Source organism: Cucurbita maxima, unplaced genomic scaffold (genome assembly GCF_002738345.1).
Source record: "Cucurbita maxima cultivar Rimu unplaced genomic scaffold, Cmax_1.0 Cma_Scf00004, whole genome shotgun sequence".
NCBI classification, from domain to species: Eukaryota; Viridiplantae; Streptophyta; class Magnoliopsida; order Cucurbitales; family Cucurbitaceae; genus Cucurbita; species Cucurbita maxima.
The window spans coordinates 2,762,619-2,895,091 of NW_019272020.1; the positions used below are offsets into that span (position 1 = coordinate 2,762,619).

A 132,473-nucleotide genomic window follows, 5' to 3' on the forward strand; every position below is an offset into this window, starting at 1 on the left:
CCCATTTTTTTTCAGAAAATTAATATGGTAAGCTTGATTCATATTTAATTAACTCAATTTAGTGAATAGATTAATATAAGAAAAAATGTTGATCAATATTATCTTGAACACAGTGTGAATTATATATATTAGTGCTTGATTTAGTTTGGTCGTTGGATCTATAAATTTGAACATCAAATTTCATGTTCTTATGCTAATAAATAATATTGTTAAGAAGGGACATATTATTAAAAAACGAGCTTATGAAGAATGAATGGCAGACAATGAAACATAATGTAACAGTTGCAGAAGAAGAACAGCTTCATATGTTTTCTTTATAAACTACATGTTACCTATCTGTGACCATATATATTTTTGGACGACTCGTATCAAAATTCAATTGATTTTTAAATATGGATATTAACTCCGACTTTTAAACAAAAAAAAGCCCAATTGTCTTATCGAATAAAGTCTACTCATTTAAGGTAGTCGGAGAATATCGTACTCTTATCTATTTTGTCGTGTAATCATTTAACTCAGATCAGATACAATATATTTCTCTTTTGAGAAACATCTGTGATTTAATACGTCGTGGGTTATCATAAAATACTTTATTTCATTCAAACGTAATCTTATTAATAGATAACACGGAGACACGTAAATCGACATATTTTTTTTAGAAAGGGTATAAAATGATATGCAAATTAAAGTGTACTTTGAATGTACCATAGTTTTATAATATGCATTCAATGCCAATATCAAACATCATTCAATATCATCTCTAGGCCCTACTTCCTTTTTCTGCCCCTAAACCTTACTGATATATATATATATGTATATATATATATAGTCCAGTCTCGTTTGAGCAACTTGGATGGGTGGCTACCTGCAATGTTTATTATCATTCCAATTACTTTCTAGTTTAGTGGAAAGGGGATCCACTTTTGCTTTAAAAAAATGACTAATTATTGTGTTTAGAGTATGAGAAATTTGACAACTTGGGTCTAAATATATTTGAAGTGGAAGATTAATGGGTTATAATTAAATTAATTAATTAAGTTTAGTAGCTGAAATTTTGTTGGTACTCATGAATAAGCTTCCAAGAAAGGTAAGTGAAATGAAATGGATAGTTTAATTTGATTAATTTGTGATAATGTCGGTGGGTTGTTTGTTAATACCATTTAATTATCCAAATTTAGATTCTTTTAAGGTTTGAAAGGAATCAAAATATTTGGAAATTAATCAAATAAAAAAATGAAAAAAGAAAAGGAAAATATCTATGAAAGCCAAGACTTGGGGGAGAGTGTTCTCTCGTTGACTTTCTTACTCTCCTACTCTGAAAGTGGTTATTAGCACATAATTGTGATTAATAAAATATAATCCCATTATTTATTTTATAAAAAAGAAAATTAGGGGAAATTTTTGGAAGAGTTCAGGCACAGTGGCTCATGGCCCACCAAAGCAGTTCAAAAAAATGGAGTTTAATCAATTAATTATTCCAAGTTTAAGAGTAAATGATTGGATAATTAATTGGTAATATGAGTTCCCATTCGGTTAGCGGTGACGTAATCTCCAACCTTTTGAAAGTGGCTCTCTTGTTTGAGATAATTACGATATTGCCATGCCCTGCCAACTCATCATCACCTACCATAATCCTACAGCAATTAGAAAAAATAAAAATATATATATTTGAGAAGTAAATCGTCTCCAGAGGCTAAGGGTAGCTCTCAGATCATCTGTAGGACTGCGGTGGCAGTTTTTCTGAAAGGGAAGGGAAGAGAAGGGCAGGGGTAGGGGTCCTTAATGAAATCTAGCTACCCTTTTCGTGGCAAAATCTCAGCCGTCAGTAATGATGACAAGGGTCGCGATGATTGCGACCCTAGAGGATGTTCATGAACGTGATAGTGATGATCAAGGTGGAGCAGTTTTATTTTGTTTCGTAAAATGGTAAAAAAATTGTAAAAAAAAAAAACTGAAAAGGCAATGGAGAAAGAGCGTAATGATTATAGGAAGGTGATGATGAGATGAGATGATGGGGAGGCCTGGTTTCATAGAAATAAATGATTTAAAACCCAATGAAAAAGGGATTTAATTTAAATGCACGACACTGCGCAGCCATAGCCGCCATTTCCTCCTCCTCTTAAAAGCTTTTACTCTGTCTCTGCCTTTCTCTCTCTCCTCTGTGTCTGGGTTCCATTTCTAATATTATTAATGAATTTTTATTTTTATTTTTTGTTTGTTTGTTTGTTTGGCCAAACCCCAATTCAATATATTTTGGTTTGAAGTCGTTTCATTCTCTTCCAAATTCTAAAATTCCTCTGCTTTAATTTCTTATAGCCCACGTTATTTGGATATCCCCTTTCCGGGCCTCGAAAAGGCTGTGAGTCAGTGAGTGTGGGGAGTTCACCCTATAAAACCCCCTCCTCTGTTTCCTCTTCGAATCCACAGCTGCATGTGTTTTTCTCTTCCCTCTCTCTCTCTATTCCTCATCGCCTTTCGACTTCATCCTTGAAAAAATGATAAGAAACAGAGACTCCATAGTGATTAGAGAGTTCGATGCGAGTAAAGATAGTAAGGGCGTCGAAGATGTGGAGCGACGGTGCGCAGTCGGACCAAGCGGCAAGCTTTGTCTTTTCACCGACCTTTTAGGTGACCCAATTTGCAGGGTCCGCAACTCCCCTGCTTTCCTCATGCTGGTATGGTATTCTTTTTGTTTCTTTTCTATTCTGTTCCTTTGGTATTTGTATTCTGTCCTGTTTCTCTCTGTGGGTGTGTAGGTTACAACAAAATCATTAAATTCTAAAGTTATTGGTATTTGGTGTTGGTTATGGTTTTGTGTCTCACACTATTATGAGCATTTGTTGGCGTTTCAACAGGTGGCGGCAACGGGCGAAGAGAACGAGATAGTGGGGATGATTAGGGGGTGCATCAAAACCGTTACATGCGGTCAAAAACTCTCCCGCGCTCCTCCTAATCCCAAAACCCACCACCACCTCCCTGTTTTCACTAAACTCGCCTATATCCTTGGCCTTCGCGTCTCTCCTGCTCACCGGTCTGTATTTATATCTTTTTTTTTCTTGCTACATAATAATAATAATAATAATAATAATAATAATAATACGTGACATGTTTTATTTCAGACGGATGGGAATTGGGATGAAACTGGTGAAGAAAATGGAGGAATGGTTCAGAGAGAATGGCGCTGAGTATTCCTACATAGCCACCGAAAAGGACAACGTAGCGTCTGTTAATCTGTTCACTGAAAAATGCGACTACTCCAAATTCCGTACACCGGCCATCCTTGTCAATCCCGTCTTTGCTCGTCCACTCCCCGTCTCCCAAAGGGTCACTATCCTACCACTTTCACGCGCCGACGCTGAGATTCTCTATCGCCGCCGTTTCTCAACCACTGAGTTTTTCCCCCGCGACATTGACGCTATCCTCGACAACGTACTCACTCTTGGCACCTTCCTCGCCTTCCCACGTGGCACTTACACGCCTCAGACCTGGCCCGGGTCGGACCGGTTTTTGCTTGACCCCCCCGAGTCCTGGGCGGTTCTCAGCGTCTGGAACTGCAATGACGTGTTTAAGCTTCAAGTACGTGGAGCGTCACGCCTGAAGCGGAGTCTAGCCAGGACGACACGGGTATTGGATAAAGCATTTCCGTGGCTCAGGCTGCCGTCGGTGCCGGAGCTCTTTAGACCGTTCGGGTTGCATTTCTTGTACGGGCTGGGCGGAGAAGGGCCCGAGGCTGGGAGGATGGTGAAGGCGCTGTGTGGGTACGCACATAACCTGGCGAAGGAGAGAGGTTGTGGGGTGGTTGCGACGGAGGTCTCGGCCAGAGAGCGGCTCAGAGGCGCCATTCCCCACTGGAAAATGCTGTCCTGCGAGGAGGATCTTTGGTGCATCAAGCGCCTCGCCGAAGATTTCAGCGACGGCTCTGTGGGTGACTGGACCAAATCAGCACCTGGCTTGTCCATTTTCGTCGACCCCAGAGAATTCTAAATTCTAATCTTCTTCTAATCTCCTTCCATTTCCGCCACCGCCATTGCCGTTTTTTTTATCCCTTAAAGTAAAGTTGTACCTGGTTTTGTGTTTGTTTTTTAAGGATTAGAAAGGGCAGATTTTGTGCGAAAAAGCCAAATGGGGAAAGGGAAAGGAAAGTAACGGATCATAGATTATGGTCTTTTGTTGTAAAATAACCTTTTTTGCAATTTCCCCCCTTTCTTAAAAGCGTAGCTAATCAACCTTATTTGATATTAAATTAAAAACTAAGACTTCATTTTGTAATTTAAAGTCATGTATTTTAAAATTGTGTATTTTAAAATTATCTTTGTAAAAATGAATAATAAAAATTAAAAATAAATAAATTCAGATTATTGGATTTCGTTTATGAAAGAAAGCATAAAGTAGGAAATTAGAAATGTTTATCTTGTATAATAATATTAATTTGACTTGACTGAGATTATTAATATTATTATAATTGTTATTATTCTTTTACTGAAATTCCAACTTGGCTTCCAAATATAATGTCATGTAATATTATTATAATCACTAAAGTTCTCAAAAGTAGGAATCGTTGACTATTTAGTTTTACTTGGTAAATCTGACGTCATTTTCCCTTCGACAAAAAAGAAAAAAAAGAAAAAAAAAAGAAATATAATTTCCCGAAAATGCTCGAAAAAGTTCACAAAAATAATTAATTTAAGCTAAAGTTTTGGATTAGGTAAAATCCAATAATAATTTAAGCTAAAGTTTTTTGAGTGTCGCGTTTTTCTTGGTAATTATATAATTTGAGTGTGTCTCAAAATTAAACTACAAATTACTTATATATATAAATAGGGTTAAGTTTGAACGAAGGGGAGTTTTCATATTGTTGGGTCAAAGTTTATTTGGTATGTTTTAATATAATCAATTAAGGATAATATAGGCCTAAACTTAGACTCCAAATCCCATTTATTATTATTATTATTATTATTATTATTATTTATTTCTTTAGCTTTTGAATATGGGAATCTGTGAAATTTAGGCAGGGACATGGTAGGGGGACCTATATTTAAATTCAATTTTTTTTATAATTTTGATCAAAGGTGTAAAGTTTTAAAAAATAATTAATCGATTAAATATGTAATGAAACCATAACATAAGAAGAGGACCACAACACAAAATTCTGACAAGACAATCTCTGACATTCCTTACTACGTTTTTTTTTTTTTTTTTTTTTTTTTTTTTTTTTTTTTTTTTTTTTTTTTTTTTTTTTTTTTTTTTTTTTTTTTTTTTTTTTTTTTTTTTTTTTTTTTGTGATTTATGGTACAACAAAAATATTATAACTCAATGACCCATTAAAATAAAACGTACAGACCAATAATTCCTTCATGAATTCAGCTCAGCTGTAAGAACAGGTTTTACATGCACAATATACGACCGAACTCTCCTTTGTAACGGTGGGAATTTGTCAGCGGATTCTACTTCTTCTAACTGTCAAAACAGAGACACATTTTACAAACACTCACTCACTGCATTTGTAGAGCGTGTTTGAATTATGATATCGAATGCCTCTGGCTTCTTGACGGGGTCGACGATTTGGTTTCCTCTGCGTTTGAAGACCCCGGACTTTCTGATGTCTCTGAGCTACTGATCTCTCCGTTTCTGTCTTTGTTCGACCAAAGTTTTGAGAAGATCTTCTTTGATATCAGCATGCCCTTCATTTTATTCCCCGAAACCTTTTCGGCGTTGCTTTTAGTCACGTCGCCATTTCCTAGCTTTAGAGCAGCAAGTTCCCCTTTTAAAGCTCTGATTTCATCAATAGTTGGTATGGCATCCCAGTCGTCCTCTGCGTTCGTTGTAGTTGATCTTGAGCTTCCATGAGAACCCCCTCCTGGTAATAAGGCCCTAATAGAACTCGGTAGATCAGGCGTACTGTCGCCAGCTGATGCTGCCGAGGCTCGCATTTGTTCAAAGAAGAGAACCTGAACAACGACACGCAAGGGAAGTCGCTCGTTTTGCACGGCATGCAAACACGCATCAGGCGACAATTTTCTACAGTCCATCAATCGACAAATTTTCTTACGCTCGCTCTTGCTGATTCCAGGGTGTTCCTGCAGTGATGCAAGGTCAAATCTACGTTAAGGTTGTTCATACTATAATGCAGCTGCTTGAACTAAAACGGATTTAAAATATACCTTCAGGTACATATCAATGGCTCGGTATAGTCCATCGTGAGATGGTCTGGAGAAGCTCGATACTGATTCAGCAAGGTGTATAAATTTCGAGATGGGTAAGTTAGGATCACGAGCAACTTCAGCAAGATAGCCATCTACCAGCTTTGCAACCATCAACTTGGAAGCATCAGAAACAAACTTGGGACTTCTAATCTCATGATATTCATTTTCCATGTGAAGATCAGTGTGGACGTCCTGCACCTGCGTCACAAACTCCTCGACAAGGCTTTGTACCATGTCAACGTCGTAAATAGTTGTTTCACCGGCAGGAGCTCGAACTAAAAGATCAGCCACGGTGGCCTCATCAAGCTGCTGACCAATTCTTTTCATCAGTTCAATTCTTCCCATCTCTCCACAATCTAGCAGAATTACTGCTTTTAACAACTTAAGAAAGAAGTTACAGGAGACTTCCCCCTTCCCTGATGGAAGTAGCTGCACTATTGTGTCCACCAGTAGTCTATTTTTGGCAATATCACCACCCTGGACCATACCTTTAGAAAATCCAGGTAACCTCCTCGACGCATACGCTTTCAAAGCTTCACCAAGAACATCACCACTGATTCTACCCCTCGTCTTAATCGTCGATATTACACGTTTGTATAAGTCAACTTGAAGCTCACAGAGATCTTCAACCCACCAGTCCTTCGGAACAACTTTCTGCGTTCTCACACCATTCCAATGAGAATCGTCACCATTTTCAGATGGAAGCTTCTTCCGGTTATAAGTGTACGACCATTCAACCTTCGAAGTATCGATGCAACACTTGGTAGCTATGGAATCAAGGCAGTGACTGACCACCTTAAGTTCCTCAGACCATGGAAGAAGAGACTTAGTTGTCTGAAGAACGATTATTGAATCCTTCCAGCTTCTAAAAATACTCGAGTTGAGAAAGACCTCAATCTTGTAGATGAGATTCCCTTTCTCAATGGTTTCATACATCTCGAGATACTCGGCTGCACATCTAGCAGCGATGACATTGTATGCATTGAGTGTGACAATCATACCATAACAGAACTTTGCACAAATTTCAAAAGCAGCCGCTCCCCCAGGTATATCCAGGATATGGATTTCATCACTATTCTCCTCCTTCGACAGAGCGACTAATTTTTGCAACCGAGCGCTTTTCGACAGAAGCGGAAACTACAATAACGAGAATGCTTAATGGTATTAGTACAACATCTAAAAACAGGACCTAAATGCTTTCTGTTCTGAGAATGTAACTTTTAAAAAGAAATAATAGGATTGAGAGATCAGTTCCCAAATACTACAAGCAATGAATCTTTTAAAAAGAAGTAATTCGTACCTGTACCGTACATCAAATAACTATATTTATACCGCTTCGAATCATAAATTTACATTATGTTTGTCCTGTTAAGAACTGTGAATAATATTCAGTCTTTTATTTTTAATCTTTGTTCAACTTTTGCTGCTAAAGAATAACAATCTTTCACATAAAACTGCAAAAGTTAATCTGCTAAACCTATCCATAGCGCTTCTAAGATAGGAATAATGACAACTGGTTTTACATATTATGTGAGATCCAACATCAGTCGGGGAATGAAGCATTCTTTATAAGCGTGTAAAAACATCTCTCTAATATACGCGTTTAAAAACCTTGAGGGGAAGCTCAAAGACTATGTTACATGTTAATAACGAGGTTATGATGTCAATCAAAGAATAATTCTAAACCTACTAATTTCAATAATATCAAGTTTGATTAATGAACAATAAATGCAGTGGATAGTGTGGATCTTGACTCTATCATACTCTTTAATGGCTTGTCACTGCCTCTGAAATAAATATGAACCAGATCCATACCTTATGCAGATAAAACTTCACGTCTCCGACATTGACAGCAATGTCAGTGGCCAACTCGGTCGCTACATACCTGAAAGAAACAAGGATGATTCGAATCTCATTGAAACAAATTTGGAAATCCTGGATCAAAAAAATTCCAAGGAATGTAAAAACCCAGCAGTCAAAAAAATCCAACATTTGGTAAAAGATTTGGAAGTTCCCCAATTTGATAGTGTCAGTTCATATCATTCATTAGTCAGCCTTGAGAGCTTACACAAGTTGAATACCAGGAATTGGGTTCAATTTTGGCTTATGGAAACTCTATTTTGGCCAGATGCGTATCGCTGTCATCCTCACGGTTTTAAAACGCGTCTACTAGGGAGAGATTTTCACACCCTTATAAGGAATGCTTCGTTCACCTCTCCAACCTATGTGGGATCTCACAATCCACCCTCTTGGGGGCCCAGCATCCTCACTGGCACTACAGTCTGGTGTCTGGCTTTGTTAACATTTTTACACAAGCCCACTGCTAGCAAATATTATCCGCTTTGACCCGTTACGTATCGCCGTCAACCTCACAGTTTTAGAACCGGTCTACTAGAAGAGAAGTTTCCACACCTTATACCTTATAAAAATAAGTAATGGGAATTAGCAAACACAAAAGAATGAATAAATCAACACCATAAGTTCCTGTGGTGTCTAGTTCATGAAAGTGGCAGTTGCATTCATTTGATGAACATATAAACTTATGATAGCATCAGCAGCATAAGGAGGAGGGAATGGAGAACAAAAAGCACATCGAAGGCAACTAAAAAGGAAATATGTCTCACCTAATTTTGTCCCCATCAGTCTGGAATGCATCGGGCTTGGATCCAAGTTTCATAAACTTCATGTTTTTGGTGAAGAAAACGGATCTGAGTATCTGTTTTCTTCCTCTTCTTCAAGATTGTCTATGTCAATCCAAAAAAATACCCAGAAAGAATATATCCAAAGAAGTAGAAGACAAGCCACAGAAGTGGAAGGACACACCAAAAATTGACCCGATCTCTTATTGTGAAAAGGGAGTGGGCAAATCTGGGGGGGGGAGGGTTTCCCTAGTGTGACCGAATCTTTAGAACAAACAAAGGGAGAAGCAGAAAGGGTTTTGATACTTTAATGAAATATACACAGCCTGAAACTGAAAAAGTAGTAAACAAAAGATTGCTTCCTCAGTGAGTAACACTCCCCAAGGACCCCGGGGATAGAGGGTCGAATGGGTATGACATTACTAAGAAAACACCGTTAAAACGTATATAACTCGCAAAGCTGGAGACACCCCCACTTGCTAATACCTGACACCACCGTCCTTTCCTTTATTTCTTTATCCTTCCCTTCTAGATTTCGTTTTCCCTGTTGGGTTCTTTCTTATTTTACTTCACTTTCCAATGGGTCAAATACCTAAAATCCTTTCCAGTCCGTAGAGCCGCACAACTCAAAAGTCCCAGCCCACTGTCTTGGATTTGAAAGCTCAACAACACCTGAAACTGCAAATACAAATATCCGTTGTAAGTTCGCACACCCAAGTTGTTTGGATTGAGAAGAAGAAATGAAGAGAATCACATGGATCCTTTGGTTAAACCTTTTGAAACACGTCGAATCAAGATATTTCAGAGGTGCAACGAATGCAAGACATAAAAATAAGGAACAGTTACTAAAGAAGTGAGAGGGGAAGAAGGTGGGTGGATTTGGAGAAATTCCGGAAAAGAAAACAAAAGGGGGAAATGGGTAAGGGAGAAAGAAGGAATCAAGCAGAAGAAAGCAAACAGTAAGAAGATAAAAGTTAAAAAAAGAAGAAGAGAGGGATGAGAGGAGGTGTTTGGGGTTTCCTTTTTCGCTTTGGCAAACACGAAGAATCAAATATCGATGGGCACAACAATCAGAAACAATGTTCACAGAAGCGAGCACTCCAACCCTCAAACAACCCCACACAGACACAAAAGAAAGAAGGAAAGCAGCAAAAAGTAAAGTAAAGGAGCACCCATCAAAGATATGAGCTGTGCCCCATCTTTGACAGCCACCACAGCCACACAAACACAAAAGGCCAACCTCAGAATGTTCCCTTTTCTTTCTCTCTCTATATATCAAGTCTCAGGGGAACCCCTCCTTCTCCCTCTGAATCAGCACCACCGCCCCCACCACCGAGAAATCTTTGGGCGATGGAAATGGGGTTTTTGAGAAGAGAAGAGAAGCGAAGAGACGCATGAGGCCCCCACTCTTAGCTTTTGAACAATAAAAATAGCACGCTAATCTGACACCCATAACTTTGCTGCCCCCTTGGGCGACTACAACCAGCTGAGTCGCCCCTATCAGTTTCGTCTTGGTGCATGTCTTTGTGCGAATATGTTCACCCAAAGTAAACAACACCCCACTGTTATACCAGAAAACGACCCCCTTCTTCTCCCCTTTCATCATATCTCCCTCCTTTTTCTTCCTCTGTTTTTATTATTTTGTCGCACAGAGAAGAAAAAGGAAAAGTAGATTCTTTTGTTCCTTCCTCTTTTTCTTTCCCTAAAAAAAAAAAAACCCCATTCATTATTACTTTCTCTAATCACAAATTTACTCACTAAATTCAATTAATTATTTACATCAACCTTTAAATAAGTAATTTTTATTAAACATTAAGGATATTAAAGTAATTTCGAGAACGCATGGGGGAGAGGAAGAGGGTGGGAATTAGAAATAAGAAAAGATTGGGGGAGGGAATGATGAAAATATAAAATAATATTTATGAACCTCAAATGCAGATTCAATGAATGATACCCCCATTGCTTCCCATCATTACCTTCAAGATTTTGTATTCATTTTTTTCTGTAATATAAAAAAAAAAAAAGACAATTTTAAATTATAAGGTCTCTGCAAATTTAAATTATGAACCTTATCTTCCTCTTCGAGATGGTCGAATTTCGACCCTTTTCTTAATCTACTTTTTAATTTATTTTATTCATTAAAATTAATAATAAACCTTTAGTTTTAGGGTTTAGGTTTAGCGTCCATGAAAATAAAATAATTTCTTTTAATACATCCAAATGTTATTTTTTCATGGAAAGATGATTTACTTTTGAAAAAAATTTAAAAAAATATATATATATTTTTATGTTTTTTTCCTAAAAAAAATAATATTAATTTGATTATCACAAAAATTGGTCTCTGCTTTTGAGAATCAAACCCACTTGCCTGCAATGTCTTTTTTTGGTGTTTTCCCATATGATGCACATGGAAAAGTGACATTATGTAGGATCCATGCAAAATACGAAAAGTTTAATAATTATATTTAATATTATTAATAATAATAATAATTAAAAACTATTGATGAAGATTATTGTCGAGATTTAATTAAACTTAATTTTTTGAAGGATGGTTTTCGAATGCTTTCAAAATTATAATAAATTTACTGTCATATTTTAAAAAAAAAGAAAAATAAATAATTAGGTAGTTGGTGTTCATTTAGACATTTAGAATCTTAATGAAATTCATGTCACCTAAATTTAGAAGATTTACAAATTTGTCGTGTGCAAATGAAAATCATGTGCCTTACTCAAATATCATGTGATTTTTGTAACATCTGTCTAACCTTACCTTAATATATTTATATATTTCTCGATGTGTGTTTACAATATAGTTTAACAAACAAGAAAATTACTGAGCTCTTCCATTAAATTAAAATTGTGAATGAGTATAAATTGTAGATGTGGAAATTTAATTGTGTTCGAGTTTAATGAAAATGATGGAGACATTATATTTTCGATTAAAATAAGAATATGTTAAATATAATTAAATAAAATTTGTGAATTAAAAGTGATAAAAAAAAAACACCTAATATTATCCACTTGATTATTTTAAATAGAGGATCCAAAGACCATGCATCAATTGTGGAGAAACAAAACATTCCTTATAGAGTGTAAAAAAATTATCTCTGATAAACACGTTTTAAAATTGTGATGAGCAAAAACATACCATATTTCTTAGCAGTGGCCTTGAGTTGTTATAGTCGCTATGAGATAATTAAAAAATTTTAAACATATTTTTATTGTTAATTATGAAGTATCGGGTTCATATATAATTAATCTCTATGGATACGAATTATCCTTATCAAATTTGTGATGAAATGAGAAAGTGGGTACGGAAAGGCAGGCACTAAGGTGGTGTGTTGGGCATAATCTGAGAGAGCAGAAGAAGAATTGGTGGGTGGTGGTGGTGGTGGCTTTAATCTTATATGTGGTGTTGGTAGCTGAACCCAAATAAAGCCTGGATTTCAGCAGAATTTTGGTACATAAAAACAACTCACCAAAACACTTCCAAATCCGCAGCTGAAAAGGAAAGGCCTCATCTCAATGTGGGCATCAGTAATAATCATCATTACCCATTCACATGCTCAACACATTCCCTTCATTTTTGGTACCCTACCCTCTCCCAGCTCAAGACCCTCATTTTTTTTTCTATTAACGAAAACGAAACATTCTTTATAAAAGTGTGAAATTTTTTCTCTAGTTGACGCGTTTTAAAATTGTGAGACTAGCGACGATATGTAAAGACTAAAACGAATACTTAAACTATTACAGTTAAAATAATAGAGACTGATGATGAGTAATTGATAATCTAACCCGTTATGATATATGAGAGGAGGAGGAGATGGAGAAGGATGAAGGGTTGAAATTGATGAGGTTTTGAAGTATGAAGGAGAGTGATGAACATGGATGCATGGTGTCTTTATATATATTATTCTATTCTGTCTCACAAGTGCACCATGCATCCATCTTCAAATCACATTGAACGCATTGGGAAAACCCTTTTCTTTTTTAATTATTATTATTCTTTAGGATTGGAAGGGAAGAGAAAGAGATGAATTAAAGGGAAAAAGAGAGGTGCATGGTGTCCCACTCCTTCTTGTCCATAATTTTAAATATGATTAGTTGTTAAATCTTTCTATTATCGGTGTTGATATTATCTTCGAATTATATGTTCTAGAACAGTATAACTTTCACCAACTTCATTTTTTAGAAATGTTTTTAAGAAAGTAGAGGTATAGGCTATGAAACATACTAATCGTGGTGACTTGCTTAAGAGCGAGAGTAAATGTTGCACATAAATTTAAAAAACGAATGAAAGTAGCACACGACATAAATAATAATATTACTTTTTGGTTAATGGGTTTATGAATTTATAGTCACATCTCCACTTCCCTCCATTATGATTGTGCTCATTATTATCTTTTGGTGTACATACTTTAAAAGTATATATTATAACTTAATGAATATAAATAGATACACCCACTTCAACTTTGAGTTATAAAGGCGTATATTTTTTACCAAGTGGTTCATCACATCACATTGAACATTAAAAAAAAATATTAATGCAACAAATGTATTATAACATCAATTCTCTATAAAAACGAGGTTGTGATCCAAGTCAACTCCGACTAAGTTATATAGTTTAAATTGAGTAGAATTAAGAAATGAAATAAGGTTAAGGTAGAGAGTGTGGGTGTGGGTGTAAAATATGAAGAAAAAAAAAGATGTGTGGATAGAATTGGATTGGATGGGCATTTAATTATAATTTATAAACAACAAAACACAAAATTACAAAACATGCGTCTCTTTCGCTGTTCTCTTCCTTCTCACTCCCTTCTTTTTCAACTTTCCATCATGCCCTCTTCCCCTTTCGCTTTGCTGTTTAATAATTATTGCCAATTCCCTCATTGTTCTTTTTTTTTTTATTATTATTCCTTTTGTAAAAATTTTGTTTTCTTCTTCTTCTTCTTCTTCCAAAACCAACTTACACGGCCCATTCATCTGTCTTTCCTGTTTGTGGCTTCAACTAACATGGAACCCATTTCCAAAGTTGGGCTCCAGTTGGGTTCGTAGCATCTCGCACCAACCTGGCTCGTTTTAGAACGGCTTTTGGTCTCTAAAACAGTACGAAGTAAAATTTGATTTCATCTCTTGATCTGTATTGTACACAAAGAATGATGCTGTTGAATAAAAAAAATTTACAGATTGAATTTGATTATACAAAAACATACAAGTTTTGTTTGGCCCTCATACATATATGGTATCTATCGTCAAAAAGAATGGTGCTCTTGCTACTCCCTTTGTCCTCAGAATCTTTTTTACTAACAGTTTCCATTTTATTTCATTTTTCCTGCCCTGTTTCCTAGTCCTGTCCTTGAAATTCCTGAAATCACGGAACATCCTCGTAAGTTGAATTCGACTTGATTGATGATTAACAAGAGCTGAAGGCAAAGGAGAATGGAAAAAAGGAGACGGATTTTGATAAATTACCTGCACAAAGGGACTCTACAGAGATCAGAATCTGCACAAAGATGAGAGTGCAACTCCAACAGTTGCCACATTCTCTTGCACTGGGTACAGCCACCAGGGGCTCTTAATTTGCAGCCTGCAAAGTGGCGGATAAGCAATTCCAGCCCCTTGCAGGCTGCATACTTACATGGCGGCTGGTTTGCCTTGAAGTCTTTGTCGTGTGGGCCGATTGTGCGACAACCATCTCTACATATATGAACAAGAGCCTCCATTGCCTCAAATAGTTCCAAATAGACCTTCCTTTCGTTCATTCTCTTCACTCTTTTCTTTTGCCTCTGAAAGTAAAATTTGAAAGATCAGTTTAGAGAAAGGCCAGCAGAGACTAAGCTCTTTACAGAGTCCGACACCATTTGATTTGAGGAGAAAAGAACACAGAGAGAAAGAGAGATGTGTTACATTGTCTTCGTCGATCACTGATCCAAGAAGTTCCTTTTCGAGTACTGGGTGGCTTTGCTGCATTGCTTGCCACGAGTCGGTGGAAGAAACAGCTTTGAAGTTTTTTAGGATCATACGGTGGCAAAGAAGGCTGAGACGGGGAGCATCACACAGTAATGCAAGTTGAAACACATCTACTACATTTTCAAGTGTCAGCAACTCACGACCCAGTTGCCTCTCACACTCTTTCTTCAACTGAGGAACCACATATACATGTGACAGCACCAGCAGGGGCAATACAAATTCCTCCATTTGTTCTTTCTCGTATCTAAAATAAAATGTTGAAATAAATCAGAAAACACAACCAAATTCATATGTCCTACGATGTAACACACAGGATTTTGGTAGATGACATCCAACTTCCAGTGGGGTGAAAAAACTCATAGTTCCATTCATGAGTTTCAAAATGTCCCTATTATTGTCATAATTAAATGTGGGCACACAAAGATCATGAAAATTCCAATTGGCAAGTCAATTAGCGAAAACTAATGATTTAACTAAATTAATTAACTAACAAAACTAAACCAGTAAACTCATATTTTCTTCCTACAATAACATGCTTCTACTCATAGTAAACAATTGATTGGTTAGATGTACATAGAAAAACCTTCCGGGATATTATTGGCAGAATCACTGCAATCCAAAATTTTATTTCTTTAAGTCTGATTAGAAGGGTTTAGAAGTCTGAAATCAATGATCGAATCACTAAACAGTACAAGAAAAGCATTGAACTGGCAGGTATATTATTTGCAAAATCAACACTACCCGATGTTTTATTTCTGTAAGTCTGAATAGAAAAGGATTTGAAGCCGGAAATCTATGATCCATGTCAATGATCATATCGCAAAACACTAAAAGAAAAGCATTTACCTGCAAGAGTACAGGTATCTAATGAATACTTTAACAGCATCAGGTGGAACTCCACGGATCGAAATCGACCGCTTCCTACCAGACTTTTTTGATTGATTTAATATGCCTTTTATCACAGGAGAAGCCATGCCCTGCAAAAAAATTACAGGAAGATAATCGAATCACTAATTGAACTAGGATGTAGCATGGCAATAACCTTCATATTTTTCAGTCAGCAAATGCAAAATTTGACAAGTTTTATTCTTAATAGAAATGGATTTATCTTTAACCAGCACATCTTTTAGCAAAATCTCCATTGAATGAGATATTAAAATTGCAGGAAACTTCTTTTAGGTTATGAACGAAATGGTGAGATTAAAATAACTTACGAGGATATTGGCATGTGCATACACAATGCCACCATGATCCGTATGAATAGAAACATCTGCTCCATAAGCTTCGTCAAAGAGACCGTCCCAGAGGTCTCTTGTTGCAGTGGAGACGCAGCTGTATCCTCTTTCTAAGGATTCACTTGAGACCCAACCCTTCTGCAGATGACTACTGATTGCAGATTTGGGCAATGGAGGTGGCAGTGGGATGGTATTTGCCTTGGCTGGGATTAAATCCAAGCAAATATTTTCTGTATTCTCCATTAATTTACTTTCAAAAACTCCAAACCTGTGAGTCAGCAAAATTAAATAGAATAATCAAGACATGTTCAACTGTCGGTAAACGAGTATCATAGAAATTCCCAGGAGTTCAAGATGGTGCCAACCAAAAAGTGATACAGTCAAATTAAAAACAAATTCGAACAAAAATCCCAACCCGTTAAATAATTTAATTGGATTGACACTGAAATAAATCCTTTGGATGCCCAAATTTTTACCAAAGAATCAAAACAGTCACGCTTCGACTAGATAAAAGATAATCTCCTGGTTCTTTCAATCTAGTATTCTTAAAAATGAATATATATATCCTAGAAAATTGATGGCATTTCAGACAATTGAAAACATGAAGAAGGATCAAAAAAGGATTCTCGATATGACTCCGAAAATGACGAAAAGCTAGTCCATCCTTCAGATTCAGGACGATTAAAGCAAATGGGAAACAAAAAAAGAACAAGCCTATCTCTATTTTTCTCCTGTTCAGACAATCCAATAAATCTTCATTTGGCATAAAAAGCAGGAAGCAAACTAGAACAAAAACAAAGTAAATAATCCCTAATCCCGAAAATTTAGCATCCCCAGATTGAAAATTCGAAACCGAATGTAAAACAGTTTAATCTATTCTCCTAGTAACGTCTAGATTTCAATAGAGAGTAATGAAATAGTAGAGAGATTGCTGACCTTCCGATTTGACCTTCGTAAACGCTTCGAGAAACCGATTATAAAGACTCCGCCGGTAGCCGTACGCAGAAAATCCAGAAAGTGGACAGAGAGACGGATGGATTAACAGAGGGAACTTAAAACCTAGAGAGGGACAGCCTTTTATAGGTGATCTGGAAATCTTGGACGCGGTAACCGGAGAAATGGAATTTAATAAAATTTAGAGAATGGAAAAAGAAAAATGGAGAAAATAAATCGACGTCGCGACACGTGGCGATTCGGGGGATGAGAACGGAAATGGAAATGACGTGGAAATGTTGTGTGCTGATGCAGATCCACGTCGGACATTCTCTTATCCTTTAATTTCATTTTATGTTAGCTATGTACGCGCTTAGGTCTCGAGTCACACCCACCTACCGTTACAAACTAATTCAGCGGTCACTATAATTTCATTTTTTTCTTTTTTTTTTTATAGAAAAATTATAATTATCCCTTAATTAACGAAAGTTTAAATATCGATGTAATCTTGATACTGGGCCAGGCCGAGTGTACAGATGTTGGGAACGGATGTTCTTGGGCCTAGTCCTGATCCATCACTTAAAAAAGGGCGCGAAAAAGTTCGTCCGTGACGATTGGTAAGAAGAACACGCAACCGCCGATCGGAGTCGAATTCTCCGTTTACGCCGTCAAATTCTGAAGCACAGAGAATGAAGCGATTCTCCTCCATTGCCGGATGGAAGGAATTAGCAGTTTTGGCGTTAGTTTCGGTTTCCGATGATTCTGTTTGAAGATGAAGGAAGAACTTCAACTCCAAATATAGCAGAAAGGGATATCGAAGCAAAGTAAGTAGTAGTCTGTTCGCTATGGAGAAGAAGTTGCGTCGTTCTGTTGAATCCTCGACGGACGAATTCAGTTTCTCTGCTGTAAAACTAAGTCTCAAGTCATCAAAGCACACGCTAAAAATCATAATTCATGACGAGAATCACTGATCTCTCAGTCACTCCGTTTCTTGCTCTCCCGATCGTTGACGCAAAAGAAGTAGGTGGATGTGCACAAGGTTTAAATGCTTCGCGAGGCATTTTCTTTCTTTGATTTTAAAGGTGAGAGTATTGAAGATTTGAAACTTCTGCTAATTCGTTGCGTTATTGCTCCTTTGTATTTGAAAACCGGGAATGGTCGTCGGTTTGTGGCATATACATTTTTTTTCCGTGAGCGTATAATCTTGCTCGTGAATCTTTGATAACAATAAGTTAATAGACCGCACTTCTATAAGCACTCATGTATAGTTTGCTCGGGATCCTGCTTATGGATGTATTTAAGCTTTAGTTAGTATGAGACTCTTATCATCCTGCTGAATGTCTTGCCAGGTTGCAAATACAAATGTTCGTCAAAATTCATTGCATCTACTTTTGGATATATTTCCTCTCGAAAATCCAGATGCTACAAAAGAGCTGAAAGACAGTGCTTGATAGACAGTTCTTTTTAATAGAGAAACTTCTCATGGATGAAAGTCCAGATGTGAGAGTTGTAGCAGTTGAAGGTTGGGCCATTTGATGCTGGACAATGCTCGTTCACTAAGGATAGCTCTAGCAGATCTCCTCCTCCTGATCAGGGATGTTCGTGATTTCCAGTTTAACAAGGTCAGGGCATCCTATAACTAATTTTTGTAGTAAAATTTCTGCAAAGGCGGGTTGTGTCCATAATGTATCCCCAAATCTTTCTGCAGGTTGTCAGTTTAGATGTATTGTTGACTGTTCATGCACATGACCAACCCATTATTAGTAAGAAAATTACTAGATTGCTGATGTCATCGTATTTTCCCACCAAAGTATCAATTGAAGAGGCAAGATTTTTTGAATTTGCTGCTTCAGAAGGGGCATCTCTTAAGTCCATTGTGGAACTTGTTCGAGTACTAATCAATTTGGTTTCGTCCTCTGCCGAGCTAGATGCAAATTACATTGATGGTTTAATTCTTTCAGCTAAATACCTATGCGGCTGCATTTCAAGCGAGCCATGTTACAAGATCGATCTCAAAGATTTGTTCACCGCTGAAAAATTGAAATGCTTGGTCTCTGTAGCAGAATCTGGGCGTGCTCGATCTTCTTTATTCAACATTGTTTCCTCGTTCTCTCCTAATGGTCTTACGGGTCTTCTTGAGGAGTGCATGCAATTAATTACTAATTGTCGTGGTTTATCAGGAAACATAGAAAAGCAAGCTGAAGTGAGGTCTGGCCATAAAGTTTTTCCAGGCTTGTGATGCATTGGATGTTATGTTCGAAGCCATGGCATTGATACTACAGAAGTCTGCTTATCCTTGCCACATTAATTTTGGAACTGATATACCAAAGCTCAGTGGTTGAGCAGACCAAATTCTATTTTCCCGCATGGTTATCAATGGTTGCAAAGATTGAACTTTTGGACATGAGTGAAGATTCCGCTGAGGAGGACAACGATGACAGATCTTTCCACGAACATGAGTTCTCCATTTTTAAGAAATTTCTGAAGATGTTTGTCACATTTTTTAAAAGAGATCACCACATCTTGGATGCAGTTGGGGTGGTTTTTATGGTTGGTTCAGAAATTGGCTTGTAAAGAAAGGATTTTGGGCTGGTACTCGAACTTCTACAGTTTGTTTGCCGAAGCCTATACAGTGCTGAGGACAGAGAGTGGGGCAATACGATGTTGGCTTTTTTACAACGTTGATACCCTCATATAGAGAGGGAAACAGAACAATGTAATGGAGAGGGACGACATGAATTAGATAAGGCCAAGACTTTGCTTGAACCTATATGGTTGTACCACATTTTCGAAACTGGTAAGCTTTCAATGGTGACTGAATAGACAAACATTATGTTCCTTTTATCTCTCATTTTTCCTATAAGAAAGTTGCCCATTAATAGTGAAGCCAAGAGTGGCTAAATCAGTAGAGCCTTAAATTGGTCAAGTAGGTTGTAGTGAGGATATTGGGCCAAAAAGGAAGCACAGCCTGCACAGTCCATGAGAAGACTCGTGGCCTTTGACAGACGACAAACTATTCATGTGGGTGGAGAGCCAGTTTTCAATTTCGTGGCGAGAAGATTATTGGTTCGGTCCCATGAAGTGAAAACTGAAAAGTAACAATTGGCCGTCTAAAGGAAGGCGCAGCCTTAAGACCACGACAGGGACCAGCCCACATCAACTTTTATAGAATGTGTTGGAAGAGAAGATGGGATGGGGGAAGCGAAGACTTGGAGTGTCAACGATGAAACAGAACTTAGCATGTAATTTGTGTGGCTGGTAATCCTCGCTCGCTCTTCATACAAGGCTAAGTGGTTGAAAACTTGAACATGAGCTCAGGTATGATAAACGTAGCCCATCTTTTACACGCACTCACGTTTCTGCTTCCATAATTTGTAATTTTAAAGCGAACACTCCTCCCACCTTCTGTGGGCCAAAAGTAGCATCAGCGTCACTGGGAAAAGAGGTTTTTTGCTTTAGTGGGGGCCATAATGGAAAAGCAAGAAAACTGATGGCTTAAATAAAGAACAGCAGACCAGAACACCCTCCTCCTCCCTTCCTCTGTCAATTCCCATATGAAAGATCCTAGACTTTTGCAAAAGTTTCCAACCAAAAGAAATACATAAATTTAGAGAGAGAGAATTGAAAGACAGGGTGAGGGCCACTACAACCCATTTGTGCCACTACTAATGGGCCAACACCTGTGCAAGAGATTCCCCTAAAGACAACTCAACTCTCACCGGCCGTCCTAAGATTCCAAAGCCTCCTCCTCAGGCTCTCTAAGTTCCCTAAACCCGATGCCTTCTTTTACCCTTCTCCTGCTTTTTCATACCCTCCAATTTGGATTGTTTAATCCTCAATTTAATATCATTTAGCTTGCTTGCTTCTTAATGCCATTTTGCTTCCTGATATCATCTTATCACAAAATCTCGCTCCACTAACTCCACTACTAAATTTGGACCTCTCTTTTCTTCCTATTGTGACGATTGTGGGGGTCCTTTTCTTTTTAATAACGATTCTTCTATAAAAGTGGTCATTTTCCTATACAGTCCAACAATATTGCACTTCCTTAGTACCCAAATAAAAATGGTAGTCAAACCTAAATTTGAGACTTCTATTTCAAATCCACTTAACTATATTAAATGCACACACATATGGGCTGGGGGTTTGAATACAATTTAAAACATCTTAATTGATAGTTGCCTAAGGTTGGGGTTGAATAAGAAGGGAAATGAACTTTTGTTATCCTAATCTGGTCTCTTTTTTTTTTTTTTTTTTCACGTAATATATGGAAGGAAAGAATAATCCTCTAAAATAAATATTTATAAAAATAAATAAAATATAAAGCCTATTGTAGCGATATTTTATGCATGGTGCATTGTATTCATATTCACGAAGAGCTTCTATAATGAAAAGAAAAAAGGTTCATATAAATGGGAAATAGTGACAAATCAAGAATTAAAATGTGCCTCAATTCTATTAAAACCACTCCGATCGGATAATTTAATTTATCTTCCTTTTTTTCTTTTTTTCTTTCCAAACACGGTAACGGAAATCTCCCCCGATCTTCAGGCATGTGCAAAAAGTTATTGAACCGAACCGAACCGGTCCATTTTCGTGATCCAACTAGTTCTGGTCAAGGTCTCCATGCACTGGCCCACACCACCGGCTGCTCTTTCCACGTCAAGAAGATTCCGGCGACGTCGGAGTTCTGTGTCATTGCCCAACCTTCCTTGTATCTCCTCAACAGCGCTCTGACGTCGTCGCATACTTCGTCGCTGAACGTCACCGGTCCGAATCCGTTTCCATGCAGCCGCTGAGCCCACCTCACCGCCGATTCCCGCCTCTCAACCGAGTCCGCCGCCGAGCAAGCCACCAGGTCCACGATTGACCTACCGGCAGCTCTCTCGAGCATCAACCGCTCGTTGCTCGTCCTCGTGAAACTTTCGTCCAATGTCTCGAAGTAAACCCTAAACCAACGCAAACATTCTTGGAAACCTCTCAGAAAGTCAGTCCCATCGACGCCTACGTCGAGATCGGCTTCCTCTTCTATCACTGTGATTATCCGCGGGCGTAAACTGCGGAAAGACGAAATCAAGAAATCTCGGCGGTTGTTAATCGCCGCAATGGAACGTAAGGCTCCGACGCAGTTGATGGCAAGTGCCTCGTCTTCTTTGATGTCTAATTTGGCTAAGTCCAATTCCGAAAGGTCACCGGAATGGTACAGCGCATTGAATTTGAAAGGTACGCCCATAAGCCTAGCGAACTTTTCCATTCTCGTACCTATTTCCTTCATTACTTTTTGAGATGCAGATATTCCGGTACCAGTGCCTGGTTTGGTGGTGATGATCGTGGTGAGACGAAGGTGCGGCGTGTCGTCGGTACGAGTCGCGAGAGCTTCTAGCAAAGTAGGCCACTGAGTGCAATACGTGCTACTGATATCGATTATGTGTAGCTTCGATTCGCCTTCTAAGGCCTCAATTAATGCGCCATTGCAAGAAACATGCCCAAAAGTGGTCCAGGGGCTAACCTCCTGAAACTTGAGCATCACTTTCCTAGTTGAATCGAATGAGCATGTTTTCTCTGAGGCAGAGGCCAAAGCGCAATAATTACGGTCGCCGGAATCTGTCATGCGGCTAAACAAGGCCTGCAGGAAATAGGCAGCCAGCTTTTGATCCGTATCCCCATAGGGGGAGCTAAGTTCGTTTAGCATCCACATGAGTTGGTGAACGCGGGAGCTGTTCCTGTCAGAAATTGCCCTGGCCGTCTCAAGGAGAATATCGACAGCCCACCTGCCGGAAAATTCGAAGTTGATGTCCGGAGAGGGGGAGACGTATGAGAATTGATCGATGGGTGTGGGAGTGGCGGTGGAAGGTGGGTGTGGATGGTATGGATTATAGTATTGTCTAGAATTACTAGAGGATGAGAAATCTTCGTCATCCATGAGAAGGTTGTAGCATTCTTGGTCGTCGTCCTGTTGATGGTACTGATATTGGTTCTGTCTGGAAGATCTAGAGCTGCTAGAATTGGTCCTGCTGGAATTGTAAGATTGCTCAGATTGGAGATTGACAAGCCGAAACAAGGTATCCATTTAAGACCCACATCAAAAAACTCGGAGTCTCTCTAGTTTTTTGGACATAGAACAAGTTGGTTTAACAGAGAAGAATGAGGAGGAGGAAGGGTTCAAACTTGTGTGATGTCTCAAAGCAAGGCGTGGGAGCTGATCTTCTTTTTATGGGCTAATCTCAAATCAAAAACCCATATTCAGCATATTGTTGGGATTGTGTGTAGAAAAGAAGAGATGAGAAATGGAATTGTTGGCTGACAAAAAGATGATAAAGTGTGAGAAAAAGGATTAGCTTTTGTTTTCATTGTTTTTGAGAAGGAAGAAGAATAAGAGAGAAAGGAGTTAATATTATTATTACAAGTTGGGTTTTGAGTGGAGGCAGCAGGCGTGCCATTTGGAGTTTGGTAAGGTAAAGCTGCCGGCGTGCATCACCATCATCAAGCCCACCACCACCATCATAGACATATACCACATATACCAAATCCACACACTCCCATTTCTCTGCCTTCCCTTCCCTTCCCTTCCCTTCCCTTCCCCCACTTTCTAGGGAATGCTTTCCCAACTTAGTCTTGTTTCTCCAAATACCCTAAACCATTCTTCTTCTTCTTCTTCTTCTTCTTCTTCTTCTTCTTCTTCTTCTTCTTCCCTTTTTTAGTTCAAATATTCTGTGCTTCATTTACCTACAAAAATGGTCATTCTGTTTAGGTTATAGGACATTTTTGTTTTTATGTTGGAATCTCCATTTGTAGATATGAATGTATTGGAGATTGGTGTGAGTGAATGGTTCATTCTATGTGAGAATGGTTGTTGGTGTCGTTGTTGTGTGGATGAATGATTGGGTGAACACTCCATTTTTAGAAATTATGTTATGTTGTCCACCACACCCCATCATTTCCATCTCCTTTTTCACGTCATTTATCTTTCTTTGCATCATATATTTCTTGAATTTAATCCTCATTCTTTTTTTATGGGGTTTTTCCCTTACAATTACTTTACTTCCATTATAATTTTGTTTCAGACTCAATCTTTTATGTGTTTCAATATAATATTTTTTACTTTTTTTTTTCTTTTATATATATATATATATATATATATTATATAAAGGAGATGCTTTTATTAAGGTGCATGTGAGACGAGAGAGAATCGCCAAAGCGTGTTTACGCATGATTTTCAACTATCCCACCTTTTCATCTTAAAGGTTTCAAAACCAACACCTTTTATCCTTAAAAGATTTCATTTTTGTTTTATATTTGGTCCCTAACATTTGAAAACTGTTTGATTTTGCTTCCATTTAATTCTAAAGTTTTGTTAATAAGTTTTTATTTAGTTTCTAAAAAAATTAATTTTATATTAAAATGTTAGATCGTGGGAATTATTAAGACTTCTATTTTATCTTGTTAGATCCATAATTATTGTCGCTAAGTATATCTAAGAGCGTTCCTCCTGCCAAAAAAAAAAAAAAAAAGAATGTAAACTTTAATACAAACAATGCATAATGAGTAGAATTCACTTCAATTGCATTAGTTAAGCCAAATTAAGGACTAAAGCACCTCAACAGAAACATTAAAAGTAAGGTAAGAAAATCAACAACTTTCTTGAAATTATTTTGGAATGCTTATGGATTGGATGTCACCCAATGCATTATTGTCCACATTATAAATAATTAAACCAAAATCAACAAATCTCACTGCATTTCCTCAAAAAAAAAAAAAAAAAAAAAAAAAAAAAAAAAAAAAATCTTTGGAAANTTCATTTTGTAATTTAATCATCAATAATACATGATATAAAATTGATTAAGGACTACTAATTGTATGTCATTCGTTGACCAATACTTAATTGCTATTATCACTTAATTAGCATTTTGCTTACTCCATTGGTGAAACTAATTGAACTTATAAATACATATAATTGATATGTTTAACAAACCATCGCTGTCACTTTAATTTTATAATATTTTGCAGTCAAAAGCTCTTTCATCCTTACCTTCAATTTTAATTTCTTTAATAAATTAAAGTGCAAATTTTTTCAAGGTGTCCCAACGACAACCCAATAGAAGCCAAAAGTGTTTTACGTATTTTTCTCTTAAATTAAAAATAAATAAAAAAAGGAAATAAAATAACTAGTCTTTTTGGTTCCAGTATAATAATACCCATTTAGTTTATGTTAATTTTAAAAATTAGTTTTAAAAATTAAAGTAGTTTTCATTAATTCCGTAGATATTAAAATTAATTTTAAAAGATCAATAAATTGAAACACCAATGATCAAAAGTAAGCAATAATGTAAAATTAAAAAATAAAAGAGAAAAATTTTGAAACCCATAGACCAAATAAAAAAACTAAATTTAAAATTCAAAGTAAAAATGTAATATTTTGAAACTAATGAATCAAATAGAAATAAAACTCGAAACGTAAAGAATAAAAACAAATAGAAACTATATTGGAAGACGACTTAGGACTAAAATGTAATTCTCTCAATGAATGAAAAAAAATAATGCATAAACATAGAAATTAATTCTCTCAATCAATAAATTGGGAAGACTGAACATGAGTAATTTGAGGTGAGGAATAGTCGTATCTGGTGCCAACGGCGAAGAACAGAGTAAAAACTTCTACAAGTGACTTCAAAATAGCTCTATCTGTGTGGGATAAGGTTGATACTTGAAAGCAATCAGCGACAGTAAATGAGCAAAGTAAGATACATACAGTGGAAGTAGAAGAGCTCTACTTGGAAATGTACCCATCCATCCATCCATCCATCCATCCAAACATGACTAATCGTTGAAGTTTTGGGTGCCCCTCCTTCACTAACTCACAGCAGACACGCCATTTTTTGGCAGATCCCTCTTTACTTTCAAGCTCATACATTGAACAACAGAATCAGCTTTAGAAAATAAACAATATTGGAAGAAGAGCAGTTCTTGCATCTGCCAATTCATTTTTACAGCACACTGTCGGATAAAGAGGATTCATATCTGAATACTGCTTTTCCCACTTTCATTTTTCTTTTTTCTTTTTTCTTTGCTCTCTCTCTCTCTCTCCCTTTGGGTTTTGGGGCAGGTGGGGAGTTCTTCTTGGGCATAATCAACAACTCCAAGAGTTTGTGAAATGAACTTTTGTCGTCAGTAATGCATTCCAATACTAACTGGGTCAAATGCACCCTTTCTTTTGCACGCTCCCCCACTTTTCAATGACTCGTATGATTTAAACACCACAAGAAACCAGTAACTTAGGGGCTAGCTGAAAGGACCTATATCTATTGCATACATGGGAACTCTTACCACGAAGAGAAGTCTTTGAATTCTCCAGCAGCTGTCCTTTTTTTGGTTGAAGTAGTTTGTCTTACACCAGCATCAACAGCAGGGGATTTGGATTGGGCATTCCTTGCTTTTAAATATTTCCCTACACCACCACCACCAGCAGCTCCATATTCAGCTACCCCGGTGCCTGGATTACTATACCACGATCCAACCTTATCCTGAAATGAAATCAAAGATACTCATCTGAGGTCTGAGCCCATCAAAAGAGTTACTCAAATAATGCAGATGTAAATAGTATAAGCAAAGGTCAATGGGTTGTGGAGGCAAACGTTTTCCTCATCCTCCACATTTTTCTCGTCTTTTTGCTTTTCTTCCTCTTCTTCATCGGGTTCTGAGTATGGATTGACAAAAACTGTGACGCTTGTTATCTTGATCTCCTCCTACACAAGATAGGATGTGTTGGGCATTGGGTTAATCACGGTAAGATGTAACTTTGAAATATCTAGGGGGACAGTAATGTCCAAAACAGTGGAAAGTAACAAATTAACATGCTCAATCGTTGTATTTCTTAGCATGCTCATCACTCATAAACACACACATGTTAACTTTAAATTGGAGGATCCTTCATAATAAACACATCCAACGACAGGGGCGAGTACTGGAAATCATGGGACCTCTGAAAGCGAAAGGTTTAAAATTACGAAGATTAATATAGAACTGACCAGAGGCCGATCATTGTCATCAACAGGAACCTTTTCCATGGCTGCCAAAGCAGTCAACCCACCAACAACACCGCCAAATACAGTATGCTTGAAGTTTAAGTGATTAGCAGATTTGTAAAGAATAAAGAACTGGGAACCATTAGTGTGGGGGCCACTATTTGCCATACTGACAATACCCCTTCCAGAATGAAGCAACTTAGAGTTCAGTTCATCGTTGAAGGGCTTTCCCCATATAGAATCCCCTCCTCTCCCAGTACCAGTTGGATCACCACCTTGAATCATGAAATTCCTACATTATCACATCTTCAACATGTAAATACGCCAAATAATCAGATTATCATTACTCAACTGCAGTCTGCAGTACCATCGTACCTAATACTTCTATGAAAAGCAACTCCATTGTAGTAGCCATTTTCACAAAGCGTGATGAAATTCTCACATGCCCTCGGAGTAATATCACAATGCAGTTCAATATTCAAATCTCCATGTGTTGTATGCAACTGTACGTATCCTTTCTTCTTCGGATTTTTCTCAACCTTGATATATTCATGTTCATTCTTTGTAACTGGATCATAAGCTGTAGATGTGAAGGATCGGGACGCAGCACCAGTAGTGTAACGACTCTTTACCTGTAATAACAACTTATGTTAATATATCATTTAGATGCCAAAAAATATTATAAAAACCAGTATACCAAGAGTACTAGCCTTCTCTTCAATATAAGTACTTGAATTCTAATTTAATCACATTATTGGATAAGAAGATTCAGTTTCCTCATTGAAAAAGCATGTAATGAATTATGACTATGAAGGGATGGATGTAAAAAATAAATAGTTGTTAATAACTAACCATCTTAGCATTCACTGGTGCCCTCTCACCCGCCATGTGCATCGCAATTCGAGCAGCAGTTTTTTCACTTGGTGCAGCTTTCGCAGCAGCAGCACTTCTACCATGTACCGAGGCAGATGCAGCATCCACAATACTAAATGCCTGAGTAGGTTTCTCCTCTCCTTTTGCATTCTCCTTGGAGTCCTCTTTAATGCGTGACCTAGCAGCTAAAATTGCAGCAAGTGCAGCCTCCCTTTCTTTCTGTGCCTTGCCACCACCTCCGCCATGAAGTGCAGTTTGCCTTCCTTTTTCGGTTCCAAGTTCCTGCAGCATCTGCTTGATGTCGCCCGACACATTTATGAAATATGTTGGATCTGATTTCATTTTCTGAAGTTCTGGGGAAAATGGAAGTTAATAAATAGAGTCAAGGTGCAGAGGCATGATGGGATTAACCGCCCCCCCCCCCCCCCCCCCCAAAAAAAAGGAAAAAGATCTATAGCTCACCTTCATCATCAACTTTCAGGCTATTCTTCACATGATCAAAATCCAGGAGAACCTTACTATCAAACGCAGTAGGGTTCTGCAAATAAAAACAAAATTGACTATCAGGTTTAGAAACAGTTGAAAATGGACAAACTCTGGAACCCTTTTACCTGAATGGTTATAATGTCCTGCCTACTAAATGGTTCATCAGTGAGAAGTTCCTTCCAGTTTTTTGTCTTGATATTTAATTCTTTAACTGCCTATAAGGTTGAAATGTCAGAAAACCAAGCATCAAGCTCCAAGTACTTCTATCGCTGAGAATGAGAGCACCACATGATATGACATACCTCGTAGCAGAAGACATTTCCAGTGGTCTTTATAGCAACCATGTGTGTGAACTCCGTAAAAACTTTGTTTAGTACAGGGCACTGGAATTCACCTACATCAAAGTGAAAATGCGGCAGCATTATCCACAACAAAAAATGTGATCTTCCAGGCATATAATTCTAAATAACAGAAACATTTATATTTTCTGAATCACAGAACTACTGAACTTTAAAACATATCATTCAACTCTAATTCCAATGGCAAAATCCAGAGTAATGACATTTGATAACCGGGAATATTATTCAATGATGTGATTTCTCAAGGCAACAAAATGATTAAGTTTTAAAATTATACCAACCTTCAGAATTCTTGTGGAAAATCAGCGGAATTAGATCCTCCTGCTTTAGGGAAGCTCCAGTAACAGGATTTTTACCATACTTTCGAATATAAGGGATGATATTCCTGAATCCAAGTTCCAAATTGAATTGAAGAACGATGAATTTACTTATACTTGCACAATAAAAAAGAAAACCAAGCAAGTAAATTACTGTGATCCTATAAAACTTACATTATCTCGAAGACGCTGCCATCGGCGGTACATACAGGGTCCTCGAAGGGTGTAAATGTAAGCCTGCCATTAAACAGCAACTGTTAATTTAGGAGAGATGCATGAACAACAAGTAAATAACAGTCCTGTACAGGAAAAGAAGGATCGGAAGTGGAGATTAGAGAGGAATGATGAATTACGCGCAGCAGTAGAAAGGAAGCCGTTTGAAAGGAGTTTGAGAGTCCTTGGGTTTGGCGCCACCCCATTCGGTTGCCCATTCAGTTTTCGTAATAAACAAACGGTCTTTACTGTGCTGTTTCTTCCCCATCTTCCTTTTCCACTTCGAGCTTCGTACTCAGAAGCTGGCGAATCTCTGCAATTAGGGCTCCTGCTTCGACACCGATTCAAAATCCAGATGAGGTTGCGGAAGCTGATTTTGTTGCCGACATGTCGTTGATAACAACGGCGGCCTATAATATCAACTCGACATATCGGTTTGAATTCTTTTAAGTATATATTATTTTAATTGGTTTAATCTAATTATTATTAGTAAATATCAATTTATCAAGGGCTCATTTGATTTTCTTTTTCTGGCTTGAAAATTTTGCTTAGTTATTAATAGTTTTATTTTAAGAGAAATATGATTCAAAATACTCTTTATTTTTCTAATTAAAAAATATATTTTATTTTAATAATTTAGAATCTCAAATATAACATTAGTTTTAAATAATTTTAACTTAAAATTGTCGTCATTTGAAAGTTTAAATAATTTTAGTCTAAATTCGAAAAATAATTAAACATGTTCATACTAAGAATATTATTCATAGTTTTAGCAGTTAGATGAGAGTCCCATCTTAATTTAAGAAATGATCATGACTTATAATCATAAAATAATCTCCGAGTTGTTATAGAGTATTTTAGGGAAGTTAAAGTTATGCTCAAACAATATAGTGTTCATCTAACATGGTATCGGAGTCATGCCCTCTATACTTAACTGAACAAACAACTCGGAAAAGGAGTAGAGGCACATTAACAGCTAATTTACTCATTCGACCCTACATTTACAATATACTAGAAGAATAAGAGTTTGATAAAATAATTAAGAATCACTCAACTAAGAGAATCTAATTAACATAAAGATGATTTCTTCTCATCACAACAATCTCATCATTGTCTTCATCTTCTTCGCACAAATCTTCCCCTTCGTCTTCTTTATCTCTGCTCTGAACTTTGCTCTCCGCCTCTCCTAAACTCGACACCCGAAACACATTCTTAATCCCATTTATCAATCTCTGCCCAATACTTCTCCCCGATTTCCGACCCCCATCGTGACTCGACGACGACCCACGATCCGATGACGGCTTGCACCCAACGCCGAACTTATAATAATCCGTCTTGAAATCAGCGCTCAGCCGGAAAACAGAGGAGGAACTGGACCCTCGTTGGCCTCTAGCCACGCCCTTACTACTATTACTCTTATCCACGCCGTAATGAAAGCTAGCGGAACGGCCACGGCCAGCATCCTCGGACAGACTCCTCTGTTTCTCATCAGACACTTGGAGCTTCTTCTTCATGGTGGACAGTTGGGTTTCCAGCGTTCGTATGCGAGAGTTTGTAGCCTGCATCGCAGCCTTCAACTTGGCGGACTCACGAGCAGCCGCGTCTCGCTTGAGAATTGCGCCGAGCGTGAGGGGGTCCTTGGAAATTGGACGCGGGATTTGGGGTTTGGTGCTGGCAGTAGCGGCACCAGAGAAAATGGAGTGACGGGTGTTGAGCTGCTCGATTAGCATCGCTCGAACCACGAATCTCAGCGGCATTACTGGGTTTTGGACTGCGTGTAGGAGTAGCTTGGGGGATAGCTTGTCGCAGTCTATGAAATTGCATATTAGTACCTTTTGATTATCTGTGATTTTCCCGCCATATCCCTGCCACGTGTACCGTAAATTAGCATTCATTTCATATCTAAAAATTATAATCCATTCTCTAAATTAGTCAATTAGTCTGAGACTCCAAAATTGGACAGAAGATACTTACTTGGAGATACAGAAGAGCGAGCTTGTAGATTAGGTCGTGGCATTTAAGCCTGCGGTTCAGTGACGAAGCCAGGACCATAAAGTTCTCGACCTCCACGGATTTGAAGTCTTCAAAGCAAGTAATATCGCCATCGCCATCGCCCTCATCCTCCAAATTCCACGCTTCAAGACATCTACTAGCCAAAACCGCCATCGTTTCGGCCTCCGGCAGCAACTCCAAGCACGACCGGAACACCACCGACGCGTAGTCTCGGTTGACGGCCACAACTCGTCGGAAGTATTTCTCCGTCACACTCACCAAGTTGTCGCCGTCGGCATTATTCTCCGTCTCCGACATCTCTAGCAACTCCGCTGCGGTTCTTAGTGCGGCGACGTTAAATGGCGTTATATGAACCGGGGCACCGTAGCAAAAATCGGCCACCATAAGGAAGGTTTGGGGCGTAATTTTGAGCGGTGGAGTGAGCGTTACGTCGAACGTAGTGGCCAATTGTCGCTTTAAATACGGGCATTTAGACGCCAGAGGATCCTAAGAAGAATTTTGAAATTACGGTAACTGTCCCCACATTTGTAATTAATTGCTGATAAAGCCCCCACATGTTTCCGTTGAAATACAATTACTCTCCATTTAATTTATAAATTCATTATAAACCCAAAGAAAAAAACAACAACGTTACATCTGATTTTACACTTGTCTCAAATTATTTAAAATGATTGTGACAATAATAAAATGTCTTATTATCGATAATTAAATGGAGAATTACCTATTATTTTAAATAATAATAATTTCTTTAAGTTTTCCACTTTATTCCCTCGTTAAATAGAATGTTTTAGAAATTAATGCTCATATTCATTTCCTCAAAGCTTAATAATTTGATAAATATCGCTAATTTTATTTAATAATCGGATCATGAATATGTATATTTCTCTTAATTTCACGTTATTCTTTAAAAAAAAATTAAAAAATTAAAAAAAAAAAAAACCCATAAACTGAATTGGAAATGTGGGCAAGACTAGAAAACTTAAAACTACAAAAATGTGGAAATTAGAAATACCTTGTGGAGATGGAAACACTTCCCATTAACTCGAATACAAACATCTGTCTTAAATCCAGTTACCTTAGACCTAAGTGAAAATGAAATGAAATTAAGTAAATAATAAGCCACAAAAATGAATCATTAAGCTCTGGGAGAGAGAGAGAGAGAGAGAGAGAGAGAGAGAGGTTACCATTGCTGAACTGTAGAGTGGAGATGCGGAGGAGGAGGCGGCGGAGAGAGAGGAGGAGAGGGAGAAGAAGAGGAGGGGGAGGAAAATTCATATTCTTCTTCATAAATGGTGTCGACAGCGCCGAGATTTTGCCAAACGGAAAACGCTTCCGTTTCCTTCATTTTCTTAGTACGGTCTTTACCGGAGTGCATTTCGATGCCTTGTGAAATTGGGTTCATTAGAGGAGGTGGAGGTGGAGGTGAGAAATTGCGACCTAAGCGCTGTGCGAGGGTTTAAATGGGTGGAGGTGGAGGTGGAGGTGGGAGGGTGTGTGTATTAATGGCGGCCATGTGATGCATCTTAAATGCTGCATCCCCTTAATTACCTCTCTCTCTCTCTCTCTCTCTCTCTCTCTGCTCCCCTTGTAAAATTGAATTGTTTTCCCATTGAAACATCCATTTTGAATTTTTGTTGAAATGAATACGTGTCTTGTCTACTCGTCTTCCCTTGTGTCGAGCAATTTGGAGAAAATTATGTGGCCCATTTTCTTGTCCATAGTTACACCCATATTACCATCGGGATGACAATTGAATGAAACTATGTTTTGTTTTTTCCGGGTAGAAATAAACCAATGCGTGTAGACAAAATTAAGGAGAAGTAAATATACATTTTTAAATAATGTAAAAAAATTTGACATGTTAACCCACTTCAACCTTATTCATGCCAAATTCGTTTTCCTTTCTATCCTCCAAAATCTATCTAGACATCATAATGGTCTCTATTGTCGGCATAAGTTTTACTAGGGATAGGGTCGGTGATCTTCCTCGAACACTATCATGAGGACATGCTCAAAAAGCTTCGCCTAATGGCGAGTCAACGGAGTCGGAAAAGGGGATGAAGCTGTAGGAATAATTAGTGAGAAACCCTCAGAAAAAAGGAGGGAGTTCGATCGGCCTTCTCGTCACCGAATATAGAAGAAGAGAATCTACGTGACACAAAATTTAAACATATTTAAATGAATATATATAAAATGAGTATATATTCGAACATATTTAAACATGCGCTATATATTTTATAATGTTTTTCAAACAATTAACCCTTTATTTACGTATCATATTTTTGGAAGTCAAATCTGGGCCCGCAAGTTTCAAGTCCAAACTAAGGCCCATTGAAGCTAATCCAACAAAGCATTGGCCCAAAGTATTTGGCAATTGTATGTATAAAACAAAGAGAAACCCTAAAAACGTCTTCCACTCGCTACTGCTCCCCTTCCCCCTTCCCCCTTCCCACTATCTCCGGCCGCCATGAAGTACAATCCTAGGGTTTCCAGTTCCCGCCGCAAGAGCCGTAAGGCTCATTTTTCGGCGCCGTCGAGCGTTCGTCGGGTTATTATGAGTGCTCCTCTCTCGACTGACCTCCGGTCAAAGTACAACGTCCGATCCATGCCGATTCGGAAGGATGATGAGGTCCAAGTTGTCCGTGGAACTTACAAGGGTCGGGAGGGCAAGGTAGTGCAGGTGTATCGTAAAAAGTGGGTTATCCACATCGAGCGCATCACTCGCGAAAAGGTTAACGGTTCCACTGTTAATGTTGGCATCAACCCCTCGAAGGTCGTGATTACGAAGCTCAGGCTGGACAAGGACCGCAAGTCACTTCTGGATCGTAAAGGCAAGGGCCGTGCCGCCTCTGATAAGGACAAGGGCACCAAGTTCACCGCCGAGGATATCATGCAGAGCGTCGACTAATTTTGGAAATGGTGATGTTTAATTTGATAGAACTGTTGTTCTCTTTCATAGTTATCTAGCTTGTTTTGTGTTCTTAAGATACTAAAAAAATTTCATCGGACATGTGGCTATAATTGTCGACTTTGGAGGCCTTAATTTATGGTATTTTTAAATCAATCACATTTTGTTATTCCAATGATCTACTCCTCCTTCATACCGGTGTTACCTCTCGTTACATTTGCTTGTTTGATGGAACTGCAGTTACTTATTTGTAGTAGATGATGATTTATCTATGTGGTCAGTGGCTTTTACCGCTCAACTTTTGGCACTCTCTTTTCCATGGGTTTCCGGTCTCTCCGGAGCACGAAGTATATGTTATGAATTGAATACATTTTTCTATAATTCGATCCAATGAATAACTCCTCTATTCCTTGGTATAGATATACATTTCCGTGTTTCGTAATTGTTCGTGATTGCTTAGACTAATGGTTTACGAACTTGTTCTTAATACATTATGATTCCTAGGAAGTATATGTAATGCTGTGGTCATTAAACTGTGTCCTTAGTTTTTCTGGTCATCGTTGTTTTGGAGGTCGGCCGTGGTGTTGGTAATGTTACAAAACTAGAAAGAATATTTCGTTGGTCTTCTGACGAATTCAAGAATCTGCAAGAATCTTCTGAAAATTCAAATATTGATCACCTGCCATTGGTGCTTTAGCTGAAGCCAAGTTGCCCGAGTGTTCTTCGAGTTATTTCACTGTCGGTGCTATGCTCTTAATCGTAATGGCCAACTTGTGAATTTTGGTACAACAACACGATTACGTAAGGCTGATGAAATACTCATTCTGGACGCCAAGTTCTTCACATGTTAAGGAGCAGAGTGGCAATTCTCTCAAGCTTGCTACTTGACATACCCTCTTTCAAAGTTCTCTCATGTTCAAGCCTACTTTCGATCTTAGTAAGATTTTGAGCTATATGTGATGTTTTGTTTAGGTACTACGCTAGTGCTTCATTCTTCTTTTAGCCATTCGCGTTTTCAAGCGCTAGACAATGTTGAGTCGGCTAAAAGAAAAACAACATTCTGAGTACTGTTCATCATTAACAAATTTCATGAAATCAAATCCAGGGCTTTAAACTTCATGATTCATACATAATTGCATACTGCCATTTTATTATAATTCCTAGTTGACTTTGACTTCATTGACCAGCGTGGACTTCACTCACTTGACTGAATTCACACATGGACATTACTGGTCCAATGCATTGCACTTTTCCTGTGAATGGTTCTTCTATAGTGGTGCTTAATTACTATAAATAATTAAGAAAAACCTTAGGTTATATGATTTTGGAGATACCTGTAAGGCACCGAAAGTGCTTCTATAAGCTTTTGACGATAGGACTAGTGTAGCCTTCATGGCGTTCTCATCCTTTCTTTGATTGATGGATTTTCTTTTCTCAAAAAAAAAAAAAAAAAAAAAAAAAAAAAAAAAAAAAAAAAAAAAAAAAAAAAAAAAAAAAAAAAAAAAAATTACAATATTATATCTTTTAAAAAGGAAGACGAATATTAATTTATAATTCTAAATTTTAAAAGTGATATTTAAAAGGAAGATGAATAGCTGAAAAACTCCTGAAAATATAGCAATTTAGATTAATTCTTATATTTAAAGGTGAAAGTTATCTATTAAAAAATTTTGACACAAAATTTTAATGAAGTTTTAATTATTTGACTTTAATTCATACAGAAAAATTATATTTGTGGATAAATTAAAGTAGAAAAAAGTTTATCAACTTACAAATTAAATCTCGAAATTTAAAGGTACCGATGATTGCCCCTCGCAGAAGTTAGAAAGTTGGCGGGAAGTCCACGCATTGAACGCGTAAGAAAAGCAGCTTTTATGTAAAGGATAACGCGTCGTACCCATTTCCGTCTTTTCCTGCAATGAAATTTCAACATTTTAAAAAACATTACATTAATTTCAATTTCACCCCATTGTCATTGTGTATGTTCAAACACAAATAAAGTGAGTGCAAAAATAAAAATAATAAAATATCTTATAATTAAAAGGAAAGTATTTCGAATCAATGGAGAGACATTTATTTTTAATAATTCAGTTTAAGTTATATTATATTAAACGGACCAAAACTGCTTAACTTTAATGAATTCTTTTAATGGAGTTCGTAATAAAGTAAGAAAGTCCTTAATGGATCTTGCCAAGAAAAAGAAAAAAGAATAAAAAAAATTTGGATGAAATTTCGGGAAATTGGAATGGATTAAGAACGAGTCCAAGAAACAGGAGACCAGAGAACTAAAGTAATGCAAAAAATTTCGGATCGACGCTCAATTGTTTGATTAACGTATACTAATTCCTTTACCCATTCCATTCTTCTTCCTCCTCTGCAATTCATTGTTTTGGATTTTGTTTCTGAATCCAAAAATGGCGACGTAGAGAGAGAGAGAGAGAGAGAGAGAGAGAGGAAGATAGAGATTCTGTACTTCGCCTTACTCTTTATTATTATTGTTATAAATTGTTGGTGTTAATTTCTGGTAACTATCGTAATTTGTTGTTTTGACGAAGCATCGCTGCAAGTCCAGGCCACCTCCGTAGAAAGTGACATTGAATTTGCTTCAGGACTTCCTTTGTTTCCTTTCTTTATATAACTGCGGATACCTAAGTTTATTTTCACTAACTTACTCAGAGAAATGGAAAGGTTCTTGGAGGAGAATTTTGGGGCCGTCAAGCCCAAAAACTCGTCTGACGAGGTGCTGCAGAAGTGGAGGGACCTTTGTGGAGTGGTCAAGAATCCCAAAAGGAGGTTTCGATTCACTGCCAATCTCTCCAAGCGTGGCGAAGCTGCTGCTATGCGCCAGAATAATCAGGTTCCTCTTCATATTTCCATTCTATCAACGATTATCTCTGCTCATTTTCACTCTCATTGTGAATATATCATTAAATTTTCAATAACCTGTCATTTAAGCTTTTGGGTTCAATTCGATGATCATTAACATGATATCAAAGCTAATGGTTCCCTATTTGAACCCCTTTGATCTTATTTCTTCCCAAAGAAAAGATAAGCATTTTGGTTTTGTGCTTATTAAGTCCACAAGTCAATGTATTAAGATTAGATTTACGTAACTCATCACCTTAAGCTTTTAGGTTGAGTGATGATGTAACCATAACCATTCAGTTTATTTAAGATGAACATGATAACAATTTTTGCTTCTGCAACGCAAGGAACCCGACCACTTTACCTATGCCTGTTTCTCACCCAGTTTTTTCTTCTGCTATGAACTGACTTATCCACTCCATTTATTGTAGGAGAAGTTGAGGATCGCGGTTTTAGTCTCAAAAGCTGCATTTCAATTCATTCAAGGTGAGTATTTCTGGAGTTTTGATGAAGTAATGTGGTTACGTAAGGAAATTTTCGCATATTTGATGGAATTTTTTATGGTATCTTAGGCGTGCAACTAAGTGACTATACCCTTCAGGAGGCAGTCAAAGCTGCAGGTTTCCATATTTGTGCTGATGAACTCGGGTCTATTGTGGAAGGCCATGATCCAAAGAAGCTTAAATATCATGGTGGGGTTGAAGGGATTGCTGGGAAGCTCTGTACATCAACAACAAACGGGCTTGATGGAGATGCTGATGCACTCAACCGTAGGCAAGAGATTTATGGAGTTAATAAATTTGCTGAGAGTGAACAGAGGAGTTTCTTGGTGTTTGTTTGGGAAGCCCTCCAAGACATGACTCTCATGATCCTTGGTCTCTGTGCTTTCGTCTCTTTGGTGGTTGGCATAATAACAGAAGGATGGCCTCATGGGGCTCACGATGGCCTTGGAATTGTGGCTAGTATCTTATTAGTTGTGTTTGTCACAGCAACTAGTGATTATCGACAATCCTTGCAGTTCAAGGACTTGGATAAGGAGAAAAAGAAGATATCAATTCAGGTCACAAGGAATAGTTATAGACAGAAAATGTCGATCTACGATTTACTTCCTGGAGATATTGTACACTTGTCTATTGGGGATCAGGTCCCCGCCGATGGACTATTCGTTTCAGGGTTTTCTGTGTTGATTGATGAGTCAAGTTTGACTGGAGAAAGTGAGCCAGTGATGGTGAGTACAGAAAACCCTTATCTTCTTTCAGGAACTAAAGTTCAAGATGGATCCTGCAAGATGATGGTCACTACTGTTGGGATGAGAACCCAATGGGGTAAGCTGATGGCCACTCTTAGTGAAGGTGGAGATGACGAAACTCCATTGCAGGTAAAATTGAATGGGGTAGCAACAATTATTGGGAAAATAGGTCTGTTCTTTGCCATCATCACTTTCGCTGTGTTGGTTCAAGGAATGCTTAGCCGTAAACTCCGAGAAGGGACTCACTGGAGCTGGTCTGGAGATGATGCATTAGAGATATTGGAATTCTTTGCTGTTGCAGTCACAATTGTTGTTGTTGCTGTTCCAGAAGGGCTTCCTTTGGCTGTGACATTAAGCCTTGCCTTTGCCATGAAGAAAATGATGAATGATAAGGCACTTGTCCGTCACCTGGCAGCTTGTGAAACTATGGGTTCCGCCACAAGTATTTGTAGTGACAAAACTGGAACAATCACTACAAATCACATGACAGTAGTCAAATCATGCATTTGCATGAATGTCAAGGAATCGAGTAATAACACATCAGGCTTCTGTTCTGACCTTCCAGCCTCTGTTGTCAAACTTCTGGTACAATCAATATTCAACAACACTGGAGGAGAAGTTGTAATCAACAAAGAAGGCAAACGTGAGTTGTTGGGCACTCCCACTGAGACTGCAATATTAGAGTTTGGTCTCTCACTTGGTGGGGATTTTCAGGCTGAGAGACAGGCAGCAAAGCTTATTAAAGTTGAGCCGTTCAACTCTTCAAAAAAGCGGATGGGTGTTGTCCTTCAATTTCCTGAAGGTGGTTTCCGTGCTCACACTAAAGGGGCCTCCGAAATAGTATTGGCTGCCTGTGACAAGGTGATCAACTCGAGTGGTGAGGCTGTTCCTTTAGATGAAGCTTCCATCAAGCATCTCAATGGTACTATCAATCAATTTGCTGGCGAGGCTCTCCGAACACTTTGCCTTGCCTATATGGAACTGGAAAAGGGATTCTCTGTCAATGATCCCATTCCAGTTTCTGGTTATACCTGTATAGGAATTGTGGGAATTAAAGATCCTGTTCGTCCTGGTGTTAAGGAGTCTGTTGCAACTTGTCGTTCAGCTGGTATTACTGTACGAATGGTTACTGGTGACAATATCAATACTGCAAAAGCTATAGCTAGGGAATGTGGAATTCTCACTGATGATGGTATAGCCATTGAGGGTCCAGATTTCAGAGAGAAAACTCAAGAGGAATTGCTTCAAATCATTCCCAAAATTCAGGTGCTTAGTTGTTTTCCTAATATCTCTGCATCCTCCAGTTTCCCACAATTAGTTTATCTGATTCACAGTTAAGAAAACTCCTGATTTTTATGTAGGTGATGGCTCGATCTTCGCCTCTAGATAAGCACACTCTGGTCAAGCATTTGAGGACCACCTTTGATGAAGTTGTTGCAGTTACTGGTGATGGGACAAATGATGCTCCTGCACTTCACGAAGCAGATATTGGACTAGCAATGGGCATCGCTGGAACTGAGGTGAGTTTAACATCGAGCTACTTGAACTCCAAGAAAACATATCTGAATTAGTTTACGATATTCTCTGCTGTTAAGACTGCTTGATGGACCTCTGTTTCTGGCTTTCAGGTCGCCAAAGAGAGTGCTGATGTGATCATTCTTGATGATAATTTCTCTACAATAGTGACTGTGGGAAAATGGGGCCGTTCGGTTTACATAAATATTCAAAAATTTGTGCAATTCCAGCTGACTGTTAACATAGTGGCGTTGATCGTAAACTTCTCTTCAGCATGTTTGACAGGTTAAATGTCTAAGGACCTCCTATTGCTTGGTTCTATTAGGCCCAATAATTCTTGTTTTCCTTCTTCTGCTAACCTTTTGGCGTGAAAACATTGCTTCAGGTAATGCTCCTCTTACTGCAGTCCAGCTCTTGTGGGTGAACATGATTATGGATACACTTGGAGCGCTGGCTCTCGCCACTGAGCCTCCAAATGATGGCTTGATGAAGCGCTTACCTGTTGGGAGGAGAGGAAGCTTTATCAGCAATGTCATGTGGAGAAATATCATGGGCCAGTCCTTTTATCAGTTAATTGTGATATGGCTTTTACAGGCCAAAGGGAAAGAAGCGTTCAATCTAGACGGCCCTGACTCCGATCTGATACTGAATACACTCATCTTCAATTCCTTTGTGTTCTGTCAGGTACGTGACCGATATTGATTTTAGAATTTGGTTATGAATTCAAATATTTTCTTGTGGAAGATGAAAATTATTGTAAAAAACCAAATGATTTTCAAACGCAACCCACGTATCCAAACTTAATTTCTTTTTTGTGGCAGATTTTCAACGAAGTAAGTTCGAGGGAGATGGACAAAATCAATGTCTTTAAAGGCATACTTGATAACTATGTGTTTGTGCTTGTGATTGCTTCCACCATCATCTTCCAAATCATAATCATCGAATTCCTGGGAACATTTGCAAGCACAACCCATCTGGATTCGTCGCAGTGGCTGTTCAGCGTGGCGATTGGATTCCTAGGCATGCCCATTGCTGCTGTGTTGAAGACTATTCAAGTATGAGTATAAACAAACCCACATCAAAGCACAGAGAAACATGTTTCTTCAACCACATAGATTTAGTGAGGCCGTTGTTTGTCTGTCGGACTGTAGTTTAGCTCTGTGATTTCTATGTATTATATATTAGTGGCCATAAAGTCGGTGGTCTACGATTGCTTCGTTAAATTTGAATATCTATTCCTTCATTCCTTTATCATCCCACTCTTGTAGCTGTGGCGGATGACAGACATACTTCCAATTGGAAGATTATTCTATGTTCTTCCTTCATCATTAAACTTTTTTTTTTATCTTTTAAATTTCAATCATATTATTCTCATTATTTCTCGAATATTTATACTCGGTTTGTATTTATTTATTTATTTTTACAATTTAATAGCTTTATTATTTAATTTTTTGAACTTTAAAAACTTTTGAGGAGGATGATGGATGCGTTTGAGATATAATTGAAGTAATCGTGAGGAAGGCTGTGCTCTCGCGGGCGCGGGATTGAAGGCATGTATGAGTAATAGCGCCTTTCTATCGCAAGCAATTTCTGTGGAATCTTCGCCACCAGAAATGGAAGCTTTGAGCACAAATGCATCAGTTCCTTCCCCGAAGTTTGAACCTGATATCGAGAAAATTAAGCGAACGCTCGTCCAGAAGGGTGTCCATCCCACTCCCAAAATCGTCCGCTCACTCTGCAAGAAAGAAATTCAGAAGCACAATCGCAAACTCAAGCGACTGGCCGAACGACAAAACGCTCAGTCGCCACCCCTTTCTGAGTCCCAGAAGCAGCTAATCGAGGAGGAAACTCATTTTCTGACGTTGAGAAGCGAGTACAAGGAGTTCTCTAAGGCCATTGAGGCTAGACCAGCCGGTGGCTTGATGGTCGGAAGGCCTTGGGAGAGACTGGAAAGAGTTAACCTTAAAGAGCATACCGGTTTTAGGACGGAGTACAATCGGGATAATCTGAAGAAGGAAAGTTTGAGAGAATTGAGGAAGCTGTTTGAGGCTCGTAAGCTCGAGGAATTGCAGTGGGTTTTAGACGACGATGTGGAACTGAAGGAAGAGTGGTTGGGTAGTGAAAATGGTCATTCTGACGCCGTGAAACGGAGGCGCGGCGACGGAGAGGTTATTCGGTTCCTTGTTGATAGGTTTGTATTGGTTAAGTTCGGTCTCTAATCAAATACCGACGACTATGAAATGTTCGATAACTCAAGATAGCAACGTTACTATTTTCAGGCTTAGTTCGAGACCAATTTCCATGAGAGATTGGAAATTCTCAAGGATGATGATACAGTCAGGATTGCAGTTTAATGAAGGTCAACTACTTAAAATTTTGGATTCTCTTGGTGCCAAGGGATGCTGGAAACAGGCCTTATCAGTGGTTGAGTGGGTGTACAATCTTAAAAGTCACAGCCATTCTAAAAGCAGGTAAGTTCCTTTATCCATACTGAATTACATATGTGAAAAACTAGACAGGCGAATGTTGTCTATTACCTTCTTTGTTGGAAACTTCCTCAATTTTGATTCATTTCTACTCATACATGTTTTGGTCAATGTATTAGTTTCATTTTTGAGTTCACTCATGAAGTCAGTGTTTTTCTGTTATTAAAGAACTTCTACCTTTTGCAGGTTTGTCTATACAAAACTTTTAGCTGTTCTTGGGAAGGCAAGGAAACCTCAGGAAGCCCTTCAGATATTTAATTTGATGAGAGTAATGTTGTAGTGCGTTTGTCCTTCATATTCCTTTCTTTTTTCTTTATGTATGTGATGTTGTTAGATATGATATAGTTATCTTATTCAGGGAGATGGCCAGATATATCCTGATATGGCTGCATATCACAGTATAGCTGTGACGCTGGGTCAAGCTGGTCTCTTGAAACAATTGCTGAAAATTATTGAATACATGAGGCAGCAACCGTCTAAAAAAGTTAGGAACATGTGCCGTAAATATTGGGATCCTGCAGTTGAACCTGACCTTGTTATATATAACGCTGTAAGATATCATATTTATGTAGCATTTTGACACGTCCTTAGAAATTCGACGTATTTAAAGGAATGCTAAAATACTCCACGTGTCATGAATTACTAGTAGTACTACCTTTTTTTCATTTTTCAGTCATTATACTAGTAGAAGTAGCTAATCCCCCTAAAATTACTGCCAGATTTTGAACGCATGCATTCCCACCCTTGAGTGGAAAAGTGTCTACTGGGTGTTCACACAATTGAGAAAGAATGGTTTAAAACCTAATGGAGCAACATATGGACTTTCTATGGAGGTACTTGCTGAATCCTATTTCTTGAATTGAACCTCTTGCTTCCCTTTTTTTTTTTTTTTCCCCCGTTTATTGGAGTATGGTGGTGCCTGAATGAGATTATGAATGGAGGCCGTGAGGTTAATACCCGAAAAGAGCTCTCTCTCGCACTTACACGCATACTTTGATTCGAAGTTATTGTTTTGAGATAGGATGGTATTTGTCTTTTGTATGCGCAGTCTATGCTTTTGCCTATTTATGTTCTTGCACTGAAGGGTTACATTACTGGTCAAGTATAAATTCAACCTCTCTCTCATTGGATTTGAACTAGGAGGAGAATATCAATTCTAAGAGGAATATCTGGGGTGAATCCTTTCATTCTAACCAATGTCTTAGAAGGATTAAGGTGGCCTTGAGTCTTTTCCTCTTGAAGAGTCTAGGCGTAAGCCTCGAGGTGGTATGAGGTGTAAGCTTCAAGTATTACTAAACATAATAGTCATATAAAAGTTTTTTAAAAAATGTTCAAATCGTCACTATTCAATCTTTTATTTTTTTTGAAGAATGAAGCAAATTAATATTATTCTTCTAAGAGGCATAGAGACTTAAAATCAAGAAAGTGATTAGTAGCCTTGGTCTCCAATCATGTTTATATTGAATCTCGAAATCATATCCAAGCAGTATAGTTAACCACCTCTAATGCTCGGCACTAACTAATCACTACAAATATTTGAACCTTCGCTCTTGGAAACTGTCTCCCAAGGAGATAGAGCAGAGGCCCATCAATTCTCCCAGTGTAAGTTAATTGAGTTGGTGACTTCTCCTTCTTCCTATCAGTGTATATAATAGCATATTATTTACTGCAGCTTTGCCCTTTTTTCTATTTTCTTGTGCTGATGACTAGTTAGACCCTCCACGATATTCTTGGAACGTTCCCTAGTAAGCTAGGATTGATGTTTTATTTTTTAATAAGTGGCAACTTGTCTGATGTCTTGAATGGATGAAAGTATGTCACTACATATTTGTCTGTCTTTGATATATTTGTAATTAAACCTTATGATACATGACTGTTGAAAGGTTATGCTGAAATCTGGAAAGTATGAGCAAGTTCACATGCTCTTTACAAAAATGAAGAATAGTGGGTCCACACTGAAGGCAAATACTTACAGAGGTAGTTTCATTAGCATGTTTTCTACAAATGGTGGTTGTCTGGACCCTTGACTTGATATATCTCTGACTTGTGACTGTAGTTCTTGTCAAAGCTTTTTGGGAGGAAGGAAATGTCAGTGGAGCTATTGAGGCAGTCAGGGACATGGAACAAAGAGGAGTAGTTGGATCTGCCAGTGTCTATTATGAACTAGCTTGTTGTCTATGCTACCATGGGAGGTGGCAAGATGCATTAGTAGAGGTGGGTTCCTCGTCAATACATATCTTTACTTATTTAGCATATGACATTTTAGGACCTTTGTTAAGAATCGTTTCTTTCTTTGATTCTAGAATCTATACATCCTGGCTTCAGTGAATTTATGTTCGACCTGCAATGATGGTTTTCTTTTCTTTCTTCTTCTTCTTCATGATTCTTGCAATAAATCTTTCCAAAAGGGTTGCAGCAATGTTTATAACAATTTAAAATCTAGGCATTATAATTATGCATTCAAATTTTGTGAAAAAACATCATCATATTTAGATTGTGTAACAATTGGATGTTGCACAATCTTGATTGTAACAATAGCAGGCTTGGAATTTCTTTTCTCATTATTAAATGTGGCTGCAGGTGGAAAAAATGAAAACACTATCACACATGAAACCTTTGGTGGTGACCTTTACTGGCATGATCTTATCTTCCTTTGATGGTGGACATATTGATGATTGTATATCTATTTTCGAGTACATGAAGCAAAAATGTGCGCCAAATATAGGAACCATAAACACCATGCTTAAAGTTTTTGGTCGAAATGATATGTTTTCTAAAGCTAAAGATTTATATGAAGAAATAAAGAGAAAAGCTGATCATTCCTCCCAGAGTAGTGCTGTTTCTTCTATAGTCCCAGATCAATATACGTATGACTCAATGCTTCAGGCAGCTGCGAGTGCACAGCAGTGGGAATATTTTGAGAATGTATACAGGGAAATGGCTCTATCGGGATACCGGCTTGATCAGAGTAAGCATGCAATGCTACTTGTGGAAGCATCAAGAGCTGGGAAGGTAAAATCTATTTTTATTTCATTGATCTAGATTCTAGAACCTTTAACCTGTACGACATGCAACTCAGTATTTGAAAACTGCATGCTAGTAGAACGCGTCAGGTGTTTGGTTATTTCTCGACATTGACCTTTTAATTTTATATCTTCCTTTATTTGTTGTGAAGTTATTCTTGAATGGATGGGCACCTGAACTAATATGCTTCAGTTTATCGATTTCAGTGGTATCTTTTAGATCATGCATTTGACACAATCTTGGAAGCTGGACAGATTCCCCATCCACTGTTGTTCACAGAAATGATATTGCAACTTACAACTCAAGATAACTATGAGCAGGCTATCACCTTAGTTAGGACCATGAGTTATGCTCCATTTCAAGTAAGTGAAAGGCAATGGACAGAGCTTTTTGAAGGTAACACGGACAGAATTTGTTGGAATAACTTGAAGAAACTATCGGATGCTCTTAGCGACTGTGATGCATCAGAAGCCACAGTCTCGAACCTGTCAAATTCGCTGCAATCTCTTTGCAAACGTGGCATACCAGAAAACACCTCCCAGTCTATAGCCAGTGACCATGATACAACGGATGGACTACAACTTCCTGGATCTGAAAACAAGAAGAATATGAAGCTTCACCTAGATCACGTCACTGATTGTTGTGAAGGGTCATTGGATATTATTCCTGTTAACCATGCAAGCTTGAACTGTGATTCAAAGATGCCCCCTTGGTCACTGAGTCTTTCTGATGGTGTTTTAGAAACTGGCAAGTTTTCAGATCGGTCCAACAATGAGCGCTCAACTTTTGATTTGCGTGATGACAGCGAAGATGATGAGGAAGAACTTAGCATGTTACTTGATGGATTTGATGATTCTTATGTTTCAAACTTGCCTTCTGTCGATGAAATACTGAAAACCTGGGAAGAGGAGAGGAAAAACGATGGGTTATATCTCCACCCTTAAATTAGTACACTTAAGTAGTGTCCCGTTTATTGTCCGTACATGGTACGTATTTACACGCTTTGCATATCCATAGCTTTAATAGTTAATAGTAAGGCAGCCTTTTTCCAAAACGCAGGAAAGAACGTTCTACGGATAATCATCCTCCCAAATGGAAGAGTATAGGATATAATAAAATATATAATATATAATATATAATATATAGTCTTCAAATTGGACATTTAAAGGGTAACGTGGACTTTTCCATTATTTTTTACTATTATTTTTCAAATTCTCAAGTAGCTTCGAGGAAGGGGAAACCCTGAGGACTACCGATTAACCTCGGCTTCTTCTGCGTGTCGAACCTCGGTGCTTTGATGAAGGACGATTCTTTCTTTGTGACTTGCCAATATCATCGACAGTGTCCGCCAGTAACCCTAATTCCTCGAAATGTCATCAATTGCCTCTAAACTTCCGGCCAAAGCTTTGGTGAGACTTCTCACTGTCGCTTCAAGACCATTGCTAGTTCGCTCCCTCAGCACCGTCTCCGAGGAACGAACCCAGAAACTCGAGAGGATCGCCGATGAGATGCTCGACCTTACTAAAATCGAACGGCACGACTATGCCATCCTCTTCCGGTTGAAAATGGGGTTGAACAAGTACGGGCCTGCAGTTTCTGGGCTAAGTGCACCAGGTTCAGCCGCCGCCGGATCTGCCTCTGCCGAAGCAAAGGAGGCTGAGAAAACCGTGTTTGATATAAAGCTCGAGAAATTTGATGCGGCGGCGAAGATCAAGATCATAAAGGAGGTAAGAACGTTCACCAGTTTGGGTCTGAAGGAGGCTAAGGATTTGGTGGAGAAGGTGCCCGTGGTGCTCAAGAAGGGAGTAACGAAGGATCAGGGAAACCCAATTATTGAAAAGCTTAAGGAATTGGGAGCCACTGCGGTACTGGAATGACTGTTTTTTCCCCCTCGTCATTTCGTTAGTTCTTTCTGGAGTAGAATAATGCTGCCATTTGTTTGAGTTCTCCACTGGATTTTCAATGAGAATCACTTCATTTCTGACGTTCTTAGGCGGACCTGAAGAATTTAACAAATTCATATTCCTCATGTAAACGAAGAGCATGAATCTGTTCTAATTGCTCTTCCTATCTCTCTACTCATGTGAAATGTCATGTATGAAAAATCTGTACTTTTAGTTTTGCACAACTTCCTTGAGGTGAGCCTGAGATTGTTGAAGAGCAATGAAACAATTCTCATTCCGCTACTTCCACCTTGGCCTTGTATTGTTGGCAAAAAGTTGTGAAAGAATTGGTCAATGGCAATGGATTCTTTTCATTGTGGCACCCTTCAGAATCAAAGGTTTCTAATCATCCATCTAGTTAATTGATTTTACTAATAAAATTCTCCTCTTGTTTTCCCTCAACAAACGAATTGGACCTTTCATAAGAACCCGAATACAATTCTAGCTGCCAAATTACGGATATTATGGAAACTTTTAAGAACATCCTCTTAGTCTTGAGTTTCTATAACATAGTATATGTTCAAAGCTCAAATCATGGTTTTATTAATCTTGTAGTGTCATGGTCGGTTGCTTATCGAACAAAAGTATAGCAATGAGATTTCTTTTTTTATCACTAATAAATGATGGTGTTCATTTCCTCCGGTTGAGGAGGTTCATACCTGCAGAAACGCTTCGATCAGCAATTCAGTTGTCCTTTATTTTCCAAAACCGCGATCATGTTTAATCTCGCTTATACCTGCTGGACACACCATTCAAGTCAAGATGTTAGCTCTTTTGGCTGCTCTGTTTCAAAGTAGGGTGAGTATCTTACCTACTTCAGTGATTAGAATAATAGAGAAGGGAGAGATATTCAAGAAAACCTGTACTCAAACGCCACCGAGAAAGCACAATTGGGTTGAGAAACTTCTTCTCAGCTGTGTATTGGGTGAACAGAAAATCTTAATTTACAAATTCGATTTGTCTTAGAATCATCAAGACATGTCGAGAAAACACCCTTTTTAAGATTAAGTACGCATCTCTCTCTCTCCAAAATCCTTTACTCTTTGTTTGATTTGAAAATCACATTACCGACATACACTTCTGATGATACGATCCCCAGAAGCCGTCTTTCTCACAAGGCAATCATATTCTGCAGATTTACAACGCTAACAATATCTACAGTTTAGTTACAATCACTTGCACATGGAAATGCAGCAGCCAGCAGCACCTTCATCTTCTCAGAATACATTGCCTACAGTTGTCATTGCAAAGTTTTGTTATCTGCCAAAATAAATAAAAGGGAGCGAAAAGAAAAGGGTCAAGTGACAGAAAAATCAATAGGCTTGAATTTTCCTTCTCATGGTTGTTTCGTAACATACAAGTCCAATAATGCCAGACATCCATGCAATAAAAGCAATCCAATAATGCCAGACATCAATGCTATAAAAACAAGTGCTAAATGATATAAATCGCAAGATGGTGAACATGGTGAATAACAAAAGATCTTCATTAAATTTTCAATCTCAAGTATGGGATCATTGATGGAAGAACCCAAACTAACTGGGTCAATATCCAAGCGATTTGATCATGAGGGGTTGTGAAGTGGAAGGTAGCCATTAACATCTAAATATTGCAGACCGCAAGGAAACAAAAAGTGAATGAAGAAATTTTCTTAAAACGTAATCAAAGATACCAATGGTTAATATATGATAAGCTTTTCGTTGTAAGTTTAGATTAATTGATGAAAATATTATAACACATGTACATATGTGAATGTACAGTGTCCTAATTAAACAAGATATGCAGGAGCATTAAGTACGTAGTAATTTATGACTGAAGCAGTTCGTTACATTACCTTGGAGAAGAACCTTCTGAACAGGACTTCTACTAGGGAATGTTCTGCACTCCAACGCCTTCATTGCTGCTTCAGCAAAAACTTGTGCTGATTCAGCTTCAGCCTCTGCTTCTTCTGCTTCCCTTGCTGCCCTTTCAGCCTCTGCAATGGCAGCCTCTGCCTCAGCTACTGCACGTGCAGCAGCTATAGCTGCCTCCTCTGCAGTCATTACCTTCATCTTTGAAAGTTCCGAGTCAACTTGGGATTTAGTGATGATTTTGACTTCACTCTTCTCGGCCTTTGAAGAATCCAAGTGCTTGTTCTCAAGGAGTAACAATGGAACATTTCTTCTTCCAGATAAGGCAGAATTTGGAGCAATTCTGTACTTATGCTTTACCTACCCAAACAAAATCCATATAAATGATCTAATAGCAAATTTCAGCATTACCATTCATTTGCCAGCGTCAAGTCCACCATTATCTTTGTGATTTTTTTTTAACGAATTCCGTATTACTTGCATCATAATTTACAACGGTGCCTTGAGTTATCAATATATCGGACTTTTAACTTCTCAGAATGAAAAGGAAAATAATACTCTAATTTGAGCATAATAGATCATCCTCCAGAAATGTTTTCTGAAATTGTGCTTTCAATGAAATACTCTAGCATCAGGGTCCATTAAACCCCTCATCCATCACAATCTCACTAAGCAAACTCTTTTTGAAGATATTTGATACTAGTTATGGTTCCACAACAGATCTCGTTCAAAGTTGAGAGAAACGAGACCAGCCTTTAAATGTAGAGCCACAATTTGGACAAAGTAGGGACACATAAAACAAAGAAGGCATAGCACTTGTAGCTGGCAGAGTCCATCGATATGCCATGTCACACATCTAATCCTCCTTGGGAAAATGGCTGCAAAAAATTGGTGCAAGTTTCTTATTTGATCACTGAACAAGAGAACGCCGTCTATAGGGGGATAAGTTCAGGAAAAGGAAAACCAAGCACCTACTACAAAGCTTCCTCTTCTTATTGTCTTCACACATATTGGGCTGGGCCTGGAATATAACATATGTCACACTTTGGGAAGAAGGGCACAACATAGGTGAGGATGTATTCGCCTGTTTTCGATACTAGACACGTATGAGGTTATAGGTAGATTGAGATGTCACCTATCGCGAGAGACGACTCCTCCATACCTGTTAGACTTCTCCAAAGTCTGATATATATGAGGACACCCCTACTTATGCGAAGGAAGCGCAATGACCACATGGATCTTAGAAGTAGGAAACGAGAGACTAAGTGTGCCCTAAAACCCGTATACACCTTCATGCCACTTACATCCTTGGAATAGGAGTACGTAGGGTATATGAACCTTAAGAGCCTAAGAGGACTAGAAATGAACCCAAGTCATGGAATTGGCGACTTTAGGATTCTAATTGAGCACATAGCTTAAGAAACATTGACTAGAAGAAGTTTTGGTGAGAGCCTATATGTAGAATTTTTATACTCATTTCCCACGACAGTTGCACGACCGTTGATTAGTGTAACGTAGAAATTGTTGTGGGATCTAGAGGGGTTTATTTAGGGTTTGTAAAGGAATGAGGGATGTGGATATTTTGGAGTGAAGCTGAGGCTTGTAGGAGAGAAAGTTGGTCTCTCTCAAATGTGCCGGAAGTTATCTTGTTCTGTAGAGTTTTCTTTGTGATTTCTATCTTGATTTCCTTTTCTTAATTGTAAGGACGTGTTGAATCTCTTCATTATAGGTTAGAAATCGTAAGGACTCCATTCTTGGGATGGCAAGCACTGTTGCGATTAGTTCTTTTACATACACCAAGGCTGCCCTTGCTCCTCACTGACCCAACGCCTAATGAAAAAAGAAATAGGTTTTTAGTTTTGCATTAAAAATGCCACAACCCCCACAACGTAGGACCATCCTCAACAACAAACGACCGCTCAATTTTCAGTAAAAAAGGAACCGAGAAATTTACCATGGATCGTTTTAGCTACTGCAAGCTTGTTGGTCTTAGGCGTATCTATGAACTGGTCCCTTTTCATTAGTTCAATGAGTGGCCACAAAATGTATCCATTATCCTTTATAAATTTTCTTTAGTACCCACTTAAACCAAGGAACTACGTTAATTCTTTCGACATTATTGAAACACACGAGACACGCAAGGATTGATTTTTGTGCTGATCAGCTGATACCCCATACTTCGTAATATATGACTGAGGTACTCCAGATCCATTTAGGCAAACACACATTTTCTGGAGGTCAGCATACAGACTTTGATCATGAGGCAATGCATCTAAGTGCTGGGCACAAGAATCCAGACTAGGGCTACAAACCAAAATGCCACTAAAAAAACACAAACAAATCACCTCAAATAACACCTCGTCATCAAGCATGACCTGTCTACTAACGCATGGACTTGTGTCCCATTGATAAAATCTCAATTCAAAGAATTTGTTTCCCCAACCAAACAATTTCAAGAACCGACTGCCAAGAGGATTACTCAAACAGCAGGGGTCACACGATTTTGAGTGGTATGCTCCCTCCTACTAGCAACTAGAACCGGCTTACCCCTTTCCCCCTCCCCTTTTGATTTATTTTTTTTACATTGTAGTTTCAAACCTTACTTTCCCCCTAGACATTCCACACGAACACTCCCCATGGACTGACACACTCTCATGCATAAAAGTTCAAAAAACATCCTTCCAATTACCCTAACTATTCTATAATTCTCTAAGCCACTGCTCCTTCACACCTTCCTCCTAGCAAAGACATTAGCACAGGCTTACCAGTCATATTCAATTAGCTTTATGGCTCAACAGTCTCGAGACTTGAAAGCAGCTAGAATAATTGTTGTTCCATACAATTTCTGGATTATAGTAGGAGAACTACCTTTATCAACTTTCCATTTGCAGTCATATGCTTTAATTTTGTTGAAAGGAGTTTTTTAAGGTTTGGTGGGGCCCAGTAATGTTCCTGCACAAAGAACAAATGAAAACTTCAAATTTTATAGAACCATTTTTGTCAACGAAAAAACAATCATGTAGAGGCATCAAGGTAAGATGGAACTGAGAATTGCATAAACTAGGGTCATAAAATTTTCTGAATTCATCTATACTTGTTTAAATGTGTGACTTCAAATGACCAGAGTACACAATTTGATAGGGACTTAAATTATGAATAAAAAAGACCCAGGAACTGAAAGTTATATAACTAAGTACCCAATCTTAGAGATGATAAAACTGCGTGAAAGAAGTGAATTAGATAAACAAGAGGAAAACCTTTTTGAAATCTCCTGGGTTTTTGTTAGATGTCTTATCACTCTTTTTGTTCCTTTCCTCCTCTTTTAATGAAAAGCTCTTTCTTATTTTAGACACACACACACACACACAGAGGCTAGCATGTAAAGCTATAAACAGATCAATAAATCACATTTTAGTAGACTTTTGACTGATTGGCATCCCTTCCACAGAAAGAAAATGACATATAACAGGAGGTCATAGCAATTACAACACTAAGGTCTTGATAATTGTCCATTCTGCGCACAAGAAATAATGAAGGACACAGCAGTGAATACAAAGGTAGGCAGGAAAGGTAAGATCTTTACTGAACATACAAAATTGCAAACATTTGGATTCAAATGTGTTATGCATTAGCACCTCTATGTACAGAGCAATTGCAGCCCGGTCAGAACCTCTTGGCTCCTTTAAGTTGTTAATTGCCTCTGATATAAGTCTGTCCAATCTACACCATGCAAAAGAGGTCGTATAAATCAATTCAAATCAGGAAAGGAAGGATGAAGCACCTGCAGCATCCAATGAAAGACTAATTCTAGAGCATGCTGCTTAAAAATCATGTCTGATGGATAAAAATCAATTTGACAATTATATTTTCACATGCTGAATGAGATGAAAGATCGCTTAGATCATTAACGTGTCATTTCTTAGGTCAAGATAACTACCATAGAGGCAAGATGTAAGATTATAGAGCCAAAAAAATATCTCTTGTTCCCTCATCTGATTACAGGAAAGCTGAACAAAAAAATTGAAGAACTATTGCCTCCAAAAAAGATAAGGAAAAAAAAACTAAATTTGAGTGGCACTAAATGCAATAAAGCCAAGGGGCATGGTGATGCATTAGAAAAGTTGTACTTGTGCGTGTGTGCGTGCTCACGCTTGAGGCAATGACTTCTAATTGTAGCATCTTTGGTGCATGTCATTGGCTAAAAATTATTTAATCATTAATCATCAATTTACTGTGAGTTCAAAAATACCAAGATTTACTTTACTAGAAAATTTAGCTAGCTATGCGCTATGGTATTTGATATTTTTAATTAGACTATGTGAACCCAGATAACAATTTGTTATGCAACAATCACAATAAATATCTGACTATTTCACCCTGGAACAAAAATGATTCACATGACCAGCTGCCATGAGACCTTGCTAGTGGCTCTTTTGGGCCATTAGTGCGAGTTGTTCCATTCGAAATTGCAAGTGGCTTAGCGTCAACAATCTCCTCATTCTGAAGCACGGTGCTTAGAGCCATAGGATTATCATGATGTTTTAGGGCCAAGGAATTCTTTTTAAGTGCGAGCTTGGCTTTTTGCCTAGACCCCCATATTGCAGTAACATTTATATTTCTCCACTTATCCTGTTCAGAGCCAAAATTAGATTGAAAAATAATTAAATGTTTCAGTAAACCAAGCACTGTGTTTCCAAGTAGAATATGAAAGAAAAACTCAACATGGGATGCTTGGTGAATTTCTACATCCTGTGACTCAATTACTCTGGTGATTGAACAAGAACTAGGGGGCGGGGTGAGGCACCTTGAGATCCACATTTGAGCGTTGATGCAAAATTGAGCTGAACTCAGGATCCGTGAGTATTGTGCGCCATTTGCCTGCTCCATGCTTGATCACTCCTGCTTTAAGGGCAGCTTCTTCTTCAGCTGTCCATTTTTGCTTTGGCGCACCCATTTGCAAATGTCCACTCGACACTGCAACAATTTTTGCAGCATTTGTAGCGTACACCATTAAGCAATCAAATCAATTCATGGAAAACATATCACTGGCCAGTAAATAATTCAATTGTTTACAAGAAAGAGAGAGAGTTTTCAAAGTACATGAAATTGCTCATAAGAGGTTTTCAGCGCAAATTTGATCGATTTCAGAGCAAAAAGAACAAAATGGTCGATCAAATGGATGAGTGGGTAGACAGAGCTTTCATGTAAAAAATGTTTCGTCCTTCATGGAAGAGGAAACGTGATTTTAGCACCTTGTAAAGTTATTGATCGAACAAAGAGAGTTGCAACATTATTTCTACCCAGTAATTCAAATTGCTAGGCATATCTAATCAATTTTCTCTCTGAAGAGGTCCGAGATTGTTGTGCCTCAAAAATAGTTCGATTTCCACCGTACAATTCATTGAAACCGAAAAACGCAAAACAGATACTTGAACAAACAGAACTGAATCAAAATTCTATATCTTCTTACCTTAAAAGAAAATAGGGAAGAACAGAATATCGTAGCTGGGCTAACTTTCGAGATAAACAAAGCCCGCTGCTTAAACCATTTTCTGTCGTTCAGATTGTCCTAAAGATTTCCTGGCAATTTGCGAGTGCGTGTCCGATCGGAAGAAAGATCCGCCAAGAAGTGGGCAAATTATTTTGACGACGAGAAATTTAGCGAACACATCGTCGAAACTACACGAATCTTGGGAGGAACAAACGATAGAAATAAAGAATGGAGCGGAAATTGCTTTCGAGAGCAGAGAAAAGGTAGGAAATTGAAATTGGAACAGTATCTATTTATCTGTCATAATAATTCAATCAGACCCTCGTTTGAAGCAAATCACTGCCAATTGGAGTTAGCGGGTAAAGTAAAGCTGCATAGCTCCAATTGTCGATTAAACGTATATTATAACCACAAAAACACATACAAATTAAGGAAACTAATTAATAAATTTTTAATCAACATTTGATGTTCTGACTTTCTATATCATTTCATTTTGAAAACAGATTGGAATGTCGGAGTGAGAGATATAATGTTGGATATTGGGGAGAGCTAGTAGACAATGGCGTAGGAGTGTCGTAATATTGTCGTGTAGACAAAAAAATACTTACTATAATAAGTTATTCCAAGTATACTGCTACCAGATATTGTCGATTTTTGTCTATCACGTATCATCATCAACTCACATTTTTAAAAAACGCCTACTAGAGAGATGTTTCCACACCCTCGTTCGTCCCCTCTAAGAATAGCTACCTCTTTCTAGAGGTTTAAAATAAGAAATTGTAGGTGAGGTTTAAGGCATAGTTATATGTCACCTTATTTGAATGGCAGTACTCTATCTATTGAGAGTTTTGTCGAGTTGAATTCCAGTACAACACAAACGTAAGAACCTTTAATAAAATTCAGTTAAACGTTAGATCATTCTATTGATTTTTTTAGATCCATAAGAAAAGGTTCAAACTCCGTACAACTAATTTTTTCACTAAATCTTAATGACATGAATCTCGTTAAGCATGTCCACTCAACAATACGTGCAATGTTATTTTCTATAATGTTATAATGTGATGTTATTTTGTAGGTAAGTATATGTCGTGAAATTTTAAAGGTGCGAGCGTCTAATTGAATTGTGTTTAAGATGACTTAAGTTATATGAATGTTGTCATTTTGATAAATTATTTAATATTTTTTTTTATATATATATATGAGTCAATTACTCGAACATTAGTAATAAATTAAATATATAATCGTAAATTAATTTTATGATTAAATTATGTCACAATTTAACTAAATCTAAGAATTGAAGTTTGAAGTAAATAGTTACTTTACGAGAGTGATTTCAACCAACTTATAAACAAACCCCTTTTTGCTTTATTATTAATTATTATTTTATCTTTGCTTATTTTATATATGTTTTCGTATTATTTTAAAGGCGCTCGCAGATGCATTTTCGACAAGTTTTAAAGAAAACAACCGCGTAAATCTCTTCTCCGTCGTTCGAAGGATAATCGAGTTGGAACTGTGTTCGTTACGGGGGACGAGCTAGACGGAAAACTAGTTTTCGCGTCCAATTTTGTTCATCGACGGATGGCTAATTCATTGCAGCGGATCTGGAGCAACAGTCGTGCTCTTCGTGGTACTGTGGCTCCTCTCTGCAGGTCATTTTCTTCCGATTCCTTGGTTCAATTGAAGCCCGGCGAGATCGGTATGGTCTCTGGAATTCCAGACGAACACCTTACCAGAAGGGTAATAGCCCAGGCATTCATTTTCTGTACTTTTTATCAATGAGTTTCTGATTGCTTGCGTTTTTGTTTAATTTCGAGGGATCGGGTTATTGGATGGTAAAGATGTTTTTTTGGGGATTAGGTATTCTTATACCCGTCTGATTGGGAATTCTTGCTTGCTTTTAGCTGGGCCTTTTTTGATTGGTCTAGTAGCTAAACCCATTAGGTGCTACTTTGTTAATACTATGTCGAAATGTAGACGGCTCCGATTAGGAGATGGAAATATCCGGTTTATTTTTCACTACGACATTACCATTGGTGTTGATAGTCTACTGATACCCAAAAAGTTGATTAAAATAAGGTTAAAGTTTGTAGAGGAGCCCAAGGTTCAATCACAAAGAACAACTGCACATTTCGTTTTTCGTTTTTACACTATTGCTATCGGTTGCCCTCTCTCTCAAGATCCTAATCAGTTTCTTGGCAAAAATCTTTTTTTTTTTTTTTTTTTTTTTTTTTTTTTTTTTTTTTTTTTTTTTTTATGTTGATTTAACAAAAGGTTTGATCAATTACTATCTCACAGTCTCTTTAAGTTACTCAGGACCAATTGTTGAATCATCCATTTTTTTGGCATGAAATTTTTTTTCTTTTAAATGTTTTGGACTATTGAACTTTGCCATGTATTGAGGTTTAATCTTGTAATTCTAATATGCCGAGCCATGGCATTGAATTTTCCTGTTGTATTAATCTTTTTCTATAGGACCATCTCAATTCATTTATCTTCCTATTATGAAATTATATCAGGTTGTAATTTACTCTCCTGCTAGAACTGCATCCCAGCAAGGATCAGGCAAGGTTGGCAAGTGGAAAATCAATTTTATGTCAACACAAAAGTATGAACCTTCTTTTCTTTCTTTTTCCTGAGTTTTATTTTTTTAAAAATCGGAAATTGTTGCTTCATTAGTTAAAAGAAATTTGAACTTAGTTCTAGGAGATTCCTAGGTGCTTGAGTAAAATATTGTGCACAACATGTTTTACTGGGTAAACTTCAAGTGCCTAAAAGTTAATGATCCTTGTTCTCGTACTTTCAACAGTTGGGAGTTTTTCCCCTTATAATTTTTGCCTTGTTTTTACTTTTGTTTCTCTGCTCAGGCACTTCTTTTCCGTATTGCCTGTGTGTAATATTTCATTTATTTTCATAAAAGATCGGCTTCTCATTTGAAAAAAGGAAAATACACAAACAGAAGGGTAAATAGTTTTTCTATGCTTATTGACATGTTTGTAGGTGGGAAAACCCATTGATGGGGTGGACTTCTACTGGGGACCCTTACGCCAACGTAGGGGATTCAGCACTGTCTTTTGATAGTGAGGAAGCTGCAAAGGAATTTGCTGACAAACATGGATGGGAATATGTGGTAATGCTTTGTTTAACCATTTAGAAAGAAAAAAAAATATATTCTTGTAATTTCTTTATGTAGTTTGAGTTGCCATATCTTAGGTTAGTTATTAACTTTGTTATTTTTCCACTGTCAGTATCCTCCAAATATGTAACAATTATAGTTGTTGGTGTTGATTAATTGTCCATAAATTCTAATATATTCTTTTTACCATAGATCTTCGCTTTTCCACAAGGTTAAAACAATGCGTTCTAATTCTAAATAAATATAACTAAAATGAAATTGCCCTTGGACATGGTTGTGAATATGTTTCTTCAGAATAACAAATGTGTTTCACGATTTCTGCATTTGGGCTATGATATGGCGTTTGAAGACAGTGGAAATGAATTCTGTTTTTTAACATCCTAGTGTTAGTTTAAAGCTAAAACTTTGGAAATTTTGAGAGGAGAAATTTGAGGGGAGAAATGGTAGTTCTTCTTCCAAATTTGGTCCATTAGATGCAGAGAGTTCATTCCTTATTTAGCATTCAGTTGACATTGCATTACAGTTTTATCATCATCGGACTCCGGAGAGTGGACTCTTAAAGGACTTCTTTTTCTTTTTAATTGTTTCCTTCATGTTCAGATTTAGGGATCACTTTTCTGGCCTGCATATAATCAAACTGAGGGTTAATTTCTAATTCTTCGTTGATTTTTTGTTTTTTCTCTCTCTCCTTTTTGCAGGTTAAGAAGCGCCACACACCACTTTTGAAGGTTTGAGATTCTTTCCCATTATTTTAACTTTGTTGAGCTTGTATTTTGTCTATACTTCTGTGAATGTTATTTGGAAGAAGAGGGGGGAGGAGTGGTTTGCTGGCCCTCCATAGTGTTCACATTGAACCGTAGATTGATTCGTCCCTTGAGCTCTCTGGCAGTTGTGCAAACTTCAACTATTTTCTTGGAATGATCCTCTTGTGTTAAATTTCATTCTTTTATCTTATGCAACTTCTTTCATAATCTTTTAGAGTTCCGCTGGCATTTTATTGTATCCTCCGATTTTTGTGGCCTTCAGGGCATTTGGTATGGGAATTGTAAATCCTTTTTGCAATCTAGAGTCTTCTTGTGGCTAGTTTAGGGGAGCTCAGTGTCAGTTTCCAATTGGTACCAGTAGTTATTTCTTATTATATGCTAATTCCTTCCCAGATGACTTGATATCAGTTTTCATTGTTACGACTGGAGTAGTTTAGATGCCCTACCAGCTCAGATTTCCTTTTAGATACATGAGGAAGAAGGAGGATGAAGATCTTGCTATTGGTTTGAAGTTAATCATGTTAAAATTCCAGTAATGAAGGGATTTTGATGCTGCTTGGTTTCTTAATGTCATCTAACCCTTGGATGTCTTTAGTTCGCCGGGAGAACCCAAAATAAAGAAACAGAAACTTATAACCCTCTGTTTTGACTGCAGGTGAAGGCATATGCGGACAATTTCAAGTGGAAGGGCCATCCTGAAGCCAAGGAGGCTTAAACCTTATTCTTCACTCTTTCTCGTCTAGTTGGAGGCGGAACAGACTGGAGGGTTTGTGTAGTTCATTTCGTTGCTTATTTTTGAGCAAGTTGGTTATAATAAGTGGGAACGGTGGTGTTTACTCACTTGACCTTGTAACTTTTGTTTTCTTTACGTTACCATTACAGAACATCGAATTAAGTTCGTATGCATTTAAAGCAGTGGTAATTAACTTGTGGAACCCTTTTGACTTCTTCACTATTTATATACGAAACAATTGCCAAACGAAGTAGAAATACGACCTTGGTGTCTCATGAATATACACTGCATAGCACTGTATTGATATGAAGCAGACAATCAAAATTATAGTGCGACTTGTAATCAACTTCATTTTAGCAGAACAGATACAGATCTTCACGAACAAATATGAACGAGAACCCACACGGTTGGACGACGTGATGATTGACATGGATACAGGATAAAACAAGGAACATCAAAACCAGGTAGCCAAGAGGAAGTTTTGCTTTCTTATGCTCAGGACATATATTCCTGACCAAGGTCTTCAATGGAATTCTTCTTCTACCTGCGAAATATTTCAATGCTCAATCAAGCCTCAACCCAACGCCCTATCGACGCTACCAATTCGGTTCCTATCTGGCAATAGCTTCTTCATGTAGTACTTGGATTTCCGGGATAGATTTATCCTTCTTCTCCTCTTTTCAGGTATTGATTCAAATGAACATTCTGAGAAACCACGCCTCACAAACCTGTTACACAACTGGAGCATCATTTCCTTCCATTGACAAAATCAAGTAAATTATGATAGGAAGCTATAACCACGGGGATATTTCAATATGTAAGATGTTGCAGGGGAAGACATGCAATAAAATTAGGCAAGATAGCAAACAAACCAGTCTGCAGTTCGTGTTGTCAGCAGAAAAAGCCTATCCAGTCCTAGGGAGGCGGCCTTCTTTTCCATGTAATCTGCAATTCAGTAAGCAAAATTACGTGATGGAAACAGCAAGGCACCCAGATCACCTGACTCGGCTAGTAAGAATCTCAAGGTTTTCCTTTTTTTTTACCAACCATGACCTAATGAGCTAAACAGGATTCATTCGTTTCATAATCATACCAAGCAATTTGTCGCCTTGCCCTTGTCCTCGGCACTCTGCAGAAACTGCAATGGCAGCAATCTCTCCACATCTCTCTTCAAAGAAAGGGAAAAGAGCAGCACATGCAATGATTTGACCTTCTCTCTCAACGACCACAAACGAGTTTAATGATTCAAGTAGCTGCAATAACAAAACAGAATACTCAAACATCTTATTCAATCAATCTCAAATTTCCACTTAAGCTCCATCGGAAAACAACATATTAATAGCCACAAACTTGGAATAACTTATGGGGCAGTGATTCATACTGGAAACTGGAAAGGATGGAAGTTGGAATACAGACCTCTTCATCAGTTCTCGGAACCAAGGTACCAGCCATTTCTAAAGGTTGTATAATTTGTCTAATTCCACGAAGATCAGACACACTGGCCATTCGTGTTCCCTCATAAAGATCACTTGAAACAAAAAGTTCATTGTTCATATCAGTTAATGGATCAAAAATGGCCTACGAATTGCTTTTAGTCTTCTTAAATTGAATCGCTCCATCTCGTTGGGTAACCATTTGGATTTAGTTCTTAGTTTTTTAAAATTAAACTTTTAAAAAACAACCAAGATTTGAAAGCTATAATAGTACGTGAAACTATTGTCAAGCATATCCATTGTTTGAGTTGAATTTCAATAATATAACTTTGAGAAAAAGATATATAAAAAAAAAAAAAAGAGAGACTTGCCTGGCTACCATAGTGCCCATTCCATCTCTTTTAAACAATTCCAGCAATAAAACTCCTCCAATAGTGCCATCTAGCAAATGCACTCTTTGAACACCACCCTAAAAGTATTACAAAAAATTCAATAAAGCCCATTTCAGAACAATCATCAACATGAACTGAAAATAATTCATTCAACAATCATCTGGATAATTCTGCTAATTTTCCAAGAACTAACAGCTACTGAGCCACAAACCAAATATAAAAGGCTAAGGTAACGATAACCAAGGAATTTTCTTAGGGAGGGGGCAAATTTTGCATGCTAACTTTCATATATAATCTTTCAGTTCTAAAATTTAGGGGGCGAACTAGAGGAAATCAACAAAACCTACAAAATCTCAAGTATTTTATACCTAACTTTTGATAGCAGGCCTCGATTCATTGAAACACATGATTATGCATTGTTTCTTGTTCCTGAAATGGACGTGTGTGTGTGTGTGTGTGTGTGTGTGTGGGAGAAAGATGAAGACAGTTCATGTGAAGCATAAACTTAAGGCAATAAAAGAACAAAGGAAATACCAGACACACCATGTAGGAACATGTTCAGATTTAATAACCAGTAGTATGAAGGATTTACCCGGCAAACGAAAGCTGCAGCAGCCAATTCTGAGAGGTAACCATTCAAATGGCTATTCCGCTCACCTCCAATGGGAAAACCCTGTTCGGAGGACCAAAGCCCGCTCCCATGACCAAAACCAACTCCATTTTGGAATACTGGGACGTGGTGGGAGCCAAAACCTACTCCGTTCGGGAACGTTGGAGTATGATGGATACCCCCGTTTGAATCGTCATTTATATAATGATTTGAATGAGTGAAACCTTCCTTGCCAACAACTTTCACATAATTTGCAGCTATCTCACAATGCTTAGCCCTTTCACGAATCAACTTGTCTGCTTCTTGAAGAGTGAGAAAACTGATATGGCGTCCAGTTTCATCAAGAATAGGACCATCAATAATGCATATAAGCTTGTCAGCTCCAATAGCCAAGGCGCATGCTGTCGCAACCTCATATGTACTGAAATCCAGACAACAAAATCATCAGTAATGGCTCTTCCTCTTAGTGATTTCAACTAAATTTCCATCCCTTTAATATAAGCACTACATTTATAGAAATCAAAAACATATTAGGACTATCAAGCCTCATTGCATACTTGCAATTCAGAACTTCGCCAGAACTAGAATAACCAAGGTTGCTCAATATAACTATACAACCACCATCAAGCCTCTCGCGCATACGAGCTACGTCTACTTTCTTAACTTCACCCGTTGCTCCATAATCAACACCATCAACAACTCCCCTTCTCTGCAAAAGGAGTTGCGTCTTATTCAACGAATTTACAGTAAACTAATATCACAGATCATCAAAGAAATATCATATGGCGTTTCATCCCAAATACCACATTAACAAAACAAAAAGATCTGTACCTTAGCAGCAAGAAAGTTGCCACTAACAACGCTTACACCAACTTCATGCCATCGTCTACTGTCACCATGTCTACGAATATTGCAGATAGAAGGTCCGGGGGAAAGCTTTGCCTCTATCATCACACGGATTCCTCCAGCTGCTTCCATTGCAGCTGCTAGAGATTGGTTGTCAGTCACCCTATATTGACCGACAAAATTCGGCTTGCTTCCTGTAATGGGTACAGACAATTAACGTTAAAAAATATATTAAGGACAACATTGAGAAAAGGAAAACTAGAAACAGAACAAATTCTTGTTCTGGTATACTAAAAGAATAATAATAAAGTGACCCACGTCCTTGGTTTCAACAATATTGCATATAATATATAAAAGCATCAAGTTACAAACCTCTCTCTGCCAAAAGTTTGTCAATTAAAACGTGGGTTCCTGGAACAAGAATGAACCTGATTCCAAGGTGATGTAGAAACGCAATATCCTGCACATACAAATGGCTTCAATGTGATAACTGAAGCCAAAACCAAAACTAAAGAAATACATCATAGAACAACACGGATTTTATCAAATATAAACACGGGAACAGACACATTAAATAGACGATTATAAGACCTGCCTTTAGAATAAGATCTAAGTTAGAGCTAGATACAATTTCCCCAGAAATCATCACAACGAAAGTGCCTCCTCTATGTGCCCATAAGTAAGGCCAAGCCTCCCTAAACCACCGCACGAACTGCTTATCCTCTATGGAGTTATAATCCTCTTCCTCTTCCTCTACGTCCACAGCGCCATTTCCGTAGTTGAATAGAATGAACTTTCTCGACTTTTCCCCAACTTTCTTCAGTCCCTTGCCCCACATTTCTACTCTATCGAATTTAAACTTTGCCTTCCCATTTCTTAGACAACGGGTACAAGGGAGGTCGTTCGAAGGAAACTCTCGCCGAGTCTGTAAAAGTAGCCGAGAGCTTGAGAGAGTTGTAGACATGGCAGACGAAGCGAGAAAAGGGAGTGACAATATAGAAATGTGGAGGTTATAAGTCATAGACAAGCCGCCAAACACCGCCGAGAGAAGGGTCGTAGGATTTTGGGCCTTTTGGGCAATCAAGCTCCTTGCTTTCCAAATGGGCTGAGTCCAATTCTTTTGGGCTAGTAGCTATCGCGATATCAGATTCTTTGGAGCCATTGAAAAGAGAAGAGCAGCGGCCATTGGAAGAGAACAAGAAGCAATTAAAGAAGCAGACGCGACCAAAAGAAAATGTCGTGAAAGCTTTCGTTTTACAGATGGCCTTTGTCGCTCGCTGTTTTCTAACATTATTTAAAGCCCCTCAAGCAACGAAGAGACGAAAAGACGCAGGAATCAAGATAAGAGAGTAACAAAACAAAACCCTGTCTCTATCTATCGACACTCAACTTGTAAAAGCACTTCTATTCTGATGTAACCCTTCAAAGCGCTTCCACTTCACAATACTTCCAAAATCGGATTTTCAAGAAACCAAAAACATAAAAAGGTAACAAACTCCAAAGCTTTTACTTTTTTGAGTTTAAAATAATTAAACAAAAAGAAACTTTTTTTGTGGCGATGTAAACAAGGGTGTCTACTCGATGATTTCTCTATCTCGGTTAAGTCCCCAAGCAACTAAAACTAAGACTAAGACTACAGTGCATAATCATCCGCCAATGACAGAGAATTGAAAGAAACTTTTTTTTTTTTTTTTTTTTTTTTTTTTTTTTTTTTTTTTTTTTGTCAGGAAAGGAGGAAGAAAGACCTCGAGCAAGGCATGGAGGCGAGGACTAGCCACAATTTCGGCAGATATAACGACGACAAAAGTACGGCCTATATGGGAGAATATATAGGGATAAGCATCTCTGAATTCTTCAATAAACCTCCTATCTTCTTCAGGAACTTTATCATACGCATCATTTTTAGCCTCCCCCCGTTTGCCGCCTCTCACCGCCGCCAATCCCCAGTTCCATTTTCTTCTCCCATTCTCATGGCATGTCGGATCCTGAACTGTCCGCCGCAAATAATTCTCTCTGCACCCACGCTCGACACCCACCGCCTTAAAATCAGACCAAATTTTCCAGTGATTACTATTCGGGAAAACCCACGTCCTCGATGTGGGAGTAGCCATCGCCACCGCCACCGCCACCGCCGCCGCTTTTATGGAAATGAAACAGAACCTTAAAAAAGGGACTTTATTTAGAACTGTATTAGGAAATTGAGACAGAGGAGAGGAAGAAGAACGGTGAACGCGGCGAAACGGTGGGGGAGAAAAGAATCAGCCGACAAGAGTAAAAATAATTTTGGGGAATATTCTGTGGCAATAAAATAGAAGAACAGAGAAGGGGTAGGTGAAGTTCAATTTTGAGCCGATTCTTTTATTTTTATATAACAATTGATCGATGGCAAATGAGAAGGTAATGACTGATGACCTCTGCATTCATTGGACAATAATTATTTATTTAAAAAAAAAAAAAAAAAAAAAAAACAGACCAACCACTGTGAATCCAGGTCAATTATTTATATTCATTTGGGTTGAGCTCAGCAGGAGAAGGGAGAAGATTTCAAAGGACACGTGGAGAAATTATTATTTTTTCTTTTTTTCTTTTTATGGTGATATGATAAAGTAGGCCAATACGAGAAATACGATGAGAGCCCAATGGGCCATTTAAGACGCACGCTAAAATGCAAGATTGAAGCCCAATTCTCATTCTATTGGAGATTGGGCTTGTAAACATCATCAATTCGGCATAGGCCCAAATTATGACCAAAGCGATTTATCAGTGATTTATTTAGTTATTTATTTATTTATTTTAGTGGCGAGTTGAGACAAAAGTTGAAGACCCAATCATTTCTTTTTTGGCAGCAAGAGCGAATTGGTTATTTTCCCAGAAAAAGATGGAAGAAGAGGAAAGTACCCAGCCCACCTCCCAAGATTTGATTATTAGTGCTCAAAATAATGCAATAATAAGACAACCAAGCCGAACCAAAAAGTGGGGTACGTTTTTGAAGGACCGTGGGAATCCAATCAAAGCAGCCCAAATTTTTGAACCCACAGAGAGGTAACAAAAAAACGCCTAAAAGGTTTTGAAGAACAGTGATTGAGGAATTATATAATATGATCTCGGGCATAATTTACATTAAAGAAAACTCATGGAACCATCTTAGACTAATTAAGTTGGGTGCAGAGTTTAGATGGAAAGAACTTAATAATGCTGCAGAGGCCGAGAGATGACATATAAACGTATAAAGATAGAGATCGGGTTAATTAATTCCAAATTCTTCAATGCTCTGTAAAGCTGGCCTCCATTGACATCCACCCCCATAATGCTTTCCCATACTTCTCTGTCCTCCTCCGCCTCCGCTGCCGCCGGCATTGCTGCTTTCCAGGCGACGCTCCGGCTGACCATATTAAAAAAGAATTATGTTAGCATCATGGTTTGATTAGATCCCAATGATGAAAAAGTTGGAATGTTCACGTTCATTTGAAGATATCGGTTTATTTAAACTTTATGATTATGATGAAAGCAAAGGCGCGTGATATGAGGTAGATTTTTGTTACTAAAATCTAGTTAAATATTATAAAATTGAAGACCTCCGCACTCTACAGACAACTCTACTTCAATTCCTGACATGATTGATGAAGTGATGCACAAAAAGGGTTTCTCTCGATATGCGTGGCCTGTAATTAATGGATTTTGTTTTTTCTTTTCATTTTTGGCTTTTAATCACACTGTAATCATGAAAACCAAATCCATTAATTTTCCCATCCATGTTGTTGATTGTTTTTGGATTCGGAGAATGATTATGAGTTATGGGTATTTGATTACCTTCCTATGATTTTGGGATGAATTTGAAGCAGAATCCGAGGGCTTGATCTTCATCCCCACCGACAGTGCTCCTCCCTCTCTCAGCAACTTCCCTAATTTCACACATTTCTTCGCAGCAAACTCCTTCAGCACATCTGAATGGGAAAAAATAATAAACTTCGAAAACTGTATAAAAAATTTAGAAAAGAGTGTATAAAATTTATAAGAAAACAGTAAAAACCTTCGAATGAGATGAGACGATAGACATGGCCGATGAGAAGAGTGTCATCGGGACGGAGTAGCTTGAGCTGCTTGATTGGGTTTCCATTTTGGGAGTTGAAAGTGGAGGAGGTGAGGAGGAGCGCAACGTAGTGGCCGGGGTTGGAGTTCATGATCTCGTGTGCACTTACGGACCAATAAATCCTCTCGATCTTGTGATTCCCAGGGTGGTGGATGACCACCGTGGCCGCTTCCGCCGCCTGACAGTTCCCCATCCTCTTCTGAACTCAACAACTCCAAGTGTGTGGTTTTTGAAGGAGGGAGAGGGTAGCAGAGTATGAACTTCGAGTAAATGAGTCTGACGCTCTCTTTGATTGCCCTCTCGAAGACGCACGTCAAGAATCTCCACTCTGAACAAATGACGATTTTTTTTTTTTTTTTTTTTAAATTTAAAAGAATGGAATGAAGTTGGTGCTGTTGGATGATGAAAGTCTCACATCCGTTAATTTAGGGAATGGTCATGGGTTTATAATCTAAGAATACACTCTTTATTGGTATGAGGCCTTTTGGGAAACCCAAAGCAAAGCCATGAGAGCTTATGCTCAAAGTGGACAATATCATACCATTGTGGAGAGTCGTGTTCGTCTAACATGGACAATATCTAACTATATCTGATCCGGAAAGATGGTTGTTTGTTTTGTAGTTTTTTGCCAACAAAAAAAAAAAAAAAAACAATTTTAACTATGAACTTTGAATTTTATCCAAAAGAATATTTGACCCAATTTAGACTAAAATAATATAAACATGTTTGTATGAGTAAAGGGGCCTGAGTTTCTGACTTCAGGTTTGAGGGACGGTCAGAGTTGGCCCTAAGAACCGGATTGGACCGGATTTGTTTTTTCTTTTTCAGAAATGGGTTGCTGACGTGGACACTTCAAAATTTGACCGAAGCTAATCTGCCCACGCCAAAACATATTCGCTATGCCTATTACTTTTTTCCCTCTGGAAAAAAGAAAAAATAAATAAATTTATATATATTAAACCATCCGTTTAAATTAATTTTTTAATCATTTGAGTGTATATATTATTTCATTAATGGGCCTGGGAATTGAATGCGGGCCGCGGGCATGTACAGCCCAGTTATACAATTACTCATTATCAAAATCTTTTACTCATAATTACTGTAATTAATTATAAAATAAATCCTAGTTTACTTAGGGAGGCAGGGTTTGAAATTCGAATATTAAATCCACTTGGGTATTATCGATTTGGATTTATGGCTATTAAAAACTTAAATCAATAATTTAAACATAACTCAGTAATAATTTAAACATAACTCAGTTCTTCACGTCTAAACAAAGCTTTGCGGTTTGAGGTTGCGCCACCTAATATCCATCTTCGCATCTTCGCATCTCGACAACGAATCTCCCTCCCTCTCTCTTTCTCTCCTCCTGGGGGTCTCCAACATTGGGATTTCTTCGTCATTTAGTGGTTAGATTTTTTTATAATCCCTTTTTAATGCAATTCTTTTGCTTTCTAACTCGATCGTCCGCGATTTTTCTCGACTCCCCTTCTGCTTCTTCTCCTAATTGCAGGTTTCAGTCCGCTAATTTTGATTGTTTTCCCTTGCTGCTGCTAGAGTGTGGACGAGGGTTTGCTTCTAAGCCTCTCTATTCTTCTGGGCTTATTCCAATTCTAGGTTTTTTCTTTTTCTTTTTCTTTTTGCTTATTCTGGGGCGTTACTTTCTGCTTCAATTCTCCATGTTCTGAACGTGTTTTTGGTTTCTGATTTTACCTCTGAGTTTGGTTTTTGGAAGAAGAGGAAATGTGAATGGTATATTCTAAAAATTTATTTAAAGACGTAAACCAGTCGATCATTACGGGAAATAAGAAGTTTATGATCTGGGTTGAGACAATTTTCAATTGTTTCTTGTTTTGAATTGATCGGGTTGAGGAAGAATAGGACGGTTGAAGTTCATAGCGCGTTGTTCAATTGGTTGAGCAGGGAATGGATGCGATTGATGAAATGACTGAGAAATTTAAAACTAGCGCTGAAACAACGGAGTGCCATCAAAGGTATCGTTGGAAGGAGGGAAAGGGGAAAAGACTTTGGAAGAAGGTGAAGTATCAGCTGGTTGAGTACAATGCTTTACCAGCCTACTTGCGGGACAACGAATTCATTCTGGGTCATTACCGTGCTGATTGGCCTATGAAGCAGACACTGCTCAGCATCTTTTCCATTCACAACGAGACTCTTAATGTTTGGACGTAAGCCTTAAGACTGATATTTAATGCTCAGCATCAGATTTTGCAATGAAGTTTGCCTAAGACGTATATTTTCTTCTTTACTGTATGTTTCATTTGAATACTGTATGTTTCAGGCATTTACTTGGATTTTTCCTCTTTCTTTCCCTCACCATATACACTGCAACAAAGATTCCTGACGTTGTTGACATTCATCCTCTTCAACATTTGCCTGACGTGTTTAAAAAAGCTGATATGCACAAATTGCAAGCGGAACTGCTGTCCTGCCTTCCTTCCTTGCCTCACTTCCCTGATCTGCAGAAACTCAGGGAGGAGTTGAAGACTGCATTGACTTCAATGGATATGCTTTCATCACTGTCTCGTTGGCATGTGGTGGAACTTCTATACAATTGTTTACCTCAGCGATTCTCCCATGGAAATCAAACTGATGTCTGTGCTCTGGTAAGCTATATGCTCAAATCTAATCTTGGGATTTCCAGGCCATTTTTATTACATTCTATGAATTCAAACCTTATTAGAACCTTCCTGAAGAACCTGATTTTAGTATATTCCGAAATTTTACATGAAATTATCCTATAAATTTCCTAACTTCTGCTGGCCTAATCAAGATTGTAGTTGCTATTGTTATGTGGACTATGATATTTATATCCCAACAGAAGTTTTTTCTTCATTGAAGATGTCCATTAAGTCAGTATATGTTATTTGCTCTGTTCTTATTTTCCTTTTCTTTTATTTCATTCAGAGAAGTATGAAGGAGGACGTTGCCAGCATGATTGCGCCCTTAGCTACGAGACCAATCACTCGGTGGCCTTTCTTTGCATTCTTGGGCGGGGCCATGTTTTGCCTGCTTGCTAGTAGCACTTGCCACCTTCTTTCCTGTCACTCTGAGCGTGTCTCATACATAATGCTCAGGCTGGACTATGCCGGAATTGCAGCCCTTATATCTACCTCCTTCTACCCCCCCGTTTACTACTCCTTCATGTGCCACCCCTTCTTTTGCAGTCTCTATCTGGGGGTCATTACTCTCATGGGAATTGCAACTATCTTGGTGTCTCTGCTGCCAATGTTTCAAACCCCCGAATATCGCACGTTTCGGGCATCCCTCTTCCTCGGCATGGGCTTGTGTGGGATCGCCCCTATTCTGCACAAGCTTATCCTGTTCTGGGGCTCACCCGAAGCACTCCACACAACAGGATATGAGGTACTGATGGGAATCCTTTATGGGCTTGGAGCCTTGGTTTATGCAGCAAGGATTCCGGAGCGATGGATGCCTGGAAAATTCGACATTGCTGGCCACAGCCACCAACTATTTCACATTTTAGTAGTTGCTGGGGCGTATACTCATTATCGCGCAGGACTGATTTACCTGAAGTGGCGCGACCTGCAAGGTTTTTCAGATTAGAATTTCAACAAGGATTTAGCGTGCTGGAATGTATCTATGTAATACATCACTGTAAGATCAGAACCTGCTTAATGCTGCTCTGCCTTATCATTTCCAACAATATTACAATGATCTGTCTGATGAGCCTTTCCACTGCCCAACTCCTACTATTTTGAAATGTTAATTACACACAAAGTTTATATCTAATAGATAATGTTTGAATTAATGTTAGAGATGTATTAGAGGGCACTTTTCAAAGTAAAAGGAGTGAGAATAACTGAAATAAAAAAAGAAGAATTTGGGAAGAATGGGAGAGAGAAACAGGGAACAGATTCTGACGCTCTTCGCGCACTTGGATTTCTCCAAAAACTGTTCCTAATTTAATGTTTCGGTTCCAATGACCAAATTCAATTGTGTCCACTCTGTTACTCCAAGCTTACCATTTTTTACCCACAACACTCCGCAACCCTCTTCATTCCTCATAACTCTGAACTACTCATAAACATTCACATGGCTGTTGACTTCAAAATCACTTTTAATGCACCATGCTTGCCCCTGACTTCTCTCACTTCCACTCCTCTTCTGCTTCCATCCATGGCCAAACCCACTCTTCGCCACAAGGCTTCCCCCTGTCTCGCCCACGCTCTACGCTTCCTCGCCGGCTCATTCCTTGTTTTTCTTCTCCTCTTGACCCTTCCTTCATTCTTTACTCCTATCAACCCCGCCACTAATTTGGACTCCTCAAACACCAAATTCGACCGCATTGACCCGCCGTCAGATGCGTCCTCTTCGGTAAATTCTCAAAGCCATCCATCTCTGCCCTACGACCCACCGGATATTACCTTTTACGATGACCCCAAACTCAGCTACTCCATAGAGAAGCGGATCGAGCAATGGGACGAGAAGCGCCATCACTGGCTGAAACAGCACCCTTCGTTAGCCACCGGAGCCGGCGAGAGGGTGCTTCTTCTCTCGGCGTCGCAGCCTGCGCCGTGCCCGAACCCCATTGGCGATCACTTGCTTCTGAGATTCTTCAAGAACAAAGTGGACTACTGCCGAATCCACGGCTACGATATATTCTACAACAATGCACTGCTGCACCCGGAAATGTTCTCGTACTGGGCGAAGCTGCCGGTGGTTCGAGCTGCGATGATAGCTCACCCAGAGGCCGAGTGGATTTGGTGGGTGGACTCGGACGCTCTGTTCACCGACATGGAATTCAAACTCCCACTGGATCGATATAAAAACCACAACTTTGTCGCCCACGGCTGGGCCCACCTGATTTACGATCGGAAAAGCTGGACGGCGCTCAACGCCGGCGTGTTTCTGATCAGAAACTGCCAGTGGTCCATGGACTTCATGGACGTGTGGGCCAGCATGGGCCCACAAACCCCAAATTACGAGAAGTGGGGCCAGGTCCTCAAATCGACGATTCCAGACAAGCAGTTCCCAGAGTCGGACGATCAGACGGGCCTGGTTTATCTACTGTACAAGGAGAAAGAGAAATGGGGGGACAAGATTTATTTAGAAGGGGAGTATTACTTCGAAGGGTACTGGGCGGAGATTGTGGGAACTTTTGATAACATCACCGAGAGGTACACGGAGATGGAGAGGGAGGCTGGGGAGCTGCGGCGGCGGCACGCAGAGAAGGTGAGCGAGCAATACGGTGCGTTTAGGGAGAAGTATTTGAGAGATGCAGGAAGTGGGAAAGGGGGTTGGAGAAGGCCTTTTATCACCCACTTCACGGGGTGTCAGCCTTGCAGTGGGGATCACAATCAGATGTATTCTGGTAGTTCCTGTTGGGATGGAATGCTTAAAGCTTTGAACTTTGCTGATAATCAGGTGCTTAGAAAGTACGGTTTCAGGCACTTGGATGCTCTGAATCTCTCCGTCTCTGAACTCCCTTACGATTATCCGGCCTAGATTATTATATGATGTAGAAACAACATTAGAGCTTTTTGAAGTAATAAAATTGTGATCTTTTTAGTGATTTGTTATTGTCAAATTCATGTCATAATCCCTCTCAGGAGTATTGATCCCTGTAGGTCGTTTGGAATGTGTAATGACTTTAGCGATGAAAATTCCTGCCTATCTAAGCAAAGAGCAATGGAGGAATTGTATAGGTAATTTTTAACACCCTTAATCTCATGAACTTTTCATCGGATAAATCATGGATATTTATAACACAGGTTTAAAACAAATGAAAACAAGACCAATAAGCATCGAGCATGAAGATCAGATATACATCATACACACTGGTGAAGCCTAAAGATAGACATTAAATAACCAACCAGGTAATATATATAGACTGCAGGAAATCGAACTCCTAGTAACTACAACACCACTTAGTTTAGCCTCCAAAATTCCTCTACAAAAGATTATCAAGGGTTCATGGCATTAGAATCATCTTCTTCAGCATCTCCCAATTCGTTGAACATGTATTGATTTTGGTACTCCATCAAGTACTGAGTTGATCTCTTCACATCTAAGAACAGATGGTAGACACGATTTATGTCCTCCATCTCCACAACCTTCCCCTTTCGTTTCTGACATGCCAACGCAGCTGCTGTGATTAAATGGATGGAATATCTGAGCGATGTTTCTACACCAATTGTGGTCAAAAGTCTCTTTGCCTCTTCAGACATTTCCACATCTTCCTCTTGAGTTCTGATATCTAAAATCTTACGTATTTCATCCTCTGTATATGGCTGAGTGGAAATTATAAGCAGGCGATCAAGAAGATCAATAGGAATACCATGCGGGGATTTGTAGTTTGTTCCCCGGATGGTGGTAATCCCCCTATTAGTAGCAACAACTAGTATTGGAGCCATCTCATTCTCCAAAGCTCGATTAAGGAAAGAGAAGCACTCAATATCAAGCATATGAACCTCATCAATAAAGAGAACACCTGGAACTATCTCGGCCTTGCCTTCTTCTCTCCACTCAGCCACTTTGGTATCAATTTGTTCCCTTACTTCAGCCCGAATTTCTCCAGTATCACCAGTGAATAGAGCTAAGAAACCTTGTGTTCTGGAAATAAAGGACTATAAAATCAGAATATAACTCTCAGTAAAACCCAAAAGGAAAAAAAAATGAATAAGAAAGAATTAGATGGGACAGCAAACGTATTGACATCACGAGTCATAAGTACGACCAACTTAAGAACATAATTAACTTACATTCTTCATTGCATACAAAGCAATGGGTTGAATTTTTTTTATTGAGTAGAGAAAGGAATATTGTGCTTCAGTAGAGGTAAGCAATCACAAACAAAATTGTCCGATGCCATATCTTAAAAAACAGAGATCAGTAATTCAATTCCCCCGTCCTTAGAAGCACAAAAATTCAAGAAAGGGGGAAAAGCAAGATCAATTGCTTGAAACACATAATATGCATGTAATCGAGGAAAGAGACCATTGCATGTTATATGCTATATTGAGAACAGAAATCGAATTCTTCAAATCTTCTTGAAATAACAACTATTCAGGAAGTGCAAAATAAAAGAACAAACTAGATTATGACTAGTGGAAGTACCTGGCAAAGTAACCACATGCATAGGTCAATGCCACCTAAGCTCACTAAGCTAGATGTTCTTATAGAAATTAGTCAAGAAGGGAAGGTACATTTTTGGGAAACACAAATTAGAGCGACCAGGGAAACTCCATACACTGCCTTAGAACATACACTACGTGATAAGCAAGCACACAGAAACAGAGACCAAGACATCAAATATTCTCAAAAGGAAGTCCTACGTCAACTTGGCAAGCGAAAATCAGAATAAAACCTGCATTAAGTACAAAAAAGAATGCAACAGACAGCAGCTCAAGTACCTAAGAAGTAGTTTAAAGTTTCAATAACCCAATTTTTTCCCCCTTTATGAGAAGCAAAATGAGATGCAATAAAGTCAAAACCTTTATGAAAAACCACCCTGCTGGGACATATTAGTTTGGTTTTCGAATAGTTGAAGATTAGAACATTGCTGTTCACCATCCCATTGCATTGGAAGTTTTATTGAAAGCCCTCAGTTACAAACAGCCGACAAAAATTTCAAACCATCAAAGAAAATTTGGTGCGACAAGCTCGACCCTCAATTACTTCTAACTGTAAACAAACAAAACCTTGCAAAATATTTCAATTGTACCATTATATGTGCATATAATTTGCAGACACCAAATATCATAACAGATAATTGTTTCCCCTCTCAGTCTCAGCTGCACGATTTCGAGACACATAACTCCACAAAAATGAATTCAAAAAGTTCTAAGGGAAAATAGAATAACCTGCTATTGATGACATCGATCTCATGGAGTGTGACACAATGTACAACCTCCTTCCGCTTTTGCAACTCACCATCGGGGCATTGCACAAACTTTGTTTGAGGACCCATTGCATCGTAATCCCTAGACCGAGAGAAAGACCTCCCCAGCTTAGTAATTTTCCCTGATGCCTTATCAATCGCAATTACATCGCCGCTCTGCACCTTTTCCTTTCCTAAAGCTTCGATCATCTTCGCCCCCAAATCATATACCGTCTCCATATCCGTTGTTTTCAAAGTAAGCTTCCCGGTCTTCGACGCTGCCCCGGCAACCGCTGGCCTGTCTATTTGAACCTCGACGACCTCTCCTTCAATTATCTCGGTTTCTTCCTTTATTCGGACGCCGATAGCTTTACGAAAGGCCTGCATCAATGCTTCAGTTTTGGACATCTCCAGAGAAAAGAGCTCACTGCCGGCAATCATAGCGAAAGGAGTTTCAAGGCCAAGAGACTTAGCCATGCCCATGGCAATAGCAGTCTTGCCAGTACCTGGCTGACCAGCGAGGAGAAGAGCCCGACCGGAAATTTTTCCTTCTTTGATCATCTGAAGAATGACTCCAGCAGCCTTGCGAGCGGCGGTTTGGCCAACCATTCCCTCCGAGACGGCCCGTGGTTCAAGAGAGGAATCAAGACCTAGGCCGCGGATGTGGGAGTGCGCCCCAATGCGCTCAATTCGCGTTAGGTCGCGGCTCTCCGAGAGCTTCAGCTCCGCCATCGTAAGAGCCGGTGCTGGTAATTTGCTTGGTTGAAGAAGGACGGATGAACAGAGCGTTGGGAACTAGGGTTAGGGCTCAGTGTTTAGAAGACTCGAAGAAACACTTCTCTGTTGGCGTTTTGAGAGTAACTCTCTGTTAAATGACATTAAGCTTATTAACTTTATATTCGTGCCAAATATATCTTGGAATTTTGAAATTTGTCGTATTTTTAATTTTTTATTTTGTATATGGTAATTAGTAAATTTATTAATAAACACTAATTAATTATTCAGTACATGTTGTATCCCAAAATAAGAATCTGTTCAACTCTAGAGAGCTGAGCTTAAAATGTGTGGAGGTGTAATACTGTAGGTTTAAGTGTTGAAATTTTGATTCTATCACGTGATAGCCCTTGACATTTTTTATGACTATATTATCTATTTGTCTCGGGTTCCATTAGCATGTTTTATCCTCGCTCACATACTTCATAGTAAGGCATCTAACGTGCTATTGTTCAAAGTTAAGTATAATTTCTATGATTAACATTAAAAAAAAATTAAAAATCCATCAATGATATTTTCATGATCATTTCAAAACCTTGGTTTTGGTTAATTTATACTACGGAAGATGTCACAAAATATTTAATCTTTTAAGTGAGCGTTTAAAATGTTTTATCTTTAGATTAATTTTATTTCTGTTCAATTTAAATAGTGGTTATATTTATTATTATTTTAAATAAAGCGTCATGAATTGTATTAAAATATCTGTTTTTAAAGTATACACAAAATTAAATATTAAAAAAAGTAAAAATAAATATGTTGAAAGTATAAAAATTAAAATGGACAACAGAAATATAACAACGAAGCCATCATTGTAAACATTAAAAGATAAAAGAAGAGAGAATCTACCTAATTTAAGTATATTTTTCAAAAGATGCTTAAATTATATAGTTATATATAAAAATAATAATAATAAATAAATAAATAAATAAAATATTTATAAATAAAAAAAGTATAAAATAATTAATATATCCACCCACAACAACAACCGACCGAAATTTAGTGCATATATACACATAAAATGAATCAATTAAACTATGATTAATTATGATAATGTATATATTAAATTTATTTTTAGTAAAAACTAGAATTTTATGACTAATTATAAAATAAATATAATTATTTTTTGTGTTTTACCCAAATGCAAAAAATGGATAGAATGATTGTTTCGAAACCATTTTTTAAATTCAACCAAAAAATAAAAACAAATATGTAATGGGTTGACTTTGATTTACAAAAATAGTCAGTTGGGTTCGAAAAATAAAAATCAAACAATTGAACTTCGATTCCGGGGAAATAGTCAATTTTAGTGAATTTTAATTTTTTTTTATAGCAATATTTGATATATAATAATAAATAAATGCAGCAGTCCTTGAATTAGGATTGCGTATTTTCCCATTCATAAGAAATACTAAATTATTGTCAACCTTTTCGTTTACACGAAAGAATAATTCAATCCCCTTTTTCTTATAATTAATTTGATCCCCCATTTCATCATCTTTAATAACGATATTAATAATAACAGTAAAAATAAGCATGATAAAATTGCCAAATTTACTTTTAATATAATTTGAATTACAAGTCTAATTCTTTAGTAGTTAGTAGACCCATTAACATTAAAAAATATAATATATTTTTTAAAAAAATTAACTTTACAATATTGACATTTAAAAATTATATATTTATTTATTTTATCTTATCTTATTATTTGTATCCATATAATCACGAATATATAGGTTGATGTTTTTATAAGTGAGCTTTTATTTTATTATAAATTTATTTTTAAAAAATTAAATTTATTGATAAAAAAAACTACCTATACAATCGGAAATAATCGGCCGGCACGTCTCAATTTCAACCCTTCGGCTTTCCATCTGTGCCCTTCAACGCACAAGAGATTCCGTTCTCCTTGCGACTTTGATCATTGGACATTATAAAATGAGAGAGAAAGAAGGCATACATTTTTTTAAATATTTGAAATTAATAACTATTTTCCTAATAAAAAATATTTTTAATCTATTTTTTCGAAAGATTTTTGAAATTCTATTAATGTTTAGTTGATAACTAAAGAAGAAATGATGTGACGGGTCGAAGATGAATTATACTAATTTAATATTATTGTTTTAATTAGGAGACATTTTTTTTTTTTCATCGTCTTCTCCAACTTTCTTAAGATGAACCATTTACGATAGTCGTTGTTATAGGGCCGCTTAGTAAAGAACATTTTTTTTATCTAATGACATGTGAGGACAACAAAAAAGATAATAGTCGGAGATTGAAGAACGTCGTTACAAAGAAATATTAAATTAATATAATTTGTCATAACTTTATCGGCTATATTACGAAAATTTAAGGTATAAAAGTGTTTGTTTGTTTCCAACTTTTTAAGACACCAAATTCACATACTTTGAGACCATTATAGCACTAAAAGTGGCATTTTGCAAAAAAAAAGAAATAATAATAATTCATAATACGGAAATTAATCGACCAAGAATTTCAATACACCCGTCTTCTTCTACGAACAGCATAGCTTCTGCTTCTGGGGTACGCATCAGTATTACATACCTTGAAATCCTCTTCAAATTCACAAGTTTTCTCTTCGTCAATTCTCCCAATCCCCACGCTCTGGCTCCTCGGCACGTTATTCGGTTCCGCCATCGGCGATTTCCTCGCCGCTTGGATTTGGAAATCGGGTTCCACATTCTTGCTCAAGCTTCGAGTGGAGGCGGCCCTCAGAAGCTCCCTGAAGTCATCACTACCGTGGCTGGAGACGGTGGACCCCACGCTGTAACTCTTGGGGAGAGTGGTGGGCACCTGACTGGTCGGCCCGGTCAGCGCCATCCCATAATCCAGGTGGTTCGAGCAATCCGTCAGGCTCCTAACGTAGAAATCTCGGACCTTCGACAGCAGCCGGCTGGAGGCTTTTATCAGTTGGCTCAACTTGTTTTCTTTGTTGCTCTTCTTCATTTGATGGCCGTTTTTTATCTCCATTATTGCTTAGTTTTCTTGTCACTCGTCGCCGTGGATGTCTGAAAATCTGAACTCGCCAGCGAGTGGGAATCGGATGAAGTTTGAATTGGGAATGATCGAGCGTTGGGTGTATGTGTATATATAGATGGAATTTGGTCAAAGACCGTGGGGAGAGTTTTGGGCGAGAGGATATATCTTTTATTTAATTAATATATATACACACATCTCTAATTTGTGTTTTTGTGTACGGCAGGGAGTTGAAATGAAGACCTCGTCAAAACCCAAAGCCAGTGGGAGGCTAATTTAAAATGGATATATATAAAAGCCACTGTTTTTCTTGGGTTGAAATGTTCAAAATTCAAAGCCAAGTGTGTATTAGTTAAATAAAATGGGTTATGATTAAGTGAATTTATCACTAATTTTCTAAATATATTTTCCAGTCTGGCAGTGTTATATTTAATCATGTTGCAGGCCTTCAATGTATAATAATTAGGAATAATCAAAGCAATGAATTAGAGCAACCTGATTTGCTCCAGGAGTATGCACGAAGTGAATCTTTAACTATAAACTTTTAATTTTACTACATTAAATTTTAAAATATAAATAACTGTAACAATAAATGGTCAACAATAAGATATATATCTTATTGTTGCGTTTAAATTATATTAAGAGAATAAAATTTAAATGATAATTAAAAAAACCATAAAAACGGCTCTTGAACAAGCAATGAAGTTTGAAACGGAGACCAGATGGAGTATGATGAAATAACTAAACAAGAATAATTTAATTCCAAAACGAGACGCTCCATTTAATCATTTGCTTTGAAGAAAAAGTTTGACCATTTCTTGCCAACTTCAGCATTTTCCTATTATTATTTTTTTAAAAATGATGAGGGAGAGCTTTATGGATATTATTAAAGAATCATAAATATGATTTCCTATAGAAATAAAAATTAATATTTCATTTTCTTTGTATTTCTTACATGTGTTAAAGCCTTCTCCAGCAGCACCTTCGTAAATTATCCTTGTTTTTTCATTTTAATTCGTTGAATTTTGCTCAATCGTTGTGAAACCCACGTAGATTAATGCTTTGTCAGAGGGCCCATCTCGGAATTATTCGATATATTTAATAGTAATTTGAAGTCAAACTAATGGGTTTGACTTTTTTTGTTTTGTTTTGTTTTAATGTGTGTGTTTTTTGCGCCCATATCCCCCGCCTACGTTGGATGACAATTTGGAAAAAAAAAAAAGGCGAGATCTTTGAATCTCTGAGTCTGTTTTGTTACTCAACTGCCCCTGTTTTTGGGGCGTTTCAAAATGTTTATATAAATGCCATTTTTTTTGTCTGTTTGCTCATTATCTCGGTTGAATTTTGATAAAAAGTGATTGTTGATAGTTTTGGAATGGGTGTGGAGGCCTTTTGTGCTTATACTTCCTCATCTTCTTCTTCCTCCTCGTGCTTTTTGGCTCAGAAAAGGGACCAATCTAGTTATTCCAATAATAATCTTCACGGTGTTCGAAAGCCGATGGCGAAGCCATGGAAGAAGCCGGCGATTGCGCCACTGCCACCGACTCGGCCGAGGGTCTACAAAGTGGACCCACTTAACTTCCGGAATTTGGTTCAGAAACTCACCGGTTTGGCTGAGCTTCGATCTCCACGCCTCCAAAAGATGGCGCCACCACCGCTTGATATCGCCCGCTGTCCAGTCTCGAACGTCGCCGTCGTGGAAGCCTCCACGCTTCAGCCTTTGCCTGTGAGGCTGGACGAGGCGGTGGACGGTGGGAGCTTTCTGGAGCTCAACTTGTCGCCCTTCAACAAAAATTGGTGCTCTTTCCCTGCTTTGAGCCCCGAAAGTCTTGCCATTTTGGATGCAATTTAGATTTATTGATGATATTTTTTAGTTTGTTTTTATGTGATTAAAGTCCCAGACTTATTAATGTAACCAAAGGAACAAACATGTGGAGATCGTGGGTAGGTTGTGCAGGTTGGTTTTGAATTTACATTTAATGACCAAATCGAATTCAAGCTTGCAATATGAACTAAAATATATATACTTTGACACTCGAGCTAATTTTGAGCATGTGAACGATTTAATATAATAGATATGCATTCCAGAAGAGAGATTATTGATTTGGGTTGGAAAGAGAGGCTTTCAAATTGCAAAGCCCAATTAGGGCCATGTGTTAGGCCCAGGCTCTGGTTTTGTTCAGTCTACTTTGCTAGTTAAATGACAAAATGGGTGGGTTTGGATGAAAGAAGAAACTGAACACCCAGAACTAGAAGTAATCTCCAATTGAGGAAACTCCTTCACTTCCCACTCTGCAAGCTACGATCGTTTTCACTCCGGAGCCTTCAGCTTCTGCATTGGTATACACCATGTCCTGGCTGGCCAGATCCATTGCAAATTCATTGAAGCTCGAAGATGATGATGAAGAAGACGAAGAGAATGCCGGTGGCAACCTTAAATCACCGCTCAAATCTGATTCCGTATCTAACCAGTACCATCAGACAGATTCTCCTTCGCCGTCGCCGTCGCCGTCGTCATCTTCAACTCCCACTGCCAGAGGCGTCAAAGAGGATTTGTCCGAGCTGAAAAATACCCTAACCCGCCAATTCTGGGGTGTCGCCTCTTTCCTCGCCCCTCCGCCTGAACATTCTGCTTCTCACTCTCACATCTCTCATCCAAATCCTAACGAACCGATTGATACGTCAACAGCCGACAATCCATCTGACCCTAGATTGTCTGAAGAAGATCTAATTGCCGGAATTCGCAGTGATTTCGCGGAATTCAGCGGGAAGTTTAAGACCGGGATCTCGAAGCTGTCGAACACCAAGACCGTATCGGAGATCACCAAGATTGCTTCCAATTTCCTTCAGTTTGGATCGGAGGATTCTTTGGAGAATTATGATGTGGGAAGTGCGGTTGGTGTAACAGAGGAAGTCCTGATATTTGTGAGGAATATCGTCCTGCATCCTGAGACCTGGTTGGACTTTCCTCTTCCTTATGATGACGATTCTGACGGTAGCTCTCGCTTTCTATCTGATAGTTTCTCCATTGCACAAATTGAATATTTCTATTTTCCTGGATACAAACCTTCGACGCGCAGCATGGTATTATGTCAATATTCTTAGTAAGTTAATCGAAATTTTGAGCGATCACAGATGTGCTTCTGACCGAATATCTCGAGCTTCTTTTATTCTTTTTTACAGCAATTATACTTCCCGCTAATCTTTTTAGCTACCTCACTCTTTCATGTGTAGATGTATTAATCAGCAGACCGACATCAATTTTAGACTAACTAATTTTTTTTCATTCGATAACTCGTTTATAGATCTTGAGTTATCTGATGCCCAGCAAGAACATGCTTTAGCTGTTGAGCATCTTGTTCCAAGATTGGCTGCTTTGAGGATTGAGCTTTGTCCTCACTACATGAGTGAAGATTGCTTTTGGAAGATCTACTTTGTGCTCTTGCATACTAGACTTAGCAAGCATGATGCTGAAATTCTGTCAACACCCCAAGTAAGTTGGGCGCTTTCTTATTAAATACGTTACTTTAAAGTTGCGTTGGGCCTTGCACTATTCCTGTGTATGCCACTTAATTAGCTGAGTAGATGTACTTATTCCATATTCTATTTTAAGGGATCAAAATTTTGGATGTTTGTTACATAGAAAAACAATTTTTTTTTTAGCTTTGGTATAAGATATTTGTCAATCGTATGTGTGTCTGTATACACTACTAGCTTTCATTGAGGGAAAAAAAAAAAGAGAGGAGAAACAAAAAGGGGAATGCCTAAGACAATAAGAGTCAGAAGATAACCACCACCTTAACCTAACTATAACACCTTATGGAAAAGGGTTATAGATAGTTACGTGATTGGGAGGGGAGGGAATATTTTGTGCATGAGATCTGTATGGCCCTCTAGGTAATTCGGTTATTACTTTATATAGTTTGAGTAGGTGAGGTAGAGGAAAAAGACTGTCATCTTTTGGTAGAGACTCGAGCCTCTTGAATGGCATGGGACATTTTTCTTCTCTCTTTTATTTAATGTTCTTCTGGATTAGTAAACTTTGGTTCCCTTAAAGTATTCTTTTGACATCTTTGGTTATAGATCCCCAAAAGGAGATATTGATCCTTGCCAAGGCCCAATGAAGTAATGAGTAATGCTCATTATTTTCTGAACATGTAGTTGGGGGATGATTTCTAGTTTAATATGGTAGACAGGGATGATATGGAAAGTTTGAGTTCTGGAGTATAATGGTAACATGGAAATTTCTGTTAGTGAATGCACAATAACCCTGAAGTACCAGTCACCTGCATGTATGAGATGAAATGCAAACCAAGAATCTCTCCAACCTATCGTTTTTCTGTGTAAATTAAGTGGGTGGGAGATGGACCTACAAATTCAGATAGGGTTGTTGGACAGGGACTTCGAGGAAGCATCATTACTCTAATTTGGATAGAGTGTCCTTTTTAAGTGTGTTTGACAAGACATGCTCTATATGCTTGATTTACTGGGATTAGTCATGGTCAGTTAATTGAGAACATGTTGGAGATGTGTACGGGATAACTTATGGTCACATTTAATTGAGAAAATGAATTTTAGCTCTACCAAGTTTCATCAAGTCTAAGAGAGTTGACAGTTTACATCGATGAATTAACCAAATACATAAATAAAACTCAATATAATGACATAAATACATAACCGAGCATGTGGATGATTCCTCTTTCCTGTAATTTCAAAATTGTTTCCTTTTCCAAATAGTTTCCTAAACATGCAACAAAATCCTTAACGCAAACAAAAATTACTCCTGAAGTGATATGTGGCTGGGCCATGTATATGCTTAATAACCTGGCAACTAGGCTCATCATAGACGGAATCTGACAGAGAGGTTAGGGAGAAGGAACCCGCCGCCACCTTGGAACATAAGTTTGCCCTCCATCCAGAGAGAACTAACCAATATGATGCAGACTCTTAATGGATCTATTCAATGCTTTATCTATCACTTGAAGCTTGTGTTTGTGTTTATCTCGTCATCCAAGAGACTGCCTCCTAATTTTGCTGATTTTTCTCAGTTGAAAGACGAAACTGATGGCCATGCTGCTGAAATGTTTGCTTTGTTTGTAGTTTTATTTCCTTATTTGGAAGCATCAGTCTGTCAATTGTTGGTTTGGGTATCATTCAAGTAATATTTTCCAAATATCCATCAGAGCTTTCTGGAATAATCTTAAGTTGCGGTTCCCTACCCTGCATAACTAATTTTCTGAAACTTGTTTGACCATATTTGTAGATACTAGAAGCCAGAGCACAATTTCATGAATTACAACAACGATCCAAGGGACAGATGGAGCCTCAGATATCTAGAAATATCTCTACTAGCTCAAAAGAATCTTCTGATTCATCCAATGAGGAGCTTCTCTCTGTTCCACCAAGAGATCAATCTGAATCACTGAAATCCCATGACAGTGCAGCTCCTTCCTCAATGGTTACTGTTGTGGAGACCGATAAGCATCCAATTAAGAACGTGGAAATTCAAGTTGTAGATAAGCCTGTCATTGAGGAAATATCCTTGCAAACCGGTGTTGAACATTCCCACTCTGGTCCTTCCCAGGTTTTTGATGACATATACGTGGATGATGGAGATGATTGGTTGAAAGAGGAAACTCTTGAGATTGATGGTGATGGTGAAACTAACATTCCTGCTGGGAATGACGAGGATGTATCATTTAGTGATCTTGAGGACGATGACCAGGAGGTGACGGCATATCATAAGAAGGGTACATCAGGCTCCGACTCTTCAACTAAAGATTCCCGAGATTGGGTTCAGCTTAGCCGGACTTCTGATTCAGACAAGGACACCAACACCATAGAGACTAAGCATGTCGGATCGGGGCAGGTAGTCACCCGCAAGGAATCAAGTGACTGGCTTAATGTCGATGACATTGATTCGATGTGACAACTCCGTAAAACTCTTCAATCTGCTTATTTTCATAGAATTTTATCCCTTCAACAATGTATATCATGTGTTTTCTCGATATGAAGCATGCATTTGGAAACTTTGTTATAAGATCACTGTATATAGGAAAAAAAAAAACTTGTAAAACTCAAATTCATTTACATGCAAATAATGGATGGCTTCGTCGTAATTTCTATCATTTTTTGTTTATAATTTGTGGAGCTCATTTATAAGACCGTTGTTGTACTGTTGTGATATATATGCGTCGATTGTTTTCCATTTTGCAAATATCATTGAAATAAGGACCGTATGCTATCTACTGAAACAGATTATTCACAACTAATCTATCTTTATTGCCACTAGGACCCCCTCCCTTATGATTTACAAGACGTACATCCAACATTAAGATCCCCTCCCCCTATGATTTAATAGAGCCAAAGTTACTCGAAAGGCGTTCAAGTTGAGACCACAACAAGTTGCCTAATGAAAATTTTGGCTTATCTTCAACTCTGGTAACTTTGGTCCCCTGATCTACTCTTGAAGAGGAGGTTTGATCATCCCGATTTGAAGGCCTTTGAACTATGGCAACTGATCCTCCAATCTCCTTGAGCACCAACTCCAACATCTGTGGATCCACGTCCACATCATGTCTCGACGCATCTGTGACATAAATGGACCCAACAGCTCTCTCGCCATTGGTTCCAACATCGATGGCTGAAATCGACAAGCCGTTCTCACGGAATACCCGCGTGATGTCTGATAATAATCCCACTCGGTTTAAAGCGCAGAGTTCCAGCCTCAATCCCTGTAAAGTAGAAGTCCATTTTGTTAATGATAAATGGAAAAGTTAAAGGAGCTAACTTTAAGATGATGATACATACATGTGAAACCCTTCTCTCTATGGCTGCAACAAGACCCTGTAAAACCCTACTCTTTTCACTCTCTGAATCTAAGATGCAGCCACCTTTATGTCGAATAAAATACTCCTGCCATGTTAAACACAAAAGACAAGGCTGCGTCAGCGCCACTAGACACACAACTTGACAAATTTTGGACCAAAACAAAAGCCAACTTGGACAGGAAATGGCACATGAATTTGCAAAAAACAAATGGGTACCTGATCAGCTATAGTCCCATTCGAACTCACTGCAGCATGAAACACCACGTACTGCAATTCGGTAAGAGCACAAATCGTATCAAACAACAGCTTCGGACGGTCCCTACTCTTGATATTGATAATTGAATATCCCTTGTCCTTGCAGCTCTCTATCCTTACATGCGTTCGAGTGCAACCCTTTTTACATATTTCACTATCATCGCGACAACGACACAGCTTGTAATCGCCGTTGGCATACATCAACTGATGGAGCCGCCGCTCGGTGTGGGTCCGTCCGGCCGATGGAGCAGTCAGCCTCACGTTGCTTGTTTCTCCCTCTCCATTATGGGCGTCAACCACGTTCTCAAGTTGCTCCTGCACATGGGCCAGCCGCATTGGATCCTTTATGGATCCACCATTCAAACCTTCTTCCATATAGATAATGGAGGCTGCACTTTTGTGGTGGGTCCATGCCACAGCAGCGGTGACGTTGCACCCCAACTCAACCAGCACCGCGAATATCTCCGACAACAAACCTGGCCTATCAGTTCCGGTGATTTCCGCCGCCGTGTGCTCTGATGACAACCCCTTCTTCCCCATATTGCACATTCTTGCCGTTCTTGACGACCCTTCTCTCCTACTAGCACACAATGCCTGTAATTGCGTAATAGTTTGAGTACACATTAGAGGAAAGTTCATGAGGTCAAAGAAGCACCATACGTATGTACATAAACAGAGACCTGCTGAATGTAATGGATGAGACCTTCATCGGTGAGTTTATTCCCAAACTGATCTGTCACGTGGAAAACTGCAGCACCATACGTATGCACATAAACAACCATTACAAATCAGCTTCCATTATAACCACTAAACTCTGTACAAAAAGATATCACAATTTGGAAATTTCGAGTCTCCTTCCTCGAAGATATTAACAATAGTATAAGAGAGGTTCTTATCCGACAAGTCAGATTCCATTCATCTTGAACATGATTTTCTTAAACATAATTTAAACACCCAATTAAAACTTAAACAAGTATGATATGGGTGGGAACGGACCGTCCATGAACCATCCACCGTCGGAAGAAATGTAAGACTTGGAAATAACAAGGTCGAGATCCGTCAAAACCTGCACCATCTCAAGTAGAATTCCATGTTTGTTTGCACTGTCAACCTGTCAAATAAAAATCAATACTCTCATCAACAAAAAAATCATGAAATTGAAAGCATAAAGTTTGAAGATAGGGACGGAACCTTGAGAAGGGTGCAATCCGGAAAGGTGTCATTGTCTATGCAAACTCTGCAAAATGGAAAAAAACCCCAATCCCAAGAGGAATTAAACCAAAAAGAATGAATAAAGCTGAAAACTTGATGTATATATTGTTGTTTAGAAACAAACCTGGGAGGGTAAATTCTTTCAATTAGTAATTCCAACTGGGGATCCACGCAATAAGGTTGATACACAGTTTCCATCATATATCTTTTCTTTCTTTTTCAATGAAAACCGAATGAACAGAACAAGGAAGAAGAAGAAGATGGGATTGTTGACTGCTATGATAAGAAAACAGAATTAACCTACTCTCTGTTTTGTATAATTAAAATGAACTCTCTCTTCTTTTTGTCCCTGTCTATATATATATCTGTATGTGTGTGTGTGTATAAAAGATAGATGCATTGGGCGACACGTCATGGTTTATGGTTTTGGTTTTGAGTTTGTTTGATAAGGTGAGAAAGAAGATTGAAAACGTGAAGAAGTACTTTAAACGGCGGGTTGCCACGTCGGCTAACGCGTGGCGGAAGTAGGTGGTTTCCATGGTGTCCAATTGCGGCGGCTGCCCATACGAAAACGTCACCACCACCTGTTCATCACGGAAAAGAAAAACGAAAATGAAAAAAGGGGAAGAAAGAGAGAGAGAGAGAGGGTGTGAGTTGTTTTGTGCATTGCAAGTGGGGATCCATCTTGAATCTTGTTTTTTCTGTTCTTTGAATCCGGAGTTGGCTTCCAGGCTAAGCTATCCGACGGCTGGAAAGTAAAGCACGTCATTCGGGGTTTTGAATTTGGATGAATCTGAATCCAAATCCAAATAATTGGAAGCTGGTGCTGGTGCTGGTGCTGGTGCTGGCGTGGTTTTATCGGATCTGCCCTTCGTTCTTACCAATCTGTGTCTGTCTCTACGCTTCGCCGCCTCTTCAAGATTGGAAATTTGGAGGTCAAACTCCATCATCCATCTAAACAATATTTTTAAATACCTTTCCATTTCAAACCAAAAACAAACCTCGTTAATACTTTTATAAACGTTAAATTAAATCATAGACAAGCTATGAGGTGTTGGTAGATAAACAAATTTTAAAATAAAATTATTTTACAGAAATTGAAGGTACCCGTGGAACTCATGTATTTTTGAAATACTATTAAAAATTTGAAAGTATTATTAAATATATTTTTTAGACTTTAAAAACACTTCTTGAAGTGGGCATTATTTATAGCGTTTTCTGGGCCTTGGGTGGGCTTCAGGCCCAATCCTTCCGATTTGGACATTTTTGTAAGGAGCATCTTCCTTTCACCATAAAAAGTAAAAATAAAAAAATAAAAAAAGAAATCGGTGGTAAAGATAAAACAAAGAGTTCCCATAATAATAATAATAATAATAATAGGTATAATAATGGCGGTATTATTTAATTTGAATAAATGAAAAGAAGTAGATGTCATAAAAACGAAATGTCAGAAGAGAAGGATCGAGTAAATAGTCGTAGTAGTAGAAGATAAGTCGCGATCTGAGGCCCACTAGGCTTGGCCCATCGCCACCCAAGCCCATACTTCCACGTGGCACCATACTGCCATAATTAATATCCATAACGAAGGAATCCCTCTTTTTTCCTCATAGGGAAGGGCGGTGCTCGCCCACTTCGCTCCTCTCTCTAAATGTAACTGCATTCTCTGTCCTCCTTTTTTGTTTTTGCCTCTTTGCTGATATTATCCATTACCAGGTCAACTTGTCACGTCACACGGCCACCTCTACACTTCTGGATATGTTTTCTTTTCTTCGTAGTCTTAAGCTTAACGCCTTCTTTGGCCTCTCCCAATTCTGCTCTGTTTCTTCATCCACTCCCTTCTTCCCTTCCTGACACAACCTGCCACTCCAATGGATTGAATTGGGGATTTTTTTTTTTTTTTTGGGGGGGGGGTTCCCCCGTAATATACGACGAGGGATATGGATGAGAATTTGAAAGCTGTTCGTAGGAGTAATTGGATGTTTGTAATGGCGGCTCTTGGATTTACCGGCTACACTGCTTACAGACTCTATCACTTCCCTTCAATTGCTCGAAAGAGGGCTAAGATTTCCAGATTCTTTGCGGCGCTGTCTTCTGCCGCTGCTGCATTTTCTGATTCCGCCCACTGTGTCGCCACTATTTCTAAGGATTTTAAGGAGTTTATTCATTCTGATAATGATGAACTCCCCCATAGTTTGAACCAAATCTCTAAACTCGCCCGATCTGATGAGATCTCCACTTCCCTCACGCGTCTCTCTCAGGCGCTAACTTTGGGGGTTTTGCGAGGTTACGATCAGTACTCCCGGCAGAAAGGCGGCGGTGAGGAGAAAACGAGTGATTTTACTGACAAAATTATGACGAAGCTGTGCAGTGAATCTGGGTCTGGATTCGTTTCTGTGGTGGTTGGGAGTTTCGCTCGGAATTTGGTGATGGGGCTATTCTCTATAGATGAGACGAGTAAATGGAGGAGTAGTTTGGAGGATCGTTTGGGGAGATGGCTGGGGGTGGCATGCGATGAGAAATGCAGGGAATTAATCGGCGAGTTAATTCGAATATTCGTGAGCTCGGCGGTCTCGGTTTATCTGGAGAAGACGATGGAAATCAACAGTTTCGATAGAATATTCTCGGGACTCACAAACCCGAAACACGAAAGGGAAATGAGGGAGTTGTTGGTCTCCCTTTCCAACGGCGCAGTGAAGACTCTAATCAGAACCTCCCACCAAGTGCTGTCGGGGCAGGGGAACTGGGCCATGGAAGCAGGCCCAGCAGCAGCAGCAGCAGCAGCAGGGAAAAAGGTGGAAGAGTTCGAGGACAAGGAATTGGGCGTGAAGCCCAGAAGCCAGCTTGGGAAACGGCCCAGAAATGGAGGGTGGGCATCCAGCTTGGGAGTGGCGAAGAACAGGAAAGTGATAGTGAACTTGACGGGGAGAATGACGTTTGAAATGGTGAGGTCGTTCTTCGAGGTGTTGTTGGAGAAAATATACGAAGGAATGAAGCGATGTGTGGACATAGTGAATGAAGAAGTGATGGAGAGAGGACTGGAGATGGTGAGGTACGTAGCCGCAAAAACCTCTGTAATTGCCACCATTTGTCTTTCCTTGTGCTTCAACGTTCTTGACAACACCTCCTGGTTCTTGCTCGCATTTTAGTTTTTTTCTTTTTTTGCCTGAAATTCCAGGAAAATGTTTTATCTCTGGGGATGCCTTTTCATTTCTCGAATTATCTGTACATAGTGTTCAATTATGCAACTTCCATTGTCGGATTGGATTTAAGTGTATTTTTAACACTCAAGTTCCCAACTTGAAGTTTATATATGTTTTCAATCCTTTTTCACATTTACCTTTAATTTTGTTTTTGTTCTTCTTATTACTGTAAATTAACATCTTCATCCCATTCCATAATGAAATATATTATACTCAACTCTCCAACGCTATTATTGATCAAATGTTTTATTAAACCGTGCCAAAATCAGATTAAAATAATAAAATTGATTTGGAAGAGTCTGAGTTACAAATTCCAATATAAGTATTCCCAAAGTAGATATTAGGCCGAAATTGACCATGTTGAGAGCTGACAAAGGATTGTATTAAATTCTTATTTAGTACTTCAAAACCATCTTTTCCAACGTACTTTGTGTACGAACCGACATGCATTAAATTAGTAGGTCAATGTAACCGATGATTTCAAGAAACCATGTAATAACCAATTCCCAATTTGATCAAATCTAACCATCTTTTCCAAAGTACCTTTGTCTTTATTTAATGTTTATTTTGTTCTATTATGAAAGACTTGGGTGGAAGCATCTATTGTTAAGTTATATCATAGAGGGAAGAAGATACAAAATAATGAACATAGTAGCATTCATTTTTTTAGCCGGAAAGTCAACATTTTATTTTGGAATTTTGACTGGTACTATTTTGAAAATTCTAATCTAAAATTTTAATGTCATTGAAGTCGTGCAAAATTTAAAACATATTATAAGCGGAGATTATCATTTAAAACATATTTTGAAGCGATGTTCTATGCTTTTAAATGTTGACAAGAATATTGGAAACTTTCAATTGTCTAATAATTCACACCACTAAAATTAAACTATGTGACGTCTCAATCAAATGATTTTGAATATATTTCTATATTTGAAACGATTTGAAATGTAAACGCCTAAGAAAAAGGTACAATGAAGCTTTATGAATCAAAGTACTATTAGCCGTTTTGGTCAGTCACAAAGCGTTAAATAGTAGTCAAAATAGGCCCCCTAGTTGCCTTTCCTTCTACCCCATGTTTCATAGCTGCGCGTGGGAGGCACCACCGGGCGGCCACTTTGATCCACATATGCACTTTGAATTTGGATATGTAACGCATAAAGTTGAAGCGCGTACCCAAGGGACTATTTACTTTATGTCGTCGAGGGGCCTTCATGTTGTTGGTGTCCAACGCTAGTAATTGGTTACAAGAGGGCTAAATCTAGCATGTTGCTTCCAACCAATGGAGCTGAATATCTATCCAACTTTAAAAACATGTGGTTTATTTTTATTTGTAATACCCCACCGATTCAATTTGTTGTGAAGTGTGCAGAAAAGTCAGATGCTCATGTTCAGAATCATAATCAATTTCATTAATTTGTCCTGTCTGGGATCATCTAAAAATGCTCTGTTTTTTTCTTTCATTGAGACCCAGTGAAGCTAATTCAATAGATATATAAGTGGCATGAATGGAAGTTTGTAGATACATAAAAGGAAGAAATTAGAATGAAAAGGTGTTGAAATTACGGGGTATGCTTTTGAGTATAGACGTAATCTAAGTGAGCAGCTAGAGTTCGTCTGATCAAACACTCTTCTTCGCTTACTCCACTGCACTTCTCATCCATATTCTCGCTATCAGTTTGGTTCTCATCCAATCCCTACAAAACCCAAATAAACAACCATCTCAATATCAACAAGATGTACAAATGAATACAATTTAGTTGGAGAAAAATATGACCCAACACTTTGTTCTTACTCTTGGTAGAACAATAACACTGAAGCGAATAGATTACGATAACAAACCTGAGTGGGCAGTGATGCAAAGACGGGAGCAGGGCGGGCAGCATGAGCTGGTGGTAGCCTGTTGCAGAGGAGGAGGAGGAGGAGAAAGATAAGGCAGCGGAAAGAGAAGAATTTAGAAGGCATTAGTGGATTTGAAAGTAAGGAAAGGGTTGGAAATTAAAGGATAAAGAGAAAGTAATGAAAGAAATGGTATATAAAAGAAATCAAAGAAGAATCGGACATGCGTGTGAACCTGAGAAGCTGCTGCTTCGACTTTGTATAAGCAGCCCAAGATGGTCGACCATAAATATAAAAGGAATAAATTTACGATACACAAGCGCAATTACATGTGTTTGCATTTACCGACTCTCGCGTAAATAAAATCTACTCCTATATATATATATATGTTTTTTTAATTAAAGGAGGCTAAGATGAAGATCATGAAACATTACATGGTGAGGCATTGCTATAATTATTTTAACAATTTTATCATGAACATATACGTGTATATGATATTGTTTTGAAATATTTTAAAAGACTTGCATTTCTTAATTAAGTCATATACAACGCGGTCACTTTATTATAATAAGAAAAATAAGGTCGGTTACATATTCCTATGGTAATTAATTATAGGTTATAAGTTTAATCTAAACGTTGTATATACCAACATGCGCATATTTTAAGGTATATCGATCCGTGAGGCGTGGTTTAGATCATGATGACATAAGAAATTAAGCATTGAAAACAAAGGAGCGACGGCACTGTGATGGAATTTGTAACATTCCACAAACGAATGTTCACACACGTAAAACAACCAAATTTCCTTCTTTGACCAATCAAACAAGAACATTCATCTCTCTTTTTCCAAAACAAATCTCAGAACGAACACGAACACAATTAAAGGCGTGTGAATGATTAATGATGTTTTTTTTCCACGTTCTGTGCGAGATTCTTTTAGCAGAAAAATATTTATAATATTTATACAATATTATAAATTCATTAATATTTTTGAAAATCTTCCACCAGGTCCAAATAAAATAGCCTGTTTTGTGTTTGGATCACATACTCAAATCCAAAATCCAAAATGTATTGGGTTTTACGATGGGCTTTAACAACATAGCATATAAGTTAGTGACTACAAGACAAAATACTAAATTTAAATAATGGATTTCAAAAATAACTACACGAAATTCCTCTGGTAAAAATAACCCAAAAAAGTATTTTTTTTTATTATTATTATTTTTAAAAAAGAATAAAAAAAATGATAGACAAAAATACCTCCACTACAAATATTTTTGAAATAATTATATAACATTAATAAATGTGAATGACAGATCCAAAGTTTGGATTAATAAAGGAGTTATTCATACTTTAATTAATCCATACTTCAATGCCACTCTGTTCATATTTTCCAAACGCGGTTTCTTAATAAACCCTACTTTATATTTTAATATCAAATATTTTCTTTGTATACATAAGTTTTATTAACATAATTAAACTTTGGTTAAATTAATTTCATTTCAGAAAACAAAAACTAATTTTTCCAATCCAATCTAATTTACTTAATTAAGTGAGTTAACTATGAAGATCCAATAATCAAAACCCTAATTAGTGGTTCAAATAAACTATTTGTACATCTGTTGAAGGTACAATGATAATAAGCTCATCCGCTCATCTAACCTAGGGTATAAAGCATGGTTTTGATATTGAATAAAGTGTCGTGTAACCAATACCATTGTGTCCACTAATTAATGTTGAAAGGGTAAAAAGGAAAGAAAAAGTAAAATCCAACAAAATCTTAGCCCTTCGTGGGTGGAATTGGAGGGGAAAAAAAGTTAAAGGAGCATGTGAAAAGCAAGACAAGGGTACAAAGGAACAGTGAAAATTTTATGTATTAATGTGGTTAATATAACGATGGGTTGATTAGAAAAGATGATTAGTTATTTAGCTTTAACCTTTTAATTAGATAACAAGATAGAAGTAAGATACGTAATGATATTTATAGAAAAACATCATGTGATATTAGAGTTGATTAAGGTTTGTGTTATATTACACCAAACATAAACTAAAGGAGGGATGCTTTAGCTGCTCTTAAAAGTTGCATTTAACTAAATTAAGTTAAAAAAACATCTTTGTGGGCAACGGATGTGTCGTTCCACATGAGGCCTACTTTGGGTGGCCTTTGCGAATTTCTTGAGATGATTGCCAAGTTTATGCTTTGCTCTCCCGACCGCTCCTTTTATAAAATTTCCAAATAACACAACGAATATTTTAAGGTTGTTGTACTCCAACTGCTGCTGCTTTGTAAAATTTTAAAATAGGAACCCTAAACCCTAAATATTTATATTTCTTTGAAAAAAAACATAATAAAAGCTTCGAAAAGTTGGTGTGTTCGTGGAGTATTAACAAGTTAACTGCCAGTTTTAGTCGAGCAGCTTTTTAAAAATTAGAGTTTTAATTTAAAATTTGTGCGTTCATATATTTATTATAATTTGGAAGTACAACTCCAAGAATCTTCTTTATGTCACACAGCCGGCCATAATATTAATAATGGGTTAGTAATTAAAATGTAACAATAAACTCTAACTTTATGCTAAATTTATTCCATAATCAACTAATAATTAATATGTGAAATGACAACTTTGCCCTTTGAGTTTGCAGCCTTTTGCATCTACGGCTTAATTGGGTGGACACCATTTGAAGTGGACGAATCCGGAGCCGTCGTAGCCGAAGTCACGAGTACGACTGAGCCTTGTGGTTTCTGGTTCTATCATTTTTTTTTTTTTTTTAATTTTCTTTTAAACGGAAAAATCTGATTTATTTATTTTATTCATACAGATGTTTAGTGTAGAATTAGATTTATTTAATAACTGGCTGTGACGTTCGCTTCGAATTAATAGTCGACACGTGTACATTGTGGAACCCACAAACTTTGTTTCTTCACCACGAAGCTAATATCACCCTTGCACCAATGCCACGGCCCCACTGGCTTATATCATCCATCTGTCCCGCCAAGAGTAAAGCGAGCTTACACACTTCCACTACCATGCCACTTAGATATCATCTTATTCAGTAATGACGTACTTACCCTCAACGTTAACCATAATTTACGGAACTATCCTCGAGAGTCTAGCGATAAATACCAGGCCCCTACGCTGCAATTCTTCCCTTTCCTCCTCCCTCTCTCCTCCTTTATCTTGTTCAGCAAATTCTTCGTCCTGTCGTCATGCGGACTACTTTCCCGACTGGTTCGCCGTACGAGTCCATGCTCGAAAACCCATTTCCGGCTGTCGACGGCACCTCGACGCCGTGGGAATGCCAAGATCACGACCACGGGTTCTTGCCGGTTGTGTTCCAGTTTCCGGAACCAGCCGCCCCAAAACCGGTGATTTCGAGTTCCAGTTTCGTAGACCGGGTGGAACCCGAAGCCATGGATCCTGACGCGTGTGAACCGGACCGGAAGTTTGAGGTGATAGACGAAAGAAAACGACGGCGGATGGAGTCGAACCGGGAGTCAGCGAGGCGGTCCCGGGCTCGAAAACAGAAGCACTTAGAAAACTTAAGAAACTTGGTGAACAAGCTGATAGTTGAAAACCGGGAGCTATCGAAGCAGTTGCGGTTCACGGTTAGTCAGTTGAACCGTGTGCGGACGGAAAACGACCATCTCCAGACCGAACACACAATTCTGCGGCAGAAACTTTTGTATAGCCGACAAGTATTAATCTTCCGGCAATTCCATCGACAATTGGCTTATGCTTCCCCCTACAGCTCCTTTGAACAGCCGCCAAATATGTCCCAATCGCAATACATCCTTAATAACAACAACAACAACAACAACCTCGTTAATTGCTAAAACAACCAGACCCTTATAAAGAAGAACCAATTTCTCAGCATCATCCTCTTTATCTCTCTTTGTAAACTAAGAAAAAAGCTGCTAGAGAAAAGAATATATATACCTATATCTATATATCTATATATATATATATGTTGGTGGGGTTTTACGCTATATTTATAGCAACTAATATTGTGTAAAAGAAGATCGGCGACTAGCTTTATTAGTAATAGCTATGCTTAATCTTTTCTTCTTTTTTTTTTTTTTAAATTTTATTTTCTCTTGCTATATAGTATTTATAGAAATAATCATTTTTCTATTTTAGCAAACCGGTACACGATCTGGTTTGAAAACTTGAGATGCATGGGCCCAACTACCATTCTTTTAATATGCTTTTAATCTTGAGGGTTACGATTGTCATTCTAAATCATATTATAATATATATGAACAGTGGAGATTCATTATATATTTGTTAAAACGATGTTAAGCCCATTTTTATGAGCTATGGGACAATTGTTACCATAATCAAATCTAATTCTCCTATGACGTCCACCACTTTCTAGAGCATGCTGTTGTCTCTTTTAATAACTTTTTATTTTGTTTCTTATTGATTTAACAAATTAGTGGGTAATCACTTTATCGTTTCATTCGATAATGAAAAGATTATTGACATAAGAAACAAATTATCATTAACCAATTTTTATGGGAAGCTTTCTCTACCCAAATACAAATACACCAATAAAACGAGATCTAATAATCATTTGATAGGTTCAATTTTTAAAGTGGAAGAATAGAAATGGTTCTTCCCCATGAATCAAATCTAATTTGTAATATTGATTTTTTAATTAAAACTGAGAAAATCAATCTAATATTTATTTTATAATAAATATTTAAAAGAGATATTGAAATACAGTTTTTATAATAATCTAATAATTATACGAATGAGGCATACCGATCATGTCGTTTTTATAATAAAAAAAAGCGAAAAAAGGTAAAGCCTATGACCCCAATTTCGATTGCAATCCAACCAAAAGTAACATGTTTAATATTATTCAAAACTTTTTTTTAGGGCCCTCACTCTTTTTTATTTATTTATTTTCCCATAAATTTCGTAGATTTTGCAAGTTAAAGGCATTCATCCAATAAGATGCATTGGATAGTCCCCGCATAGTAATGTTGCATGAACAGATCCCCAATTACATTGTTTGGTTTATTTCTATTTTTCTTTCCAACCCATCAATATTTTATTACATTAACCATAAAGTTGGGTTCTTTTTATACAGCCTGGCGACTAATAATAATTGAAATATGTGATTTTTTTATTAATTTAATTACATGTGTTTTTGGCCGGCAGAAATAGTAGTAAGATTAAATTAAATAAATGATTTGATTGAATAAATTAAAAATTTCCACGTAGCCAAGAAAACTTATTTTAAAAAGTCATTGAATACAACATTATTTTCATTTTTAGATATATTATACAATTTATCTTATTTTAAAAGGTCTGTTACTCAATTAATTACAAATGGGCCTATCTTTGCGAGAACCAGCCCGTTACAAAGATGGCCCATCAAGTACACGGAGAAATGAACAGCCCAACTTTGGCACTGGGCCTACCCGACTACTAAAACATTTAATTTAGAAGATGGTACTATTCTCTACGAGGTTGAAGGAAATTTTGATCCAATTTCACAGGAATGAATGGTCTTGCAAGAAAAACCAAACAACTTGCTCTTCTTCGAAACGGCGGCAGCTCCTTTGTTTCCTCTCTCCACAAAGCTTCCATTTTTGACACTTTTAGTGCACTCCTTGTAGGCCACCAGAAAAGGGTCGTCTTCCTTGGTGGAGGCGTTTCTAATCGAACGGGGCTGCAGCCGGTACGGCGGCGGAGGAATCTTAGAAACGACGTCGAATTCAGAGTCTTCTCTGTGGTAGGTGGACGACGGCGGGGACTGTAAGGCAAGGGCCTGGAAATCCCTGAAGCAGAATTTGGAACGGCCGGGGTTTTGCTCCCACGAGAAGGGAGGATTTCGTTGGGAAAGGAGTTTTCTGTGATTCATAATGTAATGAAACGATAACTGTGAGAAGGGGTTTTTTTTTGGGGAGGGCTCTGAGGCGATGGCTTGAGGTTTAATAAATGGGAGGCAAAGGAGAAAACAAGACGTCATTGACCATCTTCAATTCAGTGGATTTTTTGGTTTTTTTGGGGGTTTCCTCTTTTTGGGGCAATTCCTAGTTTGTTTGGATTTTGATTGGGAATTTAGTGGATTTTGATATGCTTGTAATGGGAAGTCCACGTTCATGGAGGGTGGGGGTATTAATTAAAACCTTGTCAAATGAAATAATACATTTCGTTGAGGCCAAGGACCATAAGTCGATATCAAATTAAGATAGAAAAAAATACATGGGACAATTATTCAAAGGATTAGGCTCAGAATAATTCATGGGGTGGCGGCTGTGTTCGTTGAATGTTTGAACAGAAGTTAGTTAGTGGCGGCTGGAGTTAAGCAGAAGGAAAATAAAGGCAATGAGTTTTATTGAATGACTTTTATGGGTTACATTTCCGGTGCCATGAATGTAAAACACGACTTTTATAGGTTACATTTTAGATAATCACAATTGAGACATCCGACAATGTGGCTATAGACAAACATGACTATAACAATTAATATTTTGCAAGAAATTTATTTAATAATAAACTACATCAAATTAGTTTGAATTTTAAATTTGATGGTAGGTATTGTCATCGCAAAAATGAGCCTAATTCAAGTGATGTTTTTAATTAAAAAAAAACAATTGTTGTGGAATTAAAATAAGTTTGTTTTAAATGTAACCATTTACTTATAAAAGAGAGTATAGTTTTAGAAAAGAAAAAACAAAAGCAAATTTTGGTTATTGGATACCATGTGAAGACAAAAGGTTGGAAAAGAAAAGGGATAAACTTAATGGGGGGTATTATTAATGGTTGGATGCATATAAATATCATAAGGTCCAGATATGAAATCTCAGGCCCATTGTAGTTGGAGATGTTGTAAGCAATTGGGCTTTGAGGCCCACCGAGTTACATCCACTTATATATATTCTTCGCTTCGGATTTAGGGTTTTGCAGAAGTCGAATGCATGCTCATCTTTCTTCATTTTGGGTATTGTAAGCTCACTGAATTTAGGGTTATGGCTTTGCTTAATTAAGCTTCTGTTATCTTTCTAAGTTTTTACCTTCTCCTTCATCATCTTCAAGAAAGATGATCTTCAAGAATTTGGATCAATTTTCGAAACAAACCATAAAGGGGTTGGAGTCAACTTGTAGTTGTGGAAATGAGGCAGTGATGACAAACTACATTTCTCGAATCTGAAACTGTGTGCTAAATCACAGTGGATCAAAGTTACCTGATGACTGCGTTTGTGCGTGTCTGAGCCTTCCACTTTCTCTCTTTTTCTCTTGAACATCGATCATTTCATTCTTCCCCTTTCTTCTTCTTCTTTTTCTGTTCTTCGTTAAATACGTTACTCTTCTTCAGGTTTTCTTGGCTGAATCTCAAATCCTGTTTTCGAGACGTTTTTGTTTTAGGAATTAGGGTTTCTGCTTCGTTTTGGCAAAATCGAATTTTTTATCTTATCGTCCATTCATCTCCTTACAATTACTGGTTATCGGAGAATATTGTGTACACATTTTTCTCTTCAAATAATCGTCTTGTTTGATATAATTAGTAAATCTTAAAAGAAAAGGAAAGTAAGTGTAGTGTCAAAATGCACTTTGATCACATCAGACTTCAATTATGCAAGACTCACTTTCTAGCAATAAGTGAGGTAAGTTAATTCATTTTTATGTCTGCCTACGGTCCAGCCATGTATACTCGAGTCTTTAAACCTTTGAAAGAGGTGTTAAGTATGCATCTCATGACAACTAGTCGTATCTCCAAAAAAATGTTTCCTGATAAGCAGGATCATCGTGACATCTAATAAGATGGGTTAATAGGTTTTCACATATTTGAAATTCATAAAATTTTATTTATTTATTTATTAGATATAAAATAACTAAATTTAGAATTTCTTTTTAGGGAAAATCTTATAAAAGAAGAAAAAAGAAAAAGGAGAGGGGAAAAGGTATGGGCCTAATTGTAATGGAAAGTGTTTGGCGGGCCCAGGTTGGTGGAAGTATGGCCCACGTGGATGAAATCTGCCCGGTGTGGATCCCGCAGAAGCGGCTCTCGTCCCCCGTCTCCAAAACTCAAAACTCCCGCACACCATTTTTCATATTGTTTTCAATACATAACAGACACATTCAAGAGGCTGCCATGGCCCAATCGAAAAGCCACTCCAGCCTCCCTCAACTCCTTCATCTTCCTTCAAGTAATACCAACAACAGCTCTCCACATTCCCTGCTGTTTATTATGTACAGAACAGAGCCAACCAGAAGAATGATGCTGCATTTGCTGAAGAACAGCACAACCAAATTTCATTCAAATTCACAAAACTGTAGATTTTAATGAAAGCCATACTCAGTACTTTTGAAGAAAATAAAACAAACAAATAAGTTGGAGCAGAAGAGCAGATTACACTGAGCTTCAGAATCAATCTCTCCATTTTTTCTCAAATCTTTTTGTGTTCACCATTTTTTGCATTCCTTTCTTTATAAATTTTAATGAAACCTCCTGTCTACTGAAAAGAAAGAAAGGAGCTTCAGGCAGCAGCTACATTGGCTTTCTTCTTCTCAGCCGCCCCCACCCCCTTTAGATGCTTTTATCTAACTGCTGTTTGAAAGGGAGCAAAATGTTGCCTTTTGCAACACACCAGTAGGTGAGGATCCCAGCTGACTGCCATCCCATCCTTCACCCAAGAGATTCAGTGATGGTGGCACCTTGCTGCCCTTCACACAGTTGCTGCCGTTTGTCAATGCCTCTCCCAAAGGACCCCCCATTGAACTTCCCCAACACATTGCGGCTGCTATCTGGTTGCTTTGCTTTTGAACTAACTCATCATCATTCTTGCGTGCCACCAAATTCATCTGGATTGGCTCAAGCTCCCTAGATAGCCTGAGAGGAGGAGATTGAGCTAGCTTCTCATGCGTTGGTGAGGATGATGACGAGGAGAAATCAGACATGGGTATCGACATGGAGAGCTGTGTCCAATCCGATTTGAATTCTTCGGGCCAGGTCATGACCGAACGACTCGACTGGTCCTTGGGCCAGTCTTCAAAGAACTGTCGAAGTGGATGTTGGTCATGGTCTTGGGTTTCCTGGTCACTGAAGATCAGGAAGGAGTCATAGTTTTTGGGATTGGCATAAGAGCCCCTCTGCTGTGAAGGATTTAGGAGAGAATCAGTGGAAACAAGTCCAAATTCATCTCCTTCAGAAATCTCTTGTTTTGCACCAGATTTTTCATTGGATGCCATGAGATTGACATTCGAAGACATCATTGAGAGGCCCCCAGTCTCTTGGATTCTGCTACACACAGTCTCTCTGTTTAGCAACCTAAAGCAAATGGATAGACAAAATAAAAGTATACAGAACTTAGTTTAAACTACATGTGCTTTTAACCCAACTATTGTATTCAAAGAAATTATAGCAACATGATGATATCTTCCAAGAAAAGGAATCCTAAGTCTCAACTAAAATGAAAAGTCACATTCACAAAGCAAAGATGAAATCCTGGGGTCTACCAGCAACCTTGAAGTGGTAGAGTTTGAATTCTCATATTTGTTCTTCAAGTTGATGAATTTAAGTTTCTTCTAATCAAAGATTCAAGACACAAAAATAAAGCTCTTGTTGCGTAGAGGGAGGACATGTCTCACCTATTGCCAGGGGCATCGGCACCAGGATCGGAAGCAGCAACAGGATGCAAACTCTTGAGCTGGTGAGGAATGACCGGGAGGTTGTTGGATGCACCGCCGCTGGGCACCACCGTCGAGGACAACGAAGTAGACATCGATGTCACCATGGGTGTTGGATTAGTGGTCCCAGGGGCGGAATGGCCAGTCTGGCTTTCCACAGGCTTTCTTGAACGATGGCGGCCCCTATTTATGTGTCTTTCACAATACTTCTGATCGGCAACGGCATCTCTAGAGCACCGCCATTTCTTTCCATCAGTTCGACGACATCTTCCTGGTTCAGGATCAGTGTTGCCGGAGAAACCCAAATGGAAAGAACCCCACCCTACACACAACTCGGATAAAGGGCAAAGCATTAAGCATATATACTCTTGCAACAAACAATATATGTGATTTTGTGATATCATGGAATATTTAATCAACTCCAATCCACATTACTTTCTGAAAATCACAGGAAGGATTACAGATGTTCCTCCCATTCTTTAAAATAAGAGAAAGACAAGGAGAAAGTTACTTGAGTTGGGAGGCATGGATCCAGCAGAAGAGCAAGTGAAGCCATAGGGATAGAGCGATTTCTTGAGAGGAATGAGCAAATTAGAAGGTAGAGGCACATTTGAAGAGAGGTATTTGTAGATCAATGCCTGATGTTCAAGCTCAACCCATTGAGATTGTGTAAATGGTCCTCTAATCCCAGCTATACCCCCATGCATGCTACCATTATAGCTTCCGGAAACACATCCTGCACACCAACAAAACCTTCAACCCACTGCTCATGTTTCCATTAAAAAATAACGAAATTTTGGTAAATTTTGTGGACCCTCTTCAGATTCTTCTACAGTTTTTAAGCCTTTATTTTCCTTTTGGTTTCCAGTCTAGGAACTGAAAACTTTCACCAAAACCAAACCAAACCAAACCCATCTGAGAAACGAATCAAAAATGAATTTGGAAACAAAAGCTATACGAAGGAAGCCCACCCTCTCACAAAGATGCAACTCAGCCTTTCCCCCAGATTGAAGCACTTATCAATAAAAAGAACAGAAAACTCAATGAAAAATCACAGAAACAGAGCTATGTTTACCCGTATTTCTAGAGTAGACTGAAGATTTCTGTTGATTGTGAGGGAAAATGGAGTTTTGGGGATTCCTTGCAATCAGGTCAGAGTGTTTAGGTAGCAGGGAAGTTTCAGATTTGAGTGAAGAGAAGCTAAGCATGTGCTCCTTTTGACGCCCATCACTACTAGAAATAAAAGTATTAGATCTCAGCAAAGGGAAGCCCTGATGAAGCGGCATTGTCTTAGAACCAGAGATGGGTTCAGTTTTGGGAATCTTGGAGTTCCTCCAGTCATCATCAACAAACCCAGATCTATCCTGCTTGGAGAAACAAGATCCAAGAGATTTTAGCTTAGAGTGAGGAGAAGGGGCATCACCAGAATCCACAAAACCATCCAACCCCACTACCCCAAAGTCCATTCTGGAGAAAAGCACCAATCTACAAAATCTCTAGTAAGCATTAGTTCATAAAGAAGAAAAGGAAAGAGTTGAAGGTCGAAGAAGACGAAAAAGAGGGAGACAGAGGCGCATCTTGGGTTTGGGTTGGGTTATGTGTGCCGTGAGGAAGGAACTGATTTTTAAGGGGCTGATCTTTCAAAAAAAAAAAAAAAAAAAAAAAAAAGAATTATTGCAGAGAGAGAGAGAGAGAGATTAAGGGAGTTGAAAGTCGAGAAGAGACAAAGGTAGTAGTACCAAACACACTCGAGCTTCGCAGACAGATTAGCACAAATTTATCCCTCTTTTTTTCTTCAAAACAAAATTTTCTTTTTCATTTCACAGATTATATTCAAAAAGGAGGAAAACGAGAAACATTAACAAACAACGACAAGAACAACACCCATATGAATTCCTCGGCCACCCACATGAAAAAGAAAAAAAAAAATGCGTCCCCCCATTGTTGAAAGGAGGCATTATAGTGATTTAACTCAAGAAAGATTCAGTAGGGATGAAGAACATCAGTGTGGTCAAACTTTTGAGTTGTAAAGATTAACCAACAAAAGGAGCATCTGGTTTAGACCTTACAATTTATGAAACCCAAATTCCCCCAAAAGAAAAACACCATTTTTTTCAAACAAACCAAAGACCCTATATGAGAAAGTGGTTAAATTTGAGGAATGTGGGCTTGCAAAGGTTGGACCCATTGATCTTATCTGTCACTGTTTGGGGGGCACAGCCGAGTGGCGTGTGGTTGCATGAACAATATGAGATTGATGCATACCCACGTGACCCCACCAACACCCCTAAACTTGGGCCCCATAGGACCCCATTCCTATTCAAAGAAACCCTGCTGGTTGCCACCAAGCTTCTCCCCAACCTCTCCTTTCACTCCAATTCCTTCTCTACATTTGCTCATTCCTCCTTCCTCTTTCATTTTCTCCCTCCCTTAAATCTCATACCTAAAGTTTGGTTGATATTTTAGCTTTTATCTATCATAAATATATGTATGTATTTATGATATTTATGAATCAAATTTTTGTTATGGATTAGCACACATTTATATCAATCAAACAAACAAAAAAAAAAAAAAAATGATTTCAACTTTTTGACTTAAAAAAAATATATATTTATCATTCATTAGTATTACTTTTATATAACTTAGTTGAAATATTAAATTAAGACATGTCAAGTTATATATTTATAGTTCTCTTAATAGATATTTTAAATGCATAACATTATTCTTACCAACAAATAAAACGATAAGAAGTATTATTAATTCAATCTAGTACGAAGACAACCATATAATTATCCTTTCCTAAATCGTTACATAATGAAACTAGATCAAATTTCACTTTATTTTGAAACTTTAATAATTTGAGGTGAAAATAATTGAGTAATTGACATGTTTTTTTTTTTTTTTTTTTGTTGAAGTCAAATGTTCGTCATCTAATGTATATATTTGGTGGAATATATGTTTGTTTGTTTGTTTTCTTTTTTACAACTTCTCTCTCCTACATTGTGTGGTATTCTCAAATAATGCCCACAAATAAAGGCATAACAAGTTTCCATTTTTAGATTTTTATTAAATAATATATATTTCACTTATCACCAAAATTTTGAAACATAAAAATGTTAAAATAGTGTATTGGTCTGTGTCTTTAACTTCCTAATTTGAATTTATATATTTTGATTTTATTGTTTAATTTTTTTTATTAAAAAATATTTTTCAATTACCTTTTATCTCAATAAATTTTGAATGAGCTTTTATCATCCAAAATCATTAAATAAATTACACTAAACCACATATTTTTTTTTTTTTAATAAACGTTCGTAAAAAGATTACTTTCTTAAAAAAAAAGTTATTAATATTGGACAACACAACCCGATCTTAATTTTCTAGCACTCACATAAATATTTATTTATAACCAAACGTAATGAGATGAATTAAGTATAAACTATCATTATTATTTTAGGTATATATCTTTTAAATAGAGTATATTAAAGATTGAATTACAAATTTAGTATATTGAATTAGAATGTAGCGAGAAAATATGTTATTTATTGTCCACTTCTAAAAATATTAAAAGTTTGTTTTAAATGTTTATTAAAACTCATATTTTCACATAAATAAATTTATTGAAATATTAAAAACAACTATTTTAAATTGATCTATAAATAATTTAATAATTCTTGTGAAATAAATGGGCAACCAAAATTTAAAATCCTAATGTTTTTGCAATGCTCTGTTTTTTTTTTTTTTTTTTTTTTTTTTGTAAGAAAAATTAAAGAATGTTAAAACTTTAAAATATTATTTGAATAAAATATCGGAAATTGAAAAGAGAAAAGGTTTTAAACAAACTCCTCTCTAGTCTTAGCCAAAAATATATTTATATATATTATTAATAATTGGAATAGATAATTCAAACTTATGACTTTTTAACTGAAAATGCATATAAATGCAATGAATCCAAGTAAATATATACAAAATAAAAAAATCAATATAACTTAAAACATAAATATATATTAGCTGTCATATGCATAATTTAATAGGACTACAAATAATAAAACATAATAATTATTCTCAAAACAATAATAACAATTTTATTATATGGTTTAATTAATAGATCTATATACTTATAATGAATGAAAAATAAATAGCCTTAGAACAATGTAATATCTTTAACATTTATTTTTGAAGATACTAATTCCAATAAAACATTAGGATCGTAGCTTTTTTATGCACCTCATTCGCCTTTGACCACAGGAGAATAAAAGAGGTCAACATTTATGTCAACAAGTAGGCAGGCAAGCAAAAACTGCTCCAACCGCCCGACCCGACCTAAACCGTCGGCGGGTGGGTTTGGGTCAGTGTTGGCGACCGGTTCGGCTGGTGTGTATATGGAACCGAAGCTAATCTGTTGTGCTTGTGCCATCATCGGTCGACGTATTAGAAAGAGACTGAAGAATCAAACCGGTCGACGTTGTAGATAGATGGACGGAAGAAGGGACGGCGATGAAGCCCATGCTTGCACGCCATCCCAGACTGTCGCTCAGACGCAGTCTCACATCACACTAACCAATGCTCTGTCTTCAGACTTTTTGATTTCTTTTTGTTTTTTTTGTTTTTGTTGGTTAAGTTCAATTAATATTAAAGACAAAACCTTGCGCCTAGACCCAACCGATCTTAATTCCTACCTGACTTGGTTCGGTTCGGTTTTTTTTTTTTTTTGTATTAAGAAAAGGGTCTAAGTGAGTATGAAAAGTGAATGGATGGGGATTTATAAGCAATAGGTGATAATAATGAAGCCTTATTTATTGCAGTGCATAATCCAAAAGAAAAAAGAACGCATTAAAGTTAGTTTGGGTATTAATGTGTATCATAAGAACCTATAAGCTAAGGCCATAGTGAATGGTCAATTCAGGTAAGCTTCCTTTATGTTACTCTCTTCGTTTCCTCCACACCCTCTTATGCTCTCTTCTTTTCAACACAACTAAGGATGTCTCTCTCTCTCTCTCTCTCTCTCTCTTTCTTTTTTTAGTGACCTTTCCATGGTCCTTGTCCGACACCATTTTTAACACTACTCCTTGCCTTTCAATGTTCCACATTAATATCTCCATCTTTTTATTTTGACTTTTCCAATATATATATCTCCTCTCCCACGTCCAACAATTAAAATGGTATACACAAACGAGACTAATATTAGTAACTATTTTTTTATCGATCAAATATGGTATATTGACCATTATTGTTATAGATTTTAAATTCTTTTTTATGTGAATTAATACGAACCTCTAAGATAACAGGTCATGTTTAATCCACTTTCTTTGACCATAGCTTTTGTCATAATTTATTTGATCTTACTCCAAACTTTATATTGCTTTAGAATATAATGATGCATCAAATATTCTTGCTACTTTTTAGAGAGGTCAAATTCATATAGATCTACGCCTTTAGAAAAAAAAAATATATTTTATGTAATATAATACAAACTTATAAATTTGTCATAATGTATTTATTGAATACACGATGGACAACAAAATTTAGATATATTCAATATTGTGGGGGTAAATTTTCTACTTTATTTTTCTTTTAAAATGAAAATCGTTTTTGTTTAAAAAAAGACGGAATATTAAATAGAGGAGGGACACTATAATAAATGGAAAATCAGCTTGGTAGAGAAGCCACGTGACCTTATCATTTCAAAAGATATTTTTTTCCCCCACTTGTTTTAAAGAGGAATTAGGGTTCCTAAAAGTGATGGATCTGTCTTTAGCCTTATTTTTAGTATATATATTTTTTTTTAACAAATCTTTTTGGTCAAACCCACTCGTCATTGCTTCCTGCTATGTGTCTTCGGCTGAATCCGGAGGGCGACTCTTTAGCCTTGCCCTTAATTTGTCGGTTTTCTAATGGGCTGGGCCGAGGTAAGAGGTCGGTTCAATCTGGGCCTGGCTCCATCCACATTCCTTCTAAACACTCCTATTGAACTTGGGCTACACGAGGCTCGAATCCATCAAGTTTGCTTGAGTTATGGGCCTTGTAAGGCCCATGATTATTATGGTAGTCAAGGCAATAGTCATGGGCTGGCCTCCAATTACCTTGACACGATGATTTCGTTTTCTATTTTTTAATGGATATTTTTTACATGTATGCATTAATAATTTAAATAGCAGATTCACTATTTTTCTCTACTTATTTAGAAATATTTATAGAACTAATTTTGAATTTCTTTTTATTAAAGTGATATTCAAGAGGAAAATAATAATAATAAAAGCTATAATGATTATTAGTTCAGATTTAAAAGCATGGAATTTTAATTGATGATATGTAAATTGTTTTGGAGGGTAATAAAAAGCCCCCAAACTTGCGAAAAACAGGGCAGGAGTGGGGCTACAAGAAACAGATGGCGACCTTGATAGATACGGGTTCTGTAGATGACAAATTTAAAAGCTTCCGCCGTCGGTGTCGGTGATTTGATGATTGATCAAACGAGACGGCGCAAAATTGTTCGAATGAAGAATCAAAGGCTAAGCCTACGCCTGAAACAGAAGCAGGCGGTCGCAGGAGGAACAGCTGGGATGCACCATTTAGGCTCCAGACTCCCTCCGTGTCGCACACCAACTGTTTGTTTTATGTCCTCACTTGTTTTAATCTCCTTTTCAGTATTACGCTAGTTTTAAGCACCCCGTTGATTGATTTGAACCCTCCCTCATAACAAAAGACAAACTACATAGCATTAATACAACAATTAATTTCGGAGATTTTGATCGCATCCTCCTTTTAGGTAAAGTGTAGGCTGGATTCCACGTCTTGGTGTGTTAAAGCAATCTTTAGCTGTCTCTTTCTTCTGTGCGTTTTCTAAGTCAAACCATGGTCTTACAACCCTTCATAGTATAGGAGGAAAAATAAGGCCAATAAATAAACACTAGTCCAAAAGTCACATTCTATGTGCTGTTTTAATCTTTAGAATTACATAAAGTTACAAAAAACAAAGAAAAAGAAAGCTTATCAAATCATAATTCCCGGACATTGTAGCAGATAGATGTGAAAGGCACGTCTTTTGTCATCAAGGAGAGATGCGAATTTGGATTCTTCCTAACAGGAACCCAACCAAACGCCAAAGCTAATTGTATGTGTATATACATAAAAGTTGGTTCTTTTAGGCCTTCTCTCTAACGTGACTTTCTCTGTTTTCAACCTCTCTAATAACATAGGGATCCAAAGAAAGAAAGAGGGCATTCTGGTGATTCCCCTGTTAAGTATTAAGATTAAACTTAATTTTTAGGTTTGGGTTTGGTTTTCTGATTGCTTTACAGCTTTGTCTTTGAGAGGGGCTTTGCTTTCTTGTTTTGGATGATAGAAAAGCACTGAACTAAGTTAAGCCCACAAGGTTTTCTTAATTGCTTGCTTGTGTTAAACCTCAAAGCTAGGTGATCGAGTAATGCCATTTGTTATGGTAGAAATCCTGTCTTAAACCTCAACACAGTTTGAATGAGTCACCAAAGAAAGTCCCATAAAGAAAGAATCTAAAATTTGAATGGGACATGACATGTTTCTTAATTCTAGCACAGAGAGAGATGGACCGAATGGTAAAGCAAGTTAAAGAGAGTGATGGGGTTGGCAATGGCAGGAGATGGCAATGGTTTGATGGAGGTAGGCCATTAAGTTTTGAGAAAGCTACTCTCTTTCTCTCTCTCTCTAAAAAAAAAAAAAAAAAAAAAGGGAAAGCGGGCAGAGAACTTTAATCTCCATGCAAACAGCAGTGTACCACGCACAGTTATGTGGTCACTCTCAGATCGGTTGCTATCCACAATTTACTTTCTCTGTTGACCTCTGTACATCTCTGTAATCTTTGCTTTAGATTTTGTTTTGGATTGCATTTCCTATTCTTTCAAGAATATCATTTAATATACCATTCACTCTCACTGTGTTTAAGAAGGAATTTTATGTAGGGCCCTACGGCTACTCTGTTACCTAACCTCTGCACAAATACCCCTTCATTTCTATTATGGATTTTGGGTGTCCTTAATGCCAGGAGTAGTAGTATAGTATATAGTATAGCCCTTTTGTGTAGGATCAAACTTAGGGGCTGCTGCTGAGCTGAGGCTCGTTAACCCTTTTTTTTTTTTCAATGGTTTTCATTTTTCAAACTTAACCTTCAGTTCAGTCCAATTGTCCTTGGTTTTGAACCATAGTGATGTTATAAGATATTGTTTTTTTTTTTTTTTAGCTTTCTCTCTAAATTTTAAATTTTAAAACGCATCTACTTGAAAGAGATTCTTAAGTTCTGAAGATCCCTTTCAAATTTGGTTTGGTGATGGGCTATTGTGGGGGAAGGAGGGGAGTCATGAATGTTTTTTCATGATTGCTGCAATCAAAAAGAGAGTTTTGTGTCTTTAATATAATTTCCAAAGGAGAAACAAACCAAATGATGCCCTCTTGAAAATCTGTCTCCATGAACTTAGTCATGCAAAATTGTGCATGCAAGAACATGGTGAAAGATATTTTCAGAATGGATGGGATTGAGACTTGAAAAGGGACCCATAATGTGGGAATTTCAATCATCACAATTTGGACTCTAAAGGCTCATTTTTTTTGCATATTTTATTTTGTCCTTCATTTTCTAAAGATTTAATATTCTTAATTATCATCCATTTCTCTTGTTTGATAAACCGATAGTAGACTTCTTTTGTTAACAATTTTACAATCATAGCCACTTTGAAAGCCAGTGTATCATTTAATAATCTTTCTTAATTAATATCTTTATTTTGAATTTTACCTTTTGAAAATTAGTGCAAATTTTAAACATAGAAAATAGTTTTAAAATTGACTTTAGATGTTCTATATACATATATAAAGAGATATTTGAAGACCAACCCAGTTTGAAATCTGGGTAAAAAAATTTGCCTTTTGTTTTGGAAGTTTGCAAGCATTTCAAAGGGATTCATAAAAATTGAAAAGAAAGAATAACTTGAAAACAGTAGCAGAGAAGAAAAAACACGACAGTTCTGAAGATGTTAGAACCATGGTGGGGATGGAAAATAATTGGGTCAATAATTGAGATCACTGTGCATAATTAGATGCGGCTAAGAACAAATTATTTTCTAAATTAGATTTTGAAGCTTCTCAGTGTCACTGTTGGTTTGTGGGTAAATCAGTATTTGTCAAGAAGTGGGTTTGGCAGCTTTCAGAGGCTTGATACCTCCTCTGTTTCCTTTACTCTAACCAGTCTTCTTCACCGTCTCCTTTCTTACCTTTTGCTTCATTAAGTCACCTTGTAACTCCATAGCTAGCGGGTGTAACTGCTCAATTATGTATACATTTTTTCAAAGATGGGTGTGATTATAAGCGTGCGCTGATTCTGATGAAACAAAGAAGCACTCAGAACTCAAGGGCTAAGGATGAGATTCTGTCATGTCCTAATTGGCATGAAAAAGTGTTGTTTAGTTGGTGGCTAATGGGTGGCTATGTCTACAGTCGGCCATTGCCCAACGCATTCAACGAGGTGGGATTTTGATAAAAGGGAGTTTCTTTCTTTTACACTTTTCTTTTCCTCCTTCTGAAGCAGTAAGCAGGCACCGAATAAAAAGACTACAAAATAGAGGGAAGAAGCGAAGCAAAGCAAAGCAAAGCAAAGGGTAGGATCCATCCAAGTAGAGCAAGGTTTTTGAAGTTGGAGGAGGAGCAGTGGAGTAAACGGGGAGAAACGGTGCCGTATGTGGCGAACTTTTTATTTTGCTTTTTTGGTGGGCGTAGCTGGCGAATGCCTACGAGGCCGTTTGGGATGTGTAGGTCCATGCAGAACAGAAGCTGCTAAATATATGAAGTGACTAAAGGGACAGTTTGTCTTCCGTTTGTGTAATCTAATTCAAGGTCCTCAGAGGCGTCATCAGACCATTTAATCACATTAATACGGTGGAACCCACTTCCACAGAGCCCACTATTAGTCAATAATTTTTAAAGGGTACTTAACTTTGCTTCACTTGGCATAGGTGGGGAGGGGAGGGGTGGGGTGGGGTGGGGTGCCCTTCAAGTCCGAGATTATACACATACAGAGAGCAATGAAAGGCGTCCTTCTCTCTTCTGGTTTTGCATGTTTATATTAATCTATAAAAGATAGCTTCAGCAAAACCATGCCTTAAATCCAAGAGCATAAAGAAGCAAAAAAGAAAAGAGTAGGTGGAGAGCGTAGGGTAAAGCAACAAAAGGATGTTCTTTCTCACACACAGATCCCTATAGGAATGCATTGCCTCTCCGCCCAATGCTCATTCTATTTCCTCGATTTAAAGCCCCTTGCTTTCTTCAAAGACAGAGCGGGTTGTTTTGTTGGTAGTGTTGGTCATAGGCTCTAAGTTTCTTTATAAGACGGGTTAGACATGATTCTCTGTGCTTCTAGCAAACAAACAAAATATATCCAGTTTCAAAGTGGGGGTGAAGCAAGGATTTGTTGAAATCATTAGAGCCTTTTTTTTTTTTTCCTGCAATTTTTCAATCATTTAGAGCATTGGGTTTGAAAGAGGGGTGGATTGAAGGTGAGGGTTGAGGGAATTCCATGAATAATGTTAATGGCAACAACTGTGACTGGCTAGGCTTCTCTGTCTCCCCTAACGTTAGCATGGAGCTTTCTTCTTCCTCTGCTACTGCTGTCTCCTCTTCAATTCCTGCAAACCTTTTTCACTCCCCATCTCAATTTAACTATGGCATTTGCTATGGTGTTGATGGAGAAAGTGGTGGCTTTTATTCACCATTGTCTGCCATGCCACTCAAGTCAGATGGCTCAATTTGTTCAATGGAATCACTCAGCAGGCAGCATCCACAAGGTTAGGATATGTCCCTGAATTTACTCTGTGCTCGAGTTAGAAGAAATATAACAATCTTAAATTTTTTTTTTTTTAATCTTATTTTGTTTTATTGTTCCCTTTTGGATTTGAAGTGGCGAGTAGCTCTACTCCAAAACTAGAGGATTTCTTTGGTGGCGCAACTATGGTGTCCCATCACTATGAAAGCAATGGCAGGGAAGCTATGGCTCTCAGCCTCGACAGCATTTTTTGCCATCAAAACCCAACTCATGAGCCCAACAACCAACCCTATGGGCATTTCTCATCCTTGAGAAGCCGTGAAGGGGTGCTTCAAGACTCGAAGGTAATCCTGCCTGATGGGTGCAATCTGCAGCAGCAGCAGCAGCACCCACCAGCAGTGATAGAGACTAAGAATTCTGGTCTGAATTGGGCTGTTCCTAGGATCTATGCTGTCGCTAATAATGGTTCGTTCGAGCAGAAGATGGTGAGTTTCATGAGTGAAAATGGTGGAGAATCTGGTCCCATGAATGCCATGGCTTATGGAGATTTACATTCATTGAGCTTGTCCATGACTATGAGCCCCAGCTCTCAGTCAAGCTGTGTTACAGCCACACAGCATGCTTCACCTGCCTTGGCTGACTGTTCTGCTATGGATACAAAGAAAAGAGGCCATGAGAAGCTTGATCAGAAGCAAATTGTTCATAGGAAGTCTTTAGATACTTTTGGACAGAGAACCTCCCAGTACAGAGGGGTTACAAGGTCTCCCACTTCTTTCTCTAAATTCTTCACTTTACAATTCTTTCTTTTCTTAAATCTCGAAGCTGCTTTGTTTTATTTATCTTCATACTCATTCCATCTTTCAATGCTTCATTATGTCAATCAGGCACAGATGGACGGGTAGGTATGAAGCACATTTGTGGGATAACAGTTGCAAGAAAGAAGGTCAAAGCAGGAAGGGAAGGCAAGGTAAAAGAAAAAAAAAAGCATTATGGGCTTCAGTTTCTTGCATGAATCAATATTTTGTTTGTTCTTGCAAAAATCATAACCCACTCAATTGTTTTTTTCTTTGTTTGTTTGGCTGGGATCGCCATTGGATTCAAATGATGATGTCTAGTGTACCTTGGTAAGCATTAAGAATCTGGACAGAGTAATTATTGATCAAGTTTTTCCATCTTATTATATGATTAATCAAGTGGTTCCGAAATTGGTTATTATAGGAGGTTATGATATGGAAGAAAAAGCCGCCAGAGCTTATGATCTTGCTGCACTCAAGTATTGGGGACCCTCCACCCATATCAACTCTCCTGTAATAATACCACTTTTCTCTTAAATTTAATTTAAAATTTCTCTACTTATGATCATGCTAATTTAATATTCTTTAGTAATTATCACGCTTTACCTCAAGTGAATCCTTGTTCTGAGCAGGTGGAAAACTATCAGAAAGAATTAGAGGAAATGAAAAACATGAGCAGGCAGGAATATGTCGCTCACCTCAGAAGGCAAGCTCATTTTTATCATGTGTATTAATTAGTTCTACTATATATAGCCGTAAATTAAAAATCTCAAATTTGTATATCAATAATCTCTCAGAAGAAGCAGTGGATTCTCAAGAGGAGCCTCAATTTACAGAGGCGTAACAAGGTCTACCAAGTCTCAACTCAATGCTTTGTAATATTATATTTAGATGTTCGATCGTTTTGGTTTTGGATTTGGATTTATGTGGCTTTTTCAGTGAATCTCTGCCATTTGTATTATGTGTTGCAGACATCATCAACATGGAAGATGGCAGGCTCGGATTGGGCGAGTTGCTGGTAACAAAGATCTGTATCTTGGGACATTCAGTGAGTGCTTTTAGATGCTTTTATCTGCGAATATTTTGATGGAATAGCTTTCAAAAATAACTCATTTCCTAGAATGAAATTGAGTGTCTTTCCCGCTTTGGTAATGGTAGGGCTCACATCGTGAAACGAATTATTCAGAAAACAATAAGGCTGTGCTTGAATCGCTTTGTTGTAATTGTTTAATCCCTTTTCTTGTAGAGCAAAGATGCTCTTTTACAGATGCATCCAGAAGTACATCTTTTTCTTACTTCGATTTTTAATTGCCATTTGGAACTTTTAGGTACTCAAGAGGAAGCAGCCGAAGCCTATGACATAGCAGCCATCAAATTTCGAGGAATGAATGCCGTTACTAATTTCAATATCACGAGGTATGATGTGGAGCGGATCATTGCAAGCAATACCCTTCTTAGTGGCGATCTAGCTAAGAGGAAGCAGCAGCCTGAGTTTGATAATGAATCACTTAGACAAACCCCTCCTACTCACAACAGCAATTCAGAAGCTCTTCATTTGCCCTCTCAGGGTAATCAAAGTGAATCAGAATGGAAGATGGCTCTTTATCAGTCGTCGTCGCAGCAGCTCATTCCAAAACCAAGATTGCCGTCTGCTATAACCGATGATGGATCACAACTCGGAGTCGAAGACTCGGCCAGAATGGGAGCTCATTTCTCCAATGCATCTTCAATTGTGACCAGCTGCAGCTTTAGCAGCTCGAGGGAGGAGAGTCCAGACAAGACGAGCCTTTCAATGGTGTTCGGAATGCCTCAATCAACGTCTAAGCCATTTGCTACCTCTGGTAGTAGTAATATGAACTCCTCCTCCTGGATTGCATCTGCCCAGCAGTTGAGGGCAGCCAATTGTATGAGCCAGTTGCCAGTGTTTGCTGCCTGGTCTGATAGTTGAGGAAAAGAATTTGATATTTACTGATGTAGTAGCTCCTTCTTCCATGTTGAAAGAACAGGAACTTCAACTTATTTTAAACAATAGAGAAATGAAGTTCAAATTGGAGTCTCCCTGTTGTATCTCTATCTCTTTCTGTATTATTGTCTTTGTTTTTCCTTTGTTATCAAAGTCATAATTGAGCTCAGCTTTACTGGGGTTTCCGAAGTACACAAATGAACTGTGTATGAAGGGTGTGGCCCAGCAAAACATAGAGCTGATGGGTCAGCTCAGCGCTGTGGCCTTTTGCTTTTAAAAGCCTTTGACCACAAACAAAAATCCTTTATCAATCTTCATCCATAACATCATCATTACTGATTCCCTCTTTTTTATCTAAGCTTTTCTGAAAAGTGACAGACATTCCCTCCATAATACAAAGAGAGAAATTAAAAGGATTGTTTTTTTCTTTACTTTCTTTTCAAAATGTGGGAAATTAGACAACCGTACCAGGATTAAACTTATGTTTGGAGACAGACATATTGGGCCATATTCGACAGAAAAAAATGTCTGCTTTATTCAGAAAGAACATGCGTTATTTTCAAAGGAAAAAAAAAAAACAGCTCTGTATAGTGGCAGATTCAGTCCTTTTTCTCCACCCTTGTCCACTCACTGTTTAATCATGATGTTGGGAATTAAAGCAAAGAATTCGCATATCCTGATATCAAATATTGAATTATTATCCATCCACTGCACTATTTGATCATAACATCATAATTTTTCTCCATGATTTTTGCAATGGAAAGAAAATCATTCAACATCAATGAAGAACACACCTAAAACTCAAACAAAGCAGCATGTAAAAACAAAAGACAACGACCGTGTCTGTGGAAAAAGCTACGGCGTGGAGAGGGGATTGGCAAGTCAAAAGGCAGCCCTATTTTCCATTAGCTCTCAGCGTCTTGTGCTTGCATTCCTAATCTTGAAAGAGAGTTTTCATTTGGGTTCATCATATCTCTTTCGAGACTAAAAGTTTGAAACTTTGGGCATGGAATCAGAGGACTTTACTTTATAAAATGTTTTGAAATATGGTGTAGAGTTCAAATAAACTTTTAGATTCTTTATGAGATTCCATTTCAATTTGTGGGATTATTCAGAGGGATGCTATATTTATTTGATAAAACTGGATAGCTGTAGCAGCAGACTAATACTTATGGACTTATGTGGTGACTGACTATCATATGTGGGCTTCAAGTCTTGGCCCAAAACGTTATGGGCCAATCCCAGTCAAAATTTTAATGTCCATGATTGCGATGTGTGTCCCAATTACTAGTGTTAAACAGGTGGCATTATGATTTAACTGGGAAAAATATAAAAATAAAAGCAGATGTATGATTAGGTGGAAAAGCAGCGTCCTTACTTTCCTTAATTTTTAAGTTTGGTGTAGTTTAAAGTTATTGTTTAGTTAGGGTCTTATTTGACATAAAGTTTATCAGGTTGGGCCATTTTTTAAGAGGAAAAAACCACTTTCGAAGGCTATATTATATAGCCAAGCTGGGTGGGAGCCCATTACTCAAGGATAAAGAGATTTCGAGTGACCTTATAGATTGGAATAATGACCTCAAGATCACTCCTTTTAACACCTTTGACCCTATGTACGAGTCTAAACGAGTGTAATAGACAAGATTATATAAGTATACTCACAAAACAAAAATAAAAAATGCAATACAATTGCATTTAGATCGACACTACTTTGGTCGAGGAAAGCACCACATCAAGTAGTAAGTCGTAGGTTCTCTGACCGGATCTACTGATTATATTCATGCATCTAACATATTCAAAATAAATATTTTCCAACGTTTGGAAGTCATAGTTTACGTAAATTATAGACTAGAATGAGTTTGGTGGGTATGTGAAAAATGTGTGAACTCAGAAGATGGGCCTATTGCAGACCTTATCTGGGAATTGTATGGACTGGACTTTGAATGTATTATGTGTTCAATCATTGGTTTTATAATTCCTTTTTGTATTAAATAAATAAATAAATGAGGAGAATTAAAATTTAAAAGGTGAAGGAATGATAGAGCGTCAAATCCAAAAGCGTGGTGCAGAAAAAGGGGCCATACACAGATACGGTGTGTGGCAGTGCAGACACACAGCTGAAACTGAAAGGTGGTTCCTTGTGAGCCACACCTAAAGCTAACTCAGAATGAATTTCCATCGGTGGTTATTGGTGTGGCCATTGCCAATGCCAAGATACTGGATAATGTTGTCGTCAGGGCCCGTCGACAACCTTGGGCATCTTCAGTGTACGTGCCCTTGTCCTTCCCCCTCTCCTTCACTGTCTTGTCGTCCACTCTGGTCAAACGTTTTTGTTCTCTTCTTCCTCTATTATATTATTCATTTCTTTCTTTTTTATTCTCTCCATATTTAAATTTAAAAATAAATAAAAAAGTTCTTGGTGGACTTTAGTGGGCCTGAGAATTGGGCCCAGTATGTCAGGGGGTAAGAGGATGGGCCCGTTGGAAGGCTCGCTTTCAAGGGCATGAATCGGTCGAGGTCATCCCAACAGTGTGTTGCGGTGTTGGCACTCATGTTGGCCACCATGTTTACTTGAGACAAAGCACATTGAATTGAAACTCAAACCCCTCCCTATTTTGGATTTCACTTCATTCCAACTCCACGCACAAAATGCCTCCACCTTCTAAAAACAGTCTTCCAGATTTATCCGGGGAAAAAAAAAAACTTAGAATTTGATTTTATAAATTTTTTAATTGTATTTTCCAGAAGCTTAAGAAAGTTACAGTGCTGTCATTGATCAAATGAATATCCACGTATTAAATCAGAAAAAGAATGTTTTAGAATTTAAATTGTTTTAGATAGTAACGCCAGGGGAGAAAAGTTGTCTCGGACACGTGGGTTCATTTCATTAGTCGTTGTTTTATTTTTATATATATTTTTCGCTTCCACACTAAGTCGTACAATCCGTGATTGGGAATCGTTAAAATTTGTATTTTCTTTGGCGAGAGTGCAAAATAAGTCATTCCAGTTGGAGTGGCACGTGGACCCGCGGCCTATTTGCTTCACTGTAAATTGTTAAATGATTTTTTTTAATGACAACCTATAATTATATTATATCTAAAGACTATATTTGTTGGGTAAGTTTTAAGTTTCCATTAATTTAAAATTAGCAAAAAAGGAGACTGAAAATTTTTGGAAATTATTAATTTTTTTTTTTTGTTGTTTAAAGGTGGATTATTTTATTCCTCCAGGCGATAATGATAAATAAAGTTATTTACTTTTTATGGATACTTGTTATTAATTACCATTAATATGAGTCTATACTTTATGTTCTATTGCCAATAAAGTTAGTTATTGTTACAGTGATATCTTATATTCCATTTTGTCTTGTTTTGCGTAATTATTAATTATATAAAATAAATACTTTTTTGTTGAACTAAGACAAACTCTAAAATTAATTTATTATTTTTTTTTATTTTTTGGATTGTTTCTAAGAAATATTTTAGACTTTTATTTATGAAATATAATTATTTTAGTTTTCTCATAACTTTTATCAATTAATAAAACAAAATATTTTAGGATGATTAACATAAAAAGAATCATAATAAATAAAATTATACTACGATTTTAGCACGGTATTATTGGACTTTTAATTTCATCCATGAAAGTCACGCACTTTAATAAATATTTCAAGTTAATCTTTTATTTGATATTCACCAAATTAATCTATTAGTTTCAATTGAGAGCATGCAAAAATGATAAAAAAAAAATCAGGAATTGAAAAAAAAAATTAAGATATCTAGTTACGGAATATTTTTAATAATTTATTCATATGTGATCTAAAATTCTATAATTTGATACTTAATAATTGGTTTAAAAGTTGATTTAAACACACAATCATTATTATCAATTTTAAAAAATAAAGATATATCAATAACTATTTAATTAAAGATTAACATATAAATAAAGTTGGTGGTAAAAATCAAATATGTGTTTGTATCCGTTAAATCAGAGAGAAAAGTTTATAAAGACACTATAGTCTAGGGTTTGACTCAGTCTTTCATAAATAAATAAATAATTATAATTACTTTTATTTGGGTGTATATTTGTATATTATACAGAAAGAGATTGAAAAAAAAACTAAAAGCACTGTCAAGCTGGCAAGCTCTAAAAGTATGTTAATAAATTTATACACTTTTTATCAAACAACTAAATAATGAGTTTTATCACGTTAGTGTCAATAGGTGTTTATATTTTTAAAAGTGTCTATTAAAGTTTTATTTTTTTATTTTTTTTTGAAGCTTAGATTTTAAAATAGTTTTAATAAGTTAGTCATATTTAGTATTTCTTTATTTATTAAATAAAAATTAATAAATATTGTAGATGTTTTGAAAAGTAAGGTTCGATTTTTTTTTTGGAATACTTTTGAGACTATATTATTAATTATTTATCTCATAGTGTACCATTTAAAATAATTTATACATATGCATTTTAAATGAATTTTTCATGGACGATTTGATTGTCAAGCACCAAAATAAACATTAATAGCATTATTATTTGTTATTAATATCATTTTTAATGTCTCGATCTCCATTAACAATTTAATAGTCAAAGAGGAAGAAGGAAACAACAATCGAACCAATGATACCAATTGAGCACGAAAAAAAGTTTAAGTTAAAATATTAAATATTATTTTGGATATGGTTTAAAATTTAATGTGTTTTAATATATCTTTTAAATGTTTATTTTCTGTTAAGAAAATTGTTTTTTTTTTTTAATAAAATTGTAAAATTAGTTATTAGAGCTAGCTTTTCCAAATAGATTTAATCTTTCTCGCCCACTACTAATTTTGGAAGTATAGCTAAATTATGATAGTTTATAAATACCTTTGTCTTTTTTTTTTTAACTCGTAGTGTCTTTTTTTTTATTTGTTTTTCGACTTTTGTTATTAAACTGGGTTCAAAAAACGAACTGTCTTTTCAGGGAGAACCAGAAGATATTTCAGCTTCCTTTCCAAAAACTGTTAAAAAAGTAAAATCATTTTTTGTTATTTTTTATTAAATTTTTATTAGGTAACATAAATATGTTTGTGCCTTTCGCACCAAAAGTAAATAAGATATTTATTTGAATACCCTCTTAAATTTTTAACCAATTTTGTGGAAATTCCAAATAGATTAATTATTATTGAATTCAATAGAGATTAATTTGGAGTTAATTATAAAAACTGATTTAAAATTATAATGAATATTAAAATTAATTTTACATATTTGAAGGGCTAAAGTGAAACTAGACCTAAACCAGCCACCAAGATACTTGTTCCTGTCTTCTTTATCCATTAGGCTATCTATTTCTGGATGGTATGGATAAAAAGGGTTACAAATTCAACGTTTTTTAAGTCCTTCGTTTATCAAAACACAAAAAATAAAGTTTTTTGTTTTAAAATTTTATCGAATATACCATGTTTTTTTTATGTAGTTATTGTTAGATGAAAGTATTGAGTTTATAATTTAAGAATATACTCTCTATTGGTATGAGACCTTTTGTAGGAGCCCACAACAAAGTCATGAGAGCTTATGCCCAAAGTGGATAATATCATACCATTGTGGAGAGTCGTGTTTATCTAATGGTATCAGAGCCATGCTCTAAACTTAGTCGTGCCCAATAGATTGACAAATCCTCGAATGTCGAACAAAGGACTCCCAAAAGAAAAAAAGAGTCAAGCCTCCTCGAAGGTACGAAGACAGTAAAAAATGACTAAGACTTCAAAGAAGTCGAGCCTCGATTAACGAGAGGCGTGCTTTGTTCGAAGGGAAGTGTTGGATGAGAATACTAAGACTCCTAATTTAGGGGATGATCATGGGTTTATAAGTGAGGAATAGAGTTTATAAGCGAGGAATACTAATACTGCTCAAAGTGGACAATATCAAAGTGGACAATATCATACCCATTACAGGTGGAAAATGGAAAAAAACAAAAGGAATTTTGAAAGTTGTATTTTTCTAAAATAAGTGATTTATTATTATATTAGAAATAATGGGTGGTTGTTGAATCGAGTTGAGTTTCTAAACTTTATAGTGTATAGGTTGAAGTGACGAAAATACCCTTTTGGAGTGGTCGCTATCCTCGGCTTCACATGCGCAGTCGCCGCCCCCACAAGCGTAGCCGAATCCGCAAAGGCGCAGACCCCACCCCTCTCTCTTTCCTTGTCTAAAATACACTCCCAATCTCATTTTCACCCCCCACCATTCCAAAGTCCACTTTTTTCATTTTGTGCCCTCTTCTTCCTCTTCCTCCTCTTCTTCTTCTTCTTCTTCTCTCTCTCAGGCTGCCACCACAACCCCCGTTCTTCCACCACCACCACCACCAGACCCCTTTCTCATAACGAAGCCATCCACCAAACTCTCACCTTCTGAAGCTCAAACCGCAACCTACCGTCTCTACGGCCAACCGGACTCGGAACCAGAAGAGAAGCCTCTGTACCTCCCTACACTAGCCATTCTTATCCGGGTCTTAATCTTTTCCTCATCCATCTCTTTCTTTGTACTACCGACCCCTATAATCGCAACCAGATTGGAGGTCTCAGAACTCTAATTGATTACAAGTTTGTGGGCACCCCCCTCTCCTCAGCCTCAGTAATCAGTATGGTTGGTTGCACCCTGCTGATATTGGGCTTGTTGGCTTCCGCCGCTCTCCCCTTGTCTTCTTCAGATCCGAACGACGAGGCCTGTCTCATCAATCTAAGCCAATCTTTGGAAGACCCAACTAATTCACTCCATAACTGGACCAAATCCAACCTTGCTAATCCTTGCAATGGCTTCAACTCTTACATTCACGGCGCCACTTGCAACAGTGGCCGTATTTACAAGCTTTCCCTCAACAATCTCTCCCTCCGTGGCTCTATTTCCCCCTTTCTTGCCAACTGCACCAATTTACAAGCCCTCGACCTCTCCTCAAATTTTCTCACTGGCCCCATCCCTTCCGACCTCCAATATCTCGTCAATCTCGCCGTCCTCAACCTCTCCGCCAATCGTCTCACCGACCAGATCCCTCAGGAGCTCGCATTTTGTGCTTACTTGAACGTTATCGATCTCCACGACAATTTGCTCACCGGTCAGATTCCTCAGCGATTGGGTCTTCTCGTCAGGCTCTCCACTTTCGACGTCTCTAATAATCATCTCTCCGGACCAATCCCCTCCACTCTGGCCAATCGGAGTGGCAATTTGCCCAAATTTAATGCCTCTTCCTTTTATGGCAACAAGGATCTCTACGGCTACCCTTTGGCGCCAATGAAGAACAGGGGCCTCTCCGTCATCGCCATTGTTGGAATCGGTTTAGGGAGTGGACTCGTCAGCTTGGTTCTCAGCTTCACCGCCGTTTGTATATGGCTGAAAATTACCGAGCGGAAGATGGTAGCTGAAGAAGGCAAAATTAGTCAGCTCATGCCTGATTATTGATCTTAATCACCCATTTTAAAGCACAGATTAAGGAGCTGTAATTCTTCATAAATTTTCTGTTCAGGTATATACCACTTCCCCACTTTTCTCTCCCTTTTCCCGTCTGTTCTAAACCAGCTATGATGTAGTCCCCCTTTTCCCCCCTTTTTTAATTGGGAGATGCACTCTCGATTCATCATCGGAGAGGATATTTTTTCTCTTTTTCAACGTTCTTTTCCCCCCTCCCACTTTTTTGGCCATTTTCTTCACAAAACAATCAACAATGTAAAAAACTCATTGATTAAAATTAAGATGCGCTCCCATTATCTTCCTCCTTATGGTTTATACCGTCGAACAGTTAACTCATTTTCTCAAGCTCTCTGAAGACAGAAGCACAAAAAACTTGTTTTCATGGTAAGATTGGTAACGTGTATGCAAGAACGAGAAGCAATCACCATTATTTCACACATATTGCCTATGCGCTTTACATGTTCAGCCCTTGTCGGTTTGCCCATTTTCTGGGTCAAATTTGTTCTCTTTATAGCTCCGTTGGCTATCTATTTTGTTGCGATGTAGCTTCAATCACTCTTCCCCCGCCCACCCATAAGTTTCTTTGTTCTTGTAAAATTTTCCGAATGTCCGGGCTTTACTTGAATCTAAGCCATACCGTTATTAGCCTCTAGTGTGCAACTGCGTCAGAGAATACCCATTTTCCATTCGCTTTACAAATCAAACACCGTTCCAATTTTTCTTACTAAAGTTGAGGTGGCACCATTATTACTGCCTACTGCTGCTGATTTACAAACTTTGCTCAAGTGTCATCAGATATAATGATGGTATTTTAGAATTTATGGAAATTGATTTTGTGGGTTGAAAAATGAAATTCAGAAGAGTCGGTAGAAGTTGTGTGGATGAGTCCAAAAACTGGTACAAAACGGTCGTTGAACAGTAACAAGTTTGGAGTTTAGTGATGCTGGAAATGGGGAATGCGTTAAAAGAATCATCAGTATGGAATGAAACTGATCCCAAATTTGCTAATATTCTCTCCACCTCCTTAATCCAAACAGGAAACATCCATAATTAGGCAAATACTCACCAAAGTTTGTTGGTCCTCTGACCCTCCTTTAAAGTTTTAAAAGGTGTCTAATAGAAAGAAATTTTCAGACTTTATAAAGAATGTTTCATCCCTCCTCGGAAAAGAACGTACAAAATGGATTTTGGAGGAAAGATAAAAAAATAAAAAAAATTAAAGAGTGGTATTTTTGGGGTGGGGCAGGGATGGTGTGTTGAGTGTGATTGAATAAAGAGAGTTTAAGCTTCACACCGAAAGTAAAAGAGGGAGGAGAGATAAGGAAGGGTCAAAGTCAAACAGGCTTTCATTCCCCGAAATTAATGGCTCTTCCGAGAATGGCATGCATTTCATCATGAGTTGGGCCCCATTGCCACCCCATTATTTGGGCCTGGGCCATCCATTGTTGTGGGGCAATTATCACTTTTGGGCTTTCTTTTTAATTTATTAGCTAGAAACTCGGTAATTAGTTATAATTATTGTGCCTAGTAAATGCTATACAATTTTAATTATTGAGACCCAATATAATGTAACTTCACTCATTCATACATTATATTATTAGTTTAAAGGTTAGATGTTACAGAATTTTGAGCTATCAGATTATCAGATGAAAAAATAAGTAATAAATTAAATGGAAATTCACATTATTATTATTATTATTATTTTTGTTTAGAAGAACTCCTCGGTTGGATAAGATTCACGAGGGACGTATCTCTAGCCTTCAATGGTGTAAAGTAGGCGAGCGGTATCTATGATTCTATATTTTTAATATATATTAATTTTTTCATTATCTAGGGGAATTATGATGGGTGAGGATGACGTTATTCAAATCTACTTCACAATTATTTCTAATTATTTTCCGGTTACTTGTGAAAGAAATGAATATCCAGCACTCATACTCATAGCCACGCCGCTGTCGCCAGCCGAGCGGCTTCTTCCATGGGAAAAATGGGCCAGCCTAAACGGGCTTTTCATTTTGGGTTTTGACCCGACCCAAGCCCTAATTGGAGTACTTACTCACCCTGTCCGATTCTCGAGTCCCTCCCAAAACCCTACGAAACCCCTGCGTTTTCGCGGTTTCGGCTTCTTTTCTATTGAAGCTTCTGTTTTTGGTTGATTGTTACCGAATCTACTGATAGCATAGCATGGAGAAGCTTTCCGAAGTAGTTGAACATGAGGAGGAAAAGGAAGACGGAGAAGATGACCTGAGTTTCGAAGAACTTGGATTGGACCCTCGTCTAGTTCGCGCGCTAATCAAGAAGGGAATTCAAAAGCCAACGCCCATACAACATGTTGCAATTCCGTTAATTTTGGTACGCATTTAATCATTAGAAACGTCTCTGGTATTTGTTTCCTTCACTATACGCACTGCGCTTCCTGATTGGAGGGAGAGCTGTTCAATTCTTGATGCTGCTTCGCTGCATTTTAGTTACTGTTTTCATTTGCTAATTTGTATCCTTTCGTGCTTGGGAAAAGATAATTTCAAAGTTTGAATTTTTATTTCTTCTTTACTCTTTGCTCCATTCGAGGAGGTGTTTTGTGACGTTCTATTTGTTTCAGGAAGGTAAGGATGTGGTGGCTCGGGCGAAGACTGGTTCTGGGAAGACTTTCGCGTACCTCCTTCCGTTGCTTCAGAAGCTGTTTACTGGTTCTAGTACGAAGAAGAAGTCAGGTCCAAGTGCAGTTGTTCTGGTTCCGACTAGGGAGCTAAGTCAACAGGTATACCTGTTCTGCTAATGCATCTGAGAAGGATCTGAGGGAGTTTGGAGTTGTATTTTCTAGTTTAGTCTGTTTAATTGATCAGTTACTGAATTACTTGTGCGCACTATGCATGCAGGTTTATAAGGAAATTTCTTCTCTTATTGAATTCTGTCGAGTTCAAGTGAAAGTTGTCCCATTGACAAGCAGCATGTCACATTCTGATTTGGTAGGTTCAGGTTCATTTTCGTTTACCAAAGTATATTGGGAGGAATAGATTCTGAAATAAACTATTAGATGTAGCGAGGTGATTCAGGCTTTTGTGCTGGTTACTGAATCTATTTGATGAATGTCTCTTGCAGCGAACTGCGTTGGCAGGACCTCCTGATATTATTGTTGCTACACCTGCATGCATCCCTAAATGCTTGTCTGCTGGTGTTCTCCAACCAACCTCCATCAATGAATCACTTGAAATTCTCGTTCTGGATGAGGTAATGTTATGGTACCAATGTGATCAGCATCCCTGTATCTTCTCATTTTCTCAATGGGTAGTGCTACATGTGGTTTTATGTTCTTGGTTCAACTTTAAAATCTCCGTAGAACTGCCAGCTACAGTTTGGCGACATGTAATGGTAATAAAAGATTTTTTTCTTGGGAGGGAGGAACGGATAATATATTGATCGAAGAGACATATACAAAAGAAGGGGACCGAAATTTTCCATAAACCAACTGAATTGGCTCCTCCTGATTGACAAAAATATGCAATAAATCATAATTACAAAACAATATTGTAGTATAACACCATGACGAAGAGTGGAGGCAAATGAGATCCTATAAACCAGCTGAATTGAAATCCGAACTCTAAAAAATTCTATATTATTTTCCAACAATATACGCCAAAACATCAGTTCAGCCTGAAAACAGAAAGCACGTTTCTCTGTGTCTGTTTTGCAAAGAATGCACCAGTTAGGGGAGATGTAAAAGTTCGGCATTCTCCTTTGTAGCACATCAATAGTGTTCAGCTTGCCTTGGACTAGAATCTACAGGAACATTTGTCCTTGTGTTTGTCAGATCGAATAATAGTGGCTGAGCTAACGGAAAAGCATCCATTTGAAGTGGTAGTAAAAGTTCATCAGGATGATTTTAGAAGCATGAAAGAGGGGAAAAAAAAAAAAAAAGAAAAGAAAAGAAAAGAAAAGAAATGATACTTTGTGTAGTTTATTCCAAGGAGTGATATATTCTATTTCTTCTTCTTGGGAACATTCTTTTAAGGAGACTGATGTTCTAGAAAAGAAAGAAAAGAGAAATGTAGGTGCAGCCACTGCACTATAGATGGATCAATATGCCAAGTCATAAAACTATGGAAATAGTTGATCGATTTTTTTAAATAATATTTTCTGGATAAAGAAATAGTTGCTAAAATATACCTTCCCAATCCTCCCTTTTGAGAGAGGATATTGTTTTTGTAGGTATTTGGTGTGTTATTTTATGGGGTATTTGAAGAGGAATCGAATAATAGGGTCTTTAGAGGTCTTCAAGTGATGTTTGCGCCCTTATTAGGTTCAACATCTCTTTGTGGTCTTTGGTGGCTGAACTTTTTTGTAATTTTCTGGTAGATCTTATTTTACTTGATTAGATGTCTTTTCTTTAGCTTGCCTCCTTTTTGTGGGATTTTTTTTTCCTATAAGTCCTTGAATTCTCATTTCTACTTGATGAAAGTTTGGTTATTCATAAAAAAAGAAGAAAACATCAGGTGGAGATTTTGCATAGAGATATAGATTGATAGGCTACTTTTCATTTTTTTCTCTTCCACATGTTTGCAAAATTAATTCTAGGATTTTAAATTTTGAAGAAAGTATAGGTTTCTTAATATCACCTTAAGATTAAGAAAATTCTTATAGGATTAAGTGCTGGTTGATAAATTGTTTTATATTTGTTTTCAGGCGGACTTGCTATTGTCATATGGCTATGAAGATGATATAAAAGCTTTTGCAGCACATGTTCCACGTTCCTGTCAATGCCTTCTCATGTCCGCTACATCAAGGTTGTTATCTACACTGCCTTCACAAGCTGTATTTTTCAGTCCTTGCAGACCGATATAATCTTTTGAGACTTTCTGTTGGTAGACTATGTTTTTAATTGATGGCAGTTTCTCTGTTTATTTATTATTATAATTTTTTAGTCTGTTATATATGGAAGGCAACGTGTACTCACTGTTCATTTTCTTAGTTTTTTTAAAATTAACTTGGATGAATTTTATCTCATTGGTTTATAGAATTTTGTGCTTTGTTTGATCAATTAATGTGGATACTTATTTTGGGGTTTGCATTTCTGACAGCGAGGATGTTGATAAATTGAAGAAGCTGATCCTGCATAATCCCTTCATTTTGTCTTTGCCCGAAGTGGGAGACATTAAAGATGATCTAATTCCAAAAAATGTTCAACAATTTTGGGTAGGTTCCTCTGCACTCGTGAAAAAGATATTAATCACTCTTGCCCTTTAAGTGAACATATCTACATTGTTACTCCTAGATGCTAAATCATTCACTTTGGTACTCCTGTAAGTTTGTAATCATCAGTTTTAAAAAAAATCAAGGATATTCCTTTTGACAAATTTCTTTAACATAGTGTATATGATTTATTCGTTCTCATTTTAATAACATTTCCTTGACTTTGACAGGTGCTAAAAAGTCTTTTGTGTTTTTTCTTTTATTTTTATAATTCATGTATTAACTTCTTCTGTATCTATCATTTAAACTCATGTTTAAAAAGTATTGATATGCGCGTGTCTTTTTAATGTGTCAAGATCTCTTGTGATGCTCGAGACAAGTTACTTCATATTCTTTCACTCTTAAAGTTGGACTTGGTTCAGAAAAAAGTTCTCATATTCACAAATACCATAGACATGGGCTTCAGGTTGAAATTGTTTCTGGAGAAGGTAAAATGACTCTGGTTCACTTTTTTCTTCTGTTCAGAATGAGCCCTTCTAAATATTGTTCTTAACAAATGTATTTTGATCTTTATTTAATTTGTACAATTCCTTTTTCTTTTACGTATACTTTGGTCCAAGTTATCATCTTTTGCAGATGGTTTCTAGATCATTGTTGTGTACTGTTACCGTTTCCTTTTGCAGTAGCTTCTTTTGTGACATAGTTTTTTAATTGAAATTTTTTATATTTCTCCTTCATTTCCTTATATAATCTGAGATACACCCCGACCGACAAGAAAATTTGTTTTTAGTTGATTTGCTGCTTACCTGATGCAGTTTGGAATCAAATCTGCTGTTCTAAATGCTGAGTTGCCTCAAAATTCTCGCCTCCATATTCTTGAGGTATGCGTATTTATAAAAGCTTAGTGTTTGTACAGTTTACATGAGATAAATTAACGCTAAGCAATCTTGGTGTGTTATTTACCTAGTATACTACACGTTTTGTTCTTTCTTTGGCTTCACAGGAGTTTAACGCTGGGCTGTTTGACTATTTAATTGCAACCGATGACAGTCAAACAAAAGAAAAAGAAGCCAACGAGGAGAGTAATGTTGATAAGAGAAAGTCCAGAAAACGTGCCAAACAAAAGATAGATTCTGAATTTGGAGTAGTACGAGGAATTGACTTCAAAAATGTTTACACAGTATGCAAATCAATCTCTCTCTTTCACTCGTGTTTGTTCTTACAATTATTAAATTATTTATTTTGATAAAAATATGTCTATTCTATAGTTACTTGGTACTTTATTTTTTTTTTTATTTTTTTTTTTTAAATAAAGTACCATCTTTCATTGAAAAAAAAAATGAAAGAATATAAGGGCATACAAATTGAAAAAAAAAAAGTCCACCAAGGGAGCACCCTAGAGGAAGGATCTCGAATCTAACAAAATGAGACCTAGCGAATAATTACTAAGGGAATTCATCGCAGATGTTCAAGAAAAAACATTACAATTCACAAGGGACCAACCAAACATCAACAGAATGTCCCTCTCAATCCTTCTATATATTTTATTATTTCTCTTCCATACCCCTGATAAAGCACACCCCCAACATTCATAAGAACTCTTTTGCCCCCTAAACGATGGATGGAGGAGGAAGTCCTCAATCATATCACTAAAGGCTCTATGACGGGCTAATTGAAGGTCGAACACTGTCAACAAAAAGGCCCAACCATCAACAACTTCCTTGAGAACCTGACCAAGGTATTAATCTTCCACGAATAACTTGTAAGACAAAAAACTTAAAAAACTTTTTTTGAGATTTTCATCTTCCAAAGAATCGAGAATACAGATTCCTAAGAGGAGAGGGGTCCAACAAATAATGAAAGAAAGATCAGAAACAAAAGCCATCAAAAGGGCTAGAACTCCAAATACTAACATCCCTTCTCCCCTCTTCAGTCTCGAGATCCCCTAGTAAAGAAAGTAGGGCCTTGACCTCTGTCATTTCCCTATCGAATGAAGGATGATAAAATCCAAACGAAAGAGAGGGCAAGCTTCCTGAATGCAACAAACAATCAAACACAACAATTATTCATAGCAGATAAATGAAAAGGTGATCCCCCAACCATCTATCCTCCCAAAAAAGATGCCAAGCCCATCGCCCACCACACACTGAATCATATAAGAAAAAGAGAGAGAGATAGAGATTTCTTTCCACAATTTTGTGAATGTGCCTTTAACCCCACCACCATCCAATCAAAAGGATGAGAATCATACATGCTCACGATAGTCCTAGACTACAGGAAAGAGGACCCAAGGGAAAAATCCCGTATTATAACGCCCTATTATGTGCCTTTAAATTCCCTAATTCCAACCCTCCCCGGTGAATGAGTTTTCCCACGATCTGTTACTTCATTAAGTGTGTTCCTTTGCTTTCCTCCACACCTTCCCACATGCAGCCCCTCATATGCTTCTCCAAGCTCTTATACATTGAACATGGGGCTCTAAAGAGGGAGAAAAAATAAATGGGAATACCACTTAAAACTGATCGGATTAGGGCAAGCCTCCCTCTTTTGAGAAAAAAGTTTCTCTTCCAGGAGGCCTTAAAGAAATCTACGTCAGGTTGTTTCCAAGAGGAAGCCCTAGATTAGATGTTGGAAGAACACCCACCTTGCCGGCTTAGCTCACTCTCTCATCTTAATGGGATCATTGTTCAGGTCCAAAATCTGTCATTTACTAATATTGTTCTCAAGGCTTGACATGGCCTCAAAGAAAGTAAGGGTGTGATTCATAGTTAAAAAATGTCCTCCTTCCCAGAGCAAAAGAAGATTGTATCATCAGCGAATTGGAGACGAGAAAGAGTTACTCGGTATTTTGTATGTGGTAGAATTTTTATGAACTGAATCCCTTGTTTTTCTGTTCCTCTTTTGATCCGTGGTGGAGGAAGGGAGGTTTATGATTTGTTCTATTAATATATTCCTTTTAGGTCTCTTAATGTGTATGTAGTACATTGTACAAGTAGTGTAATTAGTATGACCCATGTATATAATTCCTTGTGTTATGTGAATTATCAATAATCATGTTACACAATTTACACATTGTCTGATAACTGATATTATCTTGAGTCTCTTGATGGCTGGCTTCAACCATCAAGCAAGCTTTTAACAGTAACTTAACTGCTATCTGTTCAGGTTATAAATTTTGAGTTGCCTCCAAGTGCATCAGGATACATACACCGTATCGGACGTACTGGAAGAGCTTATAATACCGGTGCTTCTATCTCATTGGTTGGTATTTTGAGATGCTGTTTGTACTTCACGGCGTTATAGTGACTATTTACTTGAGGTTTTCTTTGAGGGTGTGGTGTATTCTTATGTTTCTTTCTTGTTCTTTTGACATATTTAATTTTGGACTCCGTTAATTATAACTAACCTCTCTGTTGACCTCCTTGGGTGCTTTTACATCCTTTACCCAGCTTGTGTATTTTATTATATATTCTCTTATGCTGTCTCCTTATCACGTGCAGCATGTGCGCTTGGTAAATGTAACTGCAACCAATGTTGGTGTTGATATCTCATTAATACTCTGTTTCTCTCTCTCTATTGTGATAGGTTTCTCCAGATGAGATGGATATTTTTGGAGAAATACAATCTTTCCTGAGAACTGATGGGGATACAGACATTATTGTACCATTTCCATTACTTACTAAGAATGCAGTAGAGTCTTTACGTTATAGAGCTGAGGTTTGTGTGATGCATATATAATATTTCTTAAGGGTGGCCATTTAGATATTAAACTTTCATTATTGATGTGTTCTGTGTGCCTTCGCAGGATGTTTCGAAGAGTGTGACAAAAATTGCTATTAGAGAATCTCGAGCTCTGGATTTGAGGAACGAGATTCTTAACTCTGAAAAGTGAGCTATTTCCCCTTGTCTAAATTTTCTGAAAAATTGTACTATTCTGTTTGCTTTAGGTTTGAAAACAATTATTTGCCAATTACTGCACCACCCAAGTTGCAAACAGTCATCTAACCAGCATGTCCATGTCTTTCACTTTGTGCGCATAATTCAATTTAATTTGTTAATATAGGAGTGTTATTATGCCCATATTTACGTCCATTTAATAACTTCATAATGTATTCTCGTTCCTGTTTCCTATCCAGACTGAAAGCTCACTTTGATTCTAATCCGAGGGACTTGGGTAACATCTTTACTGAATTTTTAGTTGTTTGTACCAACATTTACCCATTTATGCTGCTTAAGTTTAATGGAGTTTCTTGTGCAGATTTGTTGAAACATGATAAGATTCTTAGCAAGAAACCCCCTGCTCCTCACCTGCGTGACATTCCTGACTATCTTGTCGACCCAGTAACTCAAGAAGCCAGCAAAATCATCAAACTTGCTAGAGCAGCAATGGGAAATACACAGTCTGGCCGTCGACGTGGGTTCAAAAGAAAATCTAGAAATGATAAAGACCCTCTTAAAACATTTTCGGCTGAGGTACGATTTTGCTTATTTCAATCTGACGGTAGTCTCAGAGTAGGTAGTTACTACTAATGGCACTCTTGTCTGATTTCAACAATTTGGTCGCCCACTAACCCGCTCGTTGGTAATTGCATTTCTACTTGTTTAAAAATAGGCTCCAAAGAGATCTCGCCGTGGTGGCGGGAATAGAGAAGGCAAAAATGATGACCAAAACAGACGCAAGAAGAAAAATTCTGTCTGACTTGTCGATCCTGGATGGTCAACAGCCAGTAGATCCACAATTTTGTATTGAAAACTAGTGATAAATTATAGTTTAGCAGGAATGTACTCGATGTAACTGTGGCAATTTTTCCCTGAGAAATTTCGTTATAGTGATGATTTTGATTGAAAAGTAAGGTGAAATTATCGCTTTCCAGCCTTGTAATTGTTGTTTCACTCTCATAGAAAACATGACTTAAAAAAGCTCCTGCGATAAAGGCCTATAAGATTGGGGTGACCAGAACTTGCTTTAAATAGGGTTTCCTCCTACCTGCTAATCCTCGACGTCCATCTGATTTTCAATTACATTTGGTACTTCAATGTTTTAAGCCAATCTCAATTTAAAAATGGCAAAGAAGCAAAATAAGTGGGTGTGCGATG

At 37.6% G+C, this 132,473-nt stretch overlaps 28 protein-coding genes, 1 non-coding gene and 1 pseudogene across 38 annotated transcripts; 17 read left to right on the forward strand and 13 right to left on the reverse strand.

Annotated features, from left to right (window-relative positions):
• The first annotated feature begins 1,620 nt into the window (after positions 1-1,620).
• On the forward strand, positions 1,621-10,177 carry LOC111477959 (probable N-acetyltransferase HLS1). Of its 2 annotated transcripts, none has more exons than XM_023121980.1 (4): positions 1,621-1,629; positions 2,965-3,031; positions 3,120-4,032; positions 10,158-10,177. In XM_023121980.1, exon 3 carries the CDS (start codon positions 3,124-3,126, stop codon positions 3,982-3,984), a length of 861 nt encoding a protein of 286 aa, XP_022977748.1. In that variant the 5' UTR covers positions 1,621-1,629; positions 2,965-3,031; positions 3,120-3,123; the 3' UTR covers positions 3,985-4,032; positions 10,158-10,177. The 2 variants fall into 2 exon arrangements, with proteins under 2 accessions (XP_022977748.1, XP_022977747.1); XM_023121979.1 differs by lacking the exon at positions 1,621-1,629 and adding an exon at positions 2,250-2,675 and having other exon boundaries at positions 2,856-3,031.
• LOC111477958 (BTB/POZ domain-containing protein NPY4-like) lies at positions 5,302-10,409 on the reverse strand. 3 transcript variants are annotated; one of them, XM_023121977.1, is made up of 6 exons: positions 9,616-10,070; positions 9,329-9,520; positions 8,828-8,947; positions 8,019-8,088; positions 6,162-7,340; positions 5,302-6,077 (listed from the first exon to the last, which is right to left on the reverse strand). In XM_023121977.1, exons 3-6 carry the CDS (start codon positions 8,887-8,889, stop codon positions 5,520-5,522), a joined length of 1,869 nt encoding a protein of 622 aa, XP_022977745.1. In that variant the 5' UTR covers positions 8,890-8,947; positions 9,329-9,520; positions 9,616-10,070; the 3' UTR covers positions 5,302-5,519. The 3 variants fall into 3 exon arrangements, with proteins under 3 accessions (XP_022977745.1, XP_022977746.1, XP_022977744.1); XM_023121978.1 differs by lacking the exon at positions 9,616-10,070 and adding an exon at positions 10,083-10,409 and having other exon boundaries at positions 8,828-9,520; XM_023121976.1 differs by having other exon boundaries at positions 8,828-9,520.
• Positions 10,410-13,553: 3,144 nt separating this feature from the next.
• Positions 13,554-17,140, reverse strand: LOC111478770 (BTB/POZ and TAZ domain-containing protein 4). Of its 3 annotated transcripts, none has more exons than XM_023123217.1 (7): positions 16,984-17,140; positions 16,027-16,315; positions 15,659-15,789; positions 14,750-15,056; positions 14,315-14,628; positions 14,056-14,207; positions 13,554-13,940 (listed from the first exon to the last, which is right to left on the reverse strand). In XM_023123217.1, the coding sequence occupies exons 2-6, from the start codon at positions 16,288-16,290 to the stop codon at positions 14,072-14,074; spliced, it is 1,152 nt and encodes a 383-aa protein (XP_022978985.1). In that variant the 5' UTR covers positions 16,291-16,315; positions 16,984-17,140; the 3' UTR covers positions 13,554-13,940; positions 14,056-14,071. The 3 variants fall into 3 exon arrangements, with proteins under 3 accessions (XP_022978985.1, XP_022978984.1, XP_022978983.1); XM_023123216.1 differs by having other exon boundaries at positions 13,554-13,980; XM_023123215.1 differs by having other exon boundaries at positions 13,800-14,207.
• Positions 17,141-17,609: 469 nt separating this feature from the next.
• On the forward strand, positions 17,610-19,294 carry LOC111478072 (annotated as a pseudogene).
• A 2,021-nt stretch (positions 19,295-21,315) lies between these two features.
• LOC111478797 (protein SHORT-ROOT-like) lies at positions 21,316-23,578 on the reverse strand. Its single transcript, XM_023123267.1, has one exon. The coding sequence runs from the start codon at positions 23,048-23,050 to the stop codon at positions 21,596-21,598; it is 1,455 nt and encodes a 484-aa protein (XP_022979035.1). The 5' UTR covers positions 23,051-23,578; the 3' UTR covers positions 21,316-21,595.
• Positions 23,579-25,509: 1,931 nt separating this feature from the next.
• On the reverse strand, positions 25,510-29,647 carry LOC111478404 (peptidyl-prolyl cis-trans isomerase CYP65-like). Its single transcript, XM_023122637.1, has 11 exons — positions 29,391-29,647; positions 29,212-29,274; positions 29,002-29,105; positions 28,664-28,755; positions 28,487-28,576; positions 28,338-28,413; positions 27,855-28,228; positions 27,378-27,634; positions 27,006-27,294; positions 26,613-26,723; positions 25,510-26,501 (listed from the first exon to the last, which is right to left on the reverse strand). Exons 1-11 carry the CDS (start codon positions 29,516-29,518, stop codon positions 26,301-26,303), a joined length of 1,785 nt encoding a protein of 594 aa, XP_022978405.1. The 5' UTR covers positions 29,519-29,647; the 3' UTR covers positions 25,510-26,300.
• A 564-nt stretch (positions 29,648-30,211) lies between these two features.
• On the reverse strand, positions 30,212-32,809 carry LOC111478767 (BTB/POZ domain-containing protein At3g49900). Its single transcript, XM_023123211.1, has 4 exons — positions 32,448-32,809; positions 32,276-32,345; positions 31,225-31,749; positions 30,212-31,115 (listed from the first exon to the last, which is right to left on the reverse strand). Exons 1-4 carry the CDS (start codon positions 32,663-32,665, stop codon positions 30,315-30,317), a joined length of 1,614 nt encoding a protein of 537 aa, XP_022978979.1. The 5' UTR covers positions 32,666-32,809; the 3' UTR covers positions 30,212-30,314.
• An 875-nt stretch (positions 32,810-33,684) lies between these two features.
• On the forward strand, positions 33,685-34,467 carry LOC111478547 (60S ribosomal protein L26-1). The gene has a single exon (XM_023122858.1). It carries the CDS (start codon positions 33,731-33,733, stop codon positions 34,169-34,171), a length of 441 nt encoding a protein of 146 aa, XP_022978626.1. The 5' UTR covers positions 33,685-33,730; the 3' UTR covers positions 34,172-34,467.
• Positions 34,468-36,369: 1,902 nt separating this feature from the next.
• On the forward strand, positions 36,370-41,174 carry LOC111477628 (calcium-transporting ATPase 2, plasma membrane-type-like). The gene is made up of 7 exons (XM_023121491.1): positions 36,370-37,028; positions 37,468-37,522; positions 37,609-39,551; positions 39,647-39,805; positions 39,914-40,085; positions 40,186-40,484; positions 40,622-41,174. The coding sequence occupies exons 1-7, from the start codon at positions 36,852-36,854 to the stop codon at positions 40,859-40,861; spliced, it is 3,045 nt and encodes a 1,014-aa protein (XP_022977259.1). The 5' UTR covers positions 36,370-36,851; the 3' UTR covers positions 40,862-41,174.
• Positions 41,175-41,243: 69 nt separating this feature from the next.
• LOC111477629 (pentatricopeptide repeat-containing protein At5g67570, chloroplastic) lies at positions 41,244-46,364 on the forward strand. Its single transcript, XM_023121492.1, has 9 exons — positions 41,244-41,991; positions 42,080-42,271; positions 42,473-42,554; positions 42,645-42,836; positions 43,006-43,119; positions 44,170-44,263; positions 44,343-44,500; positions 44,867-45,298; positions 45,517-46,364. Exons 1-9 carry the CDS (start codon positions 41,357-41,359, stop codon positions 46,252-46,254), a joined length of 2,637 nt encoding a protein of 878 aa, XP_022977260.1. The 5' UTR covers positions 41,244-41,356; the 3' UTR covers positions 46,255-46,364.
• A 125-nt stretch (positions 46,365-46,489) lies between these two features.
• Positions 46,490-47,512, forward strand: LOC111477630 (50S ribosomal protein L7/L12-like). Its single transcript, XM_023121493.1, has 2 exons — positions 46,490-46,602; positions 46,633-47,512. The coding sequence occupies exon 2, from the start codon at positions 46,681-46,683 to the stop codon at positions 47,185-47,187; it is 507 nt and encodes a 168-aa protein (XP_022977261.1). The 5' UTR covers positions 46,490-46,602; positions 46,633-46,680; the 3' UTR covers positions 47,188-47,512.
• A 636-nt stretch (positions 47,513-48,148) lies between these two features.
• LOC111478073 (telomere repeat-binding factor 2-like) lies at positions 48,149-54,925 on the reverse strand. 3 transcript variants are annotated; one of them, XM_023122160.1, is made up of 7 exons: positions 54,574-54,925; positions 53,826-54,077; positions 53,521-53,732; positions 52,739-52,823; positions 51,972-52,055; positions 49,088-49,463; positions 48,149-48,484 (listed from the first exon to the last, which is right to left on the reverse strand). In XM_023122160.1, exons 2-7 carry the CDS (start codon positions 53,988-53,990, stop codon positions 48,471-48,473), a joined length of 936 nt encoding a protein of 311 aa, XP_022977928.1. In that variant the 5' UTR covers positions 53,991-54,077; positions 54,574-54,925; the 3' UTR covers positions 48,149-48,470. The 3 variants fall into 3 exon arrangements, with proteins under 3 accessions (XP_022977928.1, XP_022977927.1, XP_022977930.1); XM_023122159.1 differs by having other exon boundaries at positions 48,149-48,513; positions 54,574-54,923; XM_023122162.1 differs by having other exon boundaries at positions 48,149-48,513; positions 53,908-54,077; positions 54,574-54,916.
• A 1,076-nt stretch (positions 54,926-56,001) lies between these two features.
• Positions 56,002-59,449, forward strand: LOC111477781 (NADH dehydrogenase [ubiquinone] iron-sulfur protein 4, mitochondrial-like). Its single transcript, XM_023121669.1, has 5 exons — positions 56,002-56,334; positions 57,114-57,202; positions 57,595-57,724; positions 58,429-58,458; positions 59,150-59,449. Exons 1-5 carry the CDS (start codon positions 56,176-56,178, stop codon positions 59,207-59,209), a joined length of 468 nt encoding a protein of 155 aa, XP_022977437.1. The 5' UTR covers positions 56,002-56,175; the 3' UTR covers positions 59,210-59,449.
• A 48-nt stretch (positions 59,450-59,497) lies between these two features.
• Positions 59,498-64,832, reverse strand: LOC111477780 (probable amino-acid acetyltransferase NAGS2, chloroplastic). Of its 2 annotated transcripts, none has more exons than XM_023121668.1 (11): positions 64,254-64,832; positions 62,881-62,968; positions 62,494-62,702; positions 62,220-62,371; positions 61,645-62,083; positions 61,032-61,129; positions 60,644-60,755; positions 60,321-60,480; positions 60,100-60,172; positions 59,783-59,955; positions 59,498-59,733 (listed from the first exon to the last, which is right to left on the reverse strand). In XM_023121668.1, the coding sequence occupies exons 1-10, from the start codon at positions 64,617-64,619 to the stop codon at positions 59,802-59,804; spliced, it is 1,851 nt and encodes a 616-aa protein (XP_022977436.1). In that variant the 5' UTR covers positions 64,620-64,832; the 3' UTR covers positions 59,498-59,733; positions 59,783-59,801. The 2 variants fall into 2 exon arrangements, with proteins under 2 accessions (XP_022977436.1, XP_022977435.1); XM_023121667.1 differs by lacking the exon at positions 64,254-64,832 and adding an exon at positions 63,104-63,995.
• A 748-nt stretch (positions 64,833-65,580) lies between these two features.
• On the reverse strand, positions 65,581-66,934 carry LOC111477989. The gene is made up of 3 exons (XM_023122026.1): positions 66,539-66,934; positions 66,319-66,452; positions 65,581-65,890 (listed from the first exon to the last, which is right to left on the reverse strand). The coding sequence occupies exons 1-3, from the start codon at positions 66,789-66,791 to the stop codon at positions 65,753-65,755; spliced, it is 525 nt and encodes a 174-aa protein (XP_022977794.1). The 5' UTR covers positions 66,792-66,934; the 3' UTR covers positions 65,581-65,752.
• A 933-nt stretch (positions 66,935-67,867) lies between these two features.
• Positions 67,868-70,318, forward strand: LOC111477817 (heptahelical transmembrane protein 4-like). 2 transcript variants are annotated; one of them, XM_023121720.1, is made up of 5 exons: positions 67,868-68,007; positions 68,112-68,215; positions 68,522-68,784; positions 68,898-69,222; positions 69,524-70,318. In XM_023121720.1, exons 3-5 carry the CDS (start codon positions 68,525-68,527, stop codon positions 70,181-70,183), a joined length of 1,245 nt encoding a protein of 414 aa, XP_022977488.1. In that variant the 5' UTR covers positions 67,868-68,007; positions 68,112-68,215; positions 68,522-68,524; the 3' UTR covers positions 70,184-70,318. The 2 variants fall into 2 exon arrangements, with proteins under 2 accessions (XP_022977488.1, XP_022977489.1); XM_023121721.1 differs by lacking the exon at positions 67,868-68,007 and having other exon boundaries at positions 68,014-68,215.
• Positions 70,319-70,410: 92 nt separating this feature from the next.
• Positions 70,411-72,152, forward strand: LOC111477815 (galactomannan galactosyltransferase 1-like). The gene has a single exon (XM_023121718.1). The coding sequence runs from the start codon at positions 70,673-70,675 to the stop codon at positions 72,083-72,085; it is 1,413 nt and encodes a 470-aa protein (XP_022977486.1). The 5' UTR covers positions 70,411-70,672; the 3' UTR covers positions 72,086-72,152.
• Positions 72,153-72,311: 159 nt separating this feature from the next.
• LOC111477816 (ruvB-like 2) lies at positions 72,312-75,326 on the reverse strand. Its single transcript, XM_023121719.1, has 2 exons — positions 74,443-75,326; positions 72,312-73,192 (listed from the first exon to the last, which is right to left on the reverse strand). The coding sequence occupies exons 1-2, from the start codon at positions 75,189-75,191 to the stop codon at positions 72,544-72,546; spliced, it is 1,398 nt and encodes a 465-aa protein (XP_022977487.1). The 5' UTR covers positions 75,192-75,326; the 3' UTR covers positions 72,312-72,543.
• Positions 75,327-77,561: 2,235 nt separating this feature from the next.
• On the reverse strand, positions 77,562-78,322 carry LOC111478121. The gene has a single exon (XM_023122232.1). It carries the CDS (start codon positions 78,219-78,221, stop codon positions 77,727-77,729), a length of 495 nt encoding a protein of 164 aa, XP_022978000.1. The 5' UTR covers positions 78,222-78,322; the 3' UTR covers positions 77,562-77,726.
• Positions 78,323-79,602: 1,280 nt separating this feature from the next.
• Positions 79,603-80,079, forward strand: LOC111477640. The gene has a single exon (XM_023121505.1). It carries the CDS (start codon positions 79,603-79,605, stop codon positions 80,077-80,079), a length of 477 nt encoding a protein of 158 aa, XP_022977273.1.
• A 462-nt stretch (positions 80,080-80,541) lies between these two features.
• LOC111477943 lies at positions 80,542-84,352 on the forward strand. Its single transcript, XM_023121950.1, has 3 exons — positions 80,542-81,222; positions 81,533-81,720; positions 83,491-84,352. The coding sequence occupies exons 1-3, from the start codon at positions 80,577-80,579 to the stop codon at positions 84,154-84,156; spliced, it is 1,500 nt and encodes a 499-aa protein (XP_022977718.1). The 5' UTR covers positions 80,542-80,576; the 3' UTR covers positions 84,157-84,352.
• An 88-nt stretch (positions 84,353-84,440) lies between these two features.
• Positions 84,441-87,127, reverse strand: LOC111477944 (ACT domain-containing protein ACR1-like). Its single transcript, XM_023121951.1, has 7 exons — positions 86,649-87,127; positions 86,504-86,549; positions 86,309-86,423; positions 85,993-86,060; positions 85,274-85,906; positions 85,038-85,142; positions 84,441-84,961 (listed from the first exon to the last, which is right to left on the reverse strand). The coding sequence occupies exons 1-7, from the start codon at positions 86,723-86,725 to the stop codon at positions 84,575-84,577; spliced, it is 1,431 nt and encodes a 476-aa protein (XP_022977719.1). The 5' UTR covers positions 86,726-87,127; the 3' UTR covers positions 84,441-84,574.
• Positions 87,128-88,461: 1,334 nt separating this feature from the next.
• On the forward strand, positions 88,462-89,670 carry LOC111477641 (protein PHLOEM PROTEIN 2-LIKE A10-like). Its single transcript, XM_023121506.1, has one exon. The coding sequence runs from the start codon at positions 88,462-88,464 to the stop codon at positions 89,668-89,670; it is 1,209 nt and encodes a 402-aa protein (XP_022977274.1).
• A 1,502-nt stretch (positions 89,671-91,172) lies between these two features.
• LOC111478122 (phytosulfokines-like) lies at positions 91,173-91,717 on the reverse strand. Its single transcript, XM_023122233.1, has 2 exons — positions 91,567-91,717; positions 91,173-91,421 (listed from the first exon to the last, which is right to left on the reverse strand). The coding sequence occupies exons 1-2, from the start codon at positions 91,687-91,689 to the stop codon at positions 91,287-91,289; spliced, it is 258 nt and encodes an 85-aa protein (XP_022978001.1). The 5' UTR covers positions 91,690-91,717; the 3' UTR covers positions 91,173-91,286.
• A 2,998-nt stretch (positions 91,718-94,715) lies between these two features.
• LOC111477985 (basic leucine zipper 8-like) lies at positions 94,716-95,484 on the forward strand. Its single transcript, XM_023122023.1, has 2 exons — positions 94,716-95,411; positions 95,458-95,484. Exon 1 carries the CDS (start codon positions 94,772-94,774, stop codon positions 95,396-95,398), a length of 627 nt encoding a protein of 208 aa, XP_022977791.1. The 5' UTR covers positions 94,716-94,771; the 3' UTR covers positions 95,399-95,411; positions 95,458-95,484.
• A 3,211-nt stretch (positions 95,485-98,695) lies between these two features.
• Positions 98,696-98,796, forward strand: LOC111478912. The gene has a single exon (XR_002717578.1). It is a non-coding gene; the product is annotated as a small nucleolar RNA snoR126 (small nucleolar RNA).
• Positions 98,797-99,806: 1,010 nt separating this feature from the next.
• LOC111478731 (growth-regulating factor 1-like) lies at positions 99,807-102,855 on the reverse strand. Its single transcript, XM_023123158.1, has 4 exons — positions 102,283-102,855; positions 101,719-101,943; positions 101,169-101,529; positions 99,807-100,848 (listed from the first exon to the last, which is right to left on the reverse strand). Exons 1-4 carry the CDS (start codon positions 102,671-102,673, stop codon positions 100,122-100,124), a joined length of 1,704 nt encoding a protein of 567 aa, XP_022978926.1. The 5' UTR covers positions 102,674-102,855; the 3' UTR covers positions 99,807-100,121.
• Positions 102,856-111,218: 8,363 nt separating this feature from the next.
• Positions 111,219-114,916, forward strand: LOC111478543 (AP2-like ethylene-responsive transcription factor ANT). Its single transcript, XM_023122853.1, has 9 exons — positions 111,219-112,012; positions 112,126-112,750; positions 112,875-112,957; positions 113,106-113,114; positions 113,209-113,297; positions 113,417-113,490; positions 113,582-113,632; positions 113,756-113,832; positions 114,113-114,916. Exons 1-9 carry the CDS (start codon positions 111,745-111,747, stop codon positions 114,730-114,732), a joined length of 1,896 nt encoding a protein of 631 aa, XP_022978621.1. The 5' UTR covers positions 111,219-111,744; the 3' UTR covers positions 114,733-114,916.
• A 6,049-nt stretch (positions 114,917-120,965) lies between these two features.
• On the forward strand, positions 120,966-122,493 carry LOC111478745 (inactive LRR receptor-like serine/threonine-protein kinase BIR2). Its single transcript, XM_023123176.1, has one exon. It carries the CDS (start codon positions 121,368-121,370, stop codon positions 122,178-122,180), a length of 813 nt encoding a protein of 270 aa, XP_022978944.1. The 5' UTR covers positions 120,966-121,367; the 3' UTR covers positions 122,181-122,493.
• Positions 122,494-124,264: 1,771 nt separating this feature from the next.
• LOC111478048 (DEAD-box ATP-dependent RNA helicase 16-like) lies at positions 124,265-132,245 on the forward strand. The gene is made up of 15 exons (XM_023122125.1): positions 124,265-124,541; positions 124,789-124,947; positions 125,066-125,155; positions 125,289-125,417; positions 126,870-126,970; positions 127,265-127,379; positions 127,733-127,864; positions 128,192-128,257; positions 128,380-128,556; positions 130,542-130,637; positions 130,962-131,093; positions 131,182-131,264; positions 131,513-131,550; positions 131,635-131,849; positions 131,989-132,245. Exons 1-15 carry the CDS (start codon positions 124,374-124,376, stop codon positions 132,073-132,075), a joined length of 1,788 nt encoding a protein of 595 aa, XP_022977893.1. The 5' UTR covers positions 124,265-124,373; the 3' UTR covers positions 132,076-132,245.
• Positions 132,246-132,473: the final 228 nt, after the last annotated feature.

Coding starts and splice junctions, on each gene's coding strand:
- LOC111477959 (XM_023121979.1), top strand. CDS start 2,496: ATGATAAGAAACAGAGACTCCATAGTGATTAGAGAGTTCGATGCGAGT. Junction 2,676..2,855: donor CCCCTGCTTTCCTCATGCTG/GTATGGTATTCT, acceptor GCGTTTCAACAG/GTGGCGGCAACGGGCGAAGA. Junction 3,032..3,119: donor CGCGTCTCTCCTGCTCACCG/GTCTGTATTTAT, acceptor GTTTTATTTCAG/ACGGATGGGAATTGGGATGA.
- LOC111477958 (XM_023121978.1), bottom strand. CDS start 8,889: ATGAAGTTTATGAAACTTGGATCCAAGCCCGATGCATTCCAGACTGAT. Junction 8,089..8,827: donor ACTGATGGGGACAAAATTAG/GTGAGACATATT, acceptor TGTTTCTTTCAG/GTATGTAGCGACCGAGTTGG. Junction 7,341..8,018: donor TGAAGTTTTATCTGCATAAG/GTATGGATCTGG, acceptor TCGTTATTGTAG/TTTCCGCTTCTGTCGAAAAG.
- LOC111478770 (XM_023123217.1), bottom strand. CDS start 16,290: ATGGAGAATACAGAAAATATTTGCTTGGATTTAATCCCAGCCAAGGCA. Junction 14,629..14,749: donor CAGTGATCGACGAAGACAAT/GTAACACATCTC, acceptor TTTTACTTTCAG/AGGCAAAAGAAAAGAGTGAA. Junction 14,208..14,314: donor TGTAGAGTCCCTTTGTGCAG/GTAATTTATCAA, acceptor CCGTGATTTCAG/GAATTTCAAGGACAGGACTA.
- LOC111478797 (XM_023123267.1), bottom strand. CDS start 23,050: ATGGATACCTTGTTTCGGCTTGTCAATCTCCAATCTGAGCAATCTTAC.
- LOC111478404 (XM_023122637.1), bottom strand. CDS start 29,518: ATGGGGAAGAAACAGCACAGTAAAGACCGTTTGTTTATTACGAAAACT. Junction 28,756..29,001: donor TTTCCACAAGAATTCTGAAG/GTTGGTATAATT, acceptor ACTTTGATGTAG/GTGAATTCCAGTGCCCTGTA. Junction 26,724..27,005: donor ATGACAATGATCGGCCTCTG/GTCAGTTCTATA, acceptor TATCTTGTGTAG/GAGGAGATCAAGATAACAAG.
- LOC111478767 (XM_023123211.1), bottom strand. CDS start 32,665: ATGAACCCAATTTCACAAGGCATCGAAATGCACTCCGGTAAAGACCGT. Junction 31,750..32,275: donor AGTGTTTCCATCTCCACAAG/GTATTTCTAATT, acceptor AATTCTTCTTAG/GATCCTCTGGCGTCTAAATG. Junction 31,116..31,224: donor TCGCTCTTCTGTATCTCCAA/GTAAGTATCTTC, acceptor TACACGTGGCAG/GGATATGGCGGGAAAATCAC.
- LOC111478547 (XM_023122858.1), top strand. CDS start 33,731: ATGAAGTACAATCCTAGGGTTTCCAGTTCCCGCCGCAAGAGCCGTAAG.
- LOC111477628 (XM_023121491.1), top strand. CDS start 36,852: ATGGAAAGGTTCTTGGAGGAGAATTTTGGGGCCGTCAAGCCCAAAAAC. Junction 37,523..37,608: donor TGCATTTCAATTCATTCAAG/GTGAGTATTTCT, acceptor ATGGTATCTTAG/GCGTGCAACTAAGTGACTAT. Junction 39,552..39,646: donor AAATCATTCCCAAAATTCAG/GTGCTTAGTTGT, acceptor ATTTTTATGTAG/GTGATGGCTCGATCTTCGCC.
- LOC111477629 (XM_023121492.1), top strand. CDS start 41,357: ATGAGTAATAGCGCCTTTCTATCGCAAGCAATTTCTGTGGAATCTTCG. Junction 41,992..42,079: donor ATTCGGTTCCTTGTTGATAG/GTTTGTATTGGT, acceptor TACTATTTTCAG/GCTTAGTTCGAGACCAATTT. Junction 42,555..42,644: donor AGATATTTAATTTGATGAGA/GTAATGTTGTAG, acceptor TATCTTATTCAG/GGAGATGGCCAGATATATCC.
- LOC111477630 (XM_023121493.1), top strand. CDS start 46,681: ATGTCATCAATTGCCTCTAAACTTCCGGCCAAAGCTTTGGTGAGACTT.
- LOC111478073 (XM_023122159.1), bottom strand. CDS start 53,990: ATGGAGCAGGCAAATGGCGCACAATACTCACGGATCCTGAGTTCAGCT. Junction 49,464..51,971: donor CAAATGGAAAGTTGATAAAG/GTAGTTCTCCTA, acceptor TTGTTTGGGTAG/GTAAAGCATAAGTACAGAAT. Junction 48,514..49,087: donor TCAGAAGGTTCTTCTCCAAG/GTAATGTAACGA, acceptor TTATTTTGGCAG/ATAACAAAACTTTGCAATGA.
- LOC111477781 (XM_023121669.1), top strand. CDS start 56,176: ATGGCTAATTCATTGCAGCGGATCTGGAGCAACAGTCGTGCTCTTCGT. Junction 56,335..57,113: donor ACGAACACCTTACCAGAAGG/GTAATAGCCCAG, acceptor AAATTATATCAG/GTTGTAATTTACTCTCCTGC. Junction 57,725..58,428: donor AACATGGATGGGAATATGTG/GTAATGCTTTGT, acceptor TCCTTTTTGCAG/GTTAAGAAGCGCCACACACC.
- LOC111477780 (XM_023121667.1), bottom strand. CDS start 63,529: ATGACTTATAACCTCCACATTTCTATATTGTCACTCCCTTTTCTCGCT. Junction 62,969..63,103: donor ACTTAGATCTTATTCTAAAG/GCAGGTCTTATA, acceptor TTGTATGTGCAG/GATATTGCGTTTCTACATCA. Junction 62,372..62,493: donor GCAACTTTCTTGCTGCTAAG/GTACAGATCTTT, acceptor CTCCTTTTGCAG/AGAAGGGGAGTTGTTGATGG.
- LOC111477989 (XM_023122026.1), bottom strand. CDS start 66,791: ATGGGGAACTGTCAGGCGGCGGAAGCGGCCACGGTGGTCATCCACCAC. Junction 66,453..66,538: donor TCGTCTCATCTCATTCGAAG/GTTTTTACTGTT, acceptor TTTCCCATTCAG/ATGTGCTGAAGGAGTTTGCT. Junction 65,891..66,318: donor CATCCCAAAATCATAGGAAG/GTAATCAAATAC, acceptor TAATATGGTCAG/CCGGAGCGTCGCCTGGAAAG.
- LOC111477817 (XM_023121720.1), top strand. CDS start 68,525: ATGGATGCGATTGATGAAATGACTGAGAAATTTAAAACTAGCGCTGAA. Junction 68,785..68,897: donor GAGACTCTTAATGTTTGGAC/GTAAGCCTTAAG, acceptor TGTATGTTTCAG/GCATTTACTTGGATTTTTCC. Junction 69,223..69,523: donor AAACTGATGTCTGTGCTCTG/GTAAGCTATATG, acceptor TATTTCATTCAG/AGAAGTATGAAGGAGGACGT.
- LOC111477815 (XM_023121718.1), top strand. CDS start 70,673: ATGGCTGTTGACTTCAAAATCACTTTTAATGCACCATGCTTGCCCCTG.
- LOC111477816 (XM_023121719.1), bottom strand. CDS start 75,191: ATGGCGGAGCTGAAGCTCTCGGAGAGCCGCGACCTAACGCGAATTGAG. Junction 73,193..74,442: donor ATCGATGTCATCAATAGCAG/GTTATTCTATTT, acceptor CTTTATTTCCAG/AACACAAGGTTTCTTAGCTC.
- LOC111478121 (XM_023122232.1), bottom strand. CDS start 78,221: ATGGAGATAAAAAACGGCCATCAAATGAAGAAGAGCAACAAAGAAAAC.
- LOC111477640 (XM_023121505.1), top strand. CDS start 79,603: ATGGGTGTGGAGGCCTTTTGTGCTTATACTTCCTCATCTTCTTCTTCC.
- LOC111477943 (XM_023121950.1), top strand. CDS start 80,577: ATGTCCTGGCTGGCCAGATCCATTGCAAATTCATTGAAGCTCGAAGAT. Junction 81,223..81,532: donor TTATGATGACGATTCTGACG/GTAGCTCTCGCT, acceptor ACTCGTTTATAG/ATCTTGAGTTATCTGATGCC. Junction 81,721..83,490: donor AAATTCTGTCAACACCCCAA/GTAAGTTGGGCG, acceptor CCATATTTGTAG/ATACTAGAAGCCAGAGCACA.
- LOC111477944 (XM_023121951.1), bottom strand. CDS start 86,725: ATGATGGAAACTGTGTATCAACCTTATTGCGTGGATCCCCAGTTGGAA. Junction 86,424..86,503: donor CGGATTGCACCCTTCTCAAG/GTTCCGTCCCTA, acceptor TTTATTTGACAG/GTTGACAGTGCAAACAAACA. Junction 85,907..85,992: donor TCATCCATTACATTCAGCAG/GTCTCTGTTTAT, acceptor ACGCAATTACAG/GCATTGTGTGCTAGTAGGAG.
- LOC111477641 (XM_023121506.1), top strand. CDS start 88,462: ATGGATGAGAATTTGAAAGCTGTTCGTAGGAGTAATTGGATGTTTGTA.
- LOC111478122 (XM_023122233.1), bottom strand. CDS start 91,689: ATGCCTTCTAAATTCTTCTCTTTCCGCTGCCTTATCTTTCTCCTCCTC. Junction 91,422..91,566: donor TTGCATCACTGCCCACTCAG/GTTTGTTATCGT, acceptor TGGGTTTTGTAG/GGATTGGATGAGAACCAAAC.
- LOC111477985 (XM_023122023.1), top strand. CDS start 94,772: ATGCGGACTACTTTCCCGACTGGTTCGCCGTACGAGTCCATGCTCGAA.
- LOC111478731 (XM_023123158.1), bottom strand. CDS start 102,673: ATGGACTTTGGGGTAGTGGGGTTGGATGGTTTTGTGGATTCTGGTGAT. Junction 101,944..102,282: donor AGTCTACTCTAGAAATACGG/GTAAACATAGCT, acceptor GTTGGTGTGCAG/GATGTGTTTCCGGAAGCTAT. Junction 101,530..101,718: donor ATCCATGCCTCCCAACTCAA/GTAACTTTCTCC, acceptor AGTTGTGTGTAG/GGTGGGGTTCTTTCCATTTG.
- LOC111478543 (XM_023122853.1), top strand. CDS start 111,745: ATGAATAATGTTAATGGCAACAACTGTGACTGGCTAGGCTTCTCTGTC. Junction 112,013..112,125: donor CAGCAGGCAGCATCCACAAG/GTTAGGATATGT, acceptor TTGGATTTGAAG/TGGCGAGTAGCTCTACTCCA. Junction 112,751..112,874: donor CAGTACAGAGGGGTTACAAG/GTCTCCCACTTC, acceptor TATGTCAATCAG/GCACAGATGGACGGGTAGGT.
- LOC111478745 (XM_023123176.1), top strand. CDS start 121,368: ATGGTTGGTTGCACCCTGCTGATATTGGGCTTGTTGGCTTCCGCCGCT.
- LOC111478048 (XM_023122125.1), top strand. CDS start 124,374: ATGGAGAAGCTTTCCGAAGTAGTTGAACATGAGGAGGAAAAGGAAGAC. Junction 124,948..125,065: donor CTAGGGAGCTAAGTCAACAG/GTATACCTGTTC, acceptor CTATGCATGCAG/GTTTATAAGGAAATTTCTTC. Junction 131,265..131,512: donor GAGATTCTTAACTCTGAAAA/GTGAGCTATTTC, acceptor TTTCCTATCCAG/ACTGAAAGCTCACTTTGATT.